Genomic DNA, 127,423 nt, shown 5'->3' with positions numbered 1-127,423 from the left:
AGATAACAACAAACCCGTTTTGTTTCCGTGCATTTTCTCATTTTTGATTTTCAAGCATCGGAAAGAATAACTCCTGAATTTAAAGAAAATTTAAGGGTTGGTTATGGATAAAAAACTAGCACAACCCACTATGTGGTTGGTGCCTTCCTCACCCTTTACCAACAATTGTTCTCACAAATGAATTTATTTTAATTTCAACAATTAAATCCATAAAAACAAAATTCTCGAAAAAAATAATCACCCGATAAAATAGACAGTAGAAAGGATAATGGAATAGGAGAAGAAGATAATGAAACATTGTCTTAACAATTGTTAAATTTCAACGATCACACTCTTCTAAGAACTGAATATGAACTTGAGTAAAGTTTCACGACTAAAAACAGTGTGACATTATTTTGCGATCAATGACGTACACAATCTTCGAAAGTAGTTTTTGGGTTGGGTTCAGGCTTGCAAACCTGTAGCACTAGTTCTAGATATCTTCGATTCTTGAGTAATCCAGACAGGGGTTCATGGCTAGATTTTGTAACTCAAAAAAAATTACGCCTCATTCTTGTGAGTGTCCCCGCTATCAGGGATCCGGTTTAACCTGTAGAAATGGATTTTTACGCGACCGCCTGGCTGTAGGCTTCGATGACCTTTAATTCAACAGCAGCAGCAGCAGCAGTAGCCCTGGTACGGCCACCGAGCAGCACTCTGAGCTACTTGGCAAGATTTATGTTGCATTCGAAAGGACCTGTGTGCAAGTCGTGAAAGGCAGGCTCCCACCAATTAATGGAGTAAGGCCAATAAATTTTACTAAAAAGAACAGAATAAGGTCACGAGGGCATGCAAAAAAAAAGAAACCTCCGAGAGAATCGAGCACACGGACAAGAATTGGTCAACCATCTTTGGAGCGACACGAAGCCCTCAGAAACTTGATCTGCGCTAAGCTCTCTACTGCGTGGCTAAGCCAATGCTTGAAAGTTGCGGGTACCACTCAGCTTTCATACACCACATGTGTGACTAATAACAATGAAATGTGTACTGGCTGAGCTGCTGCTGCTGCTAATACTGACTGATTCAAGCGTTCGATATGTTTCTCACCTTGACGCTTATGATTAATCAAAAAATCTTTACGCGTCATGAACGGAACGTACAGGTTGACTGATCGGACACCAGACCTGTCGCACATTCTTAGAAAAGTGCCTCGTTCTTTCAGTGGAACTGCGCGGTCAACCACGACAGTGGTTCAGGGGTTCTCAAACTATCCACTACTTGACGTCTATTCTGTACAATGCTAGGACCTATCTAAGAACCACCGCTAAAGTCGTTCCACCGACTGTAGAAAAAAGAACAAACATTGTCTACAACACTTGTTTGGCTCAAGTGTTCCTCAGTGGTCGATGTGTCAGTCATTGTCACGCGCACACGTCACTTGCAGGTCAGGTCACCTGTTGAACACTTGTCTGGCAGTAGATTTTGAAATCCCGATATTTGGAACACTTCCGTCCTACAAGCTTAGAAGCATGACGTAGCGAAAAAAAAATCATGCAAATTACACAGTGCCTGCGTCCGCGTGTGCAGTCACTACCGAACTGCAAGTTAAAAGCTCCAAATTAGCCATCCTCGAACCTCCTACCGAAAATTGAGGCCAATTTGCAAGTGGCAGTTCCTTCGACACGACTCAATTTGAGGGAAGTGATGCTGAAAAGCGGATGTTTTTTTTGTTGTTGCTCTCCCTCCGTCGTCACCTCAACCCCAGTGTGACCTTAGTAGGCGGAATCGACTTGAAAAAATATATCCTTTTACAACGTTCGCCTGCTGCGAGTGTAAGCTAGTGCTACTGATTTGGAGTGAATCGAGGGGGGTGCAAACACTTCAGCTTCATTAATAATGGATGACCTCGTCGTTGGCTTGGTAACGCTTTCCAATTTAGTATTTTTTGTGTTAAAGTGTAGCTTAACAAAATAGAGCCTTTACTTTTATACGCCACAAAGTTATGGCGTTTGGTATCTTCAGAAGAATTGTTGCAAATGAAAATAGGCAGTTTTTGGATTGGTTGCAAGGTTGAAAAAAAATCACTTCGAGCGAATAACGATTGCCTGAAGAAAGGCCCTCTGAGTATGCTTTGATCGTTTCTTTCCCGACTGACACTTGATCGCTGGCTGTGGCATAGACGAATAAAAATTTGAATGATTGGGTTTAGTCGCCAACTTGCTGCGATCTGATTATAATTTTCCCCATTTAACACCAGCAGTCATGGGTTGTTACAATCATCGTCTGCACTCTTGACGAATGACAGCTAGTCGTGGCAATTTGAGAATAAAGATTATTCTCAGCAGTCTTATTCGTGAGGTGTAACAGGCAGCGATTAATCGCCAAATTAATCATAGTCGTCGGATTTTCAACACTGATTGGTTGAAAATAAGGGTGGTGCTTTTGAAATTCAAACTTTTAAAGATTATTTTTGAGGGGTTTTTTGCCTTCCAAAAAGTTGTTGAACTTTGTTCAAGGCATAACAATTTTACCTCGCCTTCTATGACCAAATTTAGAGAAAGCATCTCAGCAAACCTTCAAAATTTAGTTTTTGCAGTAATTCAGGGTTAAGTTTTAGAGGAAAGTGATGTTCGGGAATTTTTAGAGCTCTAAAACCAATCATCCTTTTGGACTAAAGGGTAAAAATTTAAACCTTTTGAAGTTAAAAAAGATGCGAATTTAAAATTTAAATATCTGGAAAAGGTCAGATTTTAAGCGCCATGTTGAATTCGAAAGATGAGATACACTCAAACCCCGATGGTTGACACCAACTGTTGTCAAACGAACGGGGTCACTTTTTAGTTTGACACCCCTTTTACACGGAGTTCACACACACTACCAAACGTTTGTTTTGATAGTGTGCGTGAGCGCCGTGTAAAAAGTGACAGTTCGTCACTTTTTAGTTTGACTTTGACCAACCAACGGGGTACAAACTAAAAAAGTGTCAAACGAAAAAGTGACCAACCACCGGGGATTGAGTGTATCTCAATTTGAAAATGTCTTATTTTCAAGGGAAAAGTGCGTAGAACCACCCTAAAGAAATTCGAAAATTATTGAAACTATCTGAAGATACCAAAGCTCCAAAACTTCACTATTTTTCTGAAAATCAATTTTCCACTTAATTTTGCGATGGGGAGAGGGGGTTCAAAATCCATTTTTTTTGCGTTACGTAGTAAAAGAACGCTCCCTCGATGTGAATTCGATGCTGTCCAAGAAAAACGCGTTTTAATGTTTGACCTTGAATAAACGTAAATGCTTTGTAAACAATAACAAACACGCTTTGTTTAAATGACCATTCTGGAGTCCCGAGTTACAATAACAAATGTTTACGGTAGTTGAGCATGAACGTGTGTCAAACGCGTTCGGACCTGAAATCTCTTCAGTCAGTTGTCGCACTTACAGCATTTTTCAGAAAGTGTCAACATAGCACGACAAGATTGAAACTTCTTTCGTATGAAGAGTGACAACAACCATAGAATAGGTATAGATATACCTATTCTATGCAACAACTCACATAGTTTTTTTCGGTTTTGATTGAATATCTCAGGATTTAACTCGAATTTTGGGGATCTGCGAAGGACAAAAAGTGAGACATTGGAAGCTGTCCAAAATAGCGTTTAAAACTATGTTTGACTCTAAAAGCACGTGCGACAAGATGGAACGACAATGACGAATTGAGTATTAATTTTGCCCAAGAGTGGTCCTGAAACGGCACAAAGTTTCTTGCTGTGCGTTTGAATGTATCTATATAAATGGTTCTTTCAGAATAACTGATACATGATTGACTGCTATTCAGCATGATACTGCATGACAGCAGTGGTCTGTGAAAACACTTCACAAGTCATTCTGTTCTCAGCATGCCCAACTAATTCAATTTAATGAGTTGAACCCATTAATCATGTTTATTCGCAACCAATCATGACCGATCTATACAGTATCATTCTAACACAATATATACTCAACATATTGTTATACACGGGGCAAAACAAACCCCGGAAAAAGCAAGACTCGACGCCGTGCGATACCATGCAATTTTGGGGTGTCAAAAACCTGTCAGCAAAGGGGGCTCATTTACAAATAATTGCCAATTATCATGTCCCAGAGTCCATAATTTTCGGTACTTGGAAGGAGAACATCTTCCCCCCGGCGGCGACGATGCAATTATGGCGAATGACTAAGTTTATTGCAGTTATTTGCGCTAATAAAAGTAGATTCGGGCTCACGATAAAGTCTCCAACAACGATGACGATAAAGCGCCACCGAATTTCGTACGAAGAAGACCGCATTTACTGGTGGTTCGGAGGGTAAAAATGTTCGTACAAAGAAAACAACCTTGAGATGAACGTCGCGTTTTTTTTCTTGTTCAGCTGATTTCATCCCCCTGATCAGTGGCGAAGTTAGCAACCCCTTGCTTGAAGCTCCAAAATGGCTTCCGCTCGCGGCGCGTCGCTTTTTCGTTGATGGCCGGTGGATCAGAAAAACGAATCAGATTCGCGTAAAGCACATAGTCGAGGCTTAACATTTGATTTAGTTGGAGTCATTGCGAATTGTTGCACAAAACCGTTCAAAAATGTACAAGCGTTTCTCTTAATTCAATGGAACAAATTACTTTTACTCTCAAATTTAAGTTTCGGCAATGGGAACATAATTGGCAAATCACCCTAAAACAAACTTGCAGTTTCGACCAGTGGCGAATTCACAAATAAAAAGCTCATTGATCTGAACTGAACTATAAAGCTTGGATGTTATTGTCCGCTTCCTGTATATAAATTGGGGTAAATAAAGAGTATTTTGGACCGTGCAAATCGTCCAAATTGGCCTGGGAAATCATTGTACTTTTATATGTTGTTGTGTACTTCCCATCTAGGACATGCAACAAGCTGTACATTTTCTGTTGCATTTTTTTTTTTAGAAAAAGAAAGTGTGAATTTTGTGGAAGATTTTTTGCTTCTTAGATCAAATTTGGTAAGGCCATCCAAAACTTCCCTAAAAATGTAGAAGAAAAAAAATCTAATTGACTTAAATTAAAATTTTCATTTACGTAAAAAGTTTGAAATCGATTGTTAACTATTCAGGGTATATTGTTTAATGTTTATTAATGTGTTTCTAACCAAAGAAGACTTTTAAATTTATTATACATTTTGAATTGTTGGGCCACAGATCGGTTTAAAACGTTAAAGTTATGGATATGACTTTCACTATATTAATGTTATTTGCAAAACCTATTTTGTCTTCCCTACATGCTTTTTGTGTACACGTTTTCTCATATAATATTACACGCTCTTGCTCACAGCGGTGATATGCATACTTTTGCATGCGATTATACCATCGGATTTTTGGCAGTGGCAACGTCATGGCAACGTCCAACAAACAAAAAGAAACAAATGTAAAACAACCTTTAAAGCTTTGTTTCGCAAAGTAAAATGTCCGCACAGCAAAAAAAGTAGTCATTCAGCTGCGTGTAAAAGGTGTGGGTTTAAAATGGAAATTATGCATTATTTTATGAAATGTTATGTAATATGTAGCCCATCAGTATGGAAAACCTACTTGACCGAAATGTCAAACTAATATATATTTCCATTCTGATCATTAATTCTGATCATTGATGGTAAAGCGGCCAAGGCGCCAGCCCTTACTGATGCACAGAAAAAAATAATGTAAATTTGGAAGCTGTAATTTGTGAAGATTGAATATTACCTCTTTTATGATGTAATTTTACCTCAAATTAGACTGAAAAAGTGACATTACGCCAGAAAAGTGGTAAAATAACACATTTCCAGAGGTAAAATTACACCTTTTTTCTGACATAAAAGATGTACCCCTTCCCAGATGTAATATTACCATGATTTTTTTTTCTGTGTGGTGCTTAGTTTGAATCCCGTCGGTTGCGACTTCATGTTTACAAAAATTGTACATGCAGTGTGTAATGTTAAGTTTCTTTGGCATGCGATTTTACCATCGGTTTTTTTGAAGCAAAAAGAAATCCAAGAGATCGTCGCCTTTCAAGCAAGAGAAAATACAGCAAAACAATGTAAATGCGCCAGAGTCGAAGCATACACAAAGAGTCTACACAGAAAAAAATAATGTAAATTTGAAAGCTTTAATTTAGGAAGGTTGAATATTACCTCTTTTATGATGTAATTTTACCTCATTTTAGACTGAAAAAGTGACATTACCAATATTACCACGATTTTTTTTCTGTGTAGCGCGTCAGTTGATGTTTACCCTCACAGCTAAAAAAATAGTAATATAGCTGCTTGTAAAAGGCCTGGGTGTAAAATAAATATTACATTATTTTATGCAATTTAATGTGATTTTACACCCTGAAATATGTAGCCTATCAGTATGGGAAACCTACTTGACCGAAATGTCAAGCTCATATATGCGTTTATTCTCACAGCTTTTCATCGGTCTGATGGCCAAGCGGGCTAAGGCGCCAGTCCGTACTGTTGGTGCTGGGTTTGAATCCCGTCGGTTGCAATTCTTTTTGTGTTTACAAAAATTGTACATGCAGTGTGTAATATTAAGTGTTTATTTTGACGAAGGTGATGTGCATGCTTTTGCATGCGATTTTACCATCGGATTTTTTGCTGTGCTGGGGGTCAAAATGGGTCAAAATTTCCATTGTTCTGCTAGAAATATCGAGGAATGAAGAGAATCAAAGTATGCAGTTTGTAGAGGCTGGGGAATTCAAAATAGCAATGAAGTAAGAAAAAAGCGTAAAGAAGCAAAGGTAATAGACAAAGAGAAAATGGATCAAGATTAAATAAAATAGCGAAGAAATTATGTTCTTTACTTTATACTCATTTGCTGCTTTGGTCTTTTTTTAACTTACCTTACTTCTTTTCTTGTTTCACTGCTTTACTCGTTCACTAATATTCTCACTTACTCTCCGTACTTGCCTCATTAACCCATTGCCCCTTTTATGCTCCTTTGTAAGTAAAAAACTATAAAGTTAAGGATAAATAGGTAAAAGAGAAAGGAAAATAAATTGTAAAAAAAGCAAAGGAGAAATAAGAGAAAAGAAGAAATAGAAGAAAAAGTAAATCAGTAATCAGCATTGATGTAAAAAAGAGATCATTAAAAAACATCATTTAATCTTTAATGCTCTGTATTCAGTTCAAAATAATGAATATCAGCACCAAAATTACTCAGCATGTGCCGGTTGTACCTTTCTTACAGCATTGACATCTAAGTTGAACTTACGGTTTCCATAAATTTACAATAATAGGAAAATTGCTACCAACAAGTATCTATACGTGAAGGGTACTACACGGAGAAAAAAGAGTTCCCAAAATCGTGAACAAGCGTGAGCGAACCGTTCTTATGACCCGGCTCAAGCTGAAGAACGAATGAGCGACCGCTCAGAAAAAATGAGCGGCGGTTCATTTTGTGAAGGGGTTCTTTTCAAAGAACCGTCAAATCAAAGAGCGAGTCGAAGAATGAACCGAACGAGAGCGAATGAGCGAGAAAAAACGAACGCGAAGAACGAACGGAGCGCTTGATTAGCGTCGCTCGCGCCGTAGTCGACGTCGTCGAACGGCGTCGTTTTCGTTCACTCTTTCGTTATTTCGCTCTCGCTCATTCGCTCTCGTTCGGTTCGATCTTCCACGCGCTGGTGGTGACGGTGCTGTGGAGAAAAGAGGGGAACCTAGGTTCTCACCGGTCGGCTCATGTTCCAACATTATGGCGCACTTTAGGGAGCGTTCTTTTATTACGTAACGCGAAAAATCGAACTTTTAGACCCCCTCCCCCCCCCTCGTAACAAAATTTCCATACAAATTTTAAAAATTTTGTATGGAGCGTAACACGGCCTCCGACCCCCCCTCCCCCCCTACTGCGTTACGTAATAAAAGAACGCTCCCTTATGCTTGTTGCTAGCTCGTGTCGGGGCGCCTGTGATTTTAAATCAACTGACTGTCGCCCGATGTTGCATGATCTCATTATGAAAATATCGATACATTTCTCAAATGTTATGTATATGAAGTTGTTACACGCATTTTAACATAGTTCGTATGCTAGATTGCAGTTTTAATCCATGTACTGGACCGTTTATGATTTAAAATGTAATTTACCACAGCACATCACACAAACTTGGTAATCTTTTGTGGTAACTGTTCAATAGTTTTCTTAATGCATTTTTTCTGATCTTTTTTTACGCTTGTTTTGATAATTCATTTGCTGTCATTAGTATAAGTTGTTCTTATTAAACAAAAAACTGCATTTCAAGACTATTTCATCAAGTGCAGCAAAAGGCTACCTCAAATATGTCTGTTACTAAACACTAACTTAAATCTATTGTTTCACAAAATAATGGAATGATAATTATCAAAACGATAATTCAGCTTACTTTTCAAAACTTTTAACGATTGAAAGCAATAATTTGGTTGAAAATATTCACTTTTGAAGAAAACTCAAGTTTGTTAAACAGACAAACTTTTTTTACCTCTCTATGAAAAAAGTTTTCGATATTTGTGGATTTCGGAGATCAATGTTTTTCTCCTTTTTCATATAAAACGTTTATATTTGAAATGCTTTCCAAAAAAAGGATAAAGCAAATCGACGATTTTCTATGTTTTATGGACGATCTCCAATCTGTTCAGAATAAGTGCGATGAAAACATATATTTTTGAATTATCAATCAACAAAAATCATACGAAGCGTGACACTCATGGACACTCCATTGATCGTTTGAAAAAAATCTAAATATCTTGAGCAGATTCTTCAGTTCATTCCAGTCTACTTTCTGACTTTGAGCGAAATGAGCGGATGAGCCGTTCAAAAGAGCCTCTCATTTAAATGAGCGAACGAAAATGAGCGGCTCACAGAAATGAGCGGTTTTGCCCACCACTACTACATAGTGTCATGAATATGTCAATGATGGTTCTGAATAAAAGGGCCAGAAAAGGTAAATTTAAAAAGAAGTAAAAGGATTATTGAGTTGATTCATTCTTAATTCATTGGTGATTGTCCGCGCTCCATACAAAAAAGATTTTGTTAGTATGGAAGCTGTCCACGATAGGGTAAGATTTCCAAAAAAGTGCCCACGTGGTTTGTGGATGGTCCCCAAGCAATGGCCGACCGGCTAACAATACAACTCACAGCCTTGAAGGGGGAGACTGAAAGTTAAAAATTAAAAAAAAAATACATACAATCAAATTTAAAAATTGTTTCCCTCTTCACATACAGAACTAGCTTACTAGATTAGCCGAACAAAGTGAGTCCAAAAATAGCATGCAATATATCGCCTGCTGCGAATAGCTAACCCGATATGACCCCGTCGTCGTTGCTGACGGTTCGCGAGATATCGATATGTCTGCGCCCATCAGCGGATCATTCCACAGACGACCATCAAATTTGGCCTGCTGTGTGACCTGTTACAGGTGTAGATACGCAATACGAGAACCTCGTTGAGCTATTTGTTTGTTGAAGAATGTTTGAAAAGTCTAATACTTTGGAGTTTGTTGGACTTTTTCGAATGTTGTACCAGCTAAGTCGTCTTAAGTCTCCGTGATCCAAACCACATTTTTCGTGGCTCGTAAAGCTTTCATGAAGCCGCAAAACATTCGAGGCCACGGTCACCGTGTCGCACGTCACTTTGTGGACTTGATTTGGACACTTCACGAACGAACAAAAGTGCCGTCATGATGCAGCCTGTAGGCACCACACATACAACAACTCTTATTAGCGGTTCGTTAGTTATAGTTAATTTACGCGACAAGAGAGACAGGGCAGTTTGGCTAAACTGTGAAAAAGAGTTATGCTGATTGACAGCTTGATTCGTTCTGCATGTGACAAACGGTTATATGAGGGGGGAGCTAGAAATATTGAGTGATGGATTAACCCTCGGCTGCACGGAGTTAATCTGGGTTTGTTCAGATCTGTGAGGTAAAACAAAGGTCCAAACTAAACTATGATTGATGTCCTTAACGATATTGTATACCACCATACAACACCAGTAGCAGAGAGGCAAATAAAATTCTTTAATCGAAAAGACCTCCTAATATGTACCGCAATATCACGGTGGCACAATTATGGTCTTGCCACGCCAATAAGAGAACCTTCACGCCGAAGAATAATTTCTCAAATTCATGGCCGCCACGTGATTCGACACAGATATGAAAAAAGAAGGATTGTGCAACACACTCACTCTTCATAATCCTTAGTAGCCTCCCAATATGGGAAGTAACATAACATTTTGTCGTCAAGACGTTATCGTTGTCCGTAGTGGCGAGCCATCATTGTCCAGCGATCGGACGATCGTGGCCACAGCTGTCCTGAGTTATGTCCCGATGGCTTGTGTGAGATTGCTGCAGCCGAATGGAAAGATCGATTCAAATTCGTCTCCCTCTTAATCATGCCGCTTTATTCAATTGGTGGACCCCTCCCCACTTCCACTCTCCTTGACAGGGATGACGCGATAAAAAATGTATTGCAATTATTCAATTGACATGTAAATCGTGTGTGGGTAAACAGCTTTATAAATAAACCAATACAGCCTGAATGGGACGGAACTTGGATCGGCAATGAGGCATCGCGAACGATACAAAAAAAAATCCTCATCATCGATCGAGTAGCGAACGGTTGCGGTTGAGTTCGGCAGACAATTAGGAATCCTCGAGCCGAGCGGCGAATGGAACAATTATTGGGAACGAAAAGGTAGGTATTTACAAATAATTGTTTGTTGGGGCTTATTTTGAGTGAATGCGCTGCAGGAATTTCACAAACGATATCAATTTCAAATTAAACTGAACAGTTGTCTTGGTGTGCAGGACGATTTTTTTAAGACTTGTGGGGGTGGTAGTAATAAAGAAAACAAAAAAGCCGAGAAATGCCCTACTCATAATCAGAGTTGTAAAAATAATAAATTTCAGTTCTCTGCTGCTACAATTATCATGCCCAAAGTTTCATCTCCCAACTATCATTGCGCTTCTTCGCTTCCGTTGCGAGATATTCGGCAAAAAAAGTATCTATCTCGTGTTTACACAATCCCGTGTGGGATATCTTTTTCTCTCTCATTCCCATATTCACAATCATCCCTAAAGGCGAAATGAATTTAACATATTGTTTGGCCAACGAGATTTATAACAATCATGAACATTGTAAAACTGTTGTTTATCATAATCTAATAGTTTTTGATATGTTTCTGCTTGTGTAACACAAGAAACGTGCCTGCACCAAGAAAAAAATACTGTTTTAAATCTTAAATTTGAATGACTTTGGCGTTTTAAATTTCTCCCAGAACATTTCATTTCCCCTCATCGATCCCTAATCACCCCCCTCAACAGAGTGTAGTCACAAATGCCGCCACAAAACAAAATTTGCCGACGCAGTTTAACGGGACGTAACAAGTAGTCGGTTTCCAATCCCCCTCTCGCGTTCTTTCATTGCTGGTTTCTGAGAAAACAAAATAATCTTCAGCGAGTGTTCGTGGACGAAGAAAAGAGAAGGGGTGATAGAAAGAGAATGCTCATGCTGGCGATCACGAGATAAAAAAGAGAACAAGCTATAGTGACGGATATAGAGTCTATACCTTCTGATATTTTGGTGCTGGAATCATCAAATGATAGTTTTTTTTCTATCACTCATTTATAACACTGCTCATCATATATAAAAAAATATTCCAAACGTACACAAAAAGTTAACACGAGTAGAAATTATGATTTTTTGAATTATAAAATACTATCCATGTTTGTCAATTTCTTAAAATATTTTCTAGGATATCTAATAATTTTCCATTAACACACACAAAATCGTACACATAATTGTCAAGACAGAGCATTGCAAAGAATCGAAATTGATTTTTTTTGTGTTTTCGAATAAGCCTTACGTTTTTAGCGAACGTCAATCTGCACTTTTTGCATTGGTTCGATGTTATATAAAATCTCTGTGAAATTCTGCAATCACGATTTGCCGAGCTACCGTGGCCGAGAGGTTACGGGTTTCGCATTGTAAGTGGAAGGTTATGGGTTCGATTCCGGTCTGGTTCTGCAAAGTCAGATCCCTTCAAAGAGTAAAATCTGCTCATTGGGAATCCTGACTGGTAGGGGATGGGTTTCATTCAAAGATTCAAAACTTGCAATAGAGACTACAAAAAACGTTAAAAAAGGGCCTTAAAGTGGATGGCTGTTTTTTGTCTCGGTGAAAAATTAATTGTTCAAAACATTTCAATTTGTCACATACAGCAATTAAAATACAGATTTTGTGGATTCTACATTTCGCTTCAAAAATTATTTAAAAAATCAGATCAGATTTTCAGAAAAAATGATTTTTAATATTTGGGTTTAAAAAGTTTAAAAAAGAGTCCACATGGTTTATGAACGGCCCCAAAAATTTCACTATAAAAAAATCAATTAAATTTTAAAGAAAAAGTATCATAAACTGCAATATATCAATAAATTTGGCTTCATCCATAAAGTACATCACGCTAAAATCAGACCCCCCCCCCTCCCCCCTAGAGCGTGACATACTTTATGGATGACGCCTTTATGAAAATTATTTTTTTTTGCAATTCCGATATGAAACTGTCAACTTTTCCTGTTCTTCGGGAGAGACGAAACGGCCTACTTTCCCTCACAAAAAAAACTGTTTTCAAATTTATCAACTAGAGGAACCTGATGGTCGCATATTTGCTTCTAAAAATAATTTTCATCGGATATCAAGTGCAAATCTGTTTTAGAGGAAACAAGCAAGCAATAATCTCTAAAAACATGACAAAAGTTGTTTGTAAAGTGAAAAATGGCTAGGTGCTTGGACGTCAACACATTTTGGTTTCTTTTTGAAAAAGTCATCCAGCGATTATTTTTCAGAATTGCAAAAAATGTTGTATGGAACTCGTTGCAAAACTTGATTTTTTCAGCACTCGTCGTATTTATCCAACTCGGTAATTCAATTCAATTTTTGAAAAGTCTTAAAGTGCCATGTTTGATCAAAAATATATATGACACATTCCGGTGTTGCAACGTTACGAAATTTTTAAGAATTGGCTACGGGAAACTATTTTAGTCCATCTTTTTATTTGTCACATCAGGACGTTGCAATGGATTGAGAAATACCGAAATTTCGACAATTTTTATTTTTATACAAATCAATAACTCATGTTTTAGTTATGATACACATTTGTCATTGTTAATCTAGCTGCGATTGATGATTGAGCCAATTAAATAACAGATAAATATTTGAAATGTTCGACCTACCAGCCAAAAAGAGCTGGGGAATGTGTCAAAAATAAACGTTACACAATGTATTATAAATAATCAATCAACAATTGTACAAGTTTTTCACTGAAATCAAAATTTTTAGCAACAGTTATTTTTATCTTCTGATTATTTCCATTTTTTTTTAAAGAGGGATTGGAACAAAATTAGAAATGGCCAAAAAAATTAAGAATGTATTTCGCCATTATTCAAAAAAATAAATTTAATTTAGCAAATGAGTTAAAAAAATACAAATGCAAATCCTTATGAGATGCATTTTCAATCGATGAGTACCAAAATGCTTAACAAACAATCATGAATCAGCTACATTTTTTGGTACGACCTCCGCGTATTTCTGGGGGGACCGGATTGGACTGTTGAGTTGGACGACTTCCGCTCCAAAAAACGTTTCACAAGTGGTTCACAAACGTGCCTCACAAAACGGTTTAGCGATCGATTGTCGGTGCGCACTGTACAAAAGTAGCATTAAGAAACTAGGAGTAATTCATCTAGAGAAATGTTGTCTTCTCTGAAACATTTCATAAATTAATCAAGAAATTTTAAAATGCATCGGAAGTTTCACTTAGGAAACTAGGATAATCAATGAAAATATACAACTCATTTCCTCAATGAAGAGCAGTGCCCAAATCGAAACATAACAGCACAAAGATGTGCAATTAATTTCAATGCTGCGTGGGTTTTAACACCCTCTCCACTGCGCACCGGACACCGCGACTGACGCAATTTTGGTTGAAGTTTGTTTGCGCACTGTGTCGTGGGGCCAATCGGCAATCGGTTTTTGGAAGGAAAGTGTACCGAAAAATGATCCAAATTTGGCACACGATCGAGGCTGATCACCCCCTTGCGATCGATCGACCAAGTGGTGGAATTCAATGTCAAAAGCACCGTACGACATGCGTTTGTGTTTGGTTTCTGTGGCTGATTCGAAGACGTCTTCATTGAGGAAATTTGTGGGAAATACCAATCATTTCTCCGCATTTATCATAATTGCTGGAATGAAACAAACGTTAATTGTGATGTGCCGGAGTTGGATTGATAAAGAAACCGCTTATAATTGGTTATTCCGAGTATTTATTTCTTTCAAACCAATTTTTGGTGTTGCTGTGCCATTGATCAAATTTGCCGTTTGAAATCTTTTGATGCGAACAAAAAATGATATAACTTTTGAATCTTGATAGACAATTTTCGAGAAAAAAAAAATATTTTTTTTCGCCCAAAAAAAATCTCGAATCATGGTTTTGCGCAAACTTGCGATTGTTATGCATCAAAAGCTTCGTTAATTTTGCACCAGGAATCAAAACCCGATGAACAATTACACAGCAAGGACCGGTGGCCAGAGTACGGGCCATCGGATGATCTGGATTTTATGAATTTTCCATAAATGTATTGATACGTCAGCTTATTTCCGTTCTTTAAACTTGAATTTTCATGTAAACAATCTTAACAGAATATGAAATTTCGTAAAATTCATTTGAACCGGTTACATCGAGCTCCGGTGGCCACATTCGGAACCGTATTTATCAAACAGCTTGACTGGTCATGCGACGTATCAAACTTCTTGATTTTGAATAGAGAGGAACACTCCTCTTTCAAAACCATGAAGTTTGATGTGTCGCAAGAGAAGTTTAAGCTGAGAAAAATGGGTTTCGGAGAACTTGAGAACTGATCCAGAAAACAACATCATTTTTTTGAATTATACTTTTTATGAGAATATAAATATAAATTAAAACTAATGAAAGGAAAGAATCGGATTTTTTTTCTGGAAAGATATTTATGGGTAATTCTCAACCAACTCACACGAAATCGGGAAAAGTTGCCCCGAACCCCCTTCGATTTGCGTGAAACTTTGTCCTAAGGGGTAATTTTTGTCCCTGATCACGAATCCGAGGTCCATTTTTTGATATGTCGTGATGGAGGGGCGGTACCACCCCTTTCTTTTTTGAACATGCGAAAAAAGAGGTGTTTTTCAATAATTTGCAGCCTGAAACGGTTAAGTGTTAGAAATTTGGTGTCAAAGAGACTTTTATGAAATGGCGTACTCAGAATTCCGAAAAACGTATTTTTCATCGAAAAAAACACTTAAAAAGTTTTAAAAATTCTCCCATTTTCCATTATTCGACTTTAAAAAAAATCGGCTGTGAAATAATTTCCCTTAAAATGACATTTAAGGGAAATTTAATGTACTTTTCGAATCGTGTTTTCCAAACTTTGCAGGGTTATTTTTTAGAGTGTAATAATGTTCTAGTTGTAAAGCAAACAATTACAAAAAAATTATATGTAAACTTAAGGGGTTTGCTTATAAACATCACTAGTTATAGCGACTTTACGAAAAAAAAGTTTTGAAAAAGTTGGTTGTCGTTGAGTATGGCCGTTCATGTTCGCCCGCGACAGACACGGACGACAAAACAAAGAGAAACGCAAAAAGTAACTCTAAAACCCTGCAAAGTTAGGAAAAATACGAAATTTTAAAATCAAAACTTTTGTTCTAAATGAAAAAGTACATTAAAATTCCCTTAAAATGACATGTTCCAAAAAAATTTACAGTCGAGTAACAGAAAATGGGAGAATTTTTAATACTTTTTTGGTGTTTTTTCAATGAAAAATACGTTTCTTCAGGAATTCTGAGTACGCCATCAAATCGGGCGTCTAATTTTACATAAAAGTCCCTTTGACACCAAATTTCTATGTCTTAACCGTTTCCGGCTGAAAATTATTTAAAAACACCATGTTAAAAATGAAAGGGGTCGTACCGCCCCTCCGACACGACATATCAAAAAACGGACCACGGATTCGTGAACAGGGACAAAAGTTACCCCTTAGGACAAAGTTTCACGCAAATCGAAGAGGGGTCGGGGCAACTGCTGTGTGAGTTGGCGGAGAATTACCCAATTAGTAATTCAGAAAAATTCAAATGTCAAGCAAATGTTCTAAATGTCAAGTCATGTTCTAAATTTGGTCAGGGGGTGTCCACAAATTACGTATTTTTCAAAACGTCCATATTATTGCCCCACGCTAGTGATGTCAAGTCTCCATCCAAAACCTTGCTATGAATAGCATAGCATAGCATGGCTTTCAGCTTCTTTTTGGCTTAAAGTTTCATCCAAATAAAAACATTCAAATAAAAGTTTATTTGAGGAAAGGTGGAGAATTACTCATGAACATTTAATTAGGGCTTTACGAACCAATTGAGCTGTTAACTTAGCTTTAATTTACAATCTTTTACTTCAATACTAGAGAAACGAGCAAATTATGCCCATTTTAGATTCGTTACCTTAATTCCTCCAACAATTATCCTCCTCACATTCCCAATTTGCACCGGTCAGCACGTTTATGGGCAATTTTTGCCTCTCTAATCGCACCCTCAGCCTCTTCTCAAGCAAAGTAATAATTGATTAGGGGGCAAGTGGGGTGCTCTCCGCTTCTGCTGCCCGAGTAATTCGACGATGAATTATGATTGATTTGCATTCTGTTCGGCACGATTCTTGAGATTTTTTTTTGTTCTCTTGTTGCCTCTTCTCACCTCACCTTAATTCGTCCGTCTGTCAGATCCGTTCGTCTTAATTGAATTAATGATTTCGGAATTGGTAACAAGGCCGACAGAACGAGCGATACATGGTGCTTGGGTGCCTTGGTACAGGTGGTTTGATGGCCAAATTTAATCCCTTTATGAGGCAAACAATTATTCAAATGTAGCGTGTGCGATGGGAAGGAAGCAACGGGTGGCAAATTTAGAGAGCCCACAATCCAATTAAGGTGAGCCTCTCAAACCGGTGTTGTTTTCCGGACCGTGAAACTACCTGTCTTTAAATTGATGGTTTGTGTTGCTCATCAAGAACTGGGCTAATTTTGGAGAGAAACATGATCAAATTAAAACTTTGTTGTAATGCCTTGAGTTGTCAAAACAATCCACCATTTAATACGCTTTAAATAATTCCGATCGAAGTCATTTAACATGTTCAATCAGCGATGTATAAAGTTTGAGGAAGCAACCAGCGAGAACACTGCTGCAGAACAACGGAATGTAACAACGCATGGCAAACCGAGATTCACTTTCAAAACAACATTCACGACAACCACAACAACAGCTCATGCGAACAAAAAGACCCCCATCTGCTGCTCCACCACAAACACAACCACAACCGCAGTAGGCCGGTATCGTGTTTTCATGCCACCGCACAAACACACACTCTCGCAGCGAAATCCGCTAAAAACACAATAAATTTCAGCCAAAAAGAAGAAGAAGCACGATTGGAACAGCATGCCATGCCAAATCACACACACACATGTGTGTGTAAAAACCGCATAAATATGATATACATGCAGGCACATTGCATTGTGGGAGGAAGGTTGGGTGGTGGAAACGCAAATGAAAATAAAAGTGTGACACATTTTCTCGCCACTGAAAAGTGAGAAGCTCAGCTGAGCAACACTCGGAGATGAAGCAAAAGATGAGAAAAAGAGAATGAGAGTTGAAACGTGGTTGCGGGAGTCGGAGACAGCATGCCATGAGTTTGACGTACAAATACATCGAGCATACTGATATTCTTTGAGGTACAGTGTTGTGTCAAAAAGTACGGAAATCAATAAAAAAAAATGCTAAAACTTCAGATCTAAACTTTGAATCTTTAATCTACACCCAAAGAAAATATATAGCTCAAAATCTGCAACAGTGGATTTGCTACAGAAAATGTTACATTTTATAACAGTTTTTGCAGCAAGCTCATAGCCCAATTTTGCCCGCGTGTGAACATGTCAGCGATCTGCAGTTCTCACCAACACATATAATGCTGGCGAGTCCCCTAGCAACACTCCAGGGAGAACATTATGTTCGCGCTCTGTCCCTCAGAATTCAACAAGTGTCCATGGCGCGGTGGTAGCGTGTCGGCTCAGCAACCTAGAAGTTGATGGTTAAATTCTCGTTCTGTCAAGATTTTTTTTCTGCAATACAATCAATCAGCCGTCGGTAATGTCGATAATTGTCGGTAACGGGCAAAAATGTCATACCCCTATATCGCAAAAAATGCATGAGGACAGATTTCATGCAGATTCTGATATACTTTCATGCCACCATGTATCACAATCATGCGACCGCCGGTTGGGTGTATAACACAACTCGTAATTTTTGAAGTTGCTGTCAGTATACGCTCCAGTTTCGTCAAGGTATTATAGATTTGGGCTGCCTGAACACGCTTCGTGTTCTGTATGCGTGTAAAAACATAATTTTGATGATTTTCCTGCGAATAATTCGCATTGCAAAATTTTGGCTATAAATGCTATGTATAAAATCATTTTAAGCTACCATGCGCACCCACATTTATCTGAGGTTAGAAAAAATAAGAGGGTGCGCATGGTTGCTTAAGATTATTTCATACCATTTATAACCAAAATTTACAATTTAATTTGCTTGCAAAAAATCATTAAAAATCAATTCTGTCAATTGGAGCATGTACAGGTAGCCGAAATCAATCATACCTTGACGAAACTAAAGCGTTAACTGACATCAACTTCAAAATTGTCGATTTGTGTAATATTCAAAGCTTTGAACACAGTCTGTACTTTGAATCTTTAATTCAATAATCATCAGACCGGTTCATACAACAATTTTTGTTACACATGCCTTTAGGACAAAGTTTTCACGAAGAATTCCAATTGAAGATCAAAAATATAAATATTTTGACTAAATTTCATCAAGATAATGTCAAGGCTATTCGATTAACCAATGTCCTTCAAAGCAGATTCCTTAGCGATCCAATCAAACTTATTTGCAGCCATAATGCGCTAATTAACCATATCAAACAATCAGCCAAATTTCATCATCCGGAACAGTCTCCAGCAGGCGACGAGCCGTCTACTCGCCCCGAGGCATCGTCTCGTATCTGCTGTGACGTTGCAGTAATAAAATGCGGAAGACTCTCAGCTCGAAAAAAGGAGGCCCGAATCCAGTTTATTTAATCCCAAATCTGCTTCGCCTCAGAGCTTTCAAACGGTATCTCGATTGAAATTTCCGCATTGAAGGCAAAAAAACGTAAAAATTGCAATTTGAAAGGCGTCAACGAACCCATTCATTTGGCTTGTCGGAATCTAATGCAGAGGAGTAATAAAACAAAATAACCCACCAAGTCACTCCATGTTTGTTTTGGAAAGGATAAACACACATCGCTACTCTTGGAGCTTCTCCCACATGGACGGTGAGTAGTTGGGACCGAGCCCACACTCACACTCTTCTGTTCTGCAGACTCTCAAGAAAGACACAACAACGGAGGGTTTCTCGCCTGCGGCTCGAGCAAGTCTCTCACTCTCAGTTTCCTTTGTGCGCGGAGGAGACTTGCGAGCTGGATCGCGGACAGACGACGAACATCAATTTCCCTCGCGCAAAGTTTGCAATACACTGACTGCAGTGGGCTTAGAAATGAATGACGATTGTTACTTCATGTATTTATTGATATTAGGGTGATGCGACAAGGATTATGAAAAAAAAAACTGTTTTGCATTAAAAAATACGTTTGAGATTTTGTGCAACTAATTGAAAAATGCAAGAAATTTAAGCAAAACGGAAAAATCTGTGACACTTTCTCCAAATCAATTTTTATAGTTTTTTTTTATTTTGAACTGGCGATGCAAAGAGAACTAATCACCCTACATCACCTCCTAACCACCAGACTAAAACCGCACAACGAGATTGTCCGGGGGGTTGTCGTCGCCGCGTGTCAGATTCGCAATATTGCACGACGACCACGACCAAGTTTGACCACCGTCGCCAGCTGACGAGACGACGATGGCAATGAGGATGAGCCTCTAACTCGCGGCGGCGCGTACTATTTTATATTATTGTTTCATCATCTCTCTCTTCACTGGCTTTGATGGGGGGGCTATTCGCAACGAGGGGCCACTTTATGTCTCTTTGAGCTCGATTAAGATTTTTCTCTTTTTTTTTCTTGGCTGTAAGGTGTTTTTTGCCGCCACCGCCAATTGGAATTGGCAAAGACTTAACCCTCTAACACTATTTAGACAACTAATTTAAATGATTTTCTTCAATTGCATGATTTGCTGTTTTAAAATTATAAGATTGTTATTGAAAATGTCTCAAAAGAAGAACACAGGAAAATAGCCAGATTTTTTACCTTTCAACTAAATCCACAATGTCCTCAACTGGGGTGAAGCGGGACTACATTCTGAACAACAGCATTTAAAAGCATTCAAAATAGGAAATCGTGCACTAATTTTCTTGATATGTATATAGTGTAAGAACCTGGCTTAAACAGCTGTCCCAATTCATCTTATTTGTTCCGATTCACCCCAGATGACGGTACTTCAAACATGTGATAGTTCAAAGTTTAAAATTATTGTTTGAAATTGAATTATTGAGAATAAGAGGAAAACAACACTACTCGAAATCTACATTTTCTGATCAAGCTCAACAGTAGTGAGGCTTTACGACCATTTAGTACATTTTGAGAAAATCGATTTTTAAAGTTTGATGATAAATATTTTCAAAACTATGAATGGTAGAGTCGGTATGGGGTCTTTCGTTGAACCTAAGATGGATTCCAACTGGCTGTTTCTACTCAAATCAAATCAAATCAAACCATCCACATTAACGACCCCCGGGTCTTTTGTGGTCTCTGTTGCAAGTTTCTGCTCAAACCTAGGAGTCCGAAGGCTTGAATGGGGAGAGCACCCAAACCTCTTTTACTCCAAGGAACCTTCCACCCCAGTGTTTGAACTGACGACCTTTGGATTGTGAGTCCAACCGCCGCCAGCGATTCTACCGGAGTAGGCTTGGTTTGGTGTGTTGTTTGTACTTATGGCATGGAAACGACTCCTACACCTGGAATGACTTAACGGCCTAACAACCAAGGCCGGGACCGACATTTTACTTCCTCATCCGATGGAAGGTTGCAGCAGATGGGAAACGAACCCAGAATCATCCGCTTACAAAGCGGACAGCGTAACCATTCGGCCACGCACTGCCACTGGCTGTTTCTACTGCTGAACACTAAATCGATGCCAAATTTAGCCAGTTTTTGTCGTAATGGGCGTGTTATCCTGTAGTCTAATTCTACTGCTGCTCTTCGTAGTGGCTCTACTGATGGCGTAAGGGTTGTGAATGAAGTTCTGTGGAGTTTTCTTTCCTTCTTATCGATGATTGATTGGATAGTTGTTCTGCTGTAACCGTTGATTTCCGCTGTTTCAAATATGTACTCCAATTCTTTCTGTTTTCCTGCTTCGCTGAGGGGTAAAGTTGTCATCCTATGTATGAAATAATGATATGCTGCCATCTTATGTTGGAATGAATGGTTTGATGTGGCTGGGATTGTTCTTCTGGTGTTTGTTGGCTTCCTGTAGATCTCGAAAGAAAACGAAGATGGGCAACCTGGTTCTCTTAGGATCAGGATGTCTAAGAAATGTAACTTTCCTTCGACTTTCATTTCGTAAGTAAACTTGATGCTCCTGCGTGCACTGTTTATGGTGTCCAGTACCGTTGTTAGTGAATCCCTTTTGATTATGCAGAAGACGTCATCTAGACAAAAACTGGCTAAATTTGGCATCGATTTAGTATTCAGCAGTAGAAACAGCCAGTTGGAATCCATCTTAGGTTCAACGAAAGACCCCATACCGACCTTAGACAAACCCGGCATCTACGAGGTATCCTGCGGCCACTGTGATATGAGCTACATTGGACAAACTAAGAGATTGCTGCAAACCAGGTTGGATGAGCATATAAACACATATGTCAGAATTGCCAAGGAGGAAAACCGGAAAGGATTTGTCCCCCATTTCAGGTCAGCAGTAACCGAACACATCATCGAGGAAAAACATAACATCACAACTAGCGACGCGGTCATCTTAAGACACATCACAAACCCATCGAAGCTGGCTGTCGCCGAAAGTTTGGAAATCTTCAAGGCAGGCAACAAACGTTTACTCAACAAGGATTCAGGTAACGGCTCAACGTGGCTGTTTAAGCTGTTACCTATACAGGCACAAAAGAAGAACGAGGAGGTAGTACCTACAGTAACTACAAATACGGATACACCAGCGATGAACCTTCAGTCGGGAACAGAACACTGATGAAGTCTGCAAGTAGTAGACGAAATACGTATCTGTCAAGATATTAAAAATATATAGCGGAATTAAAAGGAACAACTCGTCTCTTTGTATTCAAAGCAAAATCACTCACGGTGTCCTCAGGGGAAGAGAATCAACATAAAATAAAATGGAAAAACATACTTTTTTCCATTTACAACTGGTTCGCTAACTAAAACGACCAACAGGCATCTAAAACGTGAAACTTATTGTAATGGTGGGGACTTGATCGAATTAGCAGACATTCAAACTAGCGGAATTCACCCTTTTTTTTCAATATGCCATCAATAAATATTAACAATTGAGCAGTTTTCTCAGATTTCGGTCATTCGATTTTTTTTTGGATTTTTAATCCGACTGAAACTTCAAAATTTTTAAATCAAGACTATCTTTTCAAAAGAGCCAAACATTCAATATTACGCGCGTTACAAATGTTAGTCTTGGCTTAAACAAATTCGAAAAGATCGGAAAATTTCACGAATGTTTCCTACTTTAACATTGAAAATCGGACCATTAGTTGCTGAGGTATCGACATTAGGAAATGGTGGGTTGTTTGGGTGAGACTTAGAAAACATCATTTTTCCTGTTTTTAAAGCTTTGCATGGCAATATCTTAGCAACAAAAGGTCGTATCAACAAAATTGAGAATTTTCTCAGCTTTTCAAAAATATTAACTGCGATTAATTTCAAAAAAGTCACCTAAAAATATATTTAGCTTGAAAACTGTGCACTTAATCAAAATTTCACTAAAGTACTTTTTGATTGCAAATTTGATTTTACATCGAAAAATGAAATTGAAAAAAAAATGCGACCTATATTTAGATTATAGCGTCCAATTTCCCGAAAAAAAATATTTCCCGGTAAATTTGCAAATTTCCCGGGATTTCCCGAAATTCAAGCGGAAGTATAGATTTTCTTAACTTTTAAAACCATTTTTTGAAAATGCTTGTTCAAAAAAATTTAATGCTTAGTCCATATAAAATTAACCAGATGATCAGAAATGCTGATATCAAGATTTATTTCTGAAGCAACTGGAAATATATCTTGCCTAATAGAAATAAACTATTCGATTTTGGTAAGCTTTTAAAAGAATAATTGGTGTTAACACGTTATTTAATTAAAAAGTATATTAACCTATACCGCCAAAGTAAAATTGAGATTTTTTGTTTACCATGATCAAATGAGATGAAATCGAATAGGTATCGTTAAATATATCAAATAGGTTTGTGCATGAAGAAATACTTTAATTCGTTTAATACCTAGTTTTAAAGAAATTACCATTTGAAATGAAAGAATTATGGAGCACTGGTGCAAAAATTGGTGTAAGAGAGTTTAATTCGAAAAAATGGAAGACTGATTGTAAAATGTTGTAAATTTATCGTAGAATTTAAATCATGTTTATGTGCTGTGGAAAAGTTTCAACCGAAGTCAATTATAAACCTGAAAATCGTGTGATATTAAAAAACCATAAACAAATCATTGAACAACTACTTTGTGTTGTATGAGAGATGCCCAAAAAATACATAACATATTTTTTTTTAACTTTAAACTTTCAGTTGTTTGAAGTAAAAAAAACACGAGAAATAAGATTTTGAGGAAAACTAAAAAGCCATTTTGTTCAAGGGCTGAAACCAGTAAGACTTGTTTTAGAAAAGTAATTTGTCATGAAAAACACAACTTCTGCATGTTTATTTATTTATTTATTTTTTCATTTTAAATTTCATGATTGTGGAGTATGGATTCATTTTACTCACTTTCAAAAAAATGTGATAAAACATACTTCTCATCAAAAAATACCTGAGATATTTTTTTTTATTTATCGTACGATTTGAACTTATAAAATCAGAAAAATATAAATTTTCTTGTAGTTGTATGATTTTTTACATGAGCTGACAATTGATCTTCAGACTTAATTTAACCATTAAAGTCAATGTCCTATGTATAAAATTTTGTAGCAAAATATCAATCAGAACCAAAATAAGAACTATATTCAATAAATTGTAAATTTCTCGGGAATTCCCAGGATTTTCCGGGAAATTAGTTGAAAATTTTCCGTTTCCCGGAAATTTTGTAACCACGGGAAATTGGATGCTCTAATTTAGATTTTTTGAAAAAAAAACAGTATTGATTCAAAAAATCATAACTCGGTAAAAGTTTTTTGCACAACTTGGAAATTTCGGAAAAGTTGGCATTTTATGTCCTCTAAAACATATCAAAAAATAAAAAAAATAAAAATAGTGTTTTTTTTTTGCAAATTAAGTTTAAGTGACAAAAAGTTAAATAAAAAATCACCAAATTGTTTTTTACCGTGTATCATTATTTTCCAGTGTAGTCCGTATCCATACCTACAACTTTGCCGAAAACACAAAATCGATCAAAAACATTCCTTCAAAGATACAGATTTATGAATTTTCATGCATCATTTTTGTATGGACAGCTGCCAAATTTGTATGGAAAATTATACGGACAAACTAATGATGCAAAATGGTTTCTTTGTGCATACCTAAGGCTACCAACTCTTTCTGAGCAAAAATCCGTATACTTTACCGACATGACACCATGGTTTAACAAAAAATGTCAAGGAATTATTTAGATAATTTTGGAATTTGGGAATTAGACATATTTTTGTTAAACGTTTAAAAGTTTACGAAATATCAAGTTTTTTCTAGAGTTTTTATTGGAAAGGTCCTATAAATACAAGCACATCACAAGGTTTTCACAAGCTTTAGAAAGCCTTTTGATCTTTTATTTGATAAATATGTTTAGTAAGGAATTTGAAAATAACAATTATTGACAATCAAGTTTGAACTGAGGAAAACCCCAAACTGACAGTTAAATAAAAATATCTAATTAGCAAAAGCTTTGACCCAATCAAAAAAGCAATGGATTTTTTAAAAAGTTGTTAAAATTCCGTACAAATCCGTACTATGCGAAAAATTCCGTACAAAAATTCCGGCCTGTTTAAAATCCGCGGAGAGGGTCGAAAATCCGTACGGTAAGGAAAAAATCCGTACAGTTGGTAGCCTTATGCATACCGAAGGCATCAAAAAAGTTTCAGCCGGATTAAAAAAGAATTTTACAACGATTTTAAAAGTTAAAAACAGTTAACTTGCAGAGGGTTAATATTTAGTAGACTCTATTTGGCGGTTCATTTCGAAGGAGTGAGAGGATGAAACAAAAAAAAAACAACCTTAACGAAGTTGGAGGAAATCACCACCGTGGGGCTCACTAGTGGCTTTAATTGTGGCACAAACACTTACATTGAACTTCAGCGCGCGGAATTATATAAGCCGATCGGGTGGTGGCGTGGCGGCTGGGCCGAAGAAGAATAGATCCGCCAACGACGACGACGACGACGACGAACCCAACTTGGGGATGATGGGGTGGTGCATTTAAGCGTTTGGCCTCTAAAAAAGTGCCGAGGGTTAGCATTAACGCGCGATGCTGTATTGGTGCTTGTGCTAATGCTGCTGCTACTGCTTCTGCTGAATGCTTCTTGGCTACTGCGATGATGATTGGCTCTCTTGTGGGTGCTTCTTGAATAATTTGACTACTGGCACAGAGAGATAAATTCGCAAACACGTGCTCAACTGTGTTCGTGTGTGAGTGTGTGTTTATAAGTTTAATTTGCTTAATTATGTTCACTCGTCATCGTCTCGTTTCTATTCCACTGATATTGTAGGTTAATGAGGCCCAAGGCAGGTGACCGTGTCTTGGTGGAATCGGAATGAACGTGTCACCAATTACGACATTGGCTAACCGCGAGCGATTGTAACTTTCAGATATTGCTAAACTGTTTCCTTCTTTTTCACACTTTGATAAACACTGAACAAAAAAACTGAAATTAAAATTATTCCCCCCCGTCACTCGCAGAACGCACGTCCAAATGGAACAAGTTTTACTCGAATTCCTGCCGAAAAATTGCGCTCAAGAAAAAAAAAAACAAACCACTTGAACCACTTCACACACAAATATACTCTCACTCACGTTCACTACTGGTTCGCTACTACCGTCCGTCTCTGTTGCGATTTCTTTTTGGAACCCCCTCGCAACTTAAAAAACCGCACACTTAAAATAAGCACTACGCGTAAAGCCACACTCTCACGCGTACAAAGTGACTTAAGTACGCGTCAACCCCCGCTGGATACCCACACACACACACACACGCACCCACCAACTTTGGTGACTTTCCCGTCCGAAATAGTCCAAAAAAAAACACTTGAAGATCTGAACCCCAGCTCTCTCTTTCTGGCTGGTGACTTAACAATACCTTGGCGGGAGAGTTGAACCAAAAACCACAACCGAACTCGCGAACACCTGGACGAAGACTGCGAGCCGCGGCGATGCTCACCTGGTAAGTCATTTGCGGGGAGTAGTTGGAAGTTGCGAGAGCGAGATTTCTTCTCCAGGTGAAACAGCTGAGTAGACGAGACCAGGGAGACAGAGAGATCTGCAAACGTCCAAGTCAACACCTATACCAGCGAGCAAGGGGGGAGACTTGCTGCAAGAAGACGGTGTGTCCCCAACCGGGTGGGGGAGCGTGGGGTTGGGTGGTTAGCTTGGGGTCTTTTGATGTACCACGGGGTCTTTGATGTAGCCACAAGTCTCGAGTATCCAAAAATTCAAAGAAACTTTGGAAAATCTAAAAAATATGGTTTATTGTATTATTTTTTTTATTCTATAAATAAAATTTGAGTTCAGTGACATCAATATAACATTTCCAAAACAATATTCTCAATATTGGATAACATAATCCTCGATCATTTGGGAGTATTTTTGGGACTTATTTAAGCGTAATTACCCAAAATAAGAACATGAATCGTGATTTGATTATCCAAAGCGATTTGCGGATATCGCATCTGAACTTTATTGTGAAAATACTTTTAGCAATGAAGAGCCATTCAAAATTATGGCTCTGAAAGGCATCATTCCAGATCGGCCATTTGGCGGCCATCTTTGTTTCAGAAAAACATTTAAATCTTGATTCAGAATGTATCAATCAAAAAACGGATTTCTTTATGTTATTTGTAGAAGCGTTTTACATATCGTGATTATTTTTTCATGGACCCTGAATTCAGAACCACTCATTGTCCCAAGAATGAAAGACTCCATCTACGACCTTAAGAGGTCACAGTCTGAAATTTTGCCCTAATGATGCCATGTTAACATTTCAAAAAGGTCAAATATTCATTTTTACGCCCTTTTAAAAAGTAAGAGTTGATTCATTTATTTTTTTTACCATTTGTTTCAGAGATATTGGTAATAGAAAATAAAAAGCTGTTTGGGTCAAGTTTGGATGAGAATTTAAAAACTTCAATTTTCTTGTTTCTTTTTCTTTTATTTGCTGTATTCCAGCAACTAGAGGTCCAATCATCAATGCCTCTTAGAAAATTTTATAGGATTCTTTTTATACTACAGTCGACTCTCTGGTTGTCAATATCCAAGGGACCGTCGAGGAAGAGAATCATCAGTTTACAGAACGATGCAAAATGAAGACTCGATTGAATCATGGCAACGTCCAGCAAACAAAAACAAACTAATATCAAACACCCTTCAAAGCTTCGTTTCGCAAAGAAAAATGTCTATGCAAGCCATGAGATAGTGACAATATTGACAACCGGAAGAGATTTTCAAAGCAAACAGAATCCAAGGGACCGTCGAGGAAGAGATCCTTCAAGCAAGAGAAAATATCGAGGAATACAGCCAATCGAAGTATGCAGTTTGAAGGGACTGAAGAATTCATCGATAGATGGAGCAATATTGATATCGAGAAGATCGACAGCCAGAGAGTCGACTGTATTTTATCAAAAAGTATGTAGAGTATTTTTCGAATGCAAATTTGTTTTTACAAAAAAAACTGAAATAAAAAAAAAATAGTTAATGTATTTTTTTCCATCAAACCAAAAAAAATCAAATTGTTCGCTCTAAAGGATTGCCTTGGCGTTCTCGATTGCGAGATTCCTACTCGAAACTAAGTGTCCGAAGGCTTGATTGTTGAGGCAATTGCAAACACCTTTTTTACACCTAAGCTTCCATCCATCCCGGGATTCAAACTGACGACCTTTGGATTGTTAGTCCAACTGCCTACCAGCGACTCCACCGAGACAGGACCCAGGGAGACGAATCCTACACCTGGACTGAGCTAACGACCTAACCTCTAGGTTAGACCGGGGCCAACATATACTTCCCCGTCCGATAAAAGGCGTGATCAGACAAATCTCGTCTCGAAAAATGCCACCGGGACCTTCTGGGATCGAAGAAAGGCCGACTGGGTGAGAGGCAACCACGCTTACCCCTCCACTACGGGCCCCAACCATAAAACACTATGTTTCACAAAAAATCATAACAATAAAAGGTCAATCAACAATTTAAGGTGATAGAAAGAATTTGGGTAAATAAACAATCAGTCCCAATACTGAGCAAAAAATCATAACTTGGCGGTGAAACTTTTGTTCATACTTCTCTATGGATCAAAAGTAGCGTGTTTTGACCCCTTAAACATTAAAAAAATCTAAATAAAAATTTTCAGAACTTGAATATTTCTGGAGTTTTTTTTTTTTTTTTTTGAGAAGGTCCAATAAACCAAATTTAAAGTTTTTGCTTTTTGTTTTAATACCTCTGACTCAAGGCGGTTTCAAAAACACCCAAAAAGCAAAAACTGGAAATTTGGTTTATTGGACCTTTTCAAAAAAAACTTCAGATTTGTGAAAACAAGTTAATAACAATAATCGACAAATTTATTTTTCCGTGCACCAATTTTTTCTGAATAGTCCTCATCTGAATCAAAGTAGAACCAATTTACTGTTAGCCAAAAGTAGAGAGTATTGTTATCGATCATTGAAAATTGTTTTGCAAGAATGAAAAATGTGTGGCTTTTGAGGACCTAGAGTTGAAGTCAAGAAATCTTAAGAAAGTTGAAGGCGAGAACGTCATTTTGTATATCTATGAATGAAAGTTGTTTATGGAGTCGATGCGGTTGTATCCATCCACACCCAAAAGAAAAATATATCTCAAAATCTGCAACATTGGCTTTGCTGCTGAAATGTCACATTTCATAACATTTTTTGCAGCAAGCCCGTAGATCATTTTTGCCCGCCCATTTTCCATCGAAATATGTCAATACCAAACTTGACCTTATCCCGACACCTTAGGGAGGCGACCTATGGAATGCTAACATTAACCCTAACATGTTAACATTAAGTTGAGAATGAAACTGCCACTGAATCCGCTTTGTAAATGCCGGCCACGATACTCTTCAGGGGTGTTCCCCTCAGGAACTGGGTCTGTTCTATTCGAAACTAATCAAAAATATAAAAATATTGTACAGTAACTAGGCTAAAACAGCTGTCCCAATTCGCCACATGTGTCCCGTTTTGCCCAAGATTACGATAACTAGATAAAATAAAACTCATACTACTGATTCTAAAAAAACTCATTCACCAGAAAAAAATTGAAAATTAATTAAATAAAACTTTTTTTTTTCAAAAGGTTTTATTTAATTAATTTTCAAAATCAAATTAACAACTCGAATACTTCAACTCACGTGCAATTTCCCGAGGAATTAGAATATGTAAAAATTGAGCCCAAAAAGTACCGTCTTCTTGGGCTACAAGGCAAAAATTAACGCTGTAAAAAGTTTGTTATAGAAAAATCGTAAATCTATGAAAAAAAGGCAATTGGCCAAAAAGTTAATTCCGTAGGCTTATAGACCATAAAATAACCTATCTTTTGACCTATGGGAGTATGGGTGTTGGAGGCTGTTGCAAGAAGATAATAAGGTTTTTAAAAAATCCATTTTTAACAGTAATTTGCAAAAGCTTTGAGAAAAAGTCAAACCAATCTTAGATGTATATAGCACATTTTGAAGTGATTTAGAATACCTTTCGAATGCATCGTAGAGAGTTGGAATTGATCAAGTTTTACGCAGGTCCTCAAAAGCCACACATTTTTCATTCCTGCAAAACATTTTTTAATGATCGATAACAATACTCTCTACTTTTGGCGAACAGTAAATTGGTTCCACTATGACAGTTCAAAATTGAGGCTGTTATGCGAACCGCAATCAATACCTACAACTTTGCCGAGGACGCCAAACCGGTCAGCAATTTCCTTCGAAAGATAGAGATTTTCGAATGTGTACGTACAATTTTTGTATTGACAACTGCCAAAATTGTATGTATTGTCTGTGATTGTATAAAGCCTTGTATGGGTAATAGAGTGTAACAAAAATGACTTTTTGGCGGGCATTCAAGGGTTTATTCTGGTTGGCATTCTAAACCCAAATCCAAAATATGAGCTTGATTGTACGTAACAGGAGCTGGCGCTCCGCCCTTCAATTTTAAATGGGATTTAACCCGTAAAAAAAGATTTTTTCAAAAATGTCACTTTTTGAGGCATTTTGACCATTGAAGCGTTTACCAAAAACATCACTGGCGTGTAGGCCAGATCCTTGCGCATCTTTTGGTATATATAACATTGAAATTTGGAGCACCCTGGAGCTCGGTACAGATCTTCAAAATTTGGCATTTTTTCGAAAAATCGGCCCCGGCAAAATCAGATGGCGTCTAGGGCGTCGCGAGGCGCGACGCATATCTTTTTTGCCGGGACCGATTTTTCGAAAAAATGCCAAACTTTGAAGGTCTGTACCGAGCTCCAGGATGCTCCAAACTTCAATGTTATATATACCAAAAGATGCGCAAGGATCTGGCCTACACGCCAGTGATGTTTTTGGTAGACGCTTCAATGGCCAAAATGCCTCAAAAAGTGACATTTTTGAAAAAATCTTTTTTACGGGTTAAATCCCATTTAAAATTGAAGGGCGGAGCGCCAGCTCCTGTTACGTACAATCAAGCTCATATTTTGGATTTGGGCTTAGAATGCCCACCGGAACAAACCCTTGAATGCCCGCCAAAAAGTCATTTTTGTTACATCCTAATGGGTAAACCAATGACTCAAAATGGCTTCTTTAATCATAGGAAAGGCCTCCAAAAAGTTTGAGCCAAATCCAAAAATACAAAAAAAATGCTCAAAATCGGACGATTTCGTAGCGAATTGCTCACATTTCTCGTCTCAAGAAGTTTGAGAGTGGTTTAACTCTTATTATCTAAAATCTGAGAAAACAATTACCCCTTTTAGGTGGACCATGCTAACTTTTAATTAACTTTTGCACTTGTCAACACATAAAAAAGTTGACAATTCTTTATTCATCTTAACAAAAACCATCATCGCTGCTGCACTTCTATATCCCACTAACAAAAGGCCGTCTAATTAAAACAAATATGTTGCAGTTCGTTAATGTTACAACTCAATTAATCTTTGGCGGTGCAGCGGTTCTAACTCCATGTGACGGCTGTCCAACTGTGCCGTGCCACGCGCGTTTGAAGACATGTGATTTTCGTCCTGAGGCTTAGTCGGAGCTCTATAGCTATCATCCGGTGGCCACCGCGATACGGCCCCAGCAAATTAACGCCCGACCATACCCGTCTAAGCTAAGATGTGCTAAAGGCGGGTTTGGCGTTTAATAAAGTTAATTTTTCAACTTCACCTCAGACGGGGGGGTAGTCAGCTCGAGCTCGAGTTGACGGTACCAAAAGCCGGTACTGTTCAGCTTCAATCAATTATTACGTTTGGCCGTTGGCAGCCTCCTAAGCGCGGGTCTCACTTTTTTTTAAGACTTCATTAAGCGCAATGGGACTAATGGGTGGCAATAATTCGAAAGGAGTGGCGCGGACTCGCATTACACGCGAGTTGACTCGTGTTCAACGGCGGACACTTTCTGACCACAAACTTGTTACAGCGGTCTTAAAAAGGTGTGATACAAAGTGTACCAACTCAGCTAAGCTACATCTCTGTCGAACAAAACGCCTGCAGCCAACCTCAGCCTAACAGTGCGTACAGTATCGAACGGCCAACGGCCAGAGGGCGATTTCAAACTTCAGGACATACAAATTAGTTGCATCTAGTTCAATGCAAACCTATCATTAGTTTCAGCCTGGTCTAAGCCTGGGCTGCGTTCGTACGTACGTGCGTGTGTCGGGGGACATTCACGCGGCAAATAATATATGACCCGGCTTGGGCGATGAAATGTGCAAGATTATTACATTAGTTTGGCTTCTGCCGTTCACAGTTCAACGCTTAGTTAGAAGAGATGTTGGTGGGTGACCCAACAACACCTGTGAGGGTCGAGACTGAGACTGGACAAATTGTTTCAAGCGGCTAGCTGATGCCACACACAACGTTGACCTCGACGTTGACATCATCGAATTCAACCAATTTAATCCCAGAAAGTTCGATTTTGGGAATTGAATTCGATGTATCCGAGAATTCTTTGTGAAATGAGGTTGAAGGGCTCTTCCTATTCTAGCTTTTGGCAGAGACAAAATATTGCATTAGAGACCGCCAACACCTGTGGATTGTTGCGCGGATCGAGTGTCCTAAAATATTCAAAATATACTAGTGTTAAGGACATTAGGTTTATGGAAGATCACGGTCATCTGAAAACTTATGAGTACCTATAATATCGGAAAAGAAATACTCCAGAGTGCACAAAATCATTATTTAGAAACAAAAAGTTATTACAAGATCTGAAACATAAAGAAACGAAGAAAAGTCATTTAGTGATAACTACTAGAAGGTAAGATGATTTATCTGGTAGCGCTAAGAATGCCAAATGCGTTGATCGGTCTCAACACTGCACTGGACGTCGAACATCAAAGTTGATCTTTTTTCACTTTTCTATTTCAAATCAAATCAAAAAAAAAATCAAACCATCCACATTAACGACCCCCGGGTCTTTTGTGGTCTCTATTGCAAGTTTCTGCTCGAACCTAGGAGTCCGAAGGCTTGAATGGGGAGAGCACCCAAACCTCTTTTTACTCCAAGGAACCTTCCACCCCAGTGTTTGAACTGACGACCTTTGGATTGCGGGTCCAACCGCCGCCAGCGATTCCACCGGAGTAGGCTTGGTTTGGTGTGTTGTTTGTACTTATGGCATGGAGACGACTCCTACACCTGGAATGACTTAACGGCCTAACAACCAAGGCCGGGACCGACATTTTACTTCCTCATCCGATGGAAGGTTGCAGCACATGGGAATCGAATTCAGAATCATCCGCTTACAAAGCGGACAGCGTAACCATTCGGCCACGCACTGCCATTTCAAATCGCTGTAAGTTATAGCCATAGACCCACATATCATAGCTCCAGGGAGTCCTTAGATGACCCAAGACATCCCAACACATTACCAAAGTTGTCTACCACACACACTGAAGCTGAAATCACTGATTTCTTCCTTGTTACGGTGGTAGACCCACCAGTCTTAACTCCAAGGAGTTTTTGAATGACCCAAAACTTCTTGTTTTTTTTTTAATTTATATTTATTCAGATTTGCTCTTCCATGTGCATTCATTCAGATAAAATAATATTGAGTGTCCAATCACAATCGATGACTTTTCACCTCAATTATAAATACTAGCAATTTTCATTTATTCATAAAATATTGTAGCTTTCGCTATTCAGTGATTTCAAATGTAGGAGGTCCTACATGTACAAAAGGGAAAAGGGATACCTTAAAACTAACTTATAAACTATATAAAGAGCGGATCAATGCAGCTGAAGACTGCAATGATTTTTATCGAAATGCATCAATTATCCTATTGGACATAACATCCAAAGTGTCAACTTCGGCTAATTGATGAAGTTCACTGGTGCTGAACCAGGGAGGAAGTTTCAGAATCATTTTCAGAATTTTGTTCTGAATCCTCTGAAGTTTTTTCTTCCTGGTTAAGCAACAGCTTGTCCAGATCGGCACAGCATAAAGCATGGCAGGTCTGAAAATTTGTTTATAAATTAACAGTTTATTCTTGAGACAAAGTCTAGAATTCCTGTTTATAAGGGGATACAAACATTTAATATATTTGTTACATTTAAGCTGGATACTTTCAATGTAATCCTTGTAAGTAAGGTTTTTGTCAAAAGCAAGTCCAAGATATTTCACTTGATCCTCCCACTTTAAATTTACCTCATTCATCTTTATAATGTGATGACTTTTTGGTTTAAGAAAATCAGCCCTTGGTTTGTGAGGGAAAATAAAAAGTTGAGTTTTTGCAGCATTTGGAGTAATTTTCCATTCTTTCAAATAAGAATTGAAAATATCCAAGCTTTTTTGTAATCTTCTTGTGATGACACGAAGGCTTCTACCTTTGGCGGAGATGCTTGTATCACCAGCAAAAAGTGACACCCTGGGGGCAAATCAGGCAAGTCAGAAGTAAAAATATTGTATTAAATTGGACCCAAAATGCTTCCTTGAGGGACGCCAGCACGTACAGGTAGTTGATCAGATTTGCTATTCTGATAACATACCTGCAGAGTACGATCTGTCAAATAATTTTGATTAATTTTCACGATATAAATCGGAAAATTAAACCTTTTCAATTTCGCAATCAAACCTTTATGCCAAACACTTTCAAATGCTTTTTCTATGTCTAGAAGAGCAGCGCCAGTAGAATTAGGTTTTACGCCGACTCGATTTGGAGGTTAGAAGGAGTGCACTGTTTACATGGACTTAGCACAGTTCGATGCGGTCGGCGATTTTGTTCGGGGAAATTCGTCGACAATCGACGAAGACCATGTAAACAGTGCACACGAGCTGTCAAATGACGTCACGGCGTAAAACCTTATAGAGATATCCAAGCGCGAGAGTGTGTTAGTTTGTATCAAAATTGACACGCATACATAGGCAAATCGAGTAGATTGATTTGTCTGTCAAAATCAGCTGTGGCCTTTGTTATACCACGAGCACGTTGTAAACAGCTGGTTTCTACAGGCGAATTTGTCTACTCGATTTGCCTTTGTCTGCGTAAAAATAATGTAAACAAAATCAGCTGCTTGGAATTCAGCCAATCTCAATCGTTCAAAACCAAAGCAATAGAGATATCCACGCGCGAGAGTGTGTTAGTTTGTAACAAAATTTACACGCAGACATAGGCAAAGATCAGTCGTCTGTAAACACCAGCTGTTTACCACGTGCTAGTGGTAAAAAAAAGGACACAGCTGATTTTGGCAGACGAATCATTCTACTCGATTTGCCTATGTCTGCGTGTAAATTTTGTTACAAACTAACACACTCTCGCGCGTGGATATCTCTATGGACCGATAGCTTGAAGCTTCGGCAGGATTTTTGGGGTCCCATAAGACCCTAGTTAATATTATGAAGTTTAAAAAAGTACTTGAAAAGTTATGCTGAAAAACGATTTTGGCTAATGTTCGGATGGTTTTTGTAAGAAAACCTGTCTTTTTTTTATATATATTTTTAGAAAGGTGAACCTAAAACATTGAAGATGTGACAACACTATCAAAAGTTATTAGCACTAAAGGGGTTACATACATGTAGAAAATCTCGAAATTTCATTTTACAGAAATCGATAAAAGCCACTCAAAACATGATTGACAATCACTTCTGAAAGTTGCTTGTCAATATTTCATGACTCAAGTAAGTAACAGACGATTTAATTTTGCTATTTTGTCACTGGCGACAACTTAGGGACCTACATAGACATAGACTACATAGACATTAGGGTGGGTACGGATTTTGAAAAGTTTTCAGATCAAGTTCTGGTGCGGTTCCCCTTGTAGGGCATACCCAAAGGGACTCTCACACCAAATTTCAGCTCATTTGGTTGAAAACTGGCTTGTCTCAAGCGGGTTCAATTTTACATGGAAATTACTATGGGAAATTTTGAATTTTCGTTCATTCGCTCCTACAGGCCTGGGGAAAACATGTAGAAACTTCTAGGATGGCCAAAAATGAGCGGAATCGTCTGGAGAACAACTTTTCCTAAGAGACCAGGTCGATTCGTTCAACCCCCATCGAGCTCAACGGCAATACATCCGGGGTTTTCGGAACCAACGGTTTTCCCCAGAAAAGCAACAAATTTTCCTTAGCATGCTATGAATGCTTGATGAAAACCGCGACGCCACATGTCAAACAGCTACCACGTGAATGTAAAATTTGCACCATAACATTTTTTTTCTTAGTTGGAGTTTTAGAATACAGTTAAATAGTATCAGGATCACCATAAATTTTAATTCTATGGTCAAAAAGTAATAAAAAGTAATTTTTTATAGGCGATGCTAGTCCACGTGGTAGCTGCTTGACATGTGGCGTCGCGGTGTTCATCAAGCATTCATAGCATGCTAAGGAAAATTTGTTGCTTTTCTGGGGAAAACCGTTGGTTCCGAAAACCCCGGATGTATTGCCGTTGAGCTCGATGGGGGGTTGAACGAATCGACCTGGTCTCTTAGGAAAAGTTGTTCTCCAGACGATTCCGCTCATTTCTGGCCATCCTAGAAGTTTCTACATGTTTTCCCCAGGCCTGTAGGAGCGAATGAACGAAAATTCAAAATTTCCCATAGTAATTTCCATGTAAAATTGAACCCGCTTGAGACAAGCCAGTTTTCAACCAAATGAGCTGAAATTTGGTGTGAGAGTCCCTTTGGGTATGCCCTACAAGGGGAACCACACCAGAACTTGATCTGAGAACTTTTCAAAATCCGTACCCTCCCTAATAGACATAGACATAGACATAGACATATAGGCTCTCTAGACAACTAGCCAAAGGGATTTCAGGTCAGAACGCGTACAAGTTAGACTACCGTAAACATTTGTAAATATAACTCGGAACTCCAGCAACCAACTTCAACCAAACTTCGGGACAATGCACAGAATGGTCAACCAATAATATTTTAACTGAATGAATGTACATTAGGGTGCCCAGAATATGGGACTTTTTCTCAAAACCTCACTCTACAAGCTGAATATTGTTCCTTGACCTATTTTAGGACTGTGGGCCAAATATGAGCAACATCGGTCATCTTTTACCCATTGATACTCGGAAGTGAAGTTTGTATGGAAAAAATCGAAAAAATGTATGGAAACCCCAAGTTTCTTACGGTTTGGTCTGCACGGTGCGCTACTTCCATCCAAATATGCCCAAAAGTGAGATTCTTATTGAAAATTTAATGCTCTACAACTTTGTAGAACATACCAAAGCTGTAAAACTTGACCCTGAAAAGTTATTAGCGATTTAAAAAAGTCATTTTTGTATGAAAAACATTTTTTTCGTCAGCCTTAGGCTCGGGTATCAATGGGTTAATCTCATCGATTTTCGCTCAAAATTTACACAGATGCTTAAAATAACCCAAAAACCGTTTTCCGCTTGTGGAGCAGGGGTTCATTTTTTCTGGGCACCCTAATGTACATGGAAAAGAAAATCTGAATAAATATATATAAAAAAATGGGACCCCAAGACGGAAGAACGAAACGGTCCAAATCGGTTCAGCAAGTCTGGAGATAATTGAGTGTATTTTTTTGGGGCACGGTATCACATCCAGATACACGCACTGACATTTGATTCTGAGTCGATAGGTATACGTGAAGGTGGGTCTACGAGGTCGGGTTAAGAAGTTCATTTTTATAGTGATTTTATAGCCTTTTCTCAGTAAGGTGAGGAAGGCAAAAAGTTGGTCTCGTTCGTCTACATCCTTGGATCAGCCTCCATACAAATTTGACCATCCTCTATTGAATTTTTCTGTTCAAATTTCGAGGAGAGCGGTGATTAAATCTAGCTGGAATTTTAAAGAGTATTTGAAAAAAAAGATGAAGTTTATATTTAGATTAAATTAAATCGTAAGACTAAGAGTGAAAATCAAAATAAAAGGACACTGAAATAATCGTATTTGGTTCAAACGCATTGAAGTATTTTATTACGGAGATTCGTTAGATACACATTTCGATAAGGAATGGGTTGCCTTCTTCACTTGGTACTCTCACTTAGGAAAAAAAGGAAAAAAAAACTTTGGTATATTTGCTTCCTACAGCATACATATGAATTAATATGGCTTTCTTTATGCTTAAATGCCTACAGACTTCACTTTGTACGTACGAACTAGTTTGATCAACACGCTCACTCTCATTCACTCAAAGTTTTTTAAAAAGGATAAAACAAATCACTCGCACCCGTTAGCTATTCGACCACTGAGATAGCTATGATAGTTGTCATCATCATGGTTAGTTGGTAGGTAGTACCGTTGTTAGTACTATTCGAGCAGTAAATTATCCTCCACCTCGCGTTTTTCTTTGGTTTCCGTCGCTTCTCCGTCTTGCCCCGGCTGCTGCGGACTCTTTTCCGTCGTTTTGCTGAGATCGTCCGTCTGGACCACGTCCGCTAGCGATTGCTTCTTCGGCAGCGGCTGCGAGTGGGCAACGATTCCGTACGGCCGCAGGTGGTACACCAGATAGTCTAGTACGTACATTTGGTTGGGCGACACGTAGTGGAACGAGATGGCGTTGTCCGAGCAGCAGTCGAGACCCTGGGGGAAGACGTTTTTTTAATTGTAAGTTTATCTTTCAAAAGTATTACTCTTCAACTCTCACCTCATCAGTTTTGTAGTAAATGTACTTCCAGTACCAGAAATTTTTGTCCACGTGGTTCGGAATCAAATGATGTTCCGGGACAAACGGGAAGAATCGACCCCGACCAAGGGAGTCTCGGGAGTCTCCCGCAAGCACCTTGACCAATTCCATACATTTGCCTAAAAATAACACAAGTTTGATTGAAAAAGGTTACTAATATTCTTCAAAATTCGTAAAACTAACCCATTTCGACATCCTCTGCGCCATCATTGTCCTGCCGGCAGTTCTTGTTCGGGATAGCTTCCTCGACAAAGCGCTTCACGGCCGTCTTGCTGAGGACGTAGCCCGCCCCACCGGACATGTAGCCCTGCTTGACGAACGGCTTAAACTTGCACCCAAAGTAGATCGGGATGCTCGGCGAGTACGGGTACAGCATATATCTAAGGTTTTCTAGCACTACGTAGCTAAGGGAAGCGAAAACCAAAAGATTAGTCAGCGGAAATTGAGCAAAAGAATTGAACTGCCTTACGTGTCATCATCCGCCTTGATGAACCAGTCGGCATCGTCCAGATGATGCTGGTAAATGTACTTGAAGGCTTCCTTCGTCTTGGCCCAAAGGTTATCACGGCCTTCCTTCACTGGCAGCGGCACCGAGTCGAGAAGTGGGTCTGCAAAGGGAAATAGTTTATGCAACAGGTTGCAAAAAGGAGTGCTGAAAAAGTTTTGCAACGAATTGGAACAAGATTTTTGGAAAGTCCGAAAATGTCCCCCAACGGAATATCCCGGAGGGCACCGACAACACCAGTATCAAAAACCATAAAGTTTGGTACCCATATTGCCAAAACTAGCATGGTAAATTGTTGCGTTCCATACCACTCTCCTAATACAGACGGGAACTTCAAGTATCTAATTGGGAATCGTCAAGTAGGGTATTTTAACCATTAGTGGACCCCCTAGTAGAGCCGATGCGCATTTTTCACAATTTTTCATTATTTTAAGCACTTTTTCATAACCCTTTCTACAAAACAATGAAATCTGAAGTCTTCTGAACAATTTTGACTATTTGTTTCATCAGAATTTTGTTTTTGAGCAGAAAAATAGCCATTTGAAAAAAAAGTTTTTTTGTCTGTTATGGACCCCCTTTTCCTATAGTGGACCCGGGTCCACTATAGGAAAATTATTATGGTTATGCCAAATTTAACCGATATTTGGTGTTTTGATGCATGGTGGAGGTCTTATGATAGATATAATGAATAAAAGATGGATTTTACATCATAAACAAATATGTTTTGTTAACAAATTTGGCTCAAAACAACAAAAAACCTAACATACATTTAAACAAATTGATTTCCAAAAAAGATCAAAGAAAACGTTTCAAAAACAATAAAAACATTAAAATGATAAAAAAATAATTTCGATGCACATTTTTCCATATAAATTACATAAATAGTTGACCGAAACAAAACAATAGATTTGTTTACAGCTGCTGATAAAACTACGCATGTTTATTTTCAAAAAATGTTTTGTTATTGATTTATTATTATAAAATATCATTTCAAACTGCATTTATGATGCTTCAGTTAAGTACAATCAACTATAGTTTTGATTAATTATAAATTTTTACGGCTTCAGCATTTTTGGTACTTTTAACATGAAAACAGCTATATTTATACTCATAATTGAAAAAATATGCGTTTAAGTTGATTACAACAAGCATTCTTTGTATGTTTAAGAGAAACTTTTGCTTAAATACACAGTTTTCTTTTTTTTGTAAGTTAAATTAACAGGGGTCCACTTTTGGCAAAGTTTGGATTTTTGTTGTCCTATATTGGACCCCCCTAATTTGTGCTTGAAAATGATCAGTTCTTCGCTTTATTTTAGTATAGTTAATTAAACTTACATTATTTCGACTTACTGAAGGTAAATAACCAGTCAAAAAATGATTGGATAGTTAATTCAATCATAAAATAGAAATACTGTTTTGTTGTGAAAATGCTAGTGCCCATGGCTGATTTCAGAAGTCGAACTCAAAACACTTATTTTGGCAAAAGGACAACTCAATGTCAATCAACATAGTTTTAAATGATGCTGGACATGCCAAATAAAAGATTTGCAGACAAAAACACGCTTGAAATTGGGATTTTATTGATTTTTTCATCAAAAACCCTTCAGAGGGTCCACTATAGGAAAGGGGTCCACTAATGGATAACGTACCCTAACGCGTAACACTTTTCATTTTTCTGGATTGACACCTCATCCAAAATAGATCTTTAAACCACTGATTGTTTGACATTTCTTTTTAAGTTTGCACCCCGATGGTTTGACAAAGCCAAACTAAACATTGACGAATTATCACTTTTCGCACGAGACTCAAGGTAATTAAATTAGATAAGGTAAGGCGAGATTTACCAGCTATCAAAATAATAAGCACGAAACCCGTATATTATAAGAAAATTTTCATAAAAGTGAAAATTTGACCATTTTTCGGACTTTACCAAACTGAACCAAAAAACGTTACTTAATCCACCCTTAGGTAGTTGGCGCCTTCCTCACATTTAAAGGGTGCTATCCAAAATGCAAAAAGTGCGTAAATAACACTTAAGTGCTTATAACTTTTGATAGGGTCGTCAGATCTTCAATGTTTTGGACGCGTTAGAAAGGTCTTTTGAATAACCATCCTACGATAGGTCGCATGAGAGATCCGGACAACGTTTCCATCAAAATATCTGAGATCCGACCTCCAAAAAGTACATAAACAACTCTGAAGTGCTTATAACTTTCGATAGGGTTGTCAGATCTTCAAAGTTTTGGACGCATTGGAAAGGTCTTTTGAATACCTATCCAACGATAGGTCGCATGAGAGATCCGGACAGCATTTTCATCAAAATATCTGAGATCCGGCCTCCAAAAAGCGTATAAATTACACTTAAGTGCTTATAACTTTTGATAGGATAGTCAGATCTTCAATGTCTTGGACGCGTTGGAAAGGTCTTTTAAATACCTTTCTGAAAATGTATAGCATGACGGGTTTTCTTACAAAAACTACCCTTTTTACAATCTTCCGGACTTTTGCTAAAATCGTTTTTTTAGCATAACTTTTGAAGTACTTAATTAAATTGCATAATTTTTAATAGCGACTCAAGACGGATCAAATGACGCCAAAACGGACAAAATCGGTTCAGCCAATGTCGAGATAATCGAGTGACATTTGTTTGATCAACATCCCACCACACACACAGACATTTGCTCAGAATTTGATTCTGAGTCGATAGGTATACATGAAGGTGGGTCTAGGAGGTCTAATTGAGAAGTTCATTTTACGAGTGATTTTATAGCCTTTCCTCAGTAACGTGAGGAAGGCAAAACGCTTTTAAAACAAAAATATTTTTAAAGAAATAAATTCAACTAAACGCGTTTTTCGGTTCATTTTGAAATGCTTAACAACCCTACAAAAAAAATCGGTGAAATTTGCCCGGAAAATGGTCAAAACTTCACTTTTTTGAAAATCTCCATATAAAATCCTGGTTTCGTGCTAACTATCTCGCCTTACCTTATCATATTTACATACCTTGCACGAGACTCATGAGCGTAATTTTTAAAAGCAGGGTGACCACTCAGATCCCTTTTTTTTCGAATTCCCGACTTATTCCCGACTTTTCTAGAAATTAAAATAATAGTTATTTCTTATCTAAAGAATGACTTTTAAACAAAAAAAAACTCTTCAGGCTGGTACAAATTTTATTTCAAGTTGCACACATGCACTTGAAATTCAAAACTCCAAATTAAGTAGTATGTATATATTCTCACCTGCAGTCGAGCTCATAAAGACCAGCTTGTTGCACCGCGAGCCCCACGTACGTTTCACGTGCAGCGCTTTCTTCTTGTGATTGCTCGGATTGGTCATGATCCAGCACAGAACGCGCACCTCCCTGTACAGTTGACTGGCGAGCGAGCTGTTCTCGTGCGCGTGGGCCTCCTCGTGCTCACCGTGGAAACCCACGTCCTGTTCCGGCCCCGCAGCATCCCGCAGGTCGTGCCCCGTGTGCGGATCACTCACTATCGGCGGCGCAGCGTCCTTGGAGTGGTAATATTCCGGCAGCCACGGCGCACGATTCGACGTGCTCGAAGTGATAAAGGTTGCGAACATAAAGCCGAGCACCGTGCCGAAGATTAGGGTGACCAGCGTTCGCGGATGGCCATGGTTGCGGACACCTGTGAGAAAGAAGAGTAAAACGTTATCAGAAAAAAAGCAAGAACTTCGCGTTTAACCTAATTTCTTCTCCATTGAAGTGAGTGTAAAGTAAGAACAGTTGCTTTCGACAGTTGCACCTGAAGTGAGCCCCGAATCGTCAATAGGTCGTGCATAAGAATGACAATGCTTGCAAATAGATCATCTCCAATGTGTGGTAGTTAGTTGCGTTGCACGGTTGAAACGTGTGCTGATGCGACCTCAGACTCTATCGTAAAAGACAAATTTATGCTTTTGCATGAACTAAATGGCTGGACGTTGTTACACTTTGAAAAAGGTATTTTTTCGACACTAACTTATGACATAATTTCCCCCCTTTGAACGGTTTGTCATAAATTTAGCTAATTTAAATTACCAATTTGAATAAAATCAATGTTTGAACAATTGACACATTTTATAAGCTAATTTATATTCAAATTTGTCGATTTTTATGTCACACAGCTACTAATTACGTTTCTCATTCCAAGAAAATATTTGTCAAGCAGAAAATTTCCATTTCCAGTTATTTGATATCATCCTTTTTGCACCTCTCGTTTATAGTCGGTTCCTTATGAAAGAGGCATCAATAGATAGATAAAATAGATAAAAGCGTGATTTATATAAATAGATATTTTGGAAACTAAAAATTGCGAAACAACTGGACTAAAATGCATTTTCAACAGGGTGACCACTCAAAACCCATTTTCAAATTCCCGACTATTCTAGAACCTCAAGTAATAGCCATTTCTTATCTAAAACATGATTTCAAATCAAAAACGATTTTTTGAAAAAAGGTTATATAGATCACCGAACAAGATTTCAATATGACTTTAAAACAATCAATCAATCGGGTCTCTTAAGTGTGAAGGTCACGGGGAGAGGGCACCGAATACCTATATTTGACACATTCTCCGGCAATGTACACCTTAGGATGAAATTTTGAAAAGCGTGTAGGGTAGGGTAGTCATCAATGAGACACTTTTGGTTTTCAACATTCAACGATTTTTCTAATTTTTTCAACAGCATGTCTTAATGAGCTTTTAGTTGTATTATCTTTCTTTTAATGTGTTCTATCATTGACCAAAATATGAGATCGATCCGACATCTACAGCCAGAGTTATTCAACTGTCTCATTGTAGACGCACTTGGCAGGAACAATGAGACAGCTGGGGAACAATGAGACACTCTACGAAAATCAACATTTTTCTAGCAAAACATCATGTTTTTGTATTGTTCCATTGCAGGTGACTTGCCTTGAACCTTTTTGAGCAATTTTGCCAACATGAAACATTTAATAACAAAAGTTACACTAAAAAGTATTTAAATTTTGTAAAATCCATATAATAATACCAAATAACTTTGTATTTTTGGTTAAATGAAGTTAAAACTCTATAAATATGCCAAAAATCACTTTTAATTCATGTTTTGAAAGATTTCCATCGATTTTGAAAAGTTTATTGAAGAAAAATCAAAGTGTCTCATTGTTACCCATGGGCTGAAATGAGTGGGGAACAATGAGTCCTGGATTCTGGGTTATTCTAAATTTTGGCCAAATCTAATGAAAGAACATTTGAAGAAATATTAGTTTTTGTGTAAATGGCAGCCTACGAGCGAAAATGTATTTTTTGTCCATAATTTACTTTTACACCCCAGAATCAAACATTTATGAATTACTTTTCAAGGGAGCGTCCATAACCAAAGTCACTTATATGGCAGACGTGTATCCAGTAGACACACCTTTCCCCCAAATATGAGCCTGATTGGTTGAAACTACGACTTGTGAGAGCCATTTTATCATAGTTCCCCGTGTCTCATTGATGACTACTCTACCCTATGAGCTATTCGGATATTTTTCCTCGATTCTAGACTACTTGAAGCTTCAAAAATCATGGTTTTCATTAATTGATCATTTGAATATCATTTTGTACAAGTTGGTTAGGTTATGCATCAATTCGTGATAAAATCATCGTTTAAAAACATTTTTCTAAAAACTTCTGGTTTTCAGCGAAATAAAATCCAAAAAATATTCTTTTGATTGCATTTTGTAGGTTTTTAGTTGTACTAAACGGAAATGTGATGGGTTTGCAGTTTATCTTAAGTTAAATATTTTTTCAAACTAGTGTAAGTTTACCATTTTATTGCGTTGCAACGTCACGAAAAAGGGACATTTGTTTATGTCAACAAAAAACTAAACATTCAATCATTTTGATATTTCGGATGCTCTTTGTACTTGGAAAGAGCTTTCAAATGCAATCTAGAGCGACTTAATTGGTTGTCTAGATCCAAAGTTACAACAGGTTTAAGTTTGCGTTGCAACGTCACGAAATTTTAAATCATATTGGTCACATGGCAAAAAAGGTGTATGCGTAGTTGGTTGTTGAAGATAAAAGGGTACTAAATATTATATATTTGTTATATAATGTTTCCGAGCATATTTACAGAAGAGTTGTGCATGGGTCATTCTGTCATATAAGTTTGATGCAACTCGAAAAAAAAGTATTTTATGAAACTTGTTGAACAAATCAAAATAGACCGATGTTCACAAGGGGGAAAATTCTAAAACTTTCAAAAAAGTAATCACGTTGTTACTGGATGGCCCCTTTATGATAAATTGATTTTCGTGAGGGTTCATTTTAATACAACGCAATGATTTTTTTTTCATCCCACACCCTTATGTAAGTCAAATTACAGTGAAAAAAATATGTTATGTTGCGCAGTTTAACAGTTATATTATTTCCTCAAATTTAATTTAAAAAGCACAAAAGTCAACAAAATAAGTTACGTTGATTGCAGATCACCCCTTAGTAACCATGAACAAACGATATGGGCACTTTATTTATAAATTCAAAATAAGCCCTCCTGAAAACTTGAAGCTCCTCACCCCCCTTCTAAAACTTCCACGTGTTTTGTAAGTTGCCCAAAACCATTAAAATATTAAGGGCAAGCATTACGTAACAAAACATCTATATTTTTAGACCCCCTCCACCCCCTGGAAATACATTTCCGATACACTTTTTTTGTATAAATCCTCGAACCCTCCTCCCTCCCCCTTGATATTACGCCGTTACGTAATGCATGGACGTCCCGTTACATGGATAGAGGACGGGAGAGGGGGGGGGTTTCCTTCGTGATAATGGAATAATACAAAAAAATATTTTAAAAACCCTTTGGAAAACTTCGTAAATCGTACTGCAACTGTGAAAGCATAACAGGGGGAGGGGGGGGGGGGGTCTAACATGGGCAGGCCAATCAATTCACATGTCCTTGTACTGTCTATAATAGTCTTATAATCAAATCTTTACCTACAGTTGTTCAGCCTAACAAAAACTATGATTTATTTTGAAACTATAATTTCGTGACGTTGCGTCAGGAATAAATTTAATTATTTTGTTGATTCCTGAAATATTTCAGTAAAAACTTGTTTTTTCTTTTACAACTACTAGATCATTTTGTACATTTTTGGGCCCTTCTAGACAATTACAGAGCTTGTCAAAATGAACATTTTTGTTCGTGGAATTGAATTTTGGTCAATTCTATCAAAAGTTATGGGCAAAAAACGATTTAAAAATGCTCATTTCAAATTGAGATTAAATGAGTTAAACAAAAAAGACCTCCGAGATATTTTCAGCAAATCTCGGATTAGTTTTCAAAAAGCCGTAAGAGCCATTGGTAAACAAAGCCCTTTTTGCAACGGTACTCGAGTTTCTTGCGGAAAAACAATTTCAAAAAAGCTTGAGATTGTTCATCTACACGTCCTTCAAGTGCTCTACATTAAAGATAAATGAAATTTTGCTTCAATTTGGAAAAAAATGAAAATTAGTGTCGGAGGTCACGGTGGCTCTTACGGCTTATTGAAAACTCACCCGAGAAATGTACTATAGAATGTGTACTTTCAGATGCTTCTAAGAGCGAGGTCAAACTCCACCACCTTTTCGAGTTATTCACATTTCAAAATGGCGTTTTTTCGTCGTATTTTGGCTGTAACTATCGTTTAAAAGGTCCGATTTTCGCTCTCTTGGAAGATAAATGTATGTTTTGATAAGCTCTATTAATGTCTAGAAGACACCAATACGCTACGACTTAAGCCTGAGTTGATAAATTCAAAAAACTAATTTTTTCATAAAGACCTCAACCTAAATTACAAAAATGGCTCTAGAAACTTCACGTTTGAAGATAGAGCTTTGTGCTCTTCAGCAAAGTTGCTCAAAATGGTGTTCTATACAACTTTTCTGAAGACACCAAAGCGCTATCTCGTCATCCCGCTAAAATAAAAATTCTGAACCACCCTAAAATTTGGACCACCCTAATGCCCACCATACCAAAAGATGCCCCTATTAACCCTGATCATTTGTCCCGAAGATACCAAAGCTCTAAATCTTAACGTGTGGCCGCTATCAATTTTGTCACGCTAGATTTCGGTTTCGGACCACTGTGCAATGTTGATCTATCAAGTTGTCAAAAAATAAAAAATATAAAAATTGAAATTACAAGCCTAGGTTTCAACATTTGAATGAAAAAAGTGTTTTAAAATGCTTTTTACTGGCGTATAGTTGCTTTCCAATCATTATGGTTTTGAAAATATCGAGGTATTGACGGAATTTGTTTTTCCTCAAAAAATTTTTTTTGTGGGACTGTACATTGGTATTTCATGTAAATTTAAAATGTTTTCAAAGGAGTTCAAACATGCTAACTTTGAATAATATTTGCAACTTTACGCTGGCCTTAATCGTCGAAATTAAGCTCTATTTTCATACTAGTTTTACATTAGCTTTGTTGTTGTTTAAAGTTAGATCACAGCAAGCAGCAGTTGAGTGTTGTTTGTACACTAATTTGATGCCGTATCGAAGATATGTTGATGAAAATCATGTCCAAAACATCACGTGACCCATCATTGGATGGCAACCTTAACAAAAGTTAAGAGTGGTGAAGTAAAATAGACAGAACATTGAAAGGGTGGATGTTGCTATTTAAGATGAATTTGCTATATAGCCGGGAACCGTGGTGTAGGGGTAAGCGTGGTTGCCTCTCACCCAGTCGGCTTGGGTTCGATCCCAGACGGTCCCGGTGGCATTTTTCGAGACGAGATTTGTCTGACCACGCCTTCCATCGGACGGGGAAGTAAATGTTGGCCCCGGTCTAACCTAGAGGGTTAGGTCGTTAGCTCAGTCCCTTGGTCCTGCCTCGGTGGAGTCGCTGGTAGGCAGTTGGACTAACAATCCAAGGTTGGGCAGTTCGATCCCGGGGTGTATGGAAGCTAAGGTGTAAAAGAGGTTTGCAATTGTCTCAACAATCAAGCCTACGGACACCTAGTTTCGAGTAGGAATCTCACAATCGAGAACGCCAAGGCAATGCTGTAGAGCGAATAATTTGATTTTTACTATATAATAGACCAATTTCCATTTTTTGGAGTAGAAATTTTATTATTTATGTTATTAATATTAATGATATTCGTTTAGTCTACAAGTATCTAAAAGAAACCAACTCGCAACATAAAAGCTTTATGATTCAAGTCAAACTGGTCACATAAGACTCGGTTTAGGGTCCCATAGATCAAGTTTAACATTTTTGAAGTATGCATAAAAATGTGTTTTCTCATATATTCGGATGCTAGATAAGTGGCCAGAAACTGACTCAAATATCATCATATTACACATTTTCGGAATGGTAATCAAGAGAGCTTTCAAATGGTCTAAAAGTTCCAAGATCTGGCAACCCTATCTCAAGTTACGACCACTTAAGGGGAGAGTGCATGGCCCGGGAGCGCTTTTTTGCTCATCATGGCAGTGCTGCCAGCAAATCAAGTTAGATTTTTATTAACTCAAATTAATTTTGAGATTTTTTTTATGTCGATTGAACTCAAATTTTGTGAAAAGTCTATGTTGATCATTTTCATGACCGAGTGGCCACTTGTCTACTCCGGAACCGGTTCCGTCGGATTCCGTGAATCCGGGTGCGGTCATTTGGTGGATTGTTTCGATCCTAATCATGTTACATATCAAATTCCATGAAATTTTGATACGAATTATTTTTGACCACTTCCATGACCAGATGGCCACTTGTCCACTCCGGAACCGGTTCCGTCGGATTCCGTGAATCCGGGTGCGGTCATTTGGTGGATTGTTTCGATCCTAATCATGTTACATATCAAATTCCATGAAATTTTGATACGAATTATTTTTGACCACTTCCATGACCAGATGGCCACTTGTCCACTCCGGACCCGGTTCCGTCGGATTCCGTGAATCCGGGTGCGGTCATTTGGTGGATTGTTTCGATCCTAATCATGTTACATATCAAATTCCATGAAATTTTGATACGAATTATTTTTGACCACTTCCATGACCAGATGGCCACTTGTCCACTCCGGAACCGGTTCCGTCGGATTCCGTGAATCCGGGTGCGATCATTTGGTGGATTGTTTCGATCCTAATCATGTTACATATCAAATTCCATGAAATTTTGATACGAATTATTTTTGGCCACTTTCATGACCAGCTGGGCACTTGTCCACTCCGGAACCGGTTCCGTCGGATTCCGTGAATCCGGGGCGGTAATTTCGTGGATTGTTTCGATCCCAATCATGTATAATTTTATAATTTTATAATTTTATAATTATATAATTTTATAATTTTATAATTTTATAATTTTATAATTTTATAATTTTATAATTTTATAATTTTATAATTTTATAATTTTATAATTTTATAATTTTATAATTTTATAATTTTATAATTTTATAATTTTATAATTTTATAATTTTATAATTTTATAATTTTATAATTTCATAATTTTATAATTTTATAATTTTATAATTTTATAATTTTATAATTTTATAATTTTATAATTTTATAATTTTATAATTTTATAATTTTATAATTTTATAATTTTATAATTTTATAATTTTATAATTTTATAATTTTATAATTTTATAATTTTATAATTTTATATTTTTATAATTTTATAATTTTATAATTTTATAATTTTATAATTTTATAATTTTATAATTTTATAATTTTATAATTTTAAAATTTTATAATTTTATAATTTTATAATTTTATAATTTTATAATTTTATAATTTTATAATTTTATAATTTTATAATTTTATAATTTTATAATTTTATAATTTTATAATTTTATAATTTTATAATTTTATAATTTTATAATTTTATAATTTTATAATTTTATAATTTTATAATTTTATAATTTTATAATTTTATAATTTTATAATTTTATAATTTTATAATTTTATAATTTTATAATTTTATAATTTTATAATTTTATAATTTTATAATTTTATAATTTTATAATTTTATAATTTTATAATTTTAAAATTTTATAATTTTATAATTTTATAATTTTATAATTTTATAATTTTATAATTTTATAATTTTATAATTTTATAATTTTATAATTTTATAAAATTACACACATATGGAAGTAATGTAAGCAAAGCAAAAAACTCTGTTTTGTTGAATTTGACAACATTTTGACAAAATCATTTTATTTCGATTTCGAACAACAATGTTATCGATTTTGAAAACATTTGCAACGAAATCGACAAAAATGTTGACGACTTTCGAATAATTTCCATGTTGTCGAATTCATCAACACAGAGTTACCGCTTTTACCTACATGATTTCTATCCGTGCAGTTGGACTCGCAATCCAAAGGTCGTCAATTTGAATCCCAGGGTGGATGAAATTTCTTATGTAAAAAAGTCGATTGGTCAAAAATAATTCCTTTCGAAATTACAAGACATTTGATATGCACCATAATGAGGTTCGGAACAATCCGCCAAATTACCGCACACGGAATCCGGCGGAACCGGTTCCGGCGAGGCCAAGTGGCCACCTGGTCATGAAAATGGTCAAACTTATTTCCTTTCGAAATTTCATGGCATTTGATATGTAGCATAATGAGGTTCGGAACAATCCGTCAAATGACCGCACACAGGTTCCACGGAATCCGGCGAGACCAAGTGGCCACCTGGTCATGAAAATGGTCAAACTTATTTCCTTACGAAATTTCATGGCATTTGATATGCAGCATAATGAGGTTCGGAACAATCCGCCAAATGACCGCACACAGGTTCCACGGAATCCGGCGGAACCGGTTCCGGCGAGACCAAGTTGCCACCTGGTCATGAAAATGGTCAAACTTATTTCCTTTCGAAATTTCATGGCATTTGATATGCAGCATAATGAGGTTCGGAACAATCCGTCAAATGACCGCACACAGGTTCCACGGAATCCGGCGGAACCGGTTCCGGCGAGACCAAGTGGCCACCTGGTCATGAAAATGGTCAAACTTATTTCCTTACGAAATTTCATGGCATTTGATATGCAGCATAATGAGGTTCGGAACAATCCGCCAAATGACCGCACACAGGTTCCACGGAATCCGGCGGAACCGGTTCCGGCGAGACCAAGTGGCCACCTGGTCATGAAAATGGTCAAACTTATTTCCTTTCGAAATTTCATGGCATTTGATATGTAGAATAATGAGGTTCGGAACAATCCGTCAAATGACCGCACACAGGTTCCACGGAATCCGGCGGAACCGGTTCCGGCGAGAACAAGTGGCCACCTGGTCATGAAAATGGTCAAACTTATTTCCTTACGAAATTTCATGGCATTTGATATGCAGCATAATGAGGTTCGGAACAATCCGCCAAATGACCGCACACAGGTTTCACGGAATCCGGCGGAACCGGTTCCGGCGAGACCAAGTGGCCACCTGGTCATGAAAATGGTCAAACTTATTTCCTTTCGAAATTTCATGGCATTTGATATGCAGCATAATGAGGTTCGGAACAATCCGTCAAATGACCGCACACAGGTTCCACGGAATCCGGCGAAACCGGTTCCGGCGAGACCAAGTGGCCACCTGGTCATGAAAATGGTCAAACTTATTTCCTTACGAAATTTCATGGCATTTGATATGCAGCATAATGAGGTTCGGAACAATCCGCCAAATGACCGCACACAGGTTCCACGGAATCCGGCGGAACCGGTTCCGGTGAGGCCAAGTGGCCACCTGGTCATGAAAATGGTCAAACTTATATCTTTTCGAAATTTTATGGCATTTGATATGCAGCATAATGAGTTTCGGAACAATCCGCCAAATGACCGCACACAGGTTCCACGGAATCCGGCGGAACCGGTTCCGGCGAGACCAAGTGGCCACCTGGTCATGAAAATGGTCAAACTTATTTCTTTTCGAAATTTCATGGCATTTGATATGCAGCAAAATGAGGTTCGGAACAATCCGCCAAATGACCGCACACGGACTCCGGCGGAACCGATTCCGGCGAGACCAAGTGGCCACCTGGTCATGAAAATGGTCAAACTTATTTCCTTTCGAAATTTCATGGCATTTGATATGCAGCATAATGAGGTTCGGAACAATCCGTCAAATGACCGCACACAGGTTCCACGGAATCCGGCGGAACCGGTTCCGGTGAGGCCAAGTGGCCACCTGGTCATGAAAATGGTCAAACTTATTTCTTTTCGAAATTTCATGGCATTTGATATGCAGCATAATGAGGTTCGGAACAATCCGCCAAATGACCGCACACAGGTTCCACGGAATCCGGCGGAACCGGTTCCGGTGAGGCCAAGTGGCCACCTGGTCATGAAAATGGTCAAACTTATTTCTTTTCGAAATTTCATGGCATTTGATATGCAGCAAAATGAGGTTCGGAACAATCCGCCAAATGACCGCACACGGACTCCGGCGGAACCGATTCCGGCGAGACCAAGTGGCCACCTGGTCATGAAAATGGTCAAACTTATTTCCTTTCGAAATTTCATGGCATTTGATATGCAGCATAATGAGGTTCGGAACAATCCGTCAAATGACCGCACACAGGTTCCACGGAATCCGGCGGAACCGGTTCCGGCGAGGCCAAGTGGCCACCTGGTCATGAAAATGGTCAAACTCATTTCCTTTCGAAATTTCATGGCATTTGATATGCAGCATAATGAGGTTCGGAACAATCCGTCAAATGACCGCACACGGGTTCCACGGAATCCGGCGGAACCGGTTCCGGTGAGGCCAAGTGGCCACCTGGTCATGAAAGTGGTCAAAAATAATTCCTTTCGAAATTTCATGGCATTTGATATGCAGCATAGTGAGGTTTGGACCAATCCGCCAAATAACCGCACACGGGTTTTATAGAATCCGGCGGAACCGGTTCCGGCGAGGCCAAGTGGCCACCTGGTCATGACAGTGGCCAGAAACATTTCCTTTCAAAATTTTAAAATTGAAAAAATGAGTTCATTTGAGGAAAAAAATGTTTTTTGTTCAAGTCACACTCCTCAAAACTTTATTCAATCTTGTTGGAAAAAAAAACTGGCAGCACTTCCTTTTCAAGCGCTTTGTTGTCTCAAAACGTAAACATTCCAACATAAATGAAATTGATTTTTTTTACAAAATGGATAGTTCTGTAAGTTTTTGGTATACAATGCTATACTTTCTATACATCAAATTGAAGGGAATTGTCTAAACTAAAACCTGTCGGGACCAGTTTTCCCAAAAAATGGTTTTGTTTTCTGCTACACGAAGGGGAACTTGGCAAAAATGTTACGTTCATCAAAAGTTGTTTACAAATTACATATTTCTAGGAGCTAGAGATTACCAACAAAGCTCATATTTGCACAAGACATACTCTGAAATGTCCTCTAGGCCCGGTCGGGATTAGTTTTGCGAAAACTTTAAACCTTTTCGAGAAATTTGAATTTTAGTAAAAAGTTCCCGGGTGATGCACTCAATCGTTAAGTGATATTTTGGGATGTTTTTGAAAGTGGATCTTATTTATTTGTATGTTAACAATGTCCGGATCAATAATCCCACCTATCGTTGCATAAGTAATTGAGAGACCTTCCAAGCGAGTCTAAAATTTCGATGATCTGGCAACCCTGTCTGATGCTATGGCCACTTTAGCGACATTAATGTGCTTTTTGAGGTCGGATCATGAAAATTGGACTATGTTGGGTCCATATCCAAACCCGAGTTTCCTTCACTTGATGTCCAAAGAATGATAATCTCGGGAGAAAATAATTAAGTTAGTAGTGAGGAAGGCACCAACCACATCTCTGGATTATGCTACTTTTTAAAGTAACACCCTAATGCACATCTAAAGCAAAAACATCCGTTTGAAGATGAAACTTTGCTCTCTTCCACAAAGTGATTCAGAATGGCGGTCGTATAACTTTTTTGAAGACTGCAAGGATTCTGTTTCATCATCCCACAAAAAAAATTTAAAAAAAAACTAAATTACATCAAAATTTTGACACCCTAATGCCTACCACATTGAAAGATGCTCCGATTTTGTTCTCAACAACAATTGTATATTTTGTATAACCGAAAAATAAATGGTACTCACCTAAGTCGGTAATCTTCATGGCTGCAGAATATCGCCTTCTTCTATCCACCGTGATGCTTAGCGGAAAATAGTTTCGATGTAGAACGTATCTAATATATTGCACCTATTTCGGCAGACTTCCATCTGTTCACAACTCTTTTCTAGTATTAATTAAATTCGTTCAGAACGCAATGAGTAAAATCAAACTAAGTTAACTAACTTAAATCATGAGTTCGCGCACTGGTCACAACTTTTACAAACTCTTTTTAAAAATGCACTAAATTTAGAACTTGGAACAAGCTCGTTTTTTTCGCGGCACGTCCCCAAAGCCAACTCGCTCGATAATGACTACGGCTAGCGAAATTCGTTACACCTTTAATTGAATCTCAGCCTGTAGGTACAGTCCAGCGTGGCCGTCCGAGTAGAATTGTTGTGTTTTTGCGGAAGTAAATTAGCGTATCAAAGGGAGCAGCGTGTGAGTGAGGGAGTGAGAGCGCCGGGCCGTAATCGTTCTCATCAAAAATCAGTTTTCGCCGCGGTTTGTTTTGTTGGCTTTTGTTGCACTGGTTTGGTCATCTCGTCACAAAACTCAGTAATGAGTGTCTACTGATACGTTACGGTTCGTTTACTTCGTTTGGTTCTTGCGCTCTTTTTTTTTTTTAAGCGATCCACGAATTCTCACCCCAAACGCACAATACAAAGAGGGGAAGTGAGGAGAAATGTGTGTGTGTGTGCTTGTTATATTGAGTATATCATTTACTTTGTATTGTTATTCTAAATGCATTATTTCACCTCACGTGAGCGCGGTTTTCAATTCGTTCCGTTATAGTGAGAGCTATTGAATGGTTGTGTCCGGGCGAGGTTTAGGTCGCTGTGATTAGATCTGGGAAAAAAAGGCAAAAGAAGAAAACTCCAATTGGTTTCTTTATCCGAAAACGGTTTGGGCAATTCAAGGCAAACATTGATTCATCATTATAACTTTCGCAATTCGCAATTCGCAATTTTCAGTGTAAGAACGGGCCTTGACCGATCTTATGCACTAGGTTCCCGACGAACACGCATTGCCCTTACACCTACATCTCACCCTTGCTCTGAGTCAGTACGAGCAGCACGCTAGAACACGCTTTGAGTGTTCGTGCCAGGCATGCACACCTTCTTTTCCGGTTACGCATTTTAACTCGGCCGGGGGTGGTACATTAAGTAGGGTTTGATGTAAGTATAAGCGCCTAACCATTTATAGTGTGCCTATCAACTTACATTAAAGCAAAAACTGTTTTATTTTAGTTTGAATTCAAAAACTAGTTGTTATTTACTGTGTTTTGTTTTCTCCTGAAATCTTTCCTAGTGTTGAGTCGTGTTTTTATGTTGCTATTTCTTTTGTCGCGGTGTTTTGTTACAATTTTGGTCCTAAGCATTTTATAAAAGTTTTTCAAAAGTACAATAGTAATATTTGTGTTAATTCTTTGATCACTCCAAAAATGAGTAAGGGCTCGAACCTCATTTGTTTGAAGAAAAGGGTAAAGATTGAAAACAATGGACAGTGAAAGAAATATACTATTTGAAGAATCAATAGTAAAAGAAAGATAGTAATTTATAAAGTAGATAAAGAAATTAACAATAATTAATAAATAGAGGTAAAAAAACAAGCTTAGATTGTATTGAGGGCAATTTATAGGCCCAAATTTGAATATTGGCCCAAAATGAATATTGAATTATTCAAATTGACAAATAAAGAAAAGGCACATGATAAACAAAATTTACTGCCAAATTAAGGATTGATTGATTGATTGATTGATTGGTTGGGAAGGGGGAAAGCAGGGAAAGCAGAAAGTATGTTACAGCAGCATCAATTGGTAAAATAGAGTGAAAAAGCGTTGAGAAATAAGAGAATCAAATGAGTAAAATCGAAATGGAGGATAGTAAACAGAGTCGCGTTAGAAAATCAGTGAAACAAAATAAACAGAAGATAGGTGGTAGATGAAATGGAAAGAAGAGAAACCCCGTTGTGCGATGTTTCAGGTACATCCACAGCAGTTGACTCAACATACTGCGAATCAAAACAATACCGTCTACAATCACAAATTACTTCCCTTTCCCACATTGTCGCGCCCCTTTCTTTTAGCCGTCTCGACTTTGACCCACGGTGGTCAAAGGTTTACGATCCGTTTCCACAGGCCACCAGCTAGGTCATCATGAAAACCAAGCCAACGTGGAGGTAAGAAAATAGGACACTTGCAAGGAACCAGAGCTATACTGTCTTGATCAAGTATGATCTAACAGGACTACGGACGTAGTCAGTGACGCTCCTTCCAGGATGTTCCTCGCCTGAGCGTCAACTCGACGTCGTCGTGCTATCTTGTCGCACCCGCCATTTTGACGTTCCGAGAAATACGCGTTTTAATGTTTGACCTTGAATATTCAAAAACGAGAGCACGCAAAGTAAATAATAACAAACACGTTTTGTTTGGCTCACCATTCTGTGCATTGTCCCAAAGTTTGGTTGAAGTTGGTTGCTGGAGTCCCGAGTTATAATTACAAATGTCTACGGTAGTCTAGCTTGTACGTGCGACAAACGCATCCTGACTTTCCTGGCCTGAAATTCCTTTGGCCTTTTGTCGCACTTACATCAATTTTCATGGAGTGACAAGATAGCACGACAAGATTGAAACTACTTTCATATGTAAAGTGACAAAAATGCACGGAGTTTTTTCGGTTTTTGTTGAATATCTCAGGATTGAAATCGAATTTTGGGGATCTGTGAAGGTCAAAAGGTGAGGCATTGTGAGCTGCACAAAATGGCGTTCTTAACTCAATTTGGCCCAAAATGCACGTACGACAAGTTAGCACGATGGCGACGAACTGAAGAGGTATCATCAGCATCATTCGCACTTGGCCTGCGATTCATCATTATAACTTTGGATCAAATCATTTCTAGATTTCTATAAACCCGATGGCCGACGGGGGGTTAGCGTCCAAAAGCACAAAACCAATGGATATTTTTGTGTCTTTTGACTTTTCGTGTTCTTAGTTTTTAAATGTTGCATTTTCAATTTTTTTTTTTTTGTTGGCATTTTTTATTTTTGGTTTTTTTTTTTTTGTAATGGTTGTTTGCAAAATCTGAACACAATTTGGAACGTTGAAAATATATTTATCTCCAGGGAAATGTGGAAATATTTTAGAAAGAAGCCCTTTAAAAGTAGCAAACTTGATTTCATCTGGTTAAGGTTTGGTGGTCTCGTCCTTGACTTGATGTTTGAATGGAATTTGAAATTTTTTCACTTTATTACTCTTTTTAGAGAAAGTTTTCCTAACCCGATGCAATATTCTCATCCTAATAATTACTTATAGATTTTCATTCGGGGAACAACTTTGTAGACCATCGCCAAAAGAAACGGAATAATTTGCTGAGCATGCTTTCGAATTTTGCCAGAAAAAAAAACTCCAAAAAACATCCTGTAAATACCCTAAAAATTGGGAATTTAAGTAGGGTTTTATAAAACAGTAAATTGATTCATGTTCCACACTAACTTCGGGTCAATGACGAAACCTTAACCAAATGAGCTAAAATTTTTGGGCTAGTTGTAGACCATAATTTAATTTCATTTAATAAATTAAAAACTTTTGTCTTTTTCATATATCAGTGAACCACGGTAATGGCTGAACCGATTTCAACCGTTTTGGTCTCATTCGACCTGTCTTGAGGTCCCAACAAGACACAAAAGAATATTATAATGTTTAGTAAAGTACTTTAAAAGTTATGCAGAAAAAAACCTTTTGAGGAAAGTCCGCAAGATTTTTAGAAAGGTATTTAAAAGGCATATTCAATGATCCTCAGGAATTGAACATTTGATATATGTCCGAATTAATCACACAACCTATCGTTGGATGGGTAATCAAACGACCTTTCCGTTGAGCCTTAAGGATTGAAGATCTGGCAACCCTATCAAAAGTAATAGGCACTTAGGTGTTACTTATACACTTTTTTGAAGTTGGATCTTAGATATATTGATAAAAATGAGGTCATGCGACCCATCCTAGAATGCGTAATCAATAGACCTTCCCAACGAGTCCAAAAAGTTGAAGTTCTGACAATCCTATCGATATTTATGAGTTCGTATATAAAGTTATGTTTAGATAACATTTCTAGGATGCAAACTATATACAGTAGTTGTTCGGTAACTGGGCTGAGAACGTAGCCCAGTCACCGAATGTTGCTCGTTAACTGGGCTCCCGAGCAGACGGAAATAACTTGGGAATAACATTTTTTGATATTTGAAAATACTAGGCCAATAATATTTTATGTTATTCATAACAAGATTTGTTATTGGATCGTTATTGTGATAACAGACAAATAACATTTTTAGTTATTTTTCGAACAAATCTTTGTTATTATTTTTTGTTATTTTAACAACTAATCCGATCATCCCAATAACAGTTGGAGGTATTCTTCCATAACAAAAAATGTTATTCCAAAGTTGTTTTGGGCTCTCAACCAATATCAGCCAAATAACAAATTTTGTTATGATAACATAAACTGTTATTAAACTCTTATGCAAAAATAGATTTTGCAGGAAAATTTCATAACACTTTTTGTTATTTTAACAGTATTTGTTATTGAAATGGCATGAATTTTGTTATTACCGTCTGCCCGGGCTGAACAAAAAATAATTTTATTTTTGGTTTTTTTTTTTTTTGTAATGGTTGTTTGCAAAATCTGAACACAATTTGGAACGTTGAAAATATATTTATCTCCAGGGAAATGTGGAAATATTTTAGAAAGAAGCCCTTTAAAAGTAGCAAACTTGATTTCATCTGGTTAAGGTTTGGTGGTCTCGTCCTTGACTTGATGTTTGAATGGAATTTGAAATTTTTTTCACTTTATTACTCTTTTTAGAGAAAGTTTTCCTAACCCGATGCAATATTCTCATCCTAATAATTACTTATAGATTTTCATTCGGGGAACAACTTTGTAGACCATCGCCAAAAGAAACGGAATAATTTGCTGAGCATGCTTTCGAATTTTGCCAGAAAAAAAAACTCCAAAAAAACATCCTGTAAATACCCTAAAAATTGGGAATTTAAGTAGGGTTTTATAAAACAGTAAATTGATTCATGTTCCACACTAACTTCGGGTCAATGACGAAACCTTAACCAAATGAGCTAAAATTTTTGGGCTAGTTGTAGACCATAATTTAATTTCATTTAATAAATTAAAAACTTTTGTCTTTTTCATATATCAGTGAACCACGGTAATGGCTGAACCGATTTCAACCGTTTTGGTCTCATTCGACCTGTCTTGAGGTCCCAACAAGACACAAAAGAATATTATAATGTTTAGTAAAGTACTTTAAAAGTTATGCAGAAAAAACCTTTTGAGGAAAGTCCGCAAGATTTTAGAAAGGTATTTAAAAGGCATATTCAATGATCCTCAGGAATTGAACATTTGATATATGTCCGAATTAATCACACAACCTATCGTTGGATGGGTAATCAAACGACCTTTCCGTTGAGCCTTAAGGATTGAAGATCTGGCAACCCTATCAAAAGTAATAGGCACTTAGGTGTTACTTATACACTTTTTTGAAGTTGGATCTTAGATATATTGATAAAAATGAGGTCATGCGACCCATCCTAGAATGCGTAATCAATAGACCTTCCCAACGAGTCCAAAAAGTTGAAGTTCTGACAATCCTATCGATATTTATGAGTTCGTATATAAAGTTATGTTTAGATAACATTTCTAGGATGCAAACTATATACAGTAGTTGTTCGGTAACTGGGCTGAGAACGTAGCCCAGTCACCGAATGTTGCTCGTTAACTGGGCTCCCGAGCAGACGGAAATAACTTGGGAATAACATTTTTTGATATTTGAAAATACTAGGCCAATAATATTTTATGTTATTCATAACAAGATTTGTTATTGGATCGTTATTGTGATAACAGACAAATAACATTTTTAGTTATTTTTCGAACAAATCTTTGTTATTATTTTTTGTTATTTTAACAACTAATCCGATCATCCCAATAACAGTTGGAGGTATTCTTCCATAACAAAAAATGTTATTCCAAAGTTGTTTTGGGCTCTCAACCAATATCAGCCAAATAACAAATTTTGTTATGATAACATAAACTGTTATTAAACTCTTATGCAAAAATAGATTTTGCAGGAAAATTTCATAACACTTTTTGTTATTTTAACAGTATTTGTTATTGAAATGGCATGAATTTTGTTATTACCGTCTGCCCGGGCTGAACAAAAAATAACGAGGGGACCACCGATGCATAATATTTTCCAGATGAAATATAAAAATAAAAGTTACAGAATTTATTTACAATGCTTACTTTTCATATTTCTTTAATTGTAAATTGAAATTAAACAAAGGTTTTTTTATTTATTGAATATGATTTTTGCATCCATTAATCCCTCGGTCATTTTGGTTTGTTTTGTTTTTTTTTTGACGTTTCGATGCTTGTGTGCTCTCTTATACTAACTGACATTTTGGTAGTTACGAGAAAATCGACTTTTTAACTTTGAATTACTGTTTCTGGGAAACTATTCGACAAACAATTGTCCTAATAATTTTAAAGTATGCTCCTGACATAACTTAAAGACATGGTAAAATATAAAAACTCTTGAAATGCAAAACAAAATTTGGCAGAGAAATTACGAAAAAAAATCATGCTTGCAATTAGCACAAGTGTGTCTTGAACAGTGATTTGTATGAGTTAGCACAAACGTGCACAGGGCAAATTTTGCAGTTGAGCTAAAATGCTTCTTCGATGATAGAGTCGTGTATACTTCCAACGTGGCACTTGGTACAAAAGTGCGCAGAGTTATTTTATTGTAAAAATAGTAGTTATTGCTTGTTTCAATGTTTTTTGCGTAGTTACTTTGAATTGTTGCTAGTTAAGGAACATTTTTCTCAACAAAACTTTTTTAATAGACTTGTTTATCATTAAATTAATTGTGAAAATTGCAGTTTTTGAGAGCAACTACCGTTAAAACATGAATTTTATTAAGAAAAACTTAGTGAAGTGTGAGGATTCATAAATATAAGTATGATAATCCATGAAATAGCTTCAATAATACCAACTATGACGAAAACCGAATAGTTCTACGCTTACAAACAGAAGAAAATGATTTTGTAAAAACTTTGAGCTAGTTTATTTTATTTCCCTCATGTCATACAACCTTTTTAGAAATGCAAGATATCCAGGACACAAACCATAGAACTGTTATGGTAGATTGCAGTTAGAACGTGTGTGTCTTGCAATGAATTCTTAGTTTGTATCGAATAGAACAAAAGTGCTAAAAAAAATCAATACTTAGTCATTGAACATGGACGACCCCTACAGTTGTGCTAACCGTGCACAACTACGTAAATGATGTTGTTACGTGTTTTTTTTTTGGTTTGGACGATCCCTGCAGTTGTGCTAAATTTGCACAACTTCTTGAAGGGTGTTTGAGTTGGATATTTGGGTTAGGCTAAGTGTGAGATTGGTTAGTGGATGTTATTGTTACGTAGTTTTTTGGATTGGACGACCCCTGCACTTGTTCTAAGTGTGCACAACTACTTGGAGGGTGTTTGAATTGAATATTTGGGTTAGGCTAAGTGTGACATTGGTTAGTGGATGATATTGTTACGTAATTTTTTTGGATAGGACGATCCCTGCAGTTGTGCTAGGTGTGCACAACTTCTTGAAGGGTGTTTGAGTTGGATATTTGAGTTAGGCTAAGTGTGAGATTGGTTAGTGGCTTATTTTGTTACGTAGTTTTTTAGATTGGACGACCCCTGCAGATGTGCTAAATGTGCACAACTTCTTGAAGGGTGTTTGAGTTCGATATTTGGGTTAGGTTAAGTGTGCCATTGTTAGTGGATGTTGTTGTTACGTAGTTTTTTTAATTGGACGACCCCTGCAATTGTGTTAAGTGTGCACAACAAGAGTTCCCAAATGAACCGGTTAGGCGAGGTTCACCTATTGGTTCGGCTTAAACCCCCCTTAAACCATTCGTTACACCGTGACATTGTTACACCGTGACATTTGTTAAACCGCAACATACGTTTTACCGTAAAATTCGTTAAACCGCAACATTCGTTACACCGCAACATTCGTTACACCGTAACATTCGTTACACCGTAACTTTCGTTACACCGTAACATTCGCTACACCGTAACATTCGTTACACCATAACATTCGTTACACCGCATCATTCGTTACACCGTAACATTCGTTAAACCGTAACATTCGTTAAACCGTAACATTCGTTACACCGTAGTATGATTACACCGCGTCATTCGTTACACCGTAACATTCGTTACACCGTAACATTCGTTACACCGTAACATTCGTTACACCGTAGTATGGTTACACCGTAACTTTGTTATACCGCAACATTCGTTGCATCGTCGCATTCTTTACACCGTGACATTCGTTACACCGTAATACATCGCAATTAAAACATTTTTTAAGTCGTTATGCACACTTAGAACAACTGCAGGGGTCGTCCAATCCAAAAAACTACGTAACAACAACATCCACTCACCATTATCACACTTAGCCTAGCTCAAATATCCAACTCTAAAACCCCGCAAGTAGTTGTGCACACTTAGCACAACTGCAGGGGTCGTCCATTAAAAAAAAAACTACGTGACAATAACATCCACTAATTAATCTTACACTTAGCCTAACCCAAAAATCCAATTTAAAACATTTTTAAGTCGTTGTGCACTCTTAGAACAACTGCAGGGGTCGTCCAATCCAAAAACTACGTAACAATAACATCCACCTACCAATGTCACACTTAGCTTAACTCAGGGGTCATCCAATTAAAAAAAAACTCTGCCACTAAATAATTATTTGACACACTTCTTCTAACTTACAACTTCTTCACGTATCCAAATGTGCACACTTGTGCTAATTGCCTTCCAAAATAGTGCTCCATAATATTGCTCAAACTAGTAAGGACACATGGCAATTTACCATAATATTATAGTGTAATCGTATTTTTATGGATTTGCGTGTTTTCAAAAGGTCAAGCCATGATGAAAAATAAGAGAGCACATCCATGCTGCGTTCGAAAATGTCAGTTAGTACAAATGGTTGCAGGGCGATATCTCCGCGTAGGAAACGAATTTTTCAGATCTCTTAGAAGCGTTTTGTAGGGAATTTAATTAGCTAAAAGATGGCATCATTAACTCATTTTAGCATAAGCATAAGCATAGGTGCCCACCCGCAGTTGCTACTCCGTTATTGACCAGGACCTCCAGAAGTTACATCCACGAGCCGTGGAAGATAAGTGGGTGCTATCTTTCCTCGCTTCGCAACTTCTCAAAGGCCCCTATCATGCTGATCAATACCGGCGCCGGCCACGACCAGTGGTAGGGTCACGGGGAAGTGGATGGGAATGTTAGTCCGATACTTGAGTGATAGAGACCGCCCAATCGACTGCTTCTCCGACAAAGTATCACATGAGTTTTGAGGGGTTAGTAGATGGGTATGAGGTCAGGATTCACGAGTGGCAGTGATGTGACCATGAGCATTTTGTTTATCGGCTGAAATTTTAAATCTTAGGCAGCCGGCTGCGGAAAGATAAATAATTGATTATTTAAAAAGTTTGTTTTAATCGAACGCGTGCAAACCGAGCGGTAATGCTATGGGCTGGACTTATCAGTATATTTTTACTGTTGGTACAATTAAGATAACGCGAGCAAATGTCAAAAATAGTAGATGAGTTAATACTAAAGCTGCCAGTTGGAATAAATTATTACGATCAACGAATATAAACAAAAAGAAAACAGGACACCACGTAACCGATTGTAATGAAATTAAAACAATAACTTAAACGAACTTAACCGGCGACGTGCCTTCCTATCAACAATGATAAAAGAAGGACTTATAAATTTAAAATATAAAAAGACTCCAAAAATACGTTGCATAGTAACCGCGAAGTCCCGCTACTCACAATCGAATCCGAAAGATAGCTATCTAGAATTTTAAATATAGTATTAATTCGACCGCGATCCTCCAGAAATTCTTCGTCGGCGTGCCTTCCGATCAACGGTGATGTAAGAAGGGCTTTATTCATTAAAATGATTTTATACCATAAGCCTTAAAACATATTCGTCGGCGTGCCTTCCGATCATCGATGATATAGAAAGGACTTAATCCAGCAATACGACTTGCTTGTCTCGAAAAAAAAAGAATTCGGATCGTTTCTATCGAAAACTATGCAAAGAGAACAAAAATAAACTCATTGGCCAACGAACGCGCGAACTAAAAATAAAGAAAAAAGAAGAAGACCAATCACCCCATGCACACAAACAGCGACACAAAAGAGATGAAAACAACACGAATCAGAAGAAATCCAATCACCCCATGTACACAAATAGCGACACAAAAGAGATGGAAAATAACACGAAAAAAACAGGACTGCGCGTCCACACAGGCACCGCAATACTGATGCCATTATTTAATTATAATGACCAATCACCCCATGCACTCGAACAGCGACACAAAAGAGACGGAAAATAACACGAAAAAACAGGACTGAGCGTCCACACAGGCACCGCAATACTGATGCCATTATTTAATTATAATGACCAATCACCCCATGCACTCGAACAGCGACACAAAAGAAACGGAAAATAACACGAAAAAACAGGACTGAGCGTCCACACAGGCACCGCACCACTGATGCCATTATTTAATTATAATGACCAATCACCCCATGCACTCGAACAGCGACACAAAAGAGACGGAAAATAACACGAAAAAACAGGACTGAGCGTCCACACAGGCACCGCACTACTGATGCCATTATTTAATTATAATGACCAATCACCCCATGCACTCGAACAGCGACACAAAAGAGACGGAAAATAACACGAAAAAACAGGACTGAGCGTCCACACAGGCACCGCACTACTGATGCCATTATTTAATTATAATGACCAATCACCCCATGCACTCGAACAGGGACACAAAAGAGACGGAAAATAACACGAAAAAACAGGACGGAGCGTCCACACAGGCACCGCACCACTGATCAGATGGCATCATTAACTCATTTTGGCCTAAAAGTCAGTTAGTACATCAGAGCACAGAGGCATCGGTTTGTCTGCGCCGAGTTAAAAAGCATCTCAGTTAAACAACGCCCAGTTACCGAACAACTACTGTAAATGTCAACCACCTTAACTAACTTTGTATTATATAAAATTTAACCAATAGCTTTTAAGTCGCGTCACAACATAACAATTAAATAAATTATTTGGTGCGCAACAAAAATTCTAAAATTACTGAATACTTATTTTGGTATGAACTATTCAGAACATTTTTCAAATCATTGAAAAAATCTCTAAAATTAAAGAGTAGCAGTTCTTTCCAATGCTTCTTAAAAATGGAACAAACTTTTTTGGAGTTCGTCTGAGCTGGCAATGCATTTCTGATGATTTAGTTCTTGGAAAAGTTCCAAATCATATAAAATTGTCTCTATACAAATCATATAAAACATTTACAAAAGAGAATCTGAATCTCAATAGCAACTTTAGTTAACGAAACAAAGCTGATATTCATGAAAATTTATTGAAATAATTTAACAATTTGGTGTAATTGTGATTGATTTTATTGCATGCTTGATTTTGTGCAAAGTAAAACAGAGGGTTCACAGTCCTTACATCTCTTACGTATTTTTTTCAGCAAATTAACAGCGATAATCTGAACTCGACACCATAAAATGATTCAACAAACGCATCTTATCAGCCCAATTCTCCGCATCTTATCGGAAGGTCAATTTAGTACCAAAAAGTGTTTTCTTTTTCTTTGTTGCTTCGAGAGATGTAAACTGATAAGAACTCCGGCGAGACTGCACAATCCAGACATGAAGCGTATTCCATCTATGTTCTCCCGACTTACGATGATTTTCCATCAAATTGTAGAGATCCAGCGACGCGCGATCAGCTCAGCCACAGCCAATTATAAATTTAATATCATTTCGCTTTCGGCTTCTTCCAGACACAAACCACTCCGGTAGCTGGAAGGCCGGAAGTTGTCGGTATCGAGAAGCAAAGTCGCTTTCCGGCTTCTCTGAAGCGCACCACCACAAAGCACGACACTTCACGGGTCACATTTGGCAATGCACTTTACGATAGACACAATTTCACAAATAAATTCATCCAATTTTCACAGCTAGCTTATTTTGTTGATTTATGCGAAATCGCGAACCAGCATAGAAAAACACTGCTCGCTGCTCGGACAACGAAAGGAGAGCAGCATTAATTCTGACAGATTCAAACGAGCGGTGGAACTGGTAATGAAGGACGAATCGATGGAAGTACTAGATTAAAGCATACATTTAGGCGTTTAGCGTTTTAGCATTAGCATGATCACTAATGCCTGTCGTGATCGGGGACTTTCTTTTATAATAAAGACACAGATATTTTGCAATTAACAAACAACACGTCTTATTCCACACAAATTAACCACAAAACTGATTTGACAATCTTCATTCTCTCTTTCGCCGGCCGCACGCATCTCGTTGTTTTCTCGCTCGTTGTTCTCTCTCGCGATTCTATGACAATTTCCGGAATTCCATTTCCCGGAATGGACGTTTTCCGGAATGGACATTATCCGGAATGGACGTTTTCCGGAATGGACGTTATCCGGAATGGACATTATCCGGAATGGACATTATCCGGAATGGACGTTATCCGGAATGAAATTTCCCGGAATGGACGTTTCCCGGAATGGACATTTCCCGGAAAATTAGTTTTTTTATATATTACCTGATATGAGATTGAATGAAATGTTGCCTACTCGCTTACTTGTGGTTAAGAATTATTTAGTTTGTACCCCGTTGGTCACATTGAAGGAACTCGATATTTTGAAAACGATATGAATGATAAATACATGAATGAAATAAAGAAAGTGAAATGTTCGTACATAAACAATAGATGCCAGCGTTGACTATTGAAGCAATACTTTATCAACCACCACGAGATGTAACAATGTAGATCGATAGATATTAGATGTTTTTAACATTCTTTCAATGTGTTGTTATGTAAGATTTTTTCCTTCTTTTGTTAGTCAGTTGACTTTTGTGAATAACTTCTACCAAATTTTAGTAGGTATTCAAAGAAGGGCAAACTTCAAGAAAATAAAAAGCTTTTCAGAAATGTATAATGTGTACTTTTTTTAGGTTTTCCCTTAATTTAAAATACGCGATCTTGCATCAAAGTAATGAGATTTTATATAAGAATTTTTCCTGCCCTTGTTAATTCAACTAAATTTTACCTAGTTTTTCATTGAAGGCTTCTGCACTATAAAGTAGAGTCCGGGAACCGTGGTGTAGGGGTATTCGAAGTTGCCTCTCACCCAGTCGGCCTGCGTTCGATTCTAGACGGTCCCGGTGGTGGCATTTTTCGAGACGAGATTTGTCTGATCATGCCTTCCGTCGGACTGGGAAGTAAATGTTTGTCCAGGTGTAGGAGTCGTCTCTCTGGGTCCTGTCTCGGTTTCAGTCGCTGGTAGGCAGTTGAACTCACAATCCAAAAGTCGTCAGTTCGAATCCTGGGGTGGATGGAAGCTCAGGTGTAAAACGAGGTTTGCAATTGCCTCAACAATCTAGCCTTCGGACATCTAGTTTCGAGTAGAAATCTCGCAATCGAGAACGCCAAGGCAATGCTGTAGAGCGAACAATTTATTTTATTTTTATTTACTATAAAGCAGAATATTTATATTCAAAGAAGGAAAAACCTATAGAAAATGAAAAGCTTTTCAGAAAATCAATGTATAATGTGTATTTTCTTGAGGTTTTCCCTTCTTTAAAAATACACGATCTTTTATCAATGTGATGGGATTTCGCGTAAGCGATTTCCCTTCTTTCGTTAATCAGTTAACTATTGTGACTAGATTCTATTAATTTTTACTATAAAGCAGGATGATTATTTTCAAAGAAGGACAAACCTCAAGAAAATAAATAACTTGAGTGTATTTTTAAAGAATGAAAAACCTCAAGGAAGTACACATTATACATTGATTTTTTGAAAAGCTGTTTATTTTCTAGAGGGTTTCCCTTCTTTGAAAATAATCATTCTGCTTTATAATAAAATTTGGTAGAATTTAGTCACAAAAGTCAACTGATTAACACAAGAAAGGAAATCTCTTACACGAAATTCCATCACATCGATTAAAGATCGTGTATTTTTATAGAAGGGAAAACCTCAAGAAAATACACATTATACATTGATCTTCTGAAAGCTTTTTTTTCTAGAGGATTTCCCTTCTTTAAAAAAAACATTCTTCTTTATAGTGCAGAGTTCCTTAACGAAAAACTAGTTGAAATTTAGTAGAATTAACAAAAGCAGGGAAAATTCTTACATAAAATCCCATTACTTTGATGAAAGATCGTGTATTTTTAAAGAAGGAAAAATCTCAAGAAAAAAAGCTATCAGAAGATCAAAGTATAATGTGTATTCTCTTGAGTCGCTCTTGAGGGTTTCTCTTCTTTAAAAATACACGATCTTTAATCGATGTGATGGAATTTCGTGTAAGAGATTTCCCTTCTTGTGTTAATCAGTTGACTTTTGTGACTAAATTCTAACAAATTTTATTATAAAGCAGAATGATTATTTTCAAAGAAGAGAAAACTTCTAGAAAATAAAAATCTTTTCAGAAAATCAATGTATAATGTGTACTTTCTTGAGGTTTTTCATTCTTTAAAAATACACTCAAGCTATTTATTTTCTTGACAGAACACATTACACATTGATTTTCTGAAAAGCTTTTTATTTTCTTGACGTTTTCCCTTCTTTAAAAATAATCATTCTGCTTTATAGTAAAATTTGGTAGAATTCAGTCACATAAGTCAAATTATTAACAAAAGATGGGAAAATTATTACATAACAACACATTGAAAGAATGTTAAAAACATCGATCTACATTGTTACATCTCGTGGTGGTTGATAAAGTATTGTTTCAATAGTCATCGCTTGCTTCTATTGTTTATGTACGAACATTTCGCTTTTTTTTTAGCATTCATGTATTTATCATTCATATTGTTGTCAAAATATCGAGTTCTTTCAATGTGACTAGGTGAAACCAACGGGGTACAAACTAAATAATTCTTAACCACAAGTAAGCGAGTAGGTAAGATTCCATTCATTCTCATATCAGGTAATATAAAAAAAACTAATTTTCCGGGAAATGTCCATTCCGGGAAACGTCCATTCCGGGAAATTTTATTCCGGATAACGTCCATTCCGGATAATGTCCATTCCGGATAACGTCCATTCCGGATAACGTCCATTCCGGAAAACGTCCATTCCGAAATACGTCCATTCCGGAAAACGTCCATTCCGGGAAATGAAATTCCGGAAATTGTCATAGAATCCTCTCACGCAGCTCGCTAGCGCGCTCTCGCACTCAATCCGCAATCTGTCAGCTAACAAGGCAATATTCATGAAGGTGCGCACTTTTTGTTGCGCTCTAAGCTGTTATTTAAGAATTATATCAATCTTATATTAAATACTCATTTAATAATTTATTACATTTTCAATCCTGCAACCCATAATTCCTACATATTTCCTCTTTTCTACTCTCAAGATGACGAATATCAATCATAATTCCTAACCGAAAAATTGCATGAAAGCTGCAACGCGGATACTGTTTTTACGCCGATATTGCAGGAAAAGTTTATGGAGCAGCACCGGAAAAGGACAAACTGCCGGAGAGCATCGGAACATCTAACGTCATCGAATTCCACTGCAAGTGGAAACTTGTTCATCTCAGATGGACAGATTGTTCCGCTAAGCATCGTTCTCCCATGGTGAGTTTCAATCGAGTCGTCGGTGGCCACTACTGGCGTTTTCGTGACCAGGGGTATCTTGTTGATGATGGTGTCAGGTGTTAGAGGTTTTGGAGGAGGAGGAATTTCGACAGAACTTGAAAGCAACGGGGAGGACTAGTGGTTTGGTCTCTGTCGTTGCGGTTGTGGTGCGTCGTTGCTGGTGCTGCCGCATGATTTGACTCATGAGGTTCTGCCATTGGGAACGGAACTGATCCACCGTCATCTTCGGCCGTCGACATTGATTTTAATTTTTTTCATCGGACACTGACGATCAGCAATAACAAAATTATTTCGATCAGCTGTTGATGTTTACATTAAGGCTTGATTGTCTCACACATACACTGACATGACACATGACACTAATGTGTTTGTATTGGTGTTTGTGCTGCGCTTCGGCATCAGCTCACCAGACAGCGCTGGTGTCGCCGTGATTTGGTGGTTTGATGAAGGTCGATGGATTTCAAAAATAATTTGTGTGGAGAGTCTCGTCTTAGGTCTCGTCTGTTTATCTGTGGACCAACTATGGTCCCCTTGGAATAAGCTGTCAAGTAGGACATTTTCTGTCAAGATGGGCTGTTAACTTTTTTAAATTGAATTAAAAATCCATTTTAAATCCTTTGCGGTCGTTCAAAGGGTCGTTGTACTCAGAAAAATAAGCTTTATCGTTGTGAACAATAATATTTAAAAATGAAGCTTAACTTTAGGACCAGATTCCGTTTCAGAACTCCGATTGAGTTGACTGGGTTAGATTCAAAGTTTTCCAATTTGAGTCACCCCCAAGCTTTTTAGGGTGAATTCTAAAGATGATGATCATGATTTCGCCCGACGGGTACTAGTTTCATTCTGTTCACCCATCAAGTTTTTTGAATTCTTATAGCAATATGAGTCCTCCGATAAGCTTTGATGGTCTGGTGGGTAGCTTTTTTGTCTGCTAACCCAAATGACGGGGGATCGAACCCCACCGCGATCACATGAATTTTGTGATCATATTCAGGTGTTTAAGAAGAATTAATTCTGTTCGACAATTCGTGGCCTTGGAGCAAATTGGAATCGAACCCAGAATCATCCGCTTAGAAAGCGAACAGCGTAAACATTCAGCCACGCCTGCTTTTCATACGTCAGTTCTCGCAAAAATTATCAGACTGTGCAAATAATATTCGTGATTGAAAGCTCTATAATTCAGCCAGATAGCGCAAAGCATCGAAAAATGATGATTAAAATTTTCGCTGTTTGATGACATACAGGATGGCTATATTAATGAAAACTTTAAATTAAAGTTTCAGTTCTTAGAACAACCTATAAGTAAAATATCGAATAGAGTTTAGACTTGTAGTCCTCTTAATAGGGTCCTGAAGCCCTATGTAAATTTTTATTTACAACGGTGAAAAACACGCCGTGACTTGTGGTGTAGGGGTAAACGTGGTTGCCTCTCACCCAGTCAGCCTGGGTTGGATCCCAGATGACGAGATTCGTCTGATTACGCCTTCAGTCGGACGGGAAAGTAAATGTTGGCCTCGGCATAACCTATAGGTTAGGTCGTTAGCTCAGTCCAGGTGTAGGAGTCGTCTACCTGGGTCATGTCTAGGTGGAGTCGCTAGTAGGCAGTTGGACTCACAATCCAAAGGTCGTCAGTTCGAATCCTGAGGTGCATGAATGCTTAGGTGTAAAAAGAAGTTTGTAATTGCCTTAACAATCAATACTTCGAACACCTAGTTTCGAATAGGAATCTCGCAATCGAGAACGCCAAAGCAATGCTGTAGAGCGAATAATTTGATTTGATTTCGTGTTGGAAATAAATCGAAAAAATACCGTGGTAGCTTGCGTGCAGTGGAGAAAATATCAACCGATGCAGACTTTTAGGTAAGAACAAGATTGTCCGTCAGACCTGGACGCAAACGCAAAATTTTGCGCCTGTCATCATAGCCTGCCAGTCATCGACCATTGAACAAAGCAACCCTTGTATATTGTTCGACTGACAGTTGTTGGAAAAATCGAACTGGCACAGCGTTCTGCGTTCACCACTGCGTCGAACGGACAATCTTGTTCTTACACTGAAAACCCAACCATGGTAGTTGCTACCATATGGTAGGGTTAAATTGAGAACACGCACCGACGTATTTTTGCTAAAAACATTCCGTGCTTGGATTGACTGATTAACGCAGTCAGTTTTACTATGTCGAGAGCGATATGGTAATTTTAACCCTCGATTATGGAGAGAATGATAATGATTTCGTATTAGCTACCATGCAATTTTGTGGAAGCATGGTACATTCTACCATATTTGCGTTTACTTTCACCAAAAAGCCACAGTTAATTTAATAAGCAGCATTTTTAGCTAATTTTCTTAAAACTACCATGGTCGGGCTTTCAGTGTAGCTTTACTGTTCACACACTGCCATTATATTACCACACCCTTTTCGACCACCTTGTCAAACACCCCCGGCATGACATCTGCCCGCTGTCAAACTGAAATCGTCTTTCGCTTCGGCTGGCTGGAGGTCGCTTCTGCTCGTCGCAACATTTTTCTCACCGTCGGAGGATTCCATGTTGCGAAATCGAGGATTTTTCGACATTTTCCTCCTAGTTAGTGCGTTCAAAATCACCTGAAAATATCGCCAAACTTGCGGCGGGGAACTAACCTAGCGAGTGAGCGTGAACATTGCGTGAATCGGGTTTAGTTTTGGTTGAAATCGCGGTTAAAAAGTCTTTTTGGGTTGTGTATATTTTTCGTTTCGCGGCGTCGTCTTCACGTTTTTTCCCGTTGACCGACGGCACGGAGCTGTGTTAGAATCGACAAGAGAAGTCCCGTTTTGTCCCGGATTTGTGGATTTGAGTGTTTCCGGAATGTCGCTCCGGAATTTTCGCAAACCAGCGCATTCCGCCGCCAACGGAACCGCAGTTCCAGGTGAGTCTCTTTTCGGTTCGGTTCTTGTTACGGATTTTCTTCTCGTTGCCGCGCCGCCACTTTCTCCCGCGGTCTCGCACGCGGAACAAACACACTCACACATCGCAAACACGCCGCCGGAGAGCATCGCACCACCACATGAGAAAACAAAGCGAGCAGCTGTTTTTTGAAGGTGGTTGTGTTTGGCGGGATGTTTACGTTTTTCTTTGGGTTGCCGTGAGAGCGTCGGGTGGCGAGTAGTGTGTCCCAAAAAACGCGATGAATTTTGCGAGGTGGACCAACTATGGTCTCAGCAGTCGTATGACAGAAACAAAAAAAAAAAAAAAACGCGATGAACTCCATTGTTGTTACAATGGAGAAAACGGAGCCCTTTATCAAAAATTGGTAGAAAACTTTTCCATTGCAAATTCAATTTTGCACAAGAAAATTAGATCAATTTTTTTCTGTATGACATTTTGATTATTTCCAATAACTTTCAAAAAATCATAACTATGGCTTAAAAATTGCGGGATTTTGTCCCCTAAAATGTCAAAAAATCTCGAAAATCAAAACAAAAGTATTTTGGAATATTGAGTTTTGGTTAAAAAAAAAGTTAATAAAAAAATCGCCAGTTTTTTTCCGTGTACCTATTTTTTTCTCAATAGCCCTCAACAATACATACAACTTTGCCCAAGACACCAAATGATCAGCAAATTCACTCAAAAGTTACAGCTGTTTGAATATTTACGTATCATTTTTGTAAGGACAGCTGCCAAAATTGTTTGGAGACTTGTATGGGTGAACCAATGACACAAAATAGCTTCTTTGGTCATTGGGAAGGCCCCCACAAAGTTTGAGCCAAATCAAAAAAATACTAATAAAATCCATTTCCGGTTTTGATAGAGAATTGCTCTATTGCGATTTTTAGAAATTTGTCGTTTTAGGGGAAATAAACCCTTTCTAATCAAACACCTATCTTCGTCACATGGAGAGTTGGATGGTCGATTAAAGCTTCAAAAATACTATTTAGGCTATAATTTTATCAGCAACAGCTCCGCCAGCACTAGGATGTAACAAAACCACACTTTTTTGCGGGCATTTCAGGGGACGATCCCCTAGGTGTATTGAGTCAGAATCCCAAATATGAGCCCGATTGGTTGCGACAGGACCTGTTTTTTTTTAACTTCAAATCATTGTACAAGCAGTACTAATTATCAATTTTTTCGCAGTCTTCGGCAAAGTTGTACCCTGGAACACAAACTACAAGCTCATGTAGTTTTTTTGAAATCCAAAAATCGTTGAAGGACTCAAAAATTGCCAAAACCAAAACGCACCGATTTTATGGGTTAAATTTCATTTAAACTTTGAAGTCGGAGTGCTAGGTCCTGTCGCAACCAATCGGGCTCATAGGGGAAATTCTCGTATCTTTGGCAGGTTAATCACTCGCACCTAATTCCATCCAATTTGCTGATTTTCACTACACTCAACCCCCGGTGGTTGGTCACTTTTTCGTTTGACACTTTTTTAGTTTGTACCCCGTTGGTTGGTCAAAGTCAAACTAAAAAGTGACGAACTGTCACTTTTTACACGGCGCTCACGCACACTATCAAAACAAACGTTTGGTAGTTTGTGTGAACTCCGTGTAAAAGGGGTGTCAAACTAAAACGTGACCCCGTTCGTTTGACAACAGTTGGTGTCAAACCATCGGGGTTTGAGTGTATTTAAACAACTAAATTTGCAAAACTTTTGATATAAACTTGCTTGCTCATTTCTTATTGAGTCATTTATCACTCGATTTCAGTTGAAAACGCTTTTAATTAGCTTTTATTGAATGTCAAAGTTCTTACCTGCCAACATTAGAGGCACGCTGGAATTAGATGCTTTTCCCCTAGTTGGGATTCTGCCTCAGTTATGAAAAAAAAATCTGCCTCAGCACACCTAGGGGATCATCCCCTAGTGTGGTGAGAGCTTAACTGAGCAGTTCTCTACGTAATCGGTCTTCGGACTTTAGTTTAAGGCCATTTTTAGGTAACTTTTTCGAAAACAGTCGAACAGGAAAATTGATGTTTTCTAAGTCTCACCCAAACAACCCACCATTTTCTAATGTCGATATCTCAGCAACTAATGGTCCGATTTACAATGTTAAAGTATGACACATTCGTGAAATTTTCCGATCTTTTCGAAAACAATATTTTCAAAAATTTTGAATCAAGACTAACATTTCAAATGGGCCAAATATTCAATATTACGACATTAGAAAACAGCGGGTTGTTTGAGTGAGACTTAGAAAACATCAATTTTTCTTGTTTTTAAACACTTGCATGACAATATCTCAGCAACAAAGGGTCGTATCAACAAAGTTCAAAAAAGCAAAATATAGAGAATTTTCTCAACTTTTCAAAAAACTTTTTTTTTTCAAGAGTGGAAAAACATGTGCACTTATTTAAAAAAATGAAAAACTGTGACTATTTTCAAAAAAGTTACCTAATAATGGCTATAACTTGAAAACGGTGCACTTTACAAAATAACACTTAAGTACTTTTTTAAATAAAAAATCACTAAATTTTTGTTTTACCGTGTATAATTTGTTTTCAGTGTAGTCCATATCCATACCTACAACGTTGCCGAAGACACCAAATCGATCAAAAACTTCCTTCAAAAGATACAGATTTTTGAATGTTCATACATCGTTTTTGTATGGACAGCTGCCAAATTTGTATGGAAAATTATATGGACAAACTAATGATGCAAAATGGCTTCTTTGGGCATACCGAAGGCACCAAAAAAGTTTCAGTCGGATTAAAAAATACAAAAAAAAAAATCGAATGACCGAAATCTGAGAGAACTGCTTAACTGCTTAACGAAAGACGCCAACAATATCTTTTCACTTGCGCTAACGTTTTCAAAGCGCTTCAGATATGAAATTGCTTCCAACTACCGGCATCATGTTCTTTTGAACATTAGTTAGTCACTCACTTGAAAAATAATCCCGAAACATGTAAATAATTAGCAAGCGCCATCAAAAAAACAAACGCGCCAAGTCTTTTGACGTTTCAATTTTGACGACCCATTCCAATCGAAGGCTGAAGAAACCCGAGCGAGTAGCTTCAGCAGCGCCTGTTTGAGTAAGCCAGTGATGCCAGGAAACTTTCTCTATAAATGCTACTTTCTGGAATAAAAAAAAACTAAGCTGAAAATAGAAAAATGGGCGTGGCCCAATGCATTCTCGTCTGATTAGAATACATTTAAGATTTTTTTTTAAAATGCGTGTAAAAGGAATAGAAGATCTTTTAGTAGAAGTGAAAATAAACAAAAATGTTCACAAAAAGTTGCTCTACTCGTTGGTGTACTTGGTTTGAGTAAATTTCAAGGAACACTCCAGATTATCCAGCATCATACAAACTCGACCGCTTATTAGGCTTAAAATGAGTATATTTCCCCTAGGTGCAAACATTGTTCCTGATGCGAAAACCGCGTATTTTTTGGGACGCACTAGTGTTGAGGTTATGTGATGCAAACAAAGCTCGTATGACGGCGGGTAGATGTGTGAGTGCGCGTTTGGGTGGTGGGTGTTGGGTGGAAGGAGGAAGGGAAACGCGAAGTAAACAAAGAAGTTGCGGTGCGTTTAGTTGTCGCTTGATAAAAATATTAATACAAGAAAATTATTTTCATAGATTTTGAAAATTTAGAAATCTGGAAATTGAATTTGCAATTCGCGATTTCAGTGTAAGAACGGACCTTAACCTATATTATGCACCATATTCCCGACGAACACGCACTGCCCTCACACCTACATCTCACGCTTGCTCTGAGTCAGTAGGCGCAACACGCTAGAACACGCTTTGAGTGTTCGTGCCAGGCATTCCCACCTTTACCGGTTACGTATTTGAACTCGTTCCGAGTTATTTATGTAGTAGATATAGAAATAAACAACAGTTTATAAATAGAGGTCAAGCAAACAAGCCTAGATTAAGTCCGATTTACGTCCCGTCCCTTTAAAATCGAGATCTACAAACTGGCATGGCGGGCTCCATTGGTGGCCAATGGCTGTTACCTATTCGCAACTGATCTAGATTTGCCAATAATGGTGTTTTATCTTTTCGGGGCATTCATACATGCTGTTGATAAGGGAAACTCCATTAGATCGTCGAAGCCTATGATCAGTAATGTGGAAAGGATATTACGGTTCTATTCAGCAACGGAGGGGCAACCATGGGTGGTCTCTCATGCTCATGCTCATGCTCAGAGGTCTAGTAAACAAGCCTAGATTTTATTAAAGACAACTTATATGGAAGATGAAAAAATATTCATTGCTGGCCCCGAAAGTCAAGGGGGTACAGGACATTTCATCGAATGTCGTTTCGGGTATTCTCATTACTGGAAAGATTTTACTTTTCAACACACAAACATGGCTTTTACTTGATTAAACTACATGACTTCCCTTTTTTTCTCTTCTTCCAGACGGTCAAAAGCTGGAGCTCGCCCCGGGCCGCAAGCGCATCCAGATGCTCAACGACAGCGAAAGCGAACCGGAAACCCCGGAAAAGCCATCCGCTCCACCTTCTTCCAAGGCTGTAGCCCCCATCGACATCCCGACGGTGGGTGCCGTCGTCTCGTCCGGCGGTCCCTCCACCAGCACCAGCCCGGAAACTACCAACGGCACCTCAGCCGCCCCAGTGTTGACGGTAAAGGAGAAGGAGCTTTGTCTGCAGCGAGTTCGCGCCGAACGTCCGGACGTGGATACGATGGTCGTGCAGGATCACCTGGTGCGGAACAAGTGGAGCGTCGAGGCCACGCTGGAGGATTTGAAGAATTACAGTGGTGGTGGGGGTGGCAAGCGGAAGATTTTGGACTCGCCGATGGTGCAGAAGGCGGTGGCGTTGAACGCGAACGCGTCGAAGAATCCGTCGAAGAAGCGAAAGGTTCAAAACCGAGGTGGGGACAGTGACAGTGACGACGAGTCGGGGCGGCCGCAGGAGCGTGTGTTTGACAGTGACGACGACAGTGACGAGGGAGTGAATTACGGGATGTCGCGGGATCGGAAGGGAGTGTTTGAGTTTTTGAACAATGCGCCGGTGATTGAGCTGGCATCGGTGAAGACGCTGTCGACGAAGAAGATTGATTTGCTGGTGGAGTTGAGGCCGTTCAAGAGCTGGGACGATTTGGTGGACAAGCTGAAGAATTCGCCAAAGTCGCTGACGACGGAGCTGCTGAACTACACGCAGGAGTACCTGTCGAGGAGGAACAATCTGGTGACGATCATGAACAAGTGCCGGAAGATGGTGCAGAAGTTGGAGAGCGCGATCGCGGCTGGGGGAGGAATCAGTGAGCAACCTTCGAACATTCCGGATGGGTTTAAATTGGCGGAGTACCAGATGGTGGGGCTGAACTGGCTCACGATCATGCACAAGAACGACATGAATGGCATCTTGGCTGATGAAATGGGCCTGGGGAAGACAATCCAGGTGATTGCCTTTTTGGCTTGGTTGAAGGAGAATGACTTGAACAATCAGCCGCAGCTCGTGGTCGTTCCGTCTTCAACGCTGGACAACTGGGACAACGAACTGCGCAAATGGTGCCCGGAGCTGATCGTCATGAAATACTATGGCAGCCAGGAGGACCGCCGCATGATCCGGATTGACTGGGCCAAAAATGGAATCTCCGACGTGGACGTCGTCCTCACAACTTATCACATGATGGGAGCTTCCGGAGAGGAGAAGAAAATGTGGCGAGTCACCCCGTTCCAGTACGTGATTTTTGACGAGGCGCACATGCTTAAGAACATGACCTCCCAGCGGTACGAAAACCTGCTTCGTATCCGGGCCGAACGTCGCATCCTCCTAACCGGAACGCCCCTCCAGAACAACCTGCTCGAGCTGATGTCGCTACTCTGCTTCGTGATGCCGAAGCTGTTTGGCGGAAAGGTCGAGGACATCAAGGCACTGTTCCAGGGCAAGGTAAAGTCCAAAGGAGATGACGCCGAAGAAGCGGGCACCTTCGAGCGGAACCAAATCGAGCGCGCCAAGCAGATCATGAAGCCGTTCATTTTGCGCCGGCTCAAGAAGGACGTGCTGAGTCACCTGCCCGAGAAGACGGAGAAGATTGTGGGTTCTTTCGGCGCTTTTTCAAAGAGATTTTCACTGATTGTATTCGCTTGCAGATCAAGGCGCCGATGCTGGACTCGCAGAAGGAAAAGTACCTGGCGATGGTGAACGAGTACCAGAACGAGACGGGCACGATCCGGGAAACGACCGAGATAAGCGGCATGTCCGTCATGATGGACATGCGCAAGCTGGCAAACCATCCGCTGCTGTTGCGGTAAGTAGTGTCGGCAAGGGTGCCGAGAATCTCAGTCTAGTCTTTCCGCGAAAGCATTACATTAAGGGGTTCCCTTCTCCGGACGTTAACATCAAGTAACTGGTCAGAAGGTCCAATTCTGCATCTGAAATCCTCAATCTCCCACGCTTTCCAAACACTCCTATAAACCCCCCTCCCCCCCTAGAAGCGGCATTAGCGTTTCTTTTTTGGCATGCTCTGAATTTTCGCGAGTCACGAACCGACCTTCCGCCTTGTAAGCGGTAGATCGGGGTTCAAATTCCGGCTCGGAACAATACAAACGGTGATCTTTTCGCTTCTGAATTTGGATTGATCGACTGACAGGTCATGAAAAAAACAAAGTTTTGCGTACACCACTGTGTCGAACGGATAATTTTATTTTTACCTTAGCAGGCTGTTTCGTGTTCGATTTTTGACCCCAAAACGACAAAAGAATCAGTAATTTGTGTCTTCTTTGAGCTGTTAAACCTTACGAATTGAAAGTTGGGGTTGATAAAATGTGTTGGATATTTGGGTACAGTCGTGAACAAGTAGCAACTGAGTATGTTGCGTTGTGTTCTGATTCTAATGATGACTGATGATTAGAATTTCCAAGCATTTGTATTCATTTTCTTCTTGTTAGATAGACTGTTTGCTCATTGTTCCTGCATCTTCATCTGAAAGAAGCTGATCACAACGATTTATCAATTCTTTTGCATGTGGTCTTAAAGGTAACTAAATCGGAAGCATACGATGCTTCTAGGAATTCTTGATTCGAGTGCAGTTGCAGCATACAATAGCAGCCAACGTCGCGCCCGGAGTACATTAGAGTATATAACCAAGTACAAGCAATACCAGTTGACAATAAGAGGGATCCTGAAAGAACGCGTCCAAATGAGTAACCCCATAAAATTCACGCAGAAATGATGATGAATCAGAATATAACTTAATTGCGAGATACTGGGTATGGCAGGACAACGTACGAAATAAGTAATAACAAGTTAAATGAAACATATCGGCAAAGGCAGTCAATCAGAAGAAAACTCGGTCTCTTTTCACTGTCCGCATCTTAACTGATGGGTTCTACTAGTGTTAATGCTTGACTGACAGAATATTGCTTGAAGAGTTAAGTACACAGTGAAGTCCGTACTTGAGATGCAGTTCCATAATTAGTTTTATCCAATTTTTTTATAGTTGGAACAACATTTTTACGATATTTGTGTTGTTGTAAAACATGACAAATTTTGTTTTCTAAATTGTACTGAAATCTATGTTATTATGTAATATTAGTTTTTGCAAAGTGTTATAAACAATTGTATGACGCTTTCCATTTTCCAGCGACAATGAACAGGAAACTGAAGCATTTCAAGGCCAGGACATCTCCAACATGTTGGAGATAGAGCTGCATGAAGAAGACGGAACCATCTTACTGCCACATGTAACTCAAGCTACTGGCCACGCTGCAACCTCCCGAAAGAGAGCAGCAGCTCCGTCAATAAACGATCGCTGGCTCTCAATACTGAGCAAATGTTGCGACCTTCTGGCGGAAATGGCTAATCACCACCAGAAAAGACACTCCGCCTTCGCTCAGCTTCTTTGTGAGTGCATGAGCATGCTTCCCCGCGAAGTTGCCCGCCGGTTGGAAAATGAAATTCTTGCGAAAATTGATTCGGCGCTGGCCGAGCTGGATGGATCGTCCGCAGTCGGCGCTGGTTAGGTTTAATTGTTGTTTGTTCTTAATCAAATAAACATTACATAAAAGAACTGAAAGTTGCAGTTTTGCATTTTTTGTTTTAATGAGAAGTGTTTGTAGAGTTTCTTCAAAAAAGTTTTTTATCCAGTTTCGAGGTAATTCTTAAAATGTCCAAGTCTTAACTTATTTCAAAGTTTTTAAAGTATTAAAAAATCATCTTTATACTGAGTTTTCATTTATTACATTACAGATACTACTTCTCGGACGCGGACGTACGGAAGATGGCCCGCAAGCTGGCCGGTGACTCCGACTGGAAGGGCAACAACGTGGAGGAGGCGTTCCAAGACATTGCGTACCTGTCAGACTTTAAGCTTCTTCAGCTGAAGGAGAAGTACACTGTAAGTTGAACTTGCGTGATTTTCTCAACTTATTTTACGATTTTCCTTTTTCTCGTACAAAGAGCTTATACGACCTGCATATCCCGGAAAAGCTGATCGTGGCTTCGGGAAAGTTCCGCCAGCTGGACGAGCTGCTGCCGAAGCTCAAGAGCGAGGGCCACCGGGTGCTGATCTTCAGCCAGTTTGTCATGATGCTGGACATTATGGAACATTATCTGAAGATCCGCAAGCACGGCTTTCTGCGACTGGACGGCCAGACGGCCGTCACCGACCGGCAGGAGATGATCGACCTGTACACGCAGGATCCGAACATTTTCGTGTTTCTGCTGTCGACCAAGGCCGGCGGGCTGGGCATCAACCTGACGGCGGCGGATACGGTATAGAAATGTCCTTCTCCAGAAATGGAACAAGTCTTAAAGTTCAAATCTTCCTCAGGTTATCATCCATGACATTGACTTTAACCCGTACAACGACAAACAGGCGGAGGACCGAGCCCATCGGATGGGCCAGACCAAACCAGTTACCATCTACAAGCTGGTCTCCGAGGGAACGATAGAGGAGGGCATGCTGATGATTGCGCAGGAGAAGCTGCAGCTCGAGAAGGAGGTCACCGAGGACGGTGAGTTGCTTCTGTTGATCGCGTTCAAATTCTAAAAAAAACTAAACAATCTTTCTCAACTCCCGCAGGCGAAAACAAAAAGGAACAGCACAAGTGCATGGTCCGGCTACTCACGATGTCGCTCGGCATGGACGAGAACAAGGCGGAAACGATTCTCAAAAACGAATCCCCCAAAAAGAAGCTCCAGGACGAGGAGGACTTTTAAAAGTTCCCCCGTCCTCTCCAACCCTCCATGTGATGTCGTTTTACTTAAGTATTGTTCGCGTTATGTCTTTTTTTCGGGACAATTTTTAAATTCGAAAACATTCTCTGTTTTGATCGATCGTGCTGGGCAGCGTTCCTGATAAATGTATGTTACACAACACCTCACTGTTGAAGGGTTAATTTTTTCACCCTCCCCCAACTAAGTTAAAGCATTATTGTATACACAACACACACACACCAACACATCATTGCACACTGAGGCATATTCTCGTTGTCGTGATGGCCGCGACAGTTCCACGAACAAATATTTAATTGCAAAAAAAAAAAAATGTGAAAATGAAAAATCTACAAACTATGATCTTAAGTGATAAATAGCTATATTATCGTAAAAATGACATTGTGTTCTTATTTCGGTGAAATCCGAAATATGCAAACTGGGACATTAAAAAGGAGTATCGAAACAGGTAAGTTCTTCAAAAAACCCTCATGCCGAAGAGGTTCTGCCAACAATTGATCTAATCACGTTATATAATCATTAGGATGTAACAAAAATGACTTTTTGGCGGGCATTCAGGGGCTGATTCTGGTGGGCTTACTGAACCCAAATCCAAAATATGAGCTTGATTGGACTATCAGGAGCTGGCGCTCCGCCCTTCAATTTTAAATGACTTTTTTTTCAAAAATGTCTATTTTTGAGGCATTTTTACCACCAATGCGTTTAAAACAAAAACATCACTGGCGTGTAGGCCAGATCCTTGCGCATGTTTTGGTATATATGACATTGAAGTTTGGAGCATCCTAGAGCTCGGTACAGACCTTCAAAGTTGGGCATTTTTTTCGAAAATATTGCCCCAGCAAATTCAAATGCCGTTTCGGGTGTTACGAGGTGCGACGCATATCTTTTTAGCTAGTCGATTTTTCGAAAAAATGCCAAACTTTGAAGGTCTGTACCGAGCTCTAGGATGCTCCAAACTTCAATGTCATATATACCAAAACATGCGCAAGGCACGGTGCTCAAAATATCGTTATAATGAAAAAATACAATTTAAGCATTTCAAAGCATATGTATTTCGAGAGTTTCAGTTTCAGAAAGTTTGCTGGTGTAGTTCTCGAGATACAGCCATTTTAAATGTTATTTCCGACCTTTTCTAAAAAATCTATAAAATCAAAAAAAAAGTACCGCAAAATGGGGTGACTTTGATAGCCCGGGGTGACATTGATAGAAATTTGATTTGGCCACTAATTTTGATACATCCAATGTAACGGTCACATTTTTGCATATATGTTCGAGAATAAGCTATCCCTTAATGCTTACATACGCAAAATTCTCAAAAATGTTTAGATATTCATTTGACGGGCATTCGAAAAACCTATCAGTCACCCCGGGCTATCAAATTCACCCCAGTTTACGGTAGAACTTTTCAGCACTGGTATTGAAAGGTATTCATTTTCCATTCTGATATTTTTGGCAGGGAAAAGTAGGCCGTTTCGTTTCTCTAGAAGGACAGGAAAAGTTGACAGTTTTACAGCGGAATTGCAAAAAAGATTTTTACTTGAGTTTAGCAATGATTTTTTTGTGGTGAATATTTTTCACTATTTAACTAAATTCATAGGGCATTTCCAATATATATTTTTTTACATATGTTTCACTTAAACTTGTTTGAGAGTATGGGTAAATTATCGAAAATAAAAAAATAAAGCTTGATTTTTAGTTATCGGATAATTTATATATCGAATAAAATCCAATCTTGTTCGTTCTGCATGAAAAAAAATCGTTTTGAAAACATGAATATAATTGAAATGCAAAAAAATCCAAGAAGTTAGTCCGAAGTTAGTCCCTAAAAGTCGGGGGGAAAAATATTTTCTCAAAAATCTTTAAAATTGTAATAAAATTAAAAGTCTGATTAAACAATTAAAAATGCATTTTGCTGCATTGATAATCATATTTAGTATTGTTGGGCTCGTTTAAACATATTTTTAATTTTAATAAAATTCCGATGTACAACAACACAACAACTTTATTTTGTTCTGAACAAAAAAACTCGTCACTGCTTGGATATCGGAAATTTTAATTATCAAGGTCAAACGTTTTCCGTGTAAAATTGATTAGAACGGATTTTTTTTAACTTTTTTTTTAATTATGTTTTTGTCACTTTACGTCTGCCTGTGTGGATCAATCGGACCGCGCACTGGACTCACAATCCAGAGGTCGCTGGTTCGAATCCCGAGGCGGACGCAAAAATTCTAAGTGTAAATATAGGTATTCGGTGCCCTCTCCCCGTGCCATACTTTCACACTTAGGAGACCCGGGAGGCGGAGTCTTGTCGCAAAAAGAACGATACACACCTGTGGAACCGTTGACGAAACCGCAAGGTTTAAGAGGGCCACATTATAAGGTGTTACGTCGATTCCGTTTTTTTTTGTCACTTCAAAAAAATTGGTAAAGCATGAAGTTAAATTGGATTGTTAGCGAGCAAAAATGTATGCCTTAAAAATTTGGCTTATGTCTGTGACAAAATTCTGATTCAGCAACGAAAAATTATTGGAAAAATATATCGTTCGAAAAATACATAGTCGATTATCCGAAGTTTCGATTATCCGAAGTTCGATTATCCGAAGGTTTGTATTAGAGGTGGGCAAAACCGCTCATTTTTAGGAGCCGCTCATTTTCGTTCGCTCTTTAAAAAGAGCCGCTCTTTTGAACGGCTCTTTCGCTCTTTTTCAAAATTTGGATGAAAAGGGGTTTTTCAAGAATCGTGTGATTTTATAAGTTATTTCAAATTGGACTTTTATAAATTACGCCATACCAAATATTTTTTGAAGTTTATAACCCTCAACTCTGGCCAAAGTTGCAAAAAATAAATGAATAAATAAATGCATTTTACACATCCCCAGTTGTATTGCAATCATTAGTTTTCAAAATATCGAAGTATTAGTGAACTTTTTTTTAAGCCGAAAAAAATGGAATTGAAAAAATTGCTGTTAATTTTAAAATTACGTTTATTTCTGCAAGAATTAAACATTTTTGTAGTTGATGCCAATAAACGCTTTAGTGAATTTCCTACGAGAAAGAGTTCTGCAAGAATTGAACTAATGCTGATATTTTATTTGGAGAAAATATTCTGTGAACTCTTCTCTACATTCTGATTTAATCGATAAAGACGGCTGATACCGCCACATCTATAAACGCTAATGTCTAATCGGACAAAATGATTTATTTTTTTTCCAAAATCTCTTTAATATTCAGTAGATTTTTGATAATATTTGCAAATTATCAACCCTCTGGCACCACTGTAAATGGCTAGCACGTTTGACAGTCACCAAAACCTCGAAGAGCCCACGTTGTTTATCGTGGGCTCTTCACTAATACTGCAGCGTGGGCTCTGTGAGTGTAGCAGCATTGGTGTTGTCTATTTGTTTACACCAAATCTTCAAGAAACATCACTTTGTGTGTGCAAATCTGTTACGAAAAATGGTGAGAACTGTTGCTTCCGATTGACCGGGAAGATTTGCCGGGTAGTACTGGACCGGGGACTGGCCAAGTCTCGCTGTAGATCCTTCCGAACAACTCGCTGCAATCTCCGGCAGGGATTAACCGACCAAGTGCAAAAACATCCGTGATTCCGGTGATTGTGGCGGAGCTGGTCTTTCCGAGCATCATTCGATAACCTTCTCCGAGGACTGGCCCACTCCCGCTGTCGACTCGCACAGGGAATCGAAGGAATCGCGTGCTTGTATAGAATCCGACCTTTTGTGGTTCGAACATATCTGAACTTCTAACTTGCAAACCCGTCTTTATCGCAATTTCGCGGGGCATTTATCCATAGTCTCTGGCGGATAGGGTCCTTCGGGAACTTGTGTCTAGAAATCCGTCCCGTGTCGTTATTTTTTCATGGAAATCATTTCAACATTATGAAATTATGGCTTTTTTTACCACGCGGTTTGTTTATTTTCAAATTTTGACAGCAAATGCGTTCTTCATCTTCTTTGTTGTCTTCATAGGGACGTGGCGTTACATCGTGCTGCCATCTGGTTTTTTTAAGTGCAAGAGTGGAAAAGTGCTGAGTCATCGTCTAAAAATAGACGGCGTCCTATCTCGCCCAGCAAAAAGAAGTCGATAAAGTAGTCGGTTTCGATGCGAAAAAGTGGAAAACGTTGTCTAAAAATAGCGACGCCATCCCCCTATGTTCGCGTCGAACATTTAGGTTTCATAAACATGGCCGTCGTGACAGAGGGCTGCAAATTTTGCTATTTAAAATGCTCAAATTTATATTCCGGTATTACTTTAATGTACACTCAGTTGTACAATGAAAAGTTTATTTCATTTTGTTTAGAAAATCATTTACTTTTGGGATTCATTTTTATAAGCATTGAAATTTTTGAAATTGCATTTTCGATTCTCAAAAACAAATTTAATACTATTTTTTTTTTGGAAATTCAATAAATTATTTTTATAACAAAAATCATGCCATATTGAAACGGTTCATTTAAAAGACCAGAGTTTAAAAAAGAACCGCGGTTCTTTTTTTGTGAGCCATGGTTCGTTCGCTCTTTTTAGTGAATCGGCTCTTTGAGCGGTTCGCTCTTTTTTTGCCCACCTCTAGCTTGTATGGAACTTCGGATAATCGAATCGCGAATTAAAACTTTTTTATCGTATTTATTTTTTTCTTGTTTTCAACATCAAAATCGAATTCTGCGACCTAATTTTAGTCAAATTTCAATGGTTGATTGCCTAAAAAATGTTCAAATGTAGTTTTTCAGTATTTCGTAAGTGCCGTTTTGGCCACCATCTTGGATTTAAAAATTCTAAATCACTTTAGAGTAGTCTAGGGGTAGTCTAAAGCTATACCTTGCAGGTAGCAGTAATTCATCCAACGAAACTTAAGCTTAAATATGTCAAAGTTTTTCTTCAGAAAAATCCTCAAAAAAAATCAAACCATCCACATTAACGACCCCCGGGTCTTTTGTGGTGTCTATTGCAAGTTTCTGCTCGAACCTAGGAGTCCGAAGGCTTGAATGGGGAGAGCACACAAACCTCTTTTACTCCAAGGAACCTTCCACCCCAGTGTTTGGACTGACGACCTTTGGATTGTGAGTCCAACCGCCGCCAGCGATTCCACCGGAGTAGGCTTGGTTTGGTGTGTTGTTTGTACTTATGGCATGGAGACGACTCCTACACCTGGAATGACTTAACGGCCTAACAACCAAGGCCGGGACCGACATTTTACTTCCTCATCCGATGGAAGGTTGGAGCAGATGGGAATCGAACCCAGAATCATCCGCTTACAAAACGGACAGCGTAACCATTCGGCCACGCACTGCTCCCAGAAAATCTTATTTCCTCTAATTTTGGATCTGGATTCTGTGCGCCGCCTGAAAATGGTTGTTGGTTCAGATTTTATCAAAAATTTTGTTTAATATATCGATGGTTATGAGTATATAAAGATACAAGAAATGGGCAAGTGTCATTTGAACGGTCAAAAATACGTAAAAAGGTTGGGCAGACCTGGTTTAAAAGCTCAATAAACAAGTCTATTGGCTTTTCATTCTACCGTTTTCTTAAAATGTGCCGTTCTTTGAAAATTTGCATTTCTATGTTCTCTATAATTGATGCCAATCAAAAAATATTATATACATCTGTCGCTAAACTTTATTGGGCCACGTGCATCGCCTTGGCTAATTTCCATACTATAATTAAGTTAGCCCATATTAGTGGACTAGAAAGTTATTGTTTCATTTTGCGGCAAAATCAGGCAGCAAAAGATCATCAACCTCGCTCAGTGGCTTAACGTCTGCAGAAAAAAGGTCTGGACAAGTTATATAAATGCGCTATCTAACCGCTATCCAGAACAGATCTTGGCGAGCGTCCGGTTGATCTTGAACTCGTCTGTGTTTGGATTCTTCGCAGTTTTAATTCAGCGATTCTTTTACCTTTATGTAAGAGGATGATCCAGCCTCTGGCAAAACGAGTCTCGTCCTGGTGAACCCTGAATGAACAGTAAATACAACCGATCTACATTCAAAAAATCTTTTTTGTTCCTCCTCGGCGCTTTAAAGGTTAATTTGCATTTTCTAGAATATTTATCGATTTCGATTTTGGGTAGAATGCTTCGCTTTTTTTTAAACTTCATTCTTTCTTTGATTATTGCGAAATTCATACATGGACCGTGTTCTCCGTTAATCTCTTGAACTCTCCGTTTTTTGTCCGATTCTTAATTAAAAAGTTCTGAATGTATATATTTCTTGTGTTTGTGATAGCCGCCGCGTGCGCCCAGGAAGAGTGCCATAAATTTTAATGAAAAGGAGCTTTGCACCGCAGGATGTTGTTTCTTTTTTTTTTGGTTTTGACTTTTTGATACCATGGTGGGCTCGATTTTGGAAGTCTTGGTTTCAGATCGCTTGAGGTTTCTGAGGTGATTTTTTTAAACAGTTCTGAACGCTTTCGAGCATCGGCCTTTTGATTGTAGGAACTTTGCTTACGTTTGGTCCTTACAGACAGTAAAATTAGTACATTTGTCTCCGTTCAAGGATCATTTAAACCGACTCATTTTAGCAATTTGAATTAGGCTGGTACATATATTTTTAAACGGGGCCAAAATATATTTTTCAAAAAACTTCAAAATGTCAATGGAATGTCAAGCAATTAGCTGAAATCAAATTCAAATGCATTCCCCTGCGTTAAGAATAATTTTTAACATGTTTGGGTTTATTCAAAAATCTATTGATTGTTTGAAAATTTCCGACGTACAACACCGCAAAATTTTGTTGTTCGCTTAAATTTTTGTTTTCGTCAAATCATATATTTTTTTGAAAACTATTGCAAACTTTGCACCAAATTCTACCCCATTGCAAATAGTATCTGCACACCAAATACAGAAAAACCTTTTACGCGGTGGCGTTAAGCTTTTTATTTCGTCGATTTCTCTAAAACCATACAAAATTTTTGCATCTTTCAAAAAGCGTTTTGTAGATCTGAACAAAACTTAAAAAATGCTTATAAAAGATTGCAAAAATGTTGCGTCGTTCCAGAGAAATCGTCAGATTAGAAAAAAGAGGTTTCTCATTTTTTTCAATAGTCCTCATCAATACAGAAAAACCTTTTTTACGCGGTGGGTTTTTACGCGTTTTGTAGATCTGAAATGAACAAACCCTTCAAATTGCATTTAAAAGATTGCAAAAGTGGTGCGTCGTTCCAGAAATATCGACAAATTAGAAAAACGTAACGTATCGCGTAAACAAAAGGTTTTAACTGTACAGTAAAACCTCGTATAGAGCGCAAGCGCTTTGCATTTCTTCGATTACTCTAAACGACATAATATTGTTGCAATCTTTATGAAACAATTTGTTCGTCTTATCATAATCTACAATTAGCTTCAAAGAGGTTGCAAAAATGTTATTTCGTATCAGAGTAATCGAATAAATACAAAGCGTAACGCCTGCGCACTATGCGAGGTTTAACTGTACCTACCTACAACTTGGCCGAGGACACCACATTGTTCAGAAAATTCCTTCAAAAGTTACAGATTTTCGAATATTTACGTGCCATTTTTACAAAGCCAAATGAGCCAAATCAAAAAATACAAAAATAAAAATTGTCGAAATCGGCCAATTTCGTAGAGAATTGCTCTATTAGAAGATCTGTACCTCGAGATGGAATCTTCTGATCGATTTGGTGTCTTCCGCAAAGTGTAGATTATGATTAGGACTATTTAAAAAAGGCTACACTAAAATACTCAGGGTTGGTTCAAATATTACGTCCAATGATTTTTAAAAAAAAATCAGACCCACACCCCCCCCCCCCCCTCCCTCTCCCCTATCACGGACTTTTTTTAATAGTTAAATTGAATTTTAAATCAGAAAGTGCACCGTTTTTAAGTTATAGCCATTTTTAGGTTACATTATTGAATAAAATGTCTGCCTGTGTGGATCAATCGGAGGTCACAATCACAATCCAGAGGTCGCCGTACTCAAACACTTAGGAGCCCAGGGCGGCGAAGTCCTTGTAGTTAAAAGGAAGACACTAATAGTTAGTACTAGCAATGGTGACCGACTGCTATAAAGTCAACTTTTTTTTTTTTTTTTTTTTTTCGGTTTAAAGGCTGTTTATTTATAGGTAGTCTTCAAATATAACAAATCCATTTTCCAAAAACTCTGTCGTAAAATTTCTTGTTGTTCCATCGTTTCTCCCTAACTTTACATTCAAAATCTGCTACTGTACCATTTCCAAAGTTTTTCAAATTATAGGCAATTGCTTCAACTACTAACCACAAACCTAATTTTTCTTTTTCATTTTTAAACGTTTTCCCTAGCAACTCCTCAGGGTCTACAATGTCTAAGCCTAGTTTTCTAATTATAGTTGTTTTTACGCTATTCCAAACTAATCTACTGCTGCTACATGACTTTATACGATGCTTTGATGTATCTAACTTATTACAATATTCACACAAATTTGTATTAGTATCCCTAACCTTATGGCGAAAAAGTTTTGCTTTTGTTGGAATAAGATCATTGAGCATGATGAATAGCGAATGTTTTTCTTCTGAGGAAATGAAATTCGATTGTATATTCTGCCAAAAATTTTGCCATGGCAATTCAGGGAATTCGGTTGCTATTTTGATTTTAATATTTTGCTTACTAATCAACAAACGGTAGATTTTTTTGCTTGTGTTTAAATCAGTATCGTTTGATATTTCTTCTGCCAAACTTAGCCATTCACGTGAGTTCCGACTAAGCGTGTTGTTAGTTTGCTGTGATAACATGAATGAATCTTTGATACCGTTTTGACTAGGAAATAATATGTTTTTTACAAATAGTGCTTTGCATTTACTTTCAACATCAACGAGAGATAGTCCTCCTTGATCAACGTCTAAGTATAACTGATCAAATTTAACTTTGTATAATCCAACACCTTTAAAAATAAAATTTCTGCAGATCGTTCTGATTTCAGCGATATTTGAATTATTAGGAGGGAAAACTTGTGCTATGTACCATAATTTAGATAAAATAATTTGATTTAAAATCCATGATTTTTGGTAAATGTTTAGTTTTCTTTTATGATGAATCGAAATTAAAAACTTAATGTTAAGTATAATTCTAGAGTAATTGTTTTCAATGATAGTGTTAAAATTTTCAGATAAATCTATTCCTAGTATTCTGAGCGATGAGACCTCTTTGAGAACATGTGGACCCGAGAGGCAACTGTTTAGTCTCATGTATTGAGACTTTTCAACATTCAACCTAATTTTAGCAAAAATGCTGAAATAGTTGATGAGCTCCAAGGTCTTATCAAATTCGTGATTATTGCGAATAACGACATTAATGTCATCTGCATAAGCAATAACTTTTAAAAAGCTATTATCTATTAGACAACCTCTAACGTCATCGTAAAGCATGCGAATAAGTGGTTCTATGTAAATGATGAATAAAGCCATGCTCAAAGGGCATCCTTGGCGAACAGATGATTTTATGAAAATGTTATTAGTGAGAAAACCGTTAAATAGTATCTTAGAGGAAGCATATTTATACAGATTACGAATTAAGTTAACAAATTGAATTGGGAAACCAAATTTTTCCAAGGTTAGCCAAAGAAAATGATGATCAACCCTATCGAAAGCCTTTTCTAAATCGAAACTTGCAACAAGTACTTTTAATGATTTAGATTTTTTTGCTTTGATAATAAGATTTCTAAGCAGTTTTAGATTTGTGATACAAGATTTTTCTGAAATACCTGCAGCTTGACCTGGTCCAATTAAATAATCCATAAGGGGTTGTAATCGATTCATAATGATTTTAGCAAAAGTTTGTAATCACAGTTTAACATGCTAATCGGTCGTTTGTCAGAAATTTCGAAGGATTGTTCTTTTTAGGAATTAATGTTACTATCCCTTCAACGAAAGCAGTATTAGGAATTTCCCCATCAAAAATAGATTAAAAAGTTTCAAAAGGTCATTTTTATTTCGTCAAAGAAAGTACAGTAAAACTCGTATGTCAGTCCATCTGGTCCTGGACTTTTCTTTTAGAAGCTTGTTGTAGTGCCTCTTGTAGTTCGTTGAGATCAATTGGTTTTATTAAATTATTGCTTTGTTCAAGAGTTAAACGGTTTTTCACGTGATTAAAAATATTATTTACACCTGGATAAAAAGTTTTATCGCCTTCGAATAATAAGCTAAAATGATTTTCTAAAGCTAATTGAAGTTTAGTTTTCTCAGAAGTAAGGTTACCATTAATTAAAAGTTTCATATTAGAGTTTTTTGCAGCGTATTTAGACATTTGAAATGTACTTAGTTTCTCTTCTTCAATTATATTTTCTGGTTGGATTTTTAATTTTAAATTTGAAAGTCGATTTTGTTCAATATTCATTAATTTGGATTTTACAAAAGATAGTTCCTTCTCAACATTTTCATTGTTGCTTTGTTTGCATGATATTTCTCTAAGACAACCGTAAAGGAAGCTTTTACTAGATGTTATATATTGATTCAATTCAAAAGATCTTGTTTTAAAAAATGATTTTGCTTTTGGTTTAAAATGTTCAATCCACCATCGACAAAAAATATTGTTATATGCAAATCTTTGTCTGATGTTTTGAATTTCTAAAACAAATTCACGTTTGATATCCTCATCATGCAAAAAAGAGGGATTTATTTTCCAGAAACCTCTACCAGTGGAAGTGACGTTAGAATTTGAGTCAACATTAAATTTCAAAACTATTGCACGGTGATCAGAGAAGGCAGTTGTTAATGTGTCGAAACTTAAAACTTTTTCCAAAAAATCTTTTGGTCCATAAATTCTATCAATCCTGGATGCAGAATCTCCTCTGAAAAATGTATAAATCGTATTACGGTGAATTGAATTTCCAATATCGATTAAATCAAGATTAGATGTTAGGTCTTTCAGTCCTTGGCATAAATTTTTCACGGTTCCGTTTGAATCCGAATTTAAAAGAATACAATTAAAATCGCCTAGAATTACGTTGGGATGGGCAGCAGATAGGTGTGGGATGATATCATTTGAAAACAGAACGTCACGTTGATGTCGGTATTGTGATCCAGAATGACCATAAACGTTGATAAAGTGAACTTTATCGATTGTGACCGACAGAATTCGACCATTTGGGTTCATTAACATGTTATCAAACTCGATATTTTTTCTAATCAACACAGCAGTTCCTTTGTTGTCGACACTGATATTAACAAAAGCAAAATGGGAAGCAAGAAATTTAAAGTTTTCAAACGACACTTCCTGAAGAAAAACAATATCAAGATCATTATTCCACACGAAGTCCTTTAATAAACCTAGCTTGATGTTAGTGCTAATAGCGTTGATGTTAATTGTGGCTAGTTTTCTAGAGAATGTTGTTGTGGCCATTATTAAGATGTTTTTTAGTAATTGATGGTACGATAAAACGATGGAACGATGGATGATTTAGGTTGTCTTCTTTTTCTTGTTGCGTTTACCATTTGGAACCGGAATGAACCCATCCCCCTCTCCAGTTGGCCCACCCTTTCCCTTACCCCCCTTTCCCTTCCCACCCAGCTTACCAGCATCACCCTCAGAAGATACCGGAGAGGAACTCTTCGTTCGCTTCAGCAACGTCTGCCGATCGAGTTCGCTGATCTCGGCGTCCATCGCGTCGGTGTCTGCATTGTCGATGTGTTCTTCGCTCACGCCGGCCGGCCGCAAAGCGTCCAGCCCGCCGTCGTTGGTGTTAGTGTCCACTGTTTGCTTGGTTGTTGTGGTGCTTGCAGATGGTGCTACCGTTGTCGATGATATTGGTGCTGGTGTGGAGACGCTTGGTGATGTTGTCGTGGAAGCGCTCGGTACCGCTACCGTTGTAGTGGTGGAGGCGCTAGGTACTGCTTGCGTTGATGTCGTGGTGATCGGGTTTGGTGTGTCGTAGTTCTTTTTCTGGTTAAGCAACGTCATCGCTGGAGCGATCGGCTGGCCGAAATCGATGATCGGTTTTGCAGGCCTACCAAGGGATGGCGCCGAGCTGCCGCTGCCACTACCGCTGCCTGTTGAGATCGCCGCCATTTTGGGGCAATTCTGCTTGACGTGCCCTTCTGCCTTGCAGAAAAAGCACTTGTTTTTGAGCCCATCATAGAAGATGCGGGCTCGGAAATGTCCTATGTAAAGGTGTGCAGGAATTTCCTTCGCCACCTCCATGTGCACCCCTCGTACACCGGTGAAAATGTTAACCTTCAGCTCGTTGGGAAAACGTTCGCGTACGTGCTGCCGTATGGTCCCGTACTGACCCAGCACATACTGGATCGTGGCGTCGTCAATCTCCGGTGGCAGATTGAAGATCCGGACGTACCGGAAGACGCGCGATGCCTGCTCTACCGCCACCCTTGCCGTTGTTCCGTCCTCGAACTTGAACTGGTAGTGCTCGTCCGATTCGGCGATGAACGCGGAGAAAGTCTCCTCGTCAATCAGCTTGACGTAAAACTGGCCGCCATTTTCGTCCTTGTAAATGCTGTGGATATCCGCTGCTGACAGCTTCAGGGTGTCCATCGAGAACTTCAGCACGTCCAGGTACGACGGTACCTTGATTCCTGGTCCGAAGACCAACTTCGCAGTGTTCTTTCGTACACTATTCGCCATTTTTACTCTTCCGGGGAAGATTCCGCTTTTAGATAATACAGAAAAACGCGTACGAAACAATAGCCGCGGAGGACTATTGTTCGAAACCGGACTTATTCTCGAGAGCGTCGATGGAAATACGTCTTGTTCGTACGAGCTCACGTCCGAGACTGAGACTTCGTCGTTGTTTTTGTTGCAAGTTGGAAAGATCAACTAATAGCTTAACTTTTCAGAAATATTTTTGGGATTTTTTTTGTCTTCTAGAAATTTGTTGGGCTTGCCAATCCAAGCAACTTTGTCGAAAACACCAACATTTTATCTCGCAGTACAAATAAGTTTGTTGGCGCTTACAGATATAAGCTTAATTACAATGCTTATAACTGAAAATAGAATATTTTTTTCAGTGTGGTAGAAACCAGGATAGTAAATTTGATTACGTAAATATAAAAACGACATAAATCAAAAAGTTGTCAAAGGCAAATTTATGGGAAATTAGACGAGCTAGGGGAAATATGCCCATTTTAATCACTCTAAGCCGTTCGACCAATTTTCATCACTTTTGCAGTTTTCCGCTATTAAATCAACATTTTCAGATGTATCAACAATGGAGAGCTGTTTGCTCACTTTTATTTGAGCTATTCATCACTTTGGAACAGTCAAAAACACTTTATGAAAGCTGTAATTCATGATCAAAGTGCTGATAGGCCGATAATAGAAATAGGCTGAGAAAGGGTATAGTTCCCCTATTCGGTAAAAATATTTACGAGACTTGGTTTTTCAAGTCTGTCATACAGAAATTGCCAAAAACCACAAAAAAAAACCCGTTTTTTCAACATTTTCATTTTTAAAACCGCTGTATCTTCCCAAGGATTGGACATAGGACAATGGTCTTTTATGTAAAATTGTCTGAAAAATCGATTCCCACTACTGGTTTTCAAAAATTTTGACGTTTAGACCACTTTTCAAAAAAACAGTTTTAGTAAATGATTTTTGTATTTTTTTAGGAGAGACATACCATCCTGCATTTTTCGTCAGACGAAAGAGAGAGGAAGCAAATCACGCAAAAGAAAATCGCTTCCGAATTTCTCCAAGAAAATCAATCTGTTGATGATTTTTTGTGAATTTCCTTGTCAGCACCACTTAATAATATTTATTTCAATTTGTTTACACACATTGCCCATCTGCAAAATGTGACAGGTAATTTTTCGACGTGTGACGTTACACTTGCAAGTGTAGTAGTGAAAAAGATGCTCCGCCGAATAATCAAGATGATGATTTTTTTGGATTCCTTTTACCGATCTTTCGTGCGCGAGAGAGAAGAGCCAAGCTCCCTTCGGATTTTTTCTCTTGATGATCGTCCAAATATTTTCTTTTGATGATGATTATTCCATCGCTGTTGACCACTTTTTGATACGACGCAACGGCTTCGAGATACAATAATTTTTAAATCACAGATTACAAAAATATTTAAATACCTTATGCCCTTCTCAAATGTTGTTTTCGAGTACTATTGGCTCCATATACACACGCCTAGGATAATATGCCTACAAAGTTTCATTCAAATCGGAGAGGGTCGGGTACAAAAGTACCAGAAAAATTCCTGATTTGAGCTGAAATTGCTCAATATTCCAGTAGTTTGAACTAGATCTGCGGAATGAAAAAAAAAAAAAAAAAACAAAAAAAAACAGATCAAGTCTTCCCACTCTCAACTTCAAGAATACAGTTGAATGTGTTTAAATCTATTAATTTCCAAACATTTTTTTTTGCACAAAAAAAAAACGCTCTAAAAATTAATTAGATTGCCAGGTTAAAAATGTGTCACCCTTAATTAATTTTAAAATTTATTAATAACCGCCGTGCCATCAGATTGGGCTCGTAACTTGATCGTGTCTCATCGCGAGATCTTCTTTGAGGGGCACGGTTTCACAGAGTCCAATCCATACTCCAGAGCCTGAACAGCAGCAAAATCTCCAGCAGCAGCAGCTCGTTCGAATCGCTGGGTGTGTGTATAAAAGTAAACTCAAGACGATTCTAAAGTTTAGTCGAACGAAGGTGGTCGTCGAACGAGGTGGTTCGCGTTAGAGGGTCTCAACAAGGAAGGGAAAAAGGAGCTTTTTTTTTGTTCGTTGAAAGCTTGAAGTGATTGTGTGTGTGCGCCAAGAACACGTTTGGTTTGGTGGGGACGCTTGATATTCGGTTCGGTTAGAGAGTAGTGACATTGGTCCCCGTGAAGAGTGGAAGGACAAGTTCGTGACGGAAAAACTTGACCCGAGCCGACGACGTTGGAAAAGGGAGAGAAAGAGAGGGTAGGGAAACTGGTCCAGCAGCAGTTTGTGCGCGTCGTTATTAATTGTGTCTAGGCATTTCGAAGCGAAGAATTTCAACTCCAGGTAAGAACAAAACCGGCAGCTGGTTTGAATGTGGTTTGTTTTAAACAGTTTGGGTTGATTTGTAATTCCGTCAGTTTAACCGAATCATTGCTTAAATTTTAAGAAAAATAATTCTTATTTTTCCATACAAGTCTTCATACAATTTTCGGGGCTGGTCATACAAAATGGTTATGTAAATGTATTAAATTGTGCACAATTTTTGAAATAATTTTATTGACGAGATCACCAAATTTCACAAAAGTTAAAATTTTAACATTGAAATTGGACCAACAGTAATAAGGCGACACTTCAAAAAAACATATCCATTGATTCGAATTCTTTGTGAGGCTGTATCTCAGAACTAATTGCCAGGTTTTGAAAGTCCAAATTCAAATCGAATTAAATTTTCTCACCTTTTAAAAAGTATTTATACAGTATGTAAAAAAAGTATTTACACCCCTTGGGCACTATGCACATTTTGTTATGAAACATGTAACAATTTAAAGTTTTACAGAAACCTAGTACTACGTTTTGTTCAGAAACTCATGCCGAACATTTTGCTACAAAAAGCTCATGAAAAGATGTTTTCTATAAAAAGTTATATAACAAATACTATTACAAAAATAAAAAAAGGTGCAAAAAGTTTGTACACCTTTTGAAAAATTCACATATATAAAGTTATTTGTTGACAAATCACCATAAATCCAGTCTCCCAACTCCAAATAGACTTTCTTGACTGATTAAAAAAAAAATATTTGGAATAAATATAAAGTTTACTAACTACTTAGTATAAAAGTTTATATGACTCTGGAAATTCTATATAAAACTTATATAAACTTAATTTTGCAAACTTTTAATTTAACTAAATGTCAATATATTACCATAAAAAAAAAAATCAAACCATCCACATTAACGACCCCCGGGTCTTTTGTGGTCTCTGTTGCAAGTTTCTGCTCGAACCTAGGAGTCCGAAGGCTTGAATGGGGAGAGCACCCAAACCTCTTTTTACTCCAAGGAACCTTCCACCGCAGTGTTTGAACTAACGACCATTGGATTGCGAGTCCAACCGCCGCCAGCGATTCCACCGGAGTAGGCTTGGTTTGGTGTGTTGTTTGTACTTATGGCATAGAGACAACTCCTACACCTGGAATGACTTAACGGCCTAACAACCAAGGCCGGGACCGACATTTTACTTCCTCATCCGATGGAAGGTTGCAGCAGATGGGAATCGAACGGTATAGGTAGGTATTTAAAAACGTGGGTTTTATAGAAAACCTGGATGTTTGGGTATCAAAAGATCGGAAATTTTATGCCCTTTCCGATGCCACATAGGTTGACTTGTGAATTGTGGACCGGTTCGGATGCCGGCGGATTTTCCGACGACGTAATTCCGGGTTGGTACGAAATTCCAACGAAAAATCTATTCTAGCGATACAAAGACCCCCAAAACGGTGTTATACCCACTCCAAAATGTTTATTTAGCAATTCTATTGTAATATATTGACATTAAGTTGAATTAAAAGTTTGCAAATTTAAGTTAAGATAAGTTTTATATTAAATTTCCAGAGTTATATCAATTTTTATACTAAGGGACCATCCATAAACCACGTGGACACTTTAGGGGGTATGGCGATTGTCCACGATCCATACAATAAAAGATTTTTTTGTATGGACAATTGTCCACAAGGGGGTTGAGATTTCCAAAAAAGTGTCCACGTGGTTTGTGGATGGTCCCTAAGTAGTTAGAAGACTTTAAATTCAATCCAAATTATTTTTTTAATCAGTCAAGGATGCCTATTTGGAGTTGGGAGGCTGGATTTATTGATTTGTCAACAAATAACTTTATTTATGTTAATTTTTCGAAAGTTGTACAAAGTTCTTTTGCACCTTTTTTGATTCTTGTAATAGTATTTGTTATATAACTTTTTATAGAAATCATTATTTTATTAGCTTTTTGTAGCAAAATGTTCGGCATGAGTTTCTAAACAAAACGTAGTACTAGGTTTCTGTCAAACTTTAAATTGTTTACATGTTTCATCACAAAATGTGCATTTTTTTACATACTGTAGTTGCTTCAAAATTATCGTCAGTGGGGGTGACATTGGGTCAAAGTGATTTTTTTACGGATTTCCCCATTTCTATGGCTCTTTTCAATAAAACTAAATTCTGTTAAAAAGATTGTGTTGGGGGCATCTTAAGATGACTTAGCTGAAAAAATCTCGTTTCTAGAACAAATCCTGTCATTTTGGCAGCTGTTTAAAGTTGAGGTAAGTTTTGACCAAAAATGACCTCTCGAAAAATATGTTTTTTTTAAATATTTTTGTTGGAATTGCTCGAATAGTACCTAAATGTTTGAAATTCTCTGCATCAAACATTGTAGTATGTCAATTCCCTTGAACAAGAAACACTGTTGGATGACTTGTTTCTACCATATCTTTATATTTGAGTCAATTTTCAAACGATTGGCATTCAACGTAGAGTTCACCAAATTCCACCATATTTTGGGAAAATGTTAGTAAACCATCCAAGAACAAATCTACGTTGAAAGATTTTCTATGTTATTTAAATTGTTTTTGTTATTAAGAAATTTCGAGAGGTGTATCATTTTTTTACCCATAGTCACCCCCACTGACGGTACTCAAATCCGAACTGCACATAAGTATAAGTTGAAGAAGTCATATCTTTAGGTAACGTAGTCGGATTTTTTTCAAACAGGGACTTACACCACCTAAAAGGGGTGTGTGTCTGAGTCTTCAGTTCAACCTGATCCAGCCTGTCAAGTTAACATGTTGCTTTTTGGGTGCATGATAACCGCCCTGTCCACGTAAATCCCGCCCCATGCTTATCTTCTTGCAGTGAATTCGTCCAGATATTCAAACCAACCGTTTTTGACGGGTAGATCCGAATCAATCAGGGGTGGAAACCAGTCGAAAGACACTGCCGCATGAAAAGAAGCTGCCAATTCTGTCGATGCGGCTACCTAATTGATTTCATAATTCGATGCAAATCGATTGCATAATTCCTCGTTGATAGCAGAGGCAACGAGAGAAATCCAAGAAATGAGACAACAAAAGAAGTAACAAGAAATGAAAAATTGTGAACTTGATCGGACTCTCCTCCACACCGGCACAACGTGCAGCTCAAACTCGGCACCTGTAATTTGTTTGGCTAACCAATTTTTTTTTTTGCGTGCATCAGGTTGGTCTTTTGGACCATAGCCCGAGGTTTCATGCCCAATCCCAACGGACACCGGCCAAGGCCCTCGGTTTGATCGGTCGCAAATTCTGCCCAAATTCAACCCAGATTCCACAAGTCCGCAAAAGTTGGGCGACATTTTTCTGCTGATTGGCCAACCATGCCGCGTTCTGTGAGCTTTTGTGGGGCAATGTTGGAAATGATGACTAGCAATCAGGTGTTTGTGGTGGAACAATCACCAACCGACGGACGACGGTTGAGCTAAAGGTCACTTTTATATGATGGGAGGAAATTTTCGAGTTGATTAGTTCAAGTTTAAACTTTATTGCATGGTCGTGCAAAAGTAACGTTGGAGGTGGTTTATGGTCTAAGAGGAAGACGGTGCAATTGTTTGGAACCATGCAGGGGAAGCGGCTCAACTCGCTCTATTTTTGTTTCCATCTTAGCTTATACCAATCTTGAATTTCATTTGAAAGATATAATTTAATAAAAAAAATAGTCCTTGACAAAATAAAAGGTCTACAGGAGAAGACAAAAACTTGAACAAAATTTGCAATGGCCTTAATATCTGGAGTTTTTTTTGAAAAGGTCCAATAAACCAAATTTCCAGTTTTTGCTTTTTGGATGTCTTGAAACCGCCTTGAGGCAGGGGTATTGCAAAACACCCAAAAAGCAAAAACTCAAAATTTGGTTTATTGTACCTTTTCAAAAACAAACTCCAGGTGATGATAAAAAATCATCACCCCACTTTGGGACCATCCATACACCACGTGGACACTTTTTTTGGAATTCTCAACCCCCCGCCCTTCGTGGACAATTGGTCTTACAAAAACAAACTTTTATGTATGGATCGTGGACAATCGCTTAGCCATTTTGCATTATTAGTTGGTCCGTATAATATTGCATAAAAATTTGGCAGCTTATGAAAATCCAAAAATATGTATCTTTGTAGGTATGGATAAGGACTAAACTAAAAAAAATGATAAACGATAAAAAATTGGTAATTTTTAATTAAACTTTTTGTCACTAAAACTTGATTTGATTGATTTGATTTGATTTTACACTATTTTTAATTTTTCGATATGTTTTAGGGAACATCAAATGCCAACTTTTCCGAAATTTCAAGGTTTTGCTAAAAATTTTTGAACGAGTTATAAATTTTTGAATCAATATTGATTTAAAAAAATCGAGATATTGGTCGCCAAAATTTTTTAACTTCATTTTTCGATGTAAAATCAAATTTGCAATCAAAAATACTGTTGAGCAGCTCTCTACGAAATCGGCCGATTTCTACCATTTTTATTTTTTGTATTTTTTAATTTGATTCAAACTTTGTGGGGGCCTTCCCTATGACCAAATAAGCTATTTTGCGTCATTGGTTCACCCATACAAGTCTCCATACAATTTTGGCTGCTGTCCATACAAAAATGGTATGTAAATATTCAAACAGCTGTAACTTTTGAGTGAATTTTCTGATCAATTTGGTGTCTTCGGCAAAGTTGTAGGTATTGTTGAGGACTTTTGAGAAAAAATAGGTACACGGAAAAAAAATTGCATATTTTTTAATCAATATTTTTTTTTACTAAAACTCAATTTCCCAAAATACGTATTTTTTGATTTTCGAGATTTTTTGATATGTTTTAGGGGACAAAAATCCGCAACTTTAGAGCCATAGAGAAACATGGTCAAAAAATCTGCCGCCAAGTTATGAATTTTTGAAAAAATATTGATTTTTGGAAAAAATTTAAGTTTCATGCAAAAACAAGTTTGACATTACTTTTTAATGCAAAATTGGATTTGCAATCGAAAAGTACTTTACAGATTTTTTGATAAAGGGCTCCGTTTTCAAGATATAGCCACCGAAAGTTTGATTTTTGCGAAATATTTGCAGTTTTTCAATTTTTAAAAATAGTGACCATGAGTGACCATTTCTAAAAATATTTTTTTTGAAAAGTTCAGAAAATTTGCTATAAAATTGTCTAAGAGACATTGAAGATTGGGCCTCGGGTTGCTGAGATAGAGCCGCTTTAAGAAAAAGAAACACAAAAATTGAAATTTTCTAAATCTCACCAAAACAACCCACCTTTTTCTAATGACGATATCTCAGCAATTAATGGTCCGATTTTCAATGTTAATATATGAAACATTCGTAAAATTATCCGATCTTTTTGAAAAAATTATTTAGAAAATTTTTAAATCAAGACTAACATTTTAAAAGGGCCAAATATTGAATATTACGCCCCCTGTTTCTCTATGGCTCAAAAGTTGCGGATTTTGTCCCCTAAAACACATAAAAAAATCTCGAAAATCAAAAAATACGTATTTTGGGAAATTGAGTTTTAGAAAAAAAAATGTTGATTAAAAAATATGCAAATTTTTTTTCCGTGTACCTATTTTTTCTCAAAAGTCCTCAACAATACCTACAACTTTGCCGAAGACATCAAATTGATCAGAAAATTCACTCAAAAGTTACAGCTGTTTGAATATTTACATACCATTTTTGTATGGACAGCTGCCAAAATTGTATGGAGACTTGTATGGGTGAACCAATGACACAAAATAGCATATTTGGTCATAGGGAAGGCCCCCACAAAGTTTGAGCCAAATAAAAAAATACAAATAAAATCCATTTCCGGTTTTGGTAGAGAATTGCTCTGTTGTGAAATTTCAATAAAGTGCACCGTTTTCAAGTTATAGCCAGGCTTGCCACAAATACAGATTTTTCAGCACAGGCCCGAAACACAAACGATTTTTTTTACAGTTAAAATAAATTTGAGCAGTTTTTGTTAAATTGGCCAAAAAGATAAACATTGTTAGCATCTTTTGGCATGTTCAGTTTTTGGTAAGAATATTATTCTTTAAAGTTATACTCGATTGAGTGTTTGGTATGTGCCAAAAAAATCTGTATTTGTGGCAAGCCTGGTTATAGCCTTTTTAGGTAGCTTTTTTGAACAAGGTCGCAGTTTTTTTTTATTTATTTTTTTAAATAAATGCCCATGTTTGCCCACCTTTGAAAAAAATATTTTTGGTAAGCGGAGAAAATTATCTATATTTTGCTTTTTTGAACTTTGTTGATACGACCTTTAGTTGCTGAGATTTTGTCATGCAAATGTTTAAAAACAGGAAAATTAATGTTTTCTAATTCACATCTAAGCAACCAACCATTTTCTTATGTAGATATCTCAGCAACTAATGGTCCAATTTACACTGTTAAAATTAGAAACATTTGTGAAATTTTCCAACCTTTTCAAAAACAATATTTTCCAAGTTTTCAAATTAAGACTAACATATTATTTAAAATAGTGTTCTTTTTTGCAAATCAAGTTCTAGTGAAAAAAAGTTAAATTAAAAATCGCCAATTTTTTTTTATCGTTTATCATTTTTTTCAGTGTAGTCCTTATCCATACCTACAACTTTGCCGAAGACACCAAATCGATCAAAAAATTCCTTCAAAAGATACAGATTTTTGAATTTTCATGCATCATTTTTGTATGGACTGCTAAATTTGTATGGAAAATTATATGGACAAACTAATGATGCAATATGGCTTTGGGCATCCCAAATGCATTAAAAAAGTTTCAGCCTGGTTAAAAAAATACAAAAAACATCGAATGACCGAAACCTGAGAGAATTGCTCTATTGTTTGGATCCACTCGACTTTGGCTTAAAGCAAGGGAATACACTTTAAAATTATTTGCATCAGAATAAGTAATATATTTGATTAGTTTAGTTTTTTTGGCCTTACATCCCCTCCACCGAGGCAAATGTAAGTGATCATTGACAGTAAGTTGTTGAGATTTCATCACACTTTTTTTTTCTAAGAAATTCAATTTGATGCACAAAACCATTCCTAAGAATATTTAAACGAATTTTTCCCGCTGTGCAACGGTTGTTCAGATTAAACCAGAGATCAATCATAAGTATCCGTTTCGAGTTAAGTCCCTTCTAACGGCATAGCTTTGGATTGATTGCGCCACAACGGTTCAACAATCTAACCATTTTGTCCCTGCCTGCAGGCGGCATCGAAGTCGTCCCAAACGTGGGGCCACACCACGCTGATCCAAGCCACGCCGGCAGCACACACCGGTTCGACCTTGACCATTGGAGGTTCATGAATAAGTTAAATTGCTGTTGTTTTTTGTTGTTGTTGTGTTGTGCTGTCACGACACCAACATCATTTCTGTCGTTTGTTGCCTCGGATTGAGGATGATGATGGACCTCATCAACGAAACTTCTGCTAGATTAAGGCTTAAGCCAAATGAACAAAAAAAAAAGTCATGATTTGCCTAAGACTAACACGATCCAAGATATCGAAACCTGTTACTTAATTTATTCGATTAAAAATGTGGCGCTCGATGACGTTGAAATTACTATTTTTTGTGGTCAGCGAAAAAATAAAAAAAAGACAACAGAGACGACTTCACCCAATGGAACAGATTGCGAATCAATCGAGCGCGCTGAAAGAACTCGTAACACACATTTTTTGGCTTATGCTTTTCCAAGCTCTCTCATAATTCACGACCTGTATCACGGTGTGTGAATAAGAGTGAGAGGTGTTTGGCTGTTTGGCAGGTGGTTAGAGGGGAGAGCCCCAACCTAAATCATCATCATCTATATAGCTGACGTGAATTATGCGCCTAAACAGTTAATAGTTAATTTTAAGCCGGCAAACTGATTGATGACTCTGTGAGTGCAACCAAAACACGCCTCTTTGTTACTACACCAAACTTTGCTCAAAATCAAAATGTTATGCTTAAGGTGTTGCCCGTTCGTGCTCTTGTGTTTGCCCGAATGAAGTAAAACAAAACAAATCCGTGTTTGTTTAGTTGTTGCCTACTTCCATTCACAAGATTTCAATCCACATTTTTCCAGCCATGTGGTTGGTTTGAAATTGAAGTTGAACAGGTTGCGGCGTCCACGAGGGCGCGTTCGTTAGTTCTGTTTTGGACCTCCGCGACGCGACGCGGTAGTGTAGAGCTATAGTTGTTGTTCTACACTAAACCAGTTTGACTGCTAGTATGCTAATTGTATCAGTTTAGAATGTTAGAGGATCGTCAGTTGAGAAAAATGTTGAGAATTGGAACTTTTTACGCTCACCTAAGATAGTATTTTTGTCATTGTTTCGTGATTTGTAAATTTAAGTAGAATGTAGTTGTTAAAATAACTGTCGGAAAATGTAGAAAAATCACTACCTTATCAGTAATATTTATAAGGCCAACAAGAAATCAGCATATTATTGTAATTCTGTCGCAATCACATTTGATGTTTCCTATTTTGCACAATTGAGGGCCTTCTTCATTGCAAAAATCTTGAGTCTGGCCCAATCCATGTTTAGACCAGAGGCATTGCATGGGGTCACCAACAAGGTAGTAAACTTTCGCGCAATTTCTCAATAAGCCACCGCACCAAGCAATACCTTTTAAAGACACAATGTTTTTCTTCTTCTCGGCAGCAAGCATGATAAACAAAGAGTGTGTCATTAAGTCGCATTTAAACGCCAGCCCAAAACGTCCTCGAAGGTCGTCTTGGTCCAACTGCGGCACCACCGGTTTTGGGTTCAACGGCGACGATCTTCAGCGATGAGAAGGACTGCGGCTGTTGAAGAACGGGCGGTTGATTTCAGCTCGGTGGGAATCTTCTTTGCGCTCAACTGCTCAACTGGGATTTCGAAATAAAACAAAAACAAAGCCAAACTGTACCACAGCGCACCTGGAGGACGGACATTCTGCGAGACTTTGATCAACCTGCTGCACGAAGAAGGCAGAACTTGGCACGTCGCAGATAAATCTGATTTTAATGTGCGGCCATTTGATCCGCTGATTAAATTTAATGTTTCCGCACCATGGCACGATGATGGGGGGAAAAATTTGCCGCTAGAAGTGGATTAAGGTATACGAGATTTGCGCACACGCCGCGGGAAGATGAATGGTATCCGGCATGGTGATCATAGAGTGGAACCATCGGCGTTGTGGATGGGACTTTGGAACGAAGATCCTTTTGTTTGTTCCATAGAACAACGGCCCTTAACGTTAACGAGTTGATACAATTCTCACGATTTATTTATAGTAAGACTTGTGGGAATGTTTACTCATTAGCGATGCATTTTTATCAAGAGTTGGGTTGTCGTAGGAAGACAATCGGTAAAAATCTTTTTCGAAAACACGAGTTATTTGCATTGGAAGTTAGTTTCTACGAGAAACGAGCTCCAATCTACATAATTACCTAAATTTTGGTTGATTATTTGGCTTGTACTTGTACGTGTACATTACAAATTTCGATTATAAACTCTATGGTTCCATCTGAGAAGTCAGCAATGGAATCATTCTAAGAAAAGCAATTGGTTGCGGCTTGGATTCTTAAAATGATTCCATAACATTCAAATAGGAACACAATATTACAATACAAACATTCAATAACACGCCCTTTTGAAATGTTAGACTAGATTGAAAAATAAAAATGAAAGAGATCGGAAAATTTCACGAATGTTTCATGTATTAACATTGAAAACCGGACCATTAGTTGCTGAGATATCGACATTAGAAAATGGTGGGTTGTTTGGGTGAAACTTAGAAAACATATTTTTTTCTGTTTTTAAATCTTTGCATGCATCTTATCTCAACAACTAAGGGTCGTATCAACAATGTTTCTAGAAAGCAAAATATAGCGAATTTTCTCAGATTTTCAAAAATATTTTTTTTCAAAAGTAGTCAAACATGGGCACTAATTTAAAAAAAATATATTTTTTATTTATTTGTCACCGTCTTCGGCATTATGCCGCAATAACCGGGACTATTTTCAGAGAGCTTGGCTATAACTTGAAAACGATGCACTTTATTTCATTAAAGTACTTTTTGATTGAAAATTCGATTTTACATCGAAAAATGAAGTTCGATTTATTGAAAAAATCAGTATTGATTGATTCAAAAATTTACTACTATCAAATAATGACTTAACACACTGAAATCAATGAAACTCAAGCTTAGTGATGTTTTATACATGGTTTGATAACTTTTTTGTGTGAAAATATCAGTTTGTAAAAATATATTCAGGTGTTCCACAATTGTGGGAGGCACAATAACATCCCACAATTATGAAACAGGCCATTTGGAGGTAGTGTTTTGCTGCTCTGGACAAAATAGTTTTGGAATGAAGTTTTTTGTTCAAAAAGTACTACTTTTACTAGCGAAATAGCAAGATAATGTCCAAATGAAGGTTCTAAAAATAGTAAGGTCGACAGAAAAGCTACTTTTGGCATGCTATTGACAAATTATCATAAAAGTGTTCCGAATTTGTGGGTGTTTATATAGCCCTGTCAACCTGTCAAATAAAAGACTTGCCGACGAAAAACGAATCATTACAAAGCTTCCCCTCCGATGACAGCAGGGTAATATAAACACTGGTGATTTCAAAAGAAGTTATGTTTGTTTTTCTTCAGGGGGATGCTAAAGGCCGCCATCTTGGGTGATTGAGATTGATAACGCGCGCAAACTGCGTACAGTGAAAACCAAAAATATTTCTTTTATTAATAATTAAATTTTTGTTATAAGAATTACTGTCGTAAAAGTCAAATTACACAGTAGTTAAGTTTCATGTGACGTTTCATGTGATCAAAGTACAACTTTAAATGAGGTCATCGGCCCGATGTGTGCATAATAATCCCAACTTTAGTAGTTTATTTTGCAAATAAATTGATAAAAATCACCTCACAAACAGACACTAACTTTTAAACGTACATTGCGTTAAAATTTTACATAAAAACAATAATTACTTTATTTCCATTTTATGCCTGCAGTTTTTGTACTTTTTTTTACAGTGCGCAGTTGCTTTGTTTTGGTTCCGTAACGAACAGCTGTTCTTTTGTGCTGGCGCCGAAGTTGACAGCTTGTGTTGGCTACGGGCGAGCTGCCTGTAGTGAGATATAGATGTCGCCCCCCTGTTTTTCTTAAATAAAATGACGGAATCAATTTTTTATTGAATATGAAAAATCAAGTTTTTCATCGTTTGTTATCATTAGAACACATTCTTATGCTTTTATATTAAAATGGGGATTGAAAAATGATGCTCAACATTCAAATGTGTTTTTCTCAAAACGCACGGTTTGTACATGATGCTTTTTTTAATGTTGCCGTCGAATTGTCAGGCTGTGTCAAGATAGCACGACAAGATTGAAACTTCTTTTATATGAAAAGTGACAGAAATGTACGGAGTTTTTTTCGATTTTTATTTAATATCTCCGATTGAATTCGAACATTGAGGATCTGTGATGGTTTTTTTTTCTATCTGTGAAGGTGAGGCATTGTGAGCTGCACAAAATGACGCTCTTAACTCCATTTGGCCCAAAATGCACGTACGACAAGTTAGCACGACGGCGACGATTTGATGTCCCCTAAAACATATAAAAAAATTGTGTTTTCTTGAAAATCAAGTTTTAGTGACAAAAGTGAAAGTAAAAATCACCAAAAAAATTGAGCGTGTATCATTTTTTCAGTGTAGTCCTTATCCATACCTACAATTTTGCCGAAGACATCAAATCGATCAAAAAATTCCTTCAAAAGATACAGATTTTTTAATTTTCATGTATCATTTTTGTATGGACAGATGCCAAATTTGTATGGAAAATTATATGGACAAACTATTGATGCCAAAAGGGTTCATTGGGCATACTGAAGGCACCAAAGAAGTTTCAGCCGGATTTGAAAAATACTATAAAAAATCGAATGACCGAAATCTAATGATACCATGGCTTGTAATTTCAATTTTTATAATGAATGAAATATTTAGATGTTTCACAACCAGAAATAGTAAGGTGGGCGATACAGGGCAAAATACAGTCTAGAACTAGTTAGAGAGGCTACAAATAAAAAATACACCATAAATTTAGATCTAACATGATATTATAACTTTTATTTCTCTTCCAGACATGAAACTTTTTCACATCGCCCTCGTGGCGACAGCATTCGCCATAGCCGCTGCCTTCCCAACCCCCCAAGATGCGGTTGTACCAGCAGCCGGCAAGCCGGTTGAAGCCGCTGAAAAGTCCACAGAAGAAGCTGTCCTAAAACCCGCTGAAGTTAAGATCGCCGAAGTCAAGGCCGCCGAACCTGTGGTAACCGAAGCAGAAACCAAAGAAAAGGTCGAGGAGGTTAAAATGGTGGAGAAGATTGAGGTTAAGGTTGAGGTCAAGGCCGTCCCGGAGGGAATGAAGATCCCAGCCGTGGTGCACGTCACCGAGGTTCAGGAACCGATCGCAAAGACGACTGAGGTTAAAGCTGAGGAACCTGCTCCGAAAGCAGCGACGACGGAAGAGAAGACTGAAGTAAAGGCGGAGAAGATTGATGAAGTTAAGCCTGAAGCGGGAGTCAAGTCTAAAGCTGTCGAGGATCAGGTCGTTGAAGCTACTGCGGAAACAAAGCCCGCTGTTGAAGAAGCGCCGAAAGCTAAGATCGCCGAGGTTGAGCCAGAGAAGGTTGAGACTAAGGCTGAGGAGAAGGTAGAGGAGGTTAAGGCTGTGGAAGCAAAGGCTGAAACTAAGGCGGTTGAAGAAGTCAAGCCGGTAGCGGAGACCAAGATTGAAATAGTGGCTGTCGCGGAACCTGCCAAGGCTCTGCCAGAAGTCGTTGCTGAAGAAAAGAAGGAAGCTGTTGAGGAGAAAAAAGAAGTGGCTGTTGAAGAAGTTAAACCAGTTGTCCAGCTGAAGAGTGACGTTCCCTCTCCCGTGGCCGTGCCGATCGTTGAGGATCTGAAGGCAATCAAAAATGTAGAATCTGAGCCAGTCTACCGTTCCATCCCGGTTGCCGTTGTCCAGGACGGTGAAGAGGAAAAGAAGGTCGAGAAGCCAGCGGTCAAAGCTGTTGAGAAGGTCGAGACGGTCGAGAAGGTTGAGGGTAAGAAGTGAATGAACATCTGTTTAACGATTGATCCTAACTTTGACTGTATTTACAGAACCGACACCAGTTGCAGCCAAGACCGTTGAAGAGCCCAAAGCTGTAGAGGAGAAGAAGGAAGTCAAGCAGGAAGATGCTCCCGTTGAGAAGAAGGAAACTCCAGTCGTGAAGGCGATCGAATCCGAAGTTGCCAAGTCGGCTGTTGATCCAGTTCAGGCTACAACCTCAGAAACCGTTCAAGTTACTCCAATGGAAGCCGCCGTTGAGAAGCGTGAATCCGTTGAAGCCGAAAAGCCGACAGAACCAAAAGTCTTCGTCGTCGAGGCCAAGAGCGTGCCCGAGAGCAAGAGCGAGTCCAAACCGGATGTAGTGGCCGAACCGGCAGCCAAAGTCGAGGAAGGGAGTTCAACCAAAAGCCAGCTCGCCGAGAAAGAAGCTGCGGATAAGGGTGACGGTGACAGTTCAGCAGCTAAGTCGTCCGAAGAGCTAAAGCAGGCTGCCCCAAAAGTGGCGGAAAAGTCGGACGATTCGACGACCGCCGAAACCGCACCTGCTCCGGTCAAGGTCGAGGGCAAAAAGGGAAAGAAGAAGTTGCCAGGTTCGAACTAAAAACACACACACAACATACAATGTAAATGTGATCAGTTCAATTCAATTGCATCCAAGCTGCTTTAAAAAAAATACTCTTTTTTCGTAGATTAAACCAATAGAAGTCCTAATTCATTAAACTTTCCTCCTAGATTCTATTCTATTTTTCACATCTATGCTCGCTATCTCGCTGAAAATTCTTTAAAAAATCCCCGAAACTAACAAAATTACTCTTTCTAATTTTAGCAAACTTCCGAGGATACCGAAAGCGTCTGCAACAGGAACAGCAAAAGTCGTAACCGCTGGATGTAAGCTCGGCCATTCAAGAGACAATCCTGTTGACAGGATGTGCTTCACACAAACACTTGTAGGCTTAAGTTAGACTAAGCAAACTTGAAGATTACTGCGCTTTGGAAATTTTATCAACTGGAAAGTTGGATACTTTCTTTGATATGATAAATAAAAATATTTTTTTTAGTTATATTTAAGAAAAATCAACAAAACATGCAATTCAACGAAAAGTCCAGTGTGTTTTATGACGCTTGAAGTAGATTTAGTTGTAAGGAACAAATAAAGTATTTAAAACACATTACCGTTGGACTCTTTTTTCAGAGAAACCCTTGATTTCTAGTTTAGATCATCACTCAAGAAGAATCAATTGTGTAAATTGAACCCTTTTCACTACCAGTAATATTATTTAATTTGTTTCAGTTACGTTTCAACCCTCTTTAACCTAACTCAGCATCTAGACTAGGGTGGTCCAAATCCGGGTTTCCTCGGGGCTACTCCCTAAAATCAAAGCTTGACCCATCACTAGGCTAGATTCCAAATTTGAGCTCATTCTGACCACGGAAACCCCTCTCTCTGATCGCTTGAAGTTTTTATGGGAATATATCCAAAATGTATGGAGAAAAGCAACTGTTTTACTGGTTTTACTTCATTATCAGCCCGCAATAGTCAACCGATTCTTACCCTTTTTCAGATGTAAACCTTTCTTCAAATCTGGAGTTTTTTTTTTTTTGAAAAGGTCCTATAAACCAAATTTTCATTTTTTGCTTTTTGGGTGTTTTTAGAACCGCCTTGAGTCAGGGGTATTCAAAAACACCCAAAAAGCAAAAAATGAAAATTTGGTTTAAAGGACCTTTTCAAAAAAAACTCCAGAAATTATAACAGGATTTTAGGGCAAGTGAGCACACCCGTGATTTAAAACATAACACTGACCTAAAAAAAATACAAAAATGACTGCGCAGGCTCAACTCGAGGGGAAGCATTAACTTTAAGGTCTCCAGAAAAACGTGTTTTTTTTTAATTTTTCAAAAATATTTAGTCAGGGTCGAATGGTTTTTCTTCAAAGTTTGTATGGAGAATTAGGACGGTTCGTCGCTGTTGCATAAATCCAAAAATTGCATGTGGGAGTAGCGAACAGCACTAATTCTCATACAAACTTTGGAGAAAAACCATTCGGCCCTGACCAAATATTTTTGAAAAAAAAAACACGTGTTTTTAGGGACCTTAAAGTTCATGCTTCCTCTCGCGTTTAGCCAGCGCAGAAATTTGGTTGGTCGGTGGAATTGCTTTTAGGAGGCCCCTTAGAGTTGGCTGCGCAAAATGCTCATTTTCGGAAGCTAATAACTCTTTAGCAAAAATCACCCTAAAAGGTGTTTTGGGGAAAGTTGTTCTAAATTCTAGAGGTTTCCGTGGTCAGAATGAGCTCAAATTTGGAACTTGGCCTAGTAATGGGTCAATCTTTGATTTCAGTTGGTACTCCCGAGAAAGCCCGGTTTGGACCACCCTTATCTATAGGGATTTCAAACCTAAAGAAACGCAAAAAAACTAATTTATAACAATTTATTTTTATTTCATAAGCATTGCAGAGAGAGTTAAACCCGCTGCTCATCCCATAAAATTGATTACGAAAAATGAAAAAAAAAAAAATCTGACAAATCGATTGGTCATGTCTAACTGTACAAACTGTACGGATTTTTTACTTTTCATACGGATTTTCGACCCTCTCCGTGTATTTTTAACAGGTCGGAATTTTTGTACGGAATTTTTCACATAGTACGGATTTTTACAGAATGTTCACAACTTTTTAAAAATTGAATTGATTTGTTGATTGGGCCGAAGCTTTTGCTGATAAGACATTTTTGTTTAACTGTCAGTTTGATTTCAAAGGGACAGTTTTCCGGGTTTTCCCCAGTTCAAACATGATTATCAATAATTGTTTCCTTTTGAAATTTAACAGATAAAAGATCCAAAGGCTTTCTAAAGCTCGTGAAAACCTTGTGTTGTGCTTGTGTTTAAAGGACCTTTTTAATAAATAACAAGATAAGTTTCGGTTCACATTTTTACAAAATATTTGACGAAATTTTTTAAAAGTCTGTGCACCTCAAAACATGTGAAACACAGACAAATCTGTGTATCTGGCATTAGGATGTAACAAAAATGACTTTTTGGCGGGCATTCAAAAGTTTGTTCCGGTGGGCATACTGAGCCCAAATCCCAAATATGAGCTTAGTTATACGCTGGGTGATGAATAGAGAGAATGCGCAACGTGATTTTCGAATGATCCCACTTTGTTTACATCTACAAAGTAGGAAGCTGCTCAAGCACAAGCATGACTTTTTTCTTACTGATAAATGAGCTGTTTTATAATCAGTATTATTTATTTTTTCTGTCTAGTTTTTGACATTAATTACTGGAAAATTGTGTGTGCTCTCAAGTTTTGATCGGTTAGACGAGATTTTTCATTATTACGGGTGACGAAGAACTGCGACGAGAGTGTCATTCTGAGATGTCGCAGATAAATTCCCAGGCTGATTGTGAAATCCTGCAGCTCTTCCTGGTCCAGTAAATACACATCGTTAATTGTAGCGAAGCTGATCCAACAAACAGAAAATATTTTCACTAAACCAGTAGGTTTTCAACGATAAAGACAGCTTCTGGATGGATAAAACCGCATAGACTCCATAAACAACTTCTATTCATAATTTAAAAAAATACGATTTCGTCTTCAATTTTCTTAAGTTGTTTCGACTTCAACTTCATATCCTCAAAAGCAACACATTTTTCATTTTTGTTAAAAAAAAACAATTTTAAATGATCAATAGCAATACTCTCTTCATTTGGCGAACAGTAAATTGGTTCCACTTTGACAGTTCAAAATTGAGGCCGTTTTGCGAACCACTATTCAGCACCCAGGTTATACGTAACATGAGCTGGCGCTTTGCATTTGAATTTTAAATGGATTTTAACACTTAAAAAATGATTTTATCAAAAATGTCACTTTTTGAGGCATTTTGGCCACTAATGCATTTATTTTCAACATCACTGGCGTGTAGGCCAGTGTAGATCCTTGCGCATCTTTTGGTATGTATAAAGTTGATGTTTGGTGCTCCCTGGAGTTCGGTACAGACCTTCAAAGTTTGTCAATTTTTCGAAAAATCGTCTCCGGCTCAAGGGCACATACTTTTTTTTCGGTAGATCGAGCTGTCACCAATTGATTTGTTCGAATTTTTACCTTCTTCTCCGAGTAAAAGCTATGAAATACAACATATTCTTGATTTACACAACGAAATGGAGGTGTTTAAATCGAGAATCGTTTAATAAAGAATGACCATAACTACAATTGAGAATATTACTTAAATTGAAAATCTCTTGGATTTCATAATTTGTCGGAGAATTTTCAAAGCATATCAATTGTATTTTGTTCAGCGTTGTTATTTAAACATGTTTTCACTATTTCAACATCTTATATGTCAAAACTTTTGAGAGAAACCTGCTTATTCACTTCCCATTAAGCAGTTTATTACTTGATTTCTGATCAAAACGTCTTTAAAAAGCTGTAATTTAACGCCAATGTGCTGAAATGCCAACATTAGCTGCCCGATGGAATTACATTCTGTTCCCCAAGTCTTAACTGAAAGACGTGATTATTTTGAACATTTTTTTAAAAGATATTGAGCATATTTTTGTTTTATGATCTGAATTTACATAGTTCAAGAGTTTCGCATGAACTGTACTATTGTTGAATAATTTCAAACCGAAACCTGTTTGCAACTATCAAGATCATTTTTAATTGATATTCTATTTGAATTGATAGTTAGCGTACAACGCGATCGTCAAACACTCCTCACTCGGCGTCTCAAACATACTGTAAGCCGTTAAGTTGATCAGACAACTAAAGGAGACAACGGAAAAAAGCATGAATCAATCAAACCACTCTTCTGCTCAAGAGGAATTCCCTGACGATAGAAATGGGAATTCCCATTACATTGGCTGGTATTTCCAGTTTAATGTGTATTTAAACTTGAAATAAGGACTTATATAAACATATTGATGACTCTCTTTTAAAACACTAAGTATCCTTTTAGGACGCTCAATATGTTGCATGTTAAAGTCCAAGAATTCCAACCACGAGACGACTTAAACTTCCTTGCGGTGACGCACGCCACAGAACCAAACTGGATTGATTGAAATAACCCATTCGCTGCGGAGAGCTCCACCAACAAGCTGCTGATGCGTGCCATGCTGCCGTATATAAACTATCTAGCTCACCTTTGGGGCAGTTCAGTTCGTGGAGGATACGCGGTTGCGCAAGTTGTAGTCAGAAAGTGAGCCGTTTACAGGTCAGTTCTGCTCGAAGAAAATGTTAAAGTGCTTGATTGTCCTTTGTGTGGGGACGCTGCTGACGGTGGTCGTGGAGTCGGCACCGGCACCGCAAACGCAGAATCCGATTGATTTCCTGCTGGATTTGAACCAGGATGTGCTGGACAAGGAAGTGCCGGCTTCGGTGAAGCCGATCTCGCAAGCTCAGATTGGAACTACGACGGAGAAGAACGATGACCGGAAGCCGGCGCCGGTGTTCGAGGATCAGGCGGCTGATGTTCGGGAGATTCCGGGAGTACCTGCGCCGACGGCGAGTCAGCTGAATACGGATCATGATCAGGGTGAAGAAGAACAGGAAGATCGGGAAGAAGAAGTTCGCTCGGATAGTGAGGATGAAAGCGAGCAGAAGGAACAGCCATCGACAAGCAAGGATGATGATCAGGATGTTAAGAATAATGATCAAGACAGCAAGGATGACGATCAGGATAGCAAGGACGAAGACAAGGAGGATACGACAATCCGAGTCTACGGTCCTGAAGACGATGAAAATGGCGAGGAGCAGCATGATGATCAAAAGCATCAAGATCAAGGATCCGAGAGGAAGGCCGAACCAGAGGTTCAACGTCAACCTCAGGAAGACTCTCGACAACCGGAAGTAGAGATCAGTCAGCATGCAGACACTGTGAAGCAGTTTGACGAAGTCGTTGATCAGCGCGGAACTGATCTGCTTCCGGAGGTCAATCATCAAGTCACCATTCCGGATGTCATTTCGGAGCAACCAGACTCTCTGGATGATAAGCAGGAAATCGAAGTTAAGCCCGATCAGCTGTTCAACCATGGAAGCATAGTATTCGACAAGAGTACCTTTGCCACCGATGAAGATCTGCCATCGACGACTCCATTCAACGGCAAGAAGTGGAACCACGATAATGGACCATCAGGTAAGCTAGACGGTAAAAATTCCCAGAACCAATCCCTTAACTAACCAAACCATTCACCCTGTAGGTTTCGGTCCATGGCACCCCAAGTTCCCGGGCTTCCCTGGCCACACTCACGACCACGATCACGACGAAGGCCGACCACCGTTCTTCGGAATGCCGCCGTTCAACGGTCCACCACCCCGTTTCGATGGTCCGCCACATTGGCACTTCCATAATCACAGCCACGAACACCGGGATTGGCATCAAGATCACGATCACGGATTTCACGGGCATGGATTCCACCGACGTGGACCCTGGAAGTGGAACCGAAGCTAAACCTCGTCGCCATCGTAACGGTTGATTGATCAGTCGATTAGTTAGTTGTTCTTAGTTTTAGTTATTTATTAGTCATCGCAATAACCGCCTTCGACCGCATCGTCGAATCCGTCAATTGGATCCGGAAGAGGTAATAAATTTGGACCGATAGAAAGAGAATGTTTTGCGTCGTTGTTTTTGTGTTAGGTGACTCAAAATGTGGCCAATAAAGCGAACGAGTCAAAGAATTAATTAATTACAGTCGTCTAGCGTGACATGTGCTTCTGCTATTGTTGTGGTCATTTCTTCGTGGGTGGATCAACAGGCGGTGAGCGATATGGTTTGGTGAACGTTCAAGGTTTTTCCGCATTGCTGTAGTAGGCGGCGGGTTCGTCGCTGGGTCAGTTCATTTTTCGGCAGGTCTCGTGATAATGATGTGTATTTTTTACTTTGAACTACACTAGATTTGGGTCAAATCAGGTCACGCACGTAGGACGAAAGCATGTATTTATATACTCTGAACTGTATTTATATAACTCTGATATAATGTGTTGGAATGTCCTGGGCCATTCCAAGACTCCCTGGAATTAAGATCTGAGGGTGCACCACCGTAACAAGCAAAAGGCCGAAGGTTTTTTACCCCAGATCATAACTGCATAGTAGGGTGTTTCATCCAAACAAAAATGTTCTCAGAATCAGGCAAACCGAGGTTCCCCTAGTAGAGGATACCCATAGGGACTCTCATGCCAAATATCAGCCCATTTGGTTGAGAATTGGCCTGTCCCCAGCGGTTTAAAGTTTACATGGAAATTACTATGGGATTTTTGTGCTTTTCGTTCAATCGTTCCTACAGGTCTGGAGACAACATGGATTCACTCGGAATAAAGACAGGTGTGTAGGGGATGGTCCAATAAACAAATTCCAGAAGGAATTAGGGTTGTCCATTCTGTCCCCAAGGTGCGCATTGGATCGACGTCCGGGGTCTCCAGAATCAACGATTCACCTTTCAAATGTACGCATTGTCCTTAGTATGCTATGACGGCTAGCTGAAAATTACGACGCCCCATGTCAGACGGTGAACACGTGGGGAAGCATCGATTGCATTATTATTACAAAATCATCATGTTACGTTATTTGGAATAGTTCAAATTGTTACAGGAACATCAAAAATTATAATTATATTACTTTTAAGTATGTTTCTGAGTCAAAACTTGAGTTAATACTCTGCCACGTGTTCACCGTCTGATATGGGGTGTCGTAATTTTCAGCTAGCCGTCATAGCATACTAGGGACAATGCGTACATTTGAAGGGTGAATCGTTGATTCTGGAGACACCGGACGTCGATCCAATGCGCACCTTGGGGACAGAATGGACAACCCTAATTCCTTCTGGAATTTGTTCATTGGACCATCCCCTACACCCAAAGGAAAAATATATCTCAAAATCTGCAACAGTCGATTTGCTGCAGAAAATGTCATATTTTATAACATTTTTTGCAGCAAGCCCCTAGATCATTTTTGCCCGCGTGTAAACATTTCAGCGATCTGCAGTTCTCACCAACACATATAACGCTGGCCCGTCCCCGAGCAACACTCCAAAAAGAAGCATATGTTGGTGCTCTTTCACACACTTTTCATCAAGCGTCCATGGCGCGGTGGTAGCGTGTCGGAGCAATAACCAAGAAGTTGGTGGTTCAATCCTCGTTATGATAAAGGTTTTTTTTTGTGAAATACAACCAAAAAGCCGTCGGTAATGTCGATAATTGTCGGTAACGGGCAAAAATGTCATACCCCTATATCGCAAAAAATGCATGAGGACAGTTTTCATGCAGATTCTGATATACATTCATGCCGCCATGCATCAAAATCATGCGACCGCCGTTTGGGTGTACACACCTGTCTTTATTCCGAGTGAATCCATGTTGTCTCCAGACCTGTAGGAACGATTGAACGAAAAGCACAAAAATCCCATAGTAATTTCCATGTAAACTTTAAACCGCTGGGGACAGGCCAATTCTCAACCAAATGGGCTGATATTTGGCATGAGAGTCCCTATGGGTATCCTCTACTAGGGGAACCTCGGTTTGCCTGATTCTGAGAACTTTTTTGTTTGGATGAAACACCCTACTGCATAGCTTCAGTGAATATGGTAGAACACTTTCATGTGATGTTGGGATGTTCAGGGTCATCCAAGGACTCCCTGGAGTTGTAGATCTACCGCCGTGACAAGCAAGGTGTCGACCGATTTTGACAACCTATCATACCCGCATACCGTCAGTGAGTCTAGTAGCCTACTTTGCTTATGTTTGTGGATGTCTTGGTTCATCTAAGGACTCGCTGGAGTTAAGATCTTTGAGTTACTATAACAAGGAAGGAGTAGACGGTTCACATGAAAGTGTTCTACCATATTCAGATTTTCACTGAATCTATGCGGTGGTACACCCACAGATCTTAATTCTAGAGAGGACATTCCAACACATTAGCAAAGAAGTTTACTACACACACTGAGGCTATGCGATAATTAGTGGTCAAAAAGCACTGACTTGTTGCTTGTTACGGCGGTTGTCCCACCGGTCTTAACTCCAAGAAGTTCTTGAATGACCCAAAACAACTTAAGGGGTTACATACATGTAAATCGTCAAGAATGTCAAAGGTTGGTTTGAGCACAAAATTTAACTTTTCAGGAATATTTTTGGGATTTTTTTAGTCTTGTAGAAAGTTGTTGGGCTTGCCAATTTAAGCAACTTTGTGGAAGACACCAAAATTTTATCTCGTAATCTACGCCTTCTACGACCTAATTTAGAGAAAGCATCTGAGCAATTGAGGATTGAGTTTTTGAGAAAAGTGGTGTTCGGAGCACTTTTAGAGCTCTAACGAACATTTTTATTTTCTGACAAGTCAATTTGGACTTAAGGGTCAAAAGTTACAGCCATTTAGAGTGAAGACCTCCATCATTCCCATGATTTTTCGTTCAAAGATATAAATTTTGCGCTCCTATCAATATTTTGACCAAATTCCATCTACAAGTTGTTTAGAATACTGCCCTACACATGCTGATTCTTTTTGGTAACGATTACCCCATTCCTTGCGAAGTTATGGAAATCGTCATTAATCAATGATTGCCAACTAGGACGTCAATGACTGTACCACAAAACTATATAAACTAAATTTATGGTTTATTGACAAGCAGGAGTTTTTTTTTGTTTAATCTTAACACTTGTAGCACCAACGGGGTCAAAACTTACGCGAAGCACCAAGGGGGTTAAAAATGTTGGAAATGCAACTTTAATCAGCTGTCTCGGCGCAAACTTAACCAATTTTGATGATTCTTGTTGCATTCGATCCGGAAGAATGTCAAGAATCACTTCCAATAAGGTAAATTTAAAACAGATGCATCTACCTTAAGTTATAATAAAAAAGGCATTTCCAACTTTTTTCCAAGGGTTGTATTAGCCGGTGAAAATGCATTTCCAACTTTTTTGACCTCGTTGGAGCTACAAGTGTTAAAGCACTTTTTATGTAGAGCTTCAAAATCAAAAAAAAAAATCAAACCATCCACATTAACGACCCCCGGGTCTTTTGTGGTCTCTATTGCAAGTTTCTGCTCGAACCTAGAAGTCCGAAGGCTTGAATGAGGAGAGCACCCAAACCTCTTTTTACTCCAAGGAACCTTCCACCCCAGTGTTTGAACTGACGACCTTTGGATTGCGAGTCCAACCGCCGCCAGCGAATCCACCGGAGTAGGCTTGGCTTGGTGTGTTGTTTGTACTTATGGCATGGAAACGACTCCTACACCTGGAATGACTTACCGGCCTAACAACCAAGGCCGGGACCCACATTTTACTTCCTCATCCGATGGAAGGTTGCAGCAGATGGGAATCGAACCCAGAATCATCCGCTTACAAAGCGGACAGCGTAACCATTCGGCCACGCACTGCCACGTATGTAGAGCTTACTGTTTTCAAATTAGAGTCAGTTGTATGTTAAACTTTTTCGGAAAATAAGTAATTGTTTCCAATGAAATGTTACAATTATCGAAACATTTGAAATGTTGTGTGTTTGAGCCTATATTTGCTCAAAAAGAAATCTAACCGCAAGAAATATGTTTCGTATTGCTACCCAAATAAAGTATAATTTTCTTTTTATTTTGCTACACTCTTTTTTAATTTAAAAATACAATTAGAATTTATTTTGAAAAGCGGGTATGTTGGTTCAATGTTTATCAAAAAGTACCCAAAAAAAAAAAAAAATACCACGAATTCAAGTTGAGCACCACTGCCAACGAAAAGCTAAACTTTCAGTTGCCTTGAAGCTTAAGTCAGACGGCGCGTTTGCGTAACATACTTGCAGGGGTATATTTTAGATCAGTTTGCCTTTCATGGATGCTGTAAGATTAGATAGAGTGCTTTCGCTTGAATTCAGAGATGAACGCTCCCTAACGTAGGGTGATAATTTAATTACTTTTGACAAACTTTATGAAGGATTTTGTGATGCGTCCTTAGAAAATAATTGAGTGTAACACAGCCAAAAAAGTCTTATAATCACAACAAAAAAAAATTATCTTAGTTTTGTTACTCTACTCTGTGTAAGTAAATATGTAATTAAGAAGAATGATACAAGATCCTCTGTAATCACTATTAGCTTTACGTAAAATGTAATTATAAAAGCCGACTCGGTCCTAACCAGGTCCCAGCACCGAAAAGGACTTGATAAAAATAATTTTATGAAAAAAATAAGAAGAATGATAAAAATCATAAAAATAAATTTTGATATTATATTTATTAAATAAAAGAATCACGTGGCTGATATTATAATAATAAAATATTTTTAAATTAAAAAATGAAGCATTTATTTCCAATTTCATGACGATTCGTTACTACTACAACTTCTTCAAGATAATTTGAAGAACACTAATTTTAAAATTGCATGATTTGTATAATTTGCATGTACGGCGAAGAAATTAAACCGCCTCATGTCATGTATGCTTTGTGTCACTTGTTGATGCTCACTTCACGTGCGATTTTAAGAGTAATTAAGGGTGATGCTATTTCATCTTCATCTTATGCTAAAGTTTATAAAAGCATTTTCCTTCCGAAGGTCTGTCACCAATCGAGTGTGAGCAGTTCACGTGCCGACATTGTCGCCAGTGTCAGAGTAGCGATGAACAAACGAATTTTAGTATTGACGATTAGCTGTGTAGTGTTCTTTTGCGTGGAAAAGAGTGAGTGCCGCTTTCTACACCGACGAGTAGCCCGGAACGATGCAGAGGAACCCGATGACCACAGCCGGACGGAGACACGACCAGCCCACCTGGGCCATCGAATAGCTCGGAGTTTGCTGCATGCAAGTGGGTGAAAATTTAATGAGTTTTTATTGTTTTTAAGTTTTTCAATCTTCAAGTCTTCATGACTTGAAGTCTACAAATTATGATTTCAAGTCTTGAAGACGTGAGGACCTAAACTTAAAACAAGTTATAATATTCGTTTTTTGAAAAGTTTTAGAGCTGGGTCATCATTACGAGCATGGACATCATCACCACGGCCATCACCACTACCCTTATCATCATCATTATCCGCATCACTACGAGCATCATTACCCACACCACTACGAGCATCACTATCCGTACCATCATCACTACGAGCCGCATCATCACCTCGAGGAGCTGTACCACCATCATCCGTACCACCATGAACATGCCGAAGGACACATCGACGTTCACGATGTTCATCATCACTATTCCTTGCATTAATTTCAAAAAGAGAATAATTGCTAGTTAACAATACCTATACGCTTCCAGAACATGATAAAGTCACATAAATTTCCGACTTCCAGTTGTTGTGTTTGAAATCAGTTCGTCGAAATCATCCCATTCCCGGCACATCCTGGCACATAATTCCATCCTACTTTTCCATCCCTCCCTCCAAAATGCAGCAATTAAATTTCGATCCGAAACAAATTCGTCCCACCGCCGCCGCCGCACACCTGAGAGAGAAAAGTGAAATCCTTTATTTCGTCGTATTTTTTTTTTTGTTGAAGGAAATTTATTCCCCCTCACCTAACTATAATAATACAGTCAGTAGGACCGAGCTCAAGGAAGCAACAGCAGCAGCCAGGGAACGAATAGAAGAGAAGGAGATCATCACTAAATAAATTCTATCCCTTCTTATGAGAGGTGTTTTCTTTGCTCGTGGCTTCTGCTTCTTTCTACGCTTTTTTCTCTCCTACTCTTCATCAATCAAGCTGACATGAGAACTTTGTGCAGGTGTAACTTTCGGACCTTCTAGGACGCAACCGTTGAGTCCCACAGTTGTCGAAAAGCTGGTACCTTTTCACATTTTTTTTTTACTGAGGGGGACGGGATTTATCCTGTTACGCATGATTGTGTAACGGTTGGTTGTGAGAGTTGGAAGAATTTGGATTTTCGTTGGAAATTTTTACACACCTTAATGTCAACGGTCTAAGAAACATTTTGTCCTAGGTTTTATTCTAACAGACTTATTTTAGTAAAATGATTTGAAAGGTAGGTAACTCACACAGAGAAAAATATTTCAAAAGTTAGCTTGACCGAGCACACCCGGGTGGTGAGGTGAAACAAAAAAAAAAACAGATCAGCAATCCCACCAGATGGGCGTTACTGAACTCCGTCCAAAAAACTTCATCTCGGGTTTGCACAATGCTGGTAAAAAAGATCGCATTTAGATTTTTTGGTGTGGCTGGGTGAAGGGATTAGGAACACAAGAATGCTTAGTTGTTAATTTATCCCGCGAGACTTATAAGAGTGTGGTGAATCCGACGAGTGTTGAATAAATTGCGTTAAAGCATATTTTGCAGTTCAAAAACAAAAACGCATGTTGTTAGACTGTCACAAAATTTCATAGTGTGAATGTGGAAAAGCATAACTGTTTCAAATGCGTGCTGAAAAGTAGTTCATTTCAGCACTATCGAAAGAAAGCGAAGTTTATGCAACAAGTTGCAAAAAGAGGGTTTATTCAGCACGAGTCGTACATCTATCATACGAGGTCTCGTTTGATCAAGTGATTTCCGTGGGTGGTAAAAAATCTGCAAAAAAAATGTGTCGCCTAGTTCTCAGCTCAAATATTTCCAATTTCTGTCATTCCCAGTTACTAATCGAATTTTAAAATGATGTTTTTTTTGGGTTTTGGAATGATTCTTCAACGAATCACTAGGTTTTATAATGGATATAAGGTCAAAATTTGACATTTTCAAAGTATGTAATTATCTCAAGGTTCACATTTCTCAAGCTCAACATCCTCCCAAATTTTTATCAAAATTGATAATTTGATTCCAAATCAAACGTTAGTTAGATCGACCTACCTTATGTAAAATAAGACGCCCAATTTGATGGTGTACTCAGAATTCCGAAAAAAAAACGTTTTTTTCATAGAAAAAAACACTAAAAAAGTTTTAAAAACTCTGGCATTTTCCGTAACTCAACTGTAAATTTTTTTGGAACATGTCATTTTATGGGAAATTTAATGTTCTTTTCGAATCTACATTGACCTACATTGGTCATTTTTTCATTTAGAACAAAATTTTTCATTTTAAAATTTTGTGTTTTTTCTAACTTTGCAGGGTTATTTTTTAGAGTGTAACAATGTTCTACAAAGTTGTAGAACAGTAAATAACAAAAATTTTGATATATAAACATAAGGGGTTTGCTTGTAACCACCACGAGTTATCGCGATTCTACAAAAAAAAGTTTTGAAAAAGTTACATTTTGCGTTTCTTTTTGTTTCGTCATCCGTGTCTGTCGCGGTCGACCTTTGGGCCGTCCCAAAAAAAATGAAAAGTTGTCAAATCTTTGGTGCTCACCCCTATAATGATAGATTAGGATGTCGAGAACAATGTATCCAAAAATGGTTTACAACTCGCGCGCGGAGCTTGAATGAAAAACGGGCAATTTTCGAGTATTTTTTCAGAAATACGCGTATCAATCATACTAAAGTCAGTCAAATTTGGTCGCCTTGGGCTTCAAGTTATAGTCCATAAAAGTTTGTTTTTGGGCATGACAGCACAGACAAACAGACGTGACTCTCCATACAAATAATTTTTGAAATTCATCGTCCTTCATCAAACCACCAAATCACGGCGACGCCAGCGCTGCCTGGTGAGCTTATGCCGAAGCGCAACCCAAACATACCAATACAAACCCATTACTGTCATGTGTCATGTCAGTGTATGCGTGGGACAATTAAGCCTTAACGATTGTAAACATCAACAGCTGATTTAAATAATGTTGTTGTTGCTTATCGTCAGTACTCGATGAAATAAAAATAAAAATTAACACCGACGGCCGAAGATGACGGCCAAACCATGCGGCAGCATCAGCAACGACGCACCACAACCGCAACGACAGAGACCAAACCACTGGTCATCCCCGTTGCTCCCAAAAACTGTCCCACATTCCTTCTCTTCCGAAATCTTGAACCATTACACCTGATCAACAAGATGGCCGCCGAAATAGAAAAAAAAAATCAATTCAAATCTACCGGAATTGATCCCAACGATGGCGTTTCGAAACATCCGCGGGAAACGTGTCCACGGCGCAGTTAAGTTGCGTTAAACAGCAAAAAGTGGCGAATGAGATGAAAAAAGTCGCAAAGATTCCAAAAAACCCTGCCGCAAACCGGACGACCAGCAGCAGCAATTCATGAAGGATAAGCAGGTGCTCCAAGGTTGCTCCGAAGGAGATGACTTCACCACAGAATCTGGCTTCCTTCGCAGTAGCGGACGCCTCATCAGCAGCCTCGGCAGCGGCAGGTCTACCGGGTTAATAGTGGGCAAAGGGTATGTCCTCGCTAGTCAACCGCTCATCTGACCCTGGTCGAAACTGCCCAAATCTTGTCCCGCAAAGCCTGGATTGTGGATCACCGTTAGAATTCCTGAATTCTATCATATTTTGTTTTGTTTTCATTTGCTGCCACGTGCTCACGCTCAACTTCACAACAACACACACTGAGGAAAGACGGGCGAGCTGTCACGACAGCAGCGCCATCAGCGCCGGGTGAGTGGATGCCGAAGCTAATTTGCATTTGAAATAACCGTTTTGGCTCGGTTATTGAAGGACGATGGTTCCGAACTCCAGTGTCCCGTCTGTTTGTCTGTGATGACAGTGTGTTCTGGGAAGAAAAAAATGTATTTTTTTACTAAAAAAATCAGAACTAGCTCCCAAAAACGAGCCAAAAAAATTTGCAATCAAAACTAATGCATTCAGCTTATAGGAAATTTCACGGCGATCATGCTATTTTTACATTCAATTTATGTCCACGCAAAGCCGAGATATTTGCATTTTGGTGAACAAAAACTGGCGAATTTTCTAAATTCTTAGTATATTGGCGTTTTTAGCATAAAACATTGGCTACTATGATTACAAATGGGAAAGCATATCAGCCATTCCCCACGAAAACAGCATGGTTCGAAAAAAAAGTTCTCCGATCGGGCTCAAATTTTTTCTCTCCATTAAAAAATGGTAAAGTTATTTTTTCGATACTCTAAGATACGATTTTTTGAAAATAAAGACTGAGTTTTTCGACGCACCACGAGCAAAAATGGAAAAATGACGAAAACGAGAAAAAATCGACTTTTTTCACTAAAACTGCGATAACTTTAAAATTTCAGCGATGACCTATACATTAGGGTGGTCCAAATCCGGACTTTTTTGGGGCTACCCCCTGAAATCAAAGATTGACCCATCACTAGGCTAAATTCCAAATTTGAGCTCATTCTGACCACGGGAACCCCTCCCTCCAATCGCTTAAAGTTTGTATGGGAAAAATCGTCAAAATGTATGGAGAAAAGCAACTGTTTTACTTTTTTACCTGTGGAAGGCGCCATAATTATCCGATTCTTGCCATTTCTCAAATGTAGAACCTTCATTAAATTTTGAACAACTTTCCCGAAGACACAATATTTTTAGGATTTTTTCCCGCGAAGTTATTAGCGCCCAAAACTGCCCATTTTTGCGCGGCCTGCTGTAAGGGGCTACCTAACAACGATGTTTATTTCCAATTCGTACACGCACGTGCTCTCTCTCAGGTTCAAACTCTCTCACGAGCTTGCTCGCCTGCCTGCCTGCCTGCCTGTTTACCTACAAGCGCGCGCTGTTTCTCGGCTTGGACTTTTGTCGTCGTCGTCGTTTTCGTTTGATATCCGCTACGCTGCGTTGTTAATTATAATTTTCAACAAAAATAGTCGGTTTGTATTGAGATATAAAATCAAATGTAATATGTGAACAACAAAACGAAAAAAAACACAACAATAGATATCATATTATAAGAGCGTGTGAGAGTGAATTTTCGGTGCCCTCTCCCCGTGCCATACCTTCACATTTAGGAGACCCGGGAGGCGGAGTCTTGTCGCAAAAAGAACGATACACGCCTGTGGATCCGTTGACGAAACCGCAAGGTTTTAGAGGGCCACATAATAAGGTGTTACGTCGATTCCGTGAGAGAGAATACAAATTTGATGAATTAGTTCATCCATGAATCGTCATCTGTTCTGATCCAAACCTAATTGCAAACGTTTTGGATTTTAATTTATCTGCTTTTGTTACAAGAAATACCATGCCTTCTATCGGATGGGGAAGTAAAACGTCGGTCCATTTGCGTAAAAGAAGATTTGGGTGACTCACCACACAAATCCTTCGGACGCCTAGAAATGA

At 38.3% G+C, this 127,423-nt stretch overlaps 5 protein-coding genes across 7 annotated transcripts; 4 read left to right on the top strand and 1 right to left on the bottom strand.

Moving 5' to 3' along the window:
- Positions 1 to 38,053: 38,053 nt before the first annotated feature.
- Positions 38,054 to 66,608, bottom strand: LOC6034141 (glycoprotein-N-acetylgalactosamine 3-beta-galactosyltransferase 1). 2 transcript variants are annotated; one of them, XM_038254309.1, is made up of 8 exons: positions 66,241 to 66,608; positions 55,119 to 55,209; positions 54,348 to 54,487; positions 42,540 to 42,944; positions 39,262 to 39,400; positions 38,976 to 39,196; positions 38,754 to 38,911; positions 38,054 to 38,689 (listed from the first exon to the last, which is right to left on the bottom strand). In XM_038254309.1, exons 3-8 carry the CDS (start codon positions 54,364 to 54,366, stop codon positions 38,417 to 38,419), a joined length of 1,215 nt encoding a protein of 404 aa, XP_038110237.1. In that variant the 5' UTR covers positions 54,367 to 54,487; positions 55,119 to 55,209; positions 66,241 to 66,608; the 3' UTR covers positions 38,054 to 38,416. The 2 variants fall into 2 exon arrangements, with proteins under 2 accessions (XP_038110237.1, XP_038110238.1); XM_038254310.1 differs by lacking the exons at positions 54,348 to 54,487; positions 55,119 to 55,209.
- Positions 66,609 to 72,633: 6,025 nt separating this feature from the next.
- On the top strand, positions 72,634 to 82,613 carry LOC6034140 (SWI/SNF-related matrix-associated actin-dependent regulator of chromatin subfamily A containing DEAD/H box 1 homolog). The gene is made up of 7 exons (XM_001844449.2): positions 72,634 to 73,076; positions 77,517 to 79,159; positions 79,216 to 79,373; positions 81,314 to 81,461; positions 81,524 to 81,838; positions 81,897 to 82,080; positions 82,149 to 82,613. The coding sequence occupies exons 1-7, from the start codon at positions 73,016 to 73,018 to the stop codon at positions 82,283 to 82,285; spliced, it is 2,646 nt and encodes an 881-aa protein (XP_001844501.1). The 5' UTR covers positions 72,634 to 73,015; the 3' UTR covers positions 82,286 to 82,613.
- Positions 82,614 to 96,905: 14,292 nt separating this feature from the next.
- Positions 96,906 to 111,488, top strand: LOC119767649 (probable serine/threonine-protein kinase kinX). 2 transcript variants are annotated; one of them, XM_038256673.1, is made up of 4 exons: positions 96,906 to 97,253; positions 109,346 to 110,311; positions 110,370 to 110,909; positions 111,146 to 111,488. In XM_038256673.1, the coding sequence occupies exons 2-4, from the start codon at positions 109,348 to 109,350 to the stop codon at positions 111,196 to 111,198; spliced, it is 1,557 nt and encodes a 518-aa protein (XP_038112601.1). In that variant the 5' UTR covers positions 96,906 to 97,253; positions 109,346 to 109,347; the 3' UTR covers positions 111,199 to 111,488. The 2 variants fall into 2 exon arrangements, with proteins under 2 accessions (XP_038112601.1, XP_038112602.1); XM_038256674.1 differs by having other exon boundaries at positions 110,370 to 110,942.
- Positions 111,489 to 115,450: 3,962 nt separating this feature from the next.
- Positions 115,451 to 116,995, top strand: LOC119767904 (nuclear polyadenylated RNA-binding protein 3-like). The gene is made up of 2 exons (XM_038257809.1): positions 115,451 to 116,448; positions 116,513 to 116,995. Exons 1-2 carry the CDS (start codon positions 115,548 to 115,550, stop codon positions 116,761 to 116,763), a joined length of 1,152 nt encoding a protein of 383 aa, XP_038113737.1. The 5' UTR covers positions 115,451 to 115,547; the 3' UTR covers positions 116,764 to 116,995.
- Positions 116,996 to 121,864: 4,869 nt separating this feature from the next.
- Positions 121,865 to 122,707, top strand: LOC119767827 (uncharacterized histidine-rich protein DDB_G0274557-like). The gene is made up of 2 exons (XM_038257409.1): positions 121,865 to 122,089; positions 122,238 to 122,707. The coding sequence occupies exons 1-2, from the start codon at positions 121,903 to 121,905 to the stop codon at positions 122,489 to 122,491; spliced, it is 441 nt and encodes a 146-aa protein (XP_038113337.1). The 5' UTR covers positions 121,865 to 121,902; the 3' UTR covers positions 122,492 to 122,707.
- Positions 122,708 to 127,423: the final 4,716 nt, after the last annotated feature.

The sequence above is a fragment of the Culex quinquefasciatus genome, chromosome 2, assembly GCF_015732765.1.
Source record: "Culex quinquefasciatus strain JHB chromosome 2, VPISU_Cqui_1.0_pri_paternal, whole genome shotgun sequence".
In the NCBI taxonomy this organism is placed as follows: Eukaryota; Metazoa; Arthropoda; class Insecta; order Diptera; family Culicidae; genus Culex; species Culex quinquefasciatus.
The sequence above is the reverse complement of the archived record's forward strand: the minus strand, read 5'-3'. Positions and strand labels throughout refer to the sequence as shown.

What these genes read in the sequence shown, in the direction of transcription:
- LOC119767649 (XM_038256673.1), top strand. Translation starts at nt 109,348, where the DNA reads ATGAAACTTTTTCACATCGCCCTCGTGGCGACAGCATTCGCCATAGCC. An exon ending in GACGGTCGAGAAGGTTGAGG is followed by an intron (nt 110,312 to 110,369) that starts GTAAGAAGTGAA and finishes CTGTATTTACAG; the next exon opens with AACCGACACCAGTTGCAGCC. An exon ending in GGGAAAGAAGAAGTTGCCAG is followed by an intron (nt 110,910 to 111,145) that starts GTTCGAACTAAA and finishes TTCTAATTTTAG; the next exon opens with CAAACTTCCGAGGATACCGA.
- LOC6034140 (XM_001844449.2), top strand. Translation starts at nt 73,016, where the DNA reads ATGTCGCTCCGGAATTTTCGCAAACCAGCGCATTCCGCCGCCAACGGA. An exon ending in CCGAGAAGACGGAGAAGATT is followed by an intron (nt 79,160 to 79,215) that starts GTGGGTTCTTTC and finishes ATTCGCTTGCAG; the next exon opens with ATCAAGGCGCCGATGCTGGA. An exon ending in AACCATCCGCTGCTGTTGCG is followed by an intron (nt 79,374 to 81,313) that starts GTAAGTAGTGTC and finishes ATTACATTACAG; the next exon opens with ATACTACTTCTCGGACGCGG.
- LOC119767904 (XM_038257809.1), top strand. Translation starts at nt 115,548, where the DNA reads ATGTTAAAGTGCTTGATTGTCCTTTGTGTGGGGACGCTGCTGACGGTG. An exon ending in CCACGATAATGGACCATCAG is followed by an intron (nt 116,449 to 116,512) that starts GTAAGCTAGACG and finishes TTCACCCTGTAG; the next exon opens with GTTTCGGTCCATGGCACCCC.
- LOC119767827 (XM_038257409.1), top strand. Translation starts at nt 121,903, where the DNA reads ATGAACAAACGAATTTTAGTATTGACGATTAGCTGTGTAGTGTTCTTT. An exon ending in TCGGAGTTTGCTGCATGCAA is followed by an intron (nt 122,090 to 122,237) that starts GTGGGTGAAAAT and finishes TTTTTTGAAAAG; the next exon opens with TTTTAGAGCTGGGTCATCAT.
- LOC6034141 (XM_038254309.1), bottom strand. An exon ending in CTTTATGAGCTCGACTGCAG is followed by an intron (nt 39,401 to 42,539) that starts GTGAGAATATAT and finishes TTCCCTTTGCAG; the next exon opens with ACCCACTTCTCGACTCGGTG. An exon ending in ATCAAGGCGGATGATGACAC is followed by an intron (nt 39,197 to 39,261) that starts GTAAGGCAGTTC and finishes CGCTTCCCTTAG; the next exon opens with CTACGTAGTGCTAGAAAACC.